We start from the raw sequence: 144179 nt of genomic DNA on the forward strand, positions 1-144179 counted from the left end.
ACATTTTGTATAGATTTCGCTGGTGTATGGTTCTATATTTCACAATTGTATATCTGTTGTATTTCTCAGATACATTTTAGTGTCTCTATGACAAGGAATGTATATTCCAGAGCCTCTTATGAGGCCTTATAGTCATCTTTGAGATAAACTCCTTTTGTATGTGAACTTGAGACACCACATGACCTTGATCCCTACCTCTCATATCACAGGGACAGGTCTTCCTTAACCCGTGTTCCCCTACCCCCTTCTGATTGGTTGCATGACTCTCTGGCACCATACTTAAGTGTGAACCATTATGTGCTCTGTATTCCCAGATGAAGGCTTAACCGCCGAAACGTTGGATTCATTTTTGTCTTACCTGCTGTCCTAATAAAATATTGGCACTCTGGCTATTGGCATGTGCGGCCACCTTCTTGTTTTTTCAAGATTTCCTCTATAATATCTAAAAATGCCCTATTCTGAAATCAAATATATTGTACATATCCACATTCATGCGGATAAACACTCTAGAAAGCTAATTTGATGCATTTAAACGATATATTTGATGGGATTTGGGGGTTTGAGGCATGAAGGGGTTAATATGCATTCATTAATAATGCATTCATCATAAATCTACTACATTGTGCCTATCCACATCCACAAACGCATGTAGAAAGCAAATTTGATGCATTTAGACCAAGTAATTCACATGAAATACCATAAAACTTTATTTTCAGGGATTTGTTAGTATTTCAGGCATTAAGGGGTTAATAACTAAATTTGCCCAAGGGATATCACTGGGCACCCTCTTGAATTCATGAGAGGTGACCCCAAGCTACAAGAATCAGTTGAGAAATAAACTTTATCTGACGAAACCACGTTCAGCCCCGCGGCTCCCGGACTACTATACATTTTGGCAATTTGAAAATAACCGATCTACAAGCTCACAATGCATTGCGATGCGACGCATTGTGAGCTTGTAGATCGGTTAATCGGTTAATAACTTGAAATGGGGCATTCAGTACAATGAGTAGTGCTCATTGTACAGAATGTACTTTTACTTTTGGTACATTCTGATGCCAATACATTTTGAATACTGGACTTTTACTTATAGAGTATTTTTATATATTATATTGCAGTATTTAAATGTCCACCACTGCTAACTTCCACATACATTAGTGGTAGGATATTAAACAAATCCTGTTGTGTTAAACAAAGTATGTAAGGTTAAAATGATGCAATGTACTGTATGTGTGGAATCTACATCAAAGGAAAAATAATCCTGTTGTTGTCCTCTTCCGATGCACAAACCAAAAGGCTTTAAGCCTAGTCAAAATGACACGTTGGTAAATACCAGCGAAGAAGCCACAAGAGGAGATTCACATACAAGAATGAAGAACATGTGTTCTGTGCAATCATTTTCTTGCACATGAAAGCATGACTTTTAACAACAAATTACTTGCTTTATCAGCAAGCACGCTGATAAAGCATGCAGTGGACCTTTTCCGGGCACAGGAGTTTCTCAGGGGTAGAAAACAAAAACAACTCATCCAGAATCGATTGGTTACTTAACTGCTAACTGCTAATGATTACCAAAAGAAAAAGACAAACAAACCTTTACTGGAATAGTCCAAAAGGGGGTCAATTTGATTTGGCTGGTTTCCAGCCTGATTTGCTCGTGAATTTGTTTTGTCAAAGCAAAGTTGAGCACATTGTGAATTTAATCAAAATATCCTTCACCTTCATCAAAATATTTACAATTAGGGGTTCAGTGTCTTGCTCAAGGACACTTTGATGCTAACTCTGGGGCTTCGTACACACATAAAGAACAACTGTGCTGTGCCTGTGTTTCATGGCCGCCCCAATGCTTTTCCAATGGAAGTCACGTGGTTTGACCAAACACTTGTGTTTGATTGCCCCCCCTCCCCCAATCACACACAACTGTTTGGTCAAACCACGTGACTTCCATTGGAAAAGCATTGAGGCGGCCATGAAACACGGACAGCACAGAGCATGTTCGTCTGATATGTCTGTACGAAGCCTGGGGGAGCCCAGGTTCGAACTGGCAACCTTGCCGTTACCATCCAGCCACTGGCTCTACCCGTGAGCCACCACCACCCCTGGCTTGGCTTAAGTTTAAAGGAGACAAAAACAAAGCCTGTGTTGAAACAATCAGCTCTATCGGCCAATCCAAACTGATGACTTCATCATATGGTTCACTTCACAACCTTTGACTGTACCAGTAGTCATATAAGGCAGTGTGTGGTGTAATGTTTAATCTCTGGTGGAGGGAATAGGACAGATTTGGGTAAATCACTGCACAATCATTTTCCTTGTAATAAAGTCAACTGTTCTCACAGTTTAAAGTTTTAACGTGCAAAAATGCATGTGATAAAGCAAAGCTGTCTCTTTTTCATATGGGCACACACTAGTCTGAACTTAGTGAGAGCTGAAGGTAAGAGCTGTACACACACACACACACACACACACACACACACACACACACACACACACACACACACACACACACACACACACACACACACACACACACACACGCACACACACGCACTAGTCTGAACTTAGTGAGAGCTGAAGGTAAGAGCTGTACACACACACACACACACACACACACACACACACACACACACACACACACACACACACACACACACACACACACACACTAGTCTGAACTTAGTGAGAGCTGAAGGTAAGACCTGTACACACACACACACACACACACACACACACACACACACACACACACACACACACACACACACACACTAGTCTGAACTTAGTGAGAGCTGAACGTAAGACCTGTACACACACACACACACACACACACACACACACACACACACACACACGAACACACACACACACACACACACACACACACACACACACACACACACACACACACACACACACACACACACACACACACACTGGTCTGAACTTAGTGAGAGCTGAAGGTACCTGTGCTGAGGGTGTTTTTCTTTTTACTACGGTATTTAGTATCCTATTATAACACAAATGTTGCCTTTGTGGGATTCTCTGGTTCTAAATGTGAATGTTAGCTATTATCAATTCTACTATGTTGAACAAATAGATTACCGCAGATTAGATTAGATGTCCTTTATTATCCACAAGGGAAAATCATTTTCCTTGGGTCAATGTAATACAATCAAGACGAGACAATAGCCTACATAAATATACACAATTAAAACACAGATAGTAGTTGAAGTATAAATACTCCCGGTGTGTGTGTCTGTGTGTGTGTGTGTGTGTGTGTGTGTGTGTGTGTGTGTGTGTGTGTGTGTGTGTGTGTGTGTGTGTGTGTGTGTGTGTGTGTGTGCTTCATCAGAGGTCAAATGCACAGCACCAGTTATTGAAAATGGAAGAGTGCTTGACAATATCGGCGAGTATAATGAAGATCAAACCCTGAGGATTATCTGTGATAGAAAGTTCAAACATTCTTGGCCTGGCCCTATACCTTCAAAATGTACACGAGTAGGTACCAGAGCTTATTGGTTTCCTACACCATCATGTGACCGTGAGTATCTTATTGAGACTGAGTAACTTAGTGAGTACGTCTTTCAGTTATACCTTGTTAAATTGTATGACAAAGAATTATGTTCATCATGGTCCTATTTATTGGAACTAAACTAAAGTTTAAAATGCATTTGATTTCCCAACCATTTCAGCTGTGACATGTACACTGTCACATACAGTCCCAGGAACCCGTTATGAACCTGATGCCAGGCGTGTATTCTCACCTGATGATACAGTAACAGTAATATGTGACAGTGGTTACTTTATTGGTAGCCACAGTGAAGACACTAAAGTGATTACCTGCCTAGATCATGGAAAATGGGAATTATCACCTGTATGTGCAGGTAGGCTACAGTACTGAGTTTTGGATTACTATTAGTTTTATAACCTTGGTTTACTCCAAACTATTCCCACTAACATGACGTCATTCTCTTTCTCATCAAGAAATAACATGTAACAATCTGCGTCTTGAAACTGGCGTGGCTTCGACTAATGATTGGTATGGACAAAAGAGGAAGTTGGGTAACACTGTATTTTATACATGTAGCACAGGCTACAAAGCCACAGATGTCAGAAAGACTGCCACTTGCACAAGGGATGGGTGGGCACCAAAACCACTGTGTGAAGGTATTGTGATGACATGACACACAATCTCACACAAGCGTGTGAGCTGCCATACAAATATCCAGTTAGTGTGCAGACCTCTTCTTGATATCATTTATTTTCTTATAGAAATTAAATGTAAGAAACCTGATATTCCAAATGCTGAGATTGAGAATCCACGGACGATGGAATACAGGTTCCAGGAAAGGGTCAGGTATCGCTGTGTGTCTGGTGGGGTTACTGCAAGATGGAGTCAAGCTTTGTGTGAAAGAAATGGTTGGAGTGGGTTTCAGAGATGTGCAGGTACTGGTACGGTTTATGGCATAGATGATCTTAGACAATATTGGGCCCTGTTCACAGTCAAATTGGCTTTAAATAAACAAATGGATATGTTGTGGTTCTGTATTCATCTTTTGAGTGTAATACAAATTTTCCTTGTTATCGGATGCTATATGATTTCCATCAACATCAACACTGCAGGTGCTCTTTGGATGATTCAGGGCCGTTTATTTTAAATAGTTTTTTTTTTCTGTGCTTCTGCTATTTATTTGTCTCACCTTGAATTCCCCTAGCTATCAGAACTTGTAAACCTGAAGTTGAAAATGGATTTGGATTTTTTTCTGATGGAAATGTAAAACTGTTCTACACCTGCAACACAAACTATAAGCGTTTCTACAAAGGCTGGTGGGGTAACGCGACATGCAATCACGGTGCGTGGAATGAAACTCCACGATGTATTGGTAAGGGACTTTCATAATTTGAAGTCCATGTAATAAACAGCATATAAATTCAATCAACGAAAGCTGATTTCTGTTTTGTTGCATGACTAGTGGGGCTGTGAGCCTGTGATCGCACTGAAACCTTGTCCAATTTTGGAGTCATAGGTCATAGACATGTTACTGATATCATAGTCATAGATGACTGATGTTACACAGCCTGGCCCAGTCTGAGATCCACAATTCAACTACACCATTCCTGTGTGTATCCCGAGATCCACATAACTCTATTTTTGAGGGGCGCTGCCGCGCTAGCCCCTCCTATATACAGCTTTCCGTCCCATCACGTCTCACATTTGCCATTGACAATGAAAGGAGAATTTACGTCATATGTGCCTGACGTATATTTGTGGCAACACAAATATACACAAATATAAATGCCATTGACAATGAAAGGAACATTTACATCATATGTAGACGAGCAAATTGGCTAACCAATCACATAACAACAATCCATAATACTTTCAAACTATTTTGTTTTAATTATATTTGTTAATTGAGCTTTTTTCACCATGATATTTCTAGGTAAGAATAAATGTGGTGAACTACCTCAGATTCCTCATGCAGAAATACAGAAACCTGAAAATGATGACTATACAGAAGGCATTACATTTGTTTGTGAAGAGGGATACAAGTCAAACAACAGTATAAGTGAAATAACTTGTAAGAATGGAGAATGGGACTTGAACGAGTACACAATCTGTAAACGTAAGACATCCCCATTCAAATTTAACATTTAATATTTTAAATTATGCTGTTGTGTAAGTGTGATCTTAAATGTATTTTCATCTCTTGCAGCCATTGAAAAACATTGCGGGCCACCACCAGAGGTTAAAGATGCAATTTCCATGTATGATTATCAGAAGGAAAACTTTTCTGAAATGGAGGTACAATATAAATGCCGTCATGAATATAAAATGGAAGGGGAGGACAAGATTAAATGCAAAAATGGTTATTGGGAGCAAAAGGACCTGAATTGTATACGTGAGTACTGGCTATTTCAAACAGCATTTAATTTTAGGCTTCTATAGCTAATGATGCAATGATGTTTAATCTTTTTTAAACATCCTGCTACTGGTGTGTGTGTCATGATGAATATCTAGAAACAGGCCCATGACTTGTTTTTCATAGACCATTGCGTAAGAGCACAAAACTCTGTCCAACACTTTGGTCTCAAACAAGATATCTTGAAAACTACTGGCTGGGTTGCCATGAAACGGCTGATAAAACTACTGCTTTTGCATTCTGGCTGCTTCTAGACATGCTTTATTATGTGCATTTGTGTGGTTAACTGTCCTTCCATATTTGTTTGTGCATTGAAGCTACGACTTGCCCCAGGCCCGAACTGGCTGCAGGTGATGACATTACTATTCAAGGTCTGCCAGACAACGATGGTCCCATGCCTGTTGGTCACACTTTAACATTCAGCTGTCACACCCTTGGGGAAAAGGGTGGAATATCAGTGCTGACATGTGGTGAGGATGAAGAGTGGGACCATCCAATTCCTTCTTGTGAAGGTATAATCTTTGGATCGATGCAGTAGTGCAGATATTGTAATGGCCATTATGTGCCTTAATTATCAGTCAAGTGAAGGAATGATTCACTATCCACTGGATTTTGCCATGGAATTATCTAAGCACATTCATGCTCCCAAGAAGATTAACTCAATATACAGTGTGCGCGTGCGTGCGTGCGATTAATCTGCGTCAGTGGTATATCGATGGTGAGATAACACTGCCTTCTTGCCAATAAATGCACCCAGCTAGAAGTGAAGACAAAGAATTTGCTGCACAAATAAGTAGATTAATAAGTACAAGTGTTTGCAAACGTCATAATGCTATGCACTGAATTCTCTGGCCTCCCATCAGTTGTCAATTTGTCTCACCTCCAGCAATGTCAATAAAATGGTATCTTATTCTGAATTCAACTCCTTTTCATCTGTGTCCAAAAATCTAAGGAGAAAACCAAAATGAATAGGCAATGTTGAGTGAAGTTTTTCAAGATGTTGGTATTGGTTTAAAAGTTTGTCAGTTCATATAGAAAGCACCTTGTGTGACATTAGGATGAATTTACACACATGCACTACACCAGTAGCAATGAAAAAATACAAAACCATTTGCGTTTTGCCGTTCATAAAAATAAAATCATTCTTAGTAAGAAATAGTTATAGAACATTATAGGTATAACAGGTGGAAAGAAGGCACTGGAGCAAATTAAAAAAAGACATAGCTAAAGCCTTCTACCTAGATCTGAATGTAGCTTTGTGTTCACTTATTCTGTAGATGATGTGAAGTCTTTTACAATATACATCAATAGATCAATACACATTAAAATGGTTTAATAAAAACAATATTGAACACATCAAGCCACAATGTGCCAGGGCTGCGCATTGTCACCTATCATGTTTGTGATTTTCATGGACAGGATCTCGAGGCGAAGTCGTGGCGGAGAGGGTATTCGACTTGGTGAGCTAAGGGTTGCATCACTGCTTTTTGCAGATGATGTGGTCCTGATGGCACCATCGGCCCAAGACCTTCAGCTCTCACTGGACCGGTTCGCAGCCTAGTGTACGGCGGCTGGGATGAGTATCAGCGTCTCCAAATCTGAGGCCATAGTTCTTAGCAGGAAATCGGTTGATTGTGCAGTCCGGGTAGGGAATGAGGCATTACCCCAGGTGAAGGAGTTCAAGTATCTCGGGGTCTTACTCTTGTTCACGAGTGAGGGGAGGATGGAGGAGATCAGCCAGAGAATCGGAGCGGCAGGGGCAGTATTGCAGTCGCTGTACCGCACTGTTGTGACGAAAAGAGAGTTGAGCCAGAAGACAAAGCTCTCTGTCTACCAAGCAATGTTCGTTCCTACTTTCACCTATGAAGTGTGGGTCATGACCGAAAGAATAAGGTTGCGAATACAAGCGGCTGAAATTAGGTTTCTTCGACAGGTGGCTGGCATCTCCCTTAGAGATAGGGTGAGAAGTTCAGTCACACGAGAGAGACTTGGATTAGAGTCTGTTAAGGAAATTATGAGGCCCCATCATTGGCAATCAGCAGAGGGAGGTGAAGGCACGACACAGCACAAGGAGCCCGGCATATGGTCATCATCGTTCTTTATTCATTGCTCCGATCATCTCAGTACAGCAGAATGGTCGCATGGTTGCTCATCGTCGTCCAGTCAAAAGTGAAGCATCACCCCGTTCTTCCCCAAGTTGTCCCTTTCCCTCCCCTTTATTTCCCAACCACACACCCCCAAATTGACAGTCAGTGACAGGTGTTTTATTCAAATACAACAGGACATGGATAGATAATAACAGGTGGTCTCACTACATCTCCGTTTATGGTCGGAGTTAAGCAAGCAGGAAACAACATGCTATTCTCATCCAAGCTAAGATGAGAGAGCACACCACTAGCAACACCTTTGTTGACAATGGTCTTCGTGAGCATGGGAACTCCAGCTGTCAGATTTGACAGCTGTATTGGTAGTCTCCTTTTTGCTCTGACAGGAATAGTTATCCCAATGTATATTTGCTGACATGGTGTTTTACAGTAGGATGGAAAAATGAGATCTATTTGGCAATAGTAACACCTTCTGCCTGGCTTGGAAACTAATTCAGCTGTCAGGTGACAGCTGTCGGTCAGTCCGAATGCGTATTTGTGATAGTCCATCCTATTTGACTGAATGGAAAACAAGGTACTACTTATATATTTAATAGTTATAATTGACATTCTAAAATTGCCACTACAATTCCATCGCTTTCCATTTGGAAATGTGATCATATCAATTTCCATGGCCCAGGCGGTTTATAGAATGACAAATATTGATGATTAAAACTGTATTGCTAGATTCATGTTTGATGACAGTGATGGATCAGTATTTTCGCGTAATGCTAGACACATACACAAGACCGTAAGTATGAGATAAAGAAGGTTTCACTATTTATTTTAATTCTATTTTCACTTTAAGACTTTTTAAAAATTGCACTTCTAAGAACTTTAAAAATTACACTTCTAAGAACTTTAAAAATTACTGGACACATCTAGAATCAAGAAAAAAAAACACATCTATAGTTAAATTAGGAGATAGTGAACACATCTAGTTAAATTTTAGGAAGATACGCACATCTAGAAAGATCTTGTAGATCTGCTAATTTTAGAAAAGGTAGTTATTTCTTGCTCCGTTCCTAATACTATTTGTTGGTAAAGTATAATTCCACACTACACGTACCTATAATAGTTTAGTTAAGAACAAAATTTTACTGAAATGATTAAACTTACAATTAAGGTAGGATTTACATTAAAATGGAAAGACTTAAAATGGATTCTATTAGGATAGAATTTAAACACTCAACAATTAAAATAATTGAATATGGCCACTGTTAGTCCCCCTCTCAGGCTGTTTTCACACCCGAAAATAAATAAATAAATAAACTGACCGTGACCAAATCCTGTAGTTTAGGCTCTCTGCTACTTTTAACTCAGTTACCCACAAACACACAAATACCTTTCCTCCCCCCCCCATTCTGCCAGCTGGACAGAGAAAGAGAGAGAAAGGAAGGCTGTAAATCAGACATTTGTTTTTTCCAATATCGAATTAATTCAAATTAAACTGTTGCTAATGTGAACAAGGTGAGGTTTTCTCTGTCTAAATATTATCTCCATTCGTTCAACATTTTCTGTATTATATTACTTAAGTTAGCGTTCAATAAATATTGACGAGGGACTGTCACCAGCTCGGAGTATTTACCATACTTTCAAATATTGACGAGGGACTGTCACCAGCTCGGAGTATTTAAGAGAAAGGAACTATTTAACTTTCGTAAGCTCACTAGATTCGATTTTTTGCAGATCAAAACTATAAATGTATTCCTTTTAACTTTCAAACATTGACGAGGGACTGTCACCAGCTCGGAGTATTTAAGAGAAAGGAACTATTTAACTTTCGTAAGCTCACTAGATTCGATTTTTTGCAGATCTCACCCCGAAAATAAATCCTTTCTCTCTGTTTTCTATACTAAAGGCCTAGTGCTACCTAGTAAATACCAGAATAATTGACAGGAGATAAAATAATATTAGACGTTTAACCTTATTAAACCATCATAAATGATTGATTTCACACTATTGATTTTAACACCTTGAAACACTCACTTTTGAATAATTACTTAGATCCATATTAATTTATTTGCAAAACTATAAATGTATTCCTTTTAACTAACCCACACATAGGCTGTACCAATGACCCCTCCCCCTCTTGCCATTTTGGGGACGGGGTGTTAAATGAGGAGTTCCTTTAGTACAGTATATGTGCGTGGAAATGAATTCCAATATCTTATCATCCTATTTTAGGATTTTTTTACATTGTTGTTCTTGCCTACACTTTTACAAATTTTAGATTGGAGTCTAGTTAGATTAAAATTTAGATTAGATTTTTAGTAGTTTATCAAAACTTTTGTAGTTCACTACTTGCACATGTAAGACTAAATAGATTAAATCACATAGGGTAAATTACAAACTAAAGATCTAGTTATTTTCAATTGTATTTACCCTTTCGTAGTTTGTTTTCTTTAGCCAAAATTGATTTGCTGGCCCGTCGTTGCTGTGCGGCGTAATACAGCAGCATGGTTCAGTGGACACCAACGTTTCATATGACCTGTCTGGCCGCAGTAATAGCACAAGTCCTCTCCCATGTGGCGTGCGTGGTTTAGTTGCCGTCTTCTTCTGTCCTTCCTTTCCTGGAGTACAGCCTCAACCCTGGCTCGGGTATGTACTTGTCCTCTCACTGGTCGGCTGTGGTATGGTCCTGGGTTGCCAGGCTGGTTACGCCAGGCTTCCCACGGCGGTGGGTGTTGTCTTGGTCTTGGGGTAGGCTCGCTGATGTGGTCTAGCTGGAAGCCGCTCAGTTGATTGGTTATTTCTTTTCCTCTGTGTTTGGTCATTTGAAAGTCTGGTTCTGGCTGGTCTCTGTTGTGGTTGCGGTCGGCATAATAGTTGTTGTTTGGTAGGGACACGTGGAGTTGTGTGTCTCTTCTTTGGTCGTTGTAGTAGCTATCATCTTCATCGTTGACAGGAATGGTGTTGGCTGCGCTGGCTTCATCGTTGTAGTTGGTTGTTTCGGCGTAGTTGGCTTGGTCCGGGTGGTTGGTTGTGTTGGCGTGTAGTAGTAACACCGCAGTTTGAAGTTCTCGTTCCAGGAGTGTCACACGTGACTCTGCCTGCTCCATTAGCTTTTTCTGGTCCTCTAGTTGGAGTCGAAGTATCGCCTCCCTTTGCTGTGCGTCGCTCATTTCTTGTCGAAGTCTCTTTCGGCTCTGCTTTGCCCCCATCTTTAAAATTGTCGGTTTTTTTGTACCAAGTACTCATCTATGGTGAAGACAAGATATCGGCCCTGCGTCACTGCGTCATTTGTTAAGGAAATTATGAGGCCCCATCATTGGCAATCAGCAGAGGGAGGTGAAGGCACGACACAGCACAAGGAGCCCGGCATATGGTCATCATCGTTCTTTATTCATTGCTCCGATCATCTCAGTACAGCAGAATGGTCGCATGGTTGCTCATCGTCGTCCAGTCAAAAGTGAAGCATCACCCCGTTCTTCCCCAAGTTGTCCCTTTCCCTCCCCTTTATTTCCCAACCACACACCCCCAAATTGACAGTCAGTGACAGGTGTTTTATTCAAATACAACAGGACATGGATAGATAATAACAGGTGGTCTCACTACATCTCCGTTTATGGTCGGAGTTAAGCAAGCAGGAAACAACATGCTATTCTCATCCAAGCTAAGATGAGAGAGCACACCACTAGCAACACCTTTGTTGACAATGGTCTTCGTGAGCATGGGAACTCCAGCTGTCAGATTTGACAGCTGTATTGGTAGTCTCCTTTTTGCTCTGACAGGAATAGTTATCCCAATGTATATTTGCTGACATGGTGTTTTACAGTAGGATGGAAAAATGAGATCTATTTGGCAATAGTAACACCTTCTGCCTGGCTTGGAAACTAATTCAGCTGTCAGGTGACAGCTGTCGGTCAGTCCGAATGCGTATTTGTGATAGTCCATCCTATTTGACTGAATGGAAAACAAGGTACTACTTATATATTTAATAGTTATAATTGACATTCTAAAATTGCCACTACAAGTCGCTGCTTCTTCACCTGGAAAGGAGTTAGGTGGTTCGGGCCACTACTATGTGGTTCATCAATTTCTGATTATGGTTAGTATTGGCCTTAAAAGAGTCTCTTTGACAAACCACCACCAAACACTCTTTTTGCTACCTAAAATGGAACCCCTGGCCCCCTCACTTCCTGTACTTTTATAGATGTTCCTGCATGGTACCTCACTTCCTGGAACTATTGCTAACATGCTTTTTCCTCACTGCTCCTCCTATGATCAAACCTTGTCAACAGAAAATGAATGCCTGTGGTTTAACAATACAAACAAAACATATTTTCCGTACACTACATCTTTGGGGTTAAATATTCAACCATATCTTAACCAATATATTCCTGCCTCATTCCTGCCTGATACCTTCTTATCACCCAATATGTTATGTTTCATTTTCTTTCATACCGGGACAGGAAATACTGTACATTTCTTTACACATTTATGTGCCAGTGTCACAATACATGGGCGTAAAAGCGACAGACGCACAGACAGACAGATACAGAGATTTGTGTGTGTGTGTGTGTGTGTGTGTGTGTGTGTGTGTGTGTGTGTGTGTGTGTGTGTGTGTGTGTGTGTGTGTGTGTGTGTGTGTGTGTGTGTGTGTGTGCGCGCGTGCGCGTGTGTGTGTGCAAAACGGTCACTCCAGTCATAACTAATCAATACTCACCAGCACAATACTTTACTTCTGTAAAGTATTCAAATAAGTTGTATAATTGGGAAAACCCAAATAAAAACAAAATCGATTTAATGGGGAATATCATACGATTTATTTTTAAAACTTGTTTAACAGGTTGTTTTTTCACAAAGAAAAGAAAGCAAGGTATAGCAAGGTTAATATCCTGTGTGGTGATATTGACATGAACCCATATGAACTCTTGCTTACTGCAAATGATTTCCAGTGTTGTTTAGCCGTTTAGTCAAAAATAAACATGATCATGCATGGAATACCTCAGGGAAAAAGCTCACTGTAGATGATTAGCCATATTTAATTACACTAATTTGTGTCTGGTCTGCTGTTTTATTATTTTGTTTACCGGTACCATTTTAGATCATGTGTATTTATAATGCATTACGCCACAAATAAAGTCCTGTATGTTGAAACATTCCACGATCCCTCTGTTGTGATATCAGGATGACTGAACCCAATGCAGAGTCTCAAAACAGTAAGGTTCAAAATAAATGTATTAAAGCACGAGGCAGCTAAAAAAACAAAGACTTATATCTTCAAGCTCAGGGAAACCAAAAAATGCCAAAATGCCACAACTGCAAAAACTTTACAAGCACAATGCAAGCGCGGAAAACATAAAGTCCAAAAATCAAACCTTCAGAGGAGCACGGAAACAACGAACCAGGAACACACAGGACAGCTCAGGGAAAAATGACATATGTTCTGACAGTGACAGACCACAACACCCTCAGCCAATCCAATTCAGCTGACTTCATCATGGTTCCAGTAAGTCATATAAGGCAGTGTGTGGTCACTTCCACGCTTAATCCCTGCATTGTGTGGAGGGAATAGAACACATCATTTGTGCAAATCACAGAGCAAATCACAGAGCATTGTCCTTGTATATTCAACTGTTCTCACATAGTTTAGATGTTTTAATGTGCAAAAATGCAAGTGATAACGCAAAGCTGTCTCCTTTTCATATGGGTGCATACCCTGAATGTAGTGACTGCTGGAGGTAAGACCTAATTTAATTATTTTACTAATTAACATATAACCTTTGTCAACTGTAGAAATATGTCAAATTGGCACACAATATGATTTATTTTATTGTCCAGATTGTAAACTTGAAGACTTTATATAACTATATGGTAAGTTACCATCAATTCTACAATTTTGGAAAACAATATTATGAAGAATGACTTAAACTAAGTTCAAACAGTTATACTTCTAACGGTATGGAGTGTTTTTTTAGGTTGTAATTTATTCTGTGGTCTACCTATTGCTTAAAATGTACTGCATGGAGAGAAAGTTAAAGTTACACCAGCATTTGCATAACCAGGACCGTTATTCAGTTTTGCTCTTTGACCATGTTTAATGAGTATAATTTTGTTTGCAAAGTCTACCCCGGCAAAGTCCATCCCATTTGTTTTTATCCTTTTTTAACAGCTTTGTCATCAAACCTGTAGAAATATGCCAAATTGGTACACAATATGATTTTCTCTTTTTATTGTCCAGATTGTAAACTTGAAGACTTTATAAACGGTCCCGATTATGACTCAAATTTTGACGTATCTGGTCTGGAGCAGTCCTATGGTCCTGGAGCACAAGTCAGAGTGGGTTGTCAGATTGGCTTTGTGGGATTCTTCAAATTAAGGTGCATGCTTGATGGCTGGTATCATCAAGGTTCTAAATGTGAAGGTAAGTTACCTTACCTTTCTACTACTGTATTTAGAAAACATATTATGAACAATGACTTGAACTAAGTTCAAGCAGTTATTGCAAATAAATTAGCTCTGGTCGTCCATAGCATTGAGGAGTTCTCCTTCTAACGCTATGGACTATAGCTACAAATAAATAAGCAACAACAATAACAACAATAATTGTGTGTGATTGTGTGTGTGTGTGTGTGTGTGTGTGTGTGTGTGTGTGTGTGTGTGTGTGTGTGTGTGTGTGTGTGTGTGTGTGTGTGTGTGTGTGTGTGTGTGTTTGTGTGTGTGCGTGTGTGCGTGCGTGCGTGCGTGCGTGCGTGCGTGCGTGTGTGCGTGCGTGCGTGCGAGCGTTCCATCTAGCCATATTAAAACTCCTAAATATCGTGTCAGTGGAGACAAATATGACCCAAATAATTACTGCAGAATTTGTGTAAACAGAAACCTTGGAAAGATCCTCTGCATGATCATCAACCACATAATTCTTAATTTCCTCACAGAAAGCAACTTCCTGAGCAAAACACAAATTGGTTTTGTACCAAAGTATCGCACAACAGACCACATTTACACCCTCAACCAAATAAACAAAAACAAAAGCAAATCATTCTCCTGCTTTGTTGACTTCAAAAAAGCATTCGATTAAATTTGACACAAGGGTCTGATGTGTGACAGGTGTCATCAGGAGGATGTTATTATTATTTTTGTTCCATTTATATTACTGTCTTAATGCAATGTCTCTTCTTTTGTGTTGCTGTCTGGTTATTATTTACCTTAATTCAGTAACATTGGTTTCCCGTGTCATGCTGATTCAAAACAGGTGGTACGCAGGGCAGTTGAGTGATATCTAACGAGCACTTCCAAACTGCAACACTTAGAAAAAGAATCACCTGCAAGAACAGAAAGTAACTCATAACATGTCTACAGTGCATTTTTATGAAACAAACACTTTGAGGATAGAAAGAGAATAATTCAAGCTTTTCGTACAGCTGCAATGTTGGTGAGTTTGATGTTGTGTAATGCAATCAGATAGGACTTTTCTGTTTGGATGAATGGGCTGCCAATGGAAGTTGCACCTTGTTAGCACCTTGCCATTAACTGATATGGTAAGACAAGATGGCCACGGTCTGCATATGGTCCATGGCGGCTCTTCTACATAGACTTCTATTGACCTTATGCAGGAAGCAGAATCTTGCCAGTAAGGTGCTAACTAGATACAATTTCCCATTAAGCCCATTCATCCAAACAGAAAAGTCAGGTCTGATTGTATTAAACAAACTCACCAACATTGCAGCTGTGCGAAAAGTTTGAATTATCCTCTTTCTATCTGAAAAGTGTTTGTTTCATACAAATCCACTGTAGATATGTTATGAGCTGCTTCCTGGTGATTTTATTGGAGTTTTGGAGTTTGGAAGCACACGTTTTTAGTAAAGCATGAACCTCCTGCTGCCTCCTGCATTATGTGCAAATTCAAAATAGAAATTGATTTATTGGAGATTCTGACTTTCAATTGTGGGCTACATACATTTTGTTTTGATCGTATTGTTCCACTTTTTGCCTTGGCAATGTAAACTTATGTTTTCTCATGCCAATAAAGCCCTTTGAATTGAATTGAAATTGAATTGGTGTGTTTTCCTATCATTCAGCTCACTCCAGTCATAATTAATCAATACCAACGCAATACTACGTAGAACACATCATTTATGCAAATCAGAGAGCAATAATTGTCCTTGTAAATTCAACTGTTTGGATGTTTTAATGTGCAAAAATGCATGTGATAACGCAAAGCTGTCTCCTTTTCATATGGGTGCATACCCTGAATGCAGTGACTGCTGGAGGTAAGACCTTATTATTATTTATTTTTACTATTACCATATAAAAGCTTTGTCAACTGTAGAAATATATCAAATTCGTACACAATATGATTTATGTTTCTGTTTTTATTGTCCACTCATAAGTATTAGGTACTGTATATTTGCAAAGAAAAAATCAATACCTCATACTATCATACTATGGATTGATACACCTTGTTAAATTGTTGAAGTATGACAAACAATAATTCATGCTGGTCCCGTTTATTGTAACAAACTACAGCCTAAATCTAACGCATTTGATTTCCCAACCATTTCAGCTGTGACATGTACACTGTCACTGTCACTGACTACAATCCCAGGAACCCGTTATGAACCTGATGGCATGAGTCTATTCTCACCTGATGATACAGTAACAGTAATATGTGACAGTCGTTACTTTATTGGTAGCCACAGTGAACGCACTAAAGTGATTACCTGCCGACAGAATGGAGAATGGGAAATATCACCTGTATGTGAAGGTACAGTACTGAATGACTATGTGCTACACAAGGAGCAAAGTGATATGCTATTGTTTTATTTTCTATCTATCAGGTTTTGATTACTATTATTGTCTCCACCAGGCCGAAGGCATGGGGAGAGAGTATGTTTTGCACTCCGTCCGTGTGTGTGTGTGTGTGTGTGTGTGTGTGTGTGTGTGTGTGTGTGTGTGTGTGTGTGTGTGTGTGTGTGTGTGTGTGTGTGTGTGTGTGTGTGTGTGTGTGTGTGTGTGTGTGTGAGTGTGAGTGTGTCCGTCTGTTACCAGCTAATCTCCGGCACCGTTAACCCTGTCGATGCCAAGTTTTGCACACACACTCCCTGGATGCCAACGATGAACCTCTGCCCCAACATTTCCAAAACGACTCCAGGCCGACATTTGAAAAACAAATTTTTTTATATTACTCCTCCAGATTCTGTCCAAAAAATCCCGCAAATCCTTACACCCTATCTCTATAGTCATGTGTTCAAGACGGATCTGTCCGATATTTCATATTCCATCCTAATTGGGCTAACATTGGCTTTCAAAGTTTGCAGGATTGGCCCGTTTTGAACAAAAAGCCTCAAATCATGAACTCAGCGTGCAATTTACGTGAAATCTTTCACAGACTTTCCTACTAGGCTGAGGAATATATCCCACCCTTTTCACATTGGCCTGTTATAGCGTCACCAGGAGGCCACAACCTGACCTGCCCTGGTGGAGACCTGTGCCCAGAGGGGCACTTTATCTAGTTATAATCTCGGTTTACTGGGAAATTATTCCCACTAACATGTCATTTTTCTCTCTTTCTCATTCAGAAATAACATGTAACACCCTGCGTTATGAAACTGGCGTGGCTTCGACTAATGATTGGTATGGACGAATGAGAAAGCTGGATAACACTGTGACTTATACATGTAACACAGGCTACAAAGCCACGGATGTCAGAAAGACTGCCACTTGCACAAGGGATGGGTGGGCACCAAAACCACTGTGTGAAGGTATTGTGATGGTGACACAATCTGTGTGTGAGCTGCCATACAAATATCCAGTCAGTGTGCAGACCTCTTCTTGATACCATTTATTTTCTTATAGAAATTAAATGTAAGAAACCTGATATTCCAAATGATGGGATTGAGAATCCACGGAAGATGGAATATCGTTTCCAGGAAATGGTCAGGTATCGCTGTTTGTCTGCAGCAAGGTGGAGTCAAGCAAGATGCACCAGAGATGGATGGGCACCAAAACCCATATGTGAAGGTAAGGTGAATAAGATTAAGGGCACAGTCACACCAGACTTTTATTCTACCTACTGTACTATGAGGGCGGATTCTGCCAATGCATTTCAATGGGAATGGAGTGGTTTTCTGCCATTTGCGGATTTGCAAAATAAATAAATAATAATAATAATAATAATGGTAATAATAATAGAATGCATTAAAAACATTCATTCCCTTTGAAATGCATTGGCAGAATCCGCCCTCATAGGTAGAATAAAAGTGCGGTGTGAGCGTGCCCTAACTCAAGTATTGTAATATACGGTAAGTAATATATATAAGATGCCTGAAGTGCGAGGTCGCGTGCACGCATCCGCCTGGGTGACAGCTGACTATGGGCGAGTGCTGGCGCTTTGGAATGGGGGGTCAGATCAACATATAAGCCTGGGTGACAGCAGACTGCTGGGCGAGCGCTGGCGTTTTTGCTTGGGGGGGTCAGATCAACATAATTATGGAATGAATTCTGTACTGGCCATATACTGTATGGAGTGTATCTTGAGTGTACAGGGTTTGATGTGGTCAGATCAACATTATGGAATGTCAGAACATAGGTCAGCTCCATATATGGAGATCTAAGGGTGGCAGCGGGGGCAGTATCTTGAGTGTACAGGGTTTGTTGCGGGCCCAGGTAGGGCCAGGCTTTACTTTTCGGACCTGTTGAGACCTCTAGTTTTCGCCGGCTGCCGGGCGCGGCTGCACTAATAACTTTGGGGCATGCCCGTCTAGAGTTTGAATGGACAGGTATCAGTCAAAAGGGAGACATCGAAGAGGAAGGATGGATGGGGAAGGATCAACATATGGAACAGGTTCTGACATATATCCATATATGGAGATCTAAGGGTTTGAGGTTTGAGGTCAGAAGTAGAGTTGCTGGCCAATATTGATATATGAGCTAAATTGCGACTGCAGGTCGCATTTACTATGACATCAGGGATCTACATCACTGATGATGTCATGTGATGTCACGAGACCTGGGCACCATATATGGGGGCTTTCCCCAAGTATGGGGATTTTGAGTGATACACTGACTGACTGACTGACTGACTGACTGACTGACAAAAAACTTTTAGGTGACTGACCTCCATTAATGTAACTTTCCTCTTCTACCCCAGATTTGAACCATATTTCCTGCACTAGTGCTGAATCATGGGGATAGTGCACAGAACAAAAAAATTATAAAAAGAGACATTGGAATAATTGCACATTGATGCTTCGCCATTCCGACTCGCCACATTACTAACACTGTCCCTAACCCTATAACCCTAAACCTAACCGCATGCGGAAGCCACATAGTCGGGATGGCGATGCATCGGATTCTGCTATTTATTTTTCTCACCTTGAATTCCCCTAGCTATCACAAGAACTTGTAAACCTGCAGTTGAACATGGATTTGGATTTCCTTCGGATGGAAATGTAAAACTGTTCTACAGCTGCAACACAAACTATAAGCCTTTCTACAAAGGCTGGTGGGGTAACGCGACATGCAATGACGGTGCGTGGAATGAAACTCCACGATGTATTGGTAAGGGACTTTCATATTTGTAGTCCATGTAATAAACAGGATATAAATTCAATCAACTAAAGCTGATTTGTGTGTGTGTGTGTGTGTGTGTGTGTGTGTGTGTGTGTGTGTGTGTGTGTGTGTGTGTGTGTGTGTGTGTGTGTGTGTGTGTGTGTGTGTGTGTGTGTGTGAGAGACACTTATAATTATATCGTTATGGTATTAGATACTAGTTTAGTTTACTTTATTCTTATATAATCTTCCATAGCACACATTTTCTGTTCATCTTTCTGATGTGGCTAATGGGGACCATAATTAGAGAACAGAGTAACTGGAGTATTTCTCTACAGAAACAGATTTCAAACTCCATTTTTGGAAACAACTATTTTGATTATATTTGTTGAGCTTTTTTCACCATGATATGACAACTTAATCTTATATGAATGTAACGAAGACTCTCACTTCCAGTCATGTTTGGATCTGAGTAGTTGCTCATTGGATATTTAGTCCCCATATATGGGGATATCCGACTAGGACGTTGGGCTATATGACATATGACATGTCTAGTATGACAATCCCTATATTTGGCCCGAGCCGACATAGTGCTGATATCAGATAGATGTGGTAGAACCATATATGGATAGATCTAACTGGCTGACAAGCATAGTCGGAGAATATATAACAAGGGTCGGCTTCAGGGAGAAGGCAGAAGTCGAAGCATCCTGGTTTAAGTTCTAACTGGACACCACTGCGTAAGTAATCAGCAATAGAGCCTTGAGCTATTTTATAATGTATGTATTTATTTTCTAGGTAGGGATAAATGTGGTGAAATACCTCAGATTCCTCATGCAGCAATAAGGAAACCTGCTAATGATGACTATAGAGAAGGCCAAGGCATTCCAGTTGTTTGTGTGGAGGGATACGAGTTAAACAATACTATAAGTGAAATAACTTGTAAGGATGGAGAATGGGACAACGAATACACAATCTGTAAACGTAAGACATCCCCATTCAAATTTCTAAGTTCTAATAATATTTTAAATGATGCTGTTGCAAGTGTGATCTTAAACGTATTTTCATCTCTTGCAGCCATTGAAAACATTTGCGGGCCACCATCAAAGGTTAAAGATGCAATTGTCATGTGTGATTATCAGAAGGAATACTTGCATGGAACGGTGGTACAATATAAATGCCGCCATGAATATAAAATGGAAGGGGAGGAGGACAAGATTAAATGCGAAAATGGTTATTGGGAGCAAAAGAACCTTAAATGTATATGTGAGTATTGGCTATTTCAAACAGCATTTAACATTAACATTAACATTAACATTAACATTAACAACAAGCTTTTGTAAACATGCTGCTACTGTTGTGTGTGTCATGATGAATATCTAGAAACAGGCCCCCATGACTTGTTTTTCATAGACCATTCCGTAAGAGCACTGACAAAACTCTGTCCAACACTTTTGGTCAAGATATCTTGAAAACTACTGGCTGGGTTGCCAACTTGCCATGAAACGGCTGATAAAGCTACTGCTTTTGGTGAACTTTGGGCCAACATTTTCACTAGTTTGGTCCTAAAACAAGATATCACAAAATCTACAACCTCTAGGGCATGCAGTGGTTCCCAAACTTTTTCATGTCAAGGAACTCATTAGCCCGTGGACCCCCATTTGAAAATATATGTCAGGGACCCCCATGAGAGAAGATATTATGGCTCTGGCAGTGATTTTCACCGATTTTCAGTTCAAGGACCCACAAGGTTTGACCTAAATTAGGCTACGGACCCCCCATTTAATGGCATTTCTATCTCTGGGACCCCAATGTATATTGTAAAATCAAAGTCAATTTAACTCTGAGAGTTACAGACCCATAAGGGTCCATTTGGTTCCTAATTATTATTTAGCTGGGGACCCCCTGGAACTCTCTCAAGGACCCCTAGGGGTCCCCGGACCCCACTTTGGGAACCCCTGCTCTAAGGTCTGGTAGTGGGGCAGGCAGATGTGTGTGTGAGTCATACAGTGGATGGGCGAGGTGGCGTGATTTTCCCAGACTGCCTGCCAGGGACGTGCACACATAGACATCAACAGGGGCTTCAGCCCCTGCCCTTTTACCTGTCTATAAAACAACTGCCCTTTCCAGACCACGAATGCAGCATTTACCATGCCATTGCCGGAAGGCAGCATTCAGCTTTTTTTCCCCACGAAGTCTCCTGAACTTGAACACAGTATTTTGCATTGAACAAATTCGTTTAGAAATCCATGTCGTTACACCGCATCTCCACTAGCGAAAGAGTACTGGATTTGAGCCTCGAAAATAGCTGATCTACAAGCTCACAACGCACCGCGTTGCGCCGCGTTGCGAGCTTGTAGATCTGCCATTTTCGCTATTTTTGTCCAAAAGTGCCCTCTTACGGGATTTCAGCCCCTGCCTCTCTAACACTCTGCACGTTCCTGCTGCCTGCATGATGTGTTTGGACTGTTGGAGACTTGCCTTGCACTAGTGGGAAGAGAACATTGTTGCCATGTCCGCTTATTATAAGCAACTTTGGGCTTCTTTTTCTGTAAAGACCGGCTATTTTCAAATTGCCGGTGTATACAGTTAAACTATAGGTTTAAAGTGCTCATGTGACCTATAGTTGCTTTGTTTGGGCTTGTTTTCCTAGACCTGGTTGTATATTTCTCTCACAAAATCTCGCAACACTGGAAGAGAGGTGCATGAAGGGTTTCCCTTGGGTATGGGTATTTTAGCATGCTTCAACACAAATCTTTGTGTGATATGATGCAATGTAAGCCTCAAAACAGGCGAACCGGGTATGGGCACTGATGACGCGGAGGAGGGAACAACGCTGTGTGTATGCATGGAATATAGAAGATTTACAGTAGTTATGTCTTGGCCACAAGATGAAAGACGGGTTGGCATGAAGATCCTGATCTAAAAACAAAAATCCTCTATTGAGCAGAGCATGTCATGTCAGCGTGTCATGTCTATATCGTGTGCCAAAGTGCCATACATAATTAAACTGCAACAATGAAACGAGCTGACTTGGAGTGGTTCAGTTAGATCAGTTGGTCTTGTAGTCATGTCTTATAATGGATAGGCTTACATTCTATGTGGTCAGCGGTTCTATGTGGTTACATTCTATTAGTGGCAGCGGTGGCCGAACGGATTGCGGAGCGGTCTTGATACCGGAAGGTCGCCAGTTCGAATCAGCAGTCCGACACGTTAAAATTACCACCGCTGAAGTGCCCTTGAGCAAGGCATTGAACCACTACCATGAAATGTTCTATGAGCAGGGCCTGGCTGGAAACAAGTTCTTGAGCTTAGCCCAGATACCCTGGGTAAATATAGTAACTTTGCTTTGCTTTTTGTCACTGGAGTCCAGTTGCAAACTCCAAAACAACGCGTCGCTCATAGAGTGATTGCATGTATCCAGCCCCGGTGATAACCTTTCCAAAATATAACCATAGCATAATTAAGAAAATAAACTTTTTAAACACTTCGAGGCTAAGTGGTCTTATATGCACGGAAGTTGAACGAACACAGGCACGCTCTGACGGGCGCGTTTTTCGCTCATGCATATCTTGATGTTTGAACCGGGAAGTTCATTTAAAAGTTTCTTCAAGATGAAGCGGTGAATTTGAACACAGCCTTATTTGAATCGCTAAAGGCTCACAGGCCTCAAGCACACTTCTGTCAACTATCCAGACTGCGATTCATGCCGGTTCGCCTGTTTGGAACCAAATGGACCCTAGTACACTCTCAGAGTTACAGACCCGTAAGGGTCCATTTGGTTCCTCACTATCATTTAGCTAAGCTAACTGTCCTTCCATGTTTGTTTGTGCATTGAAGCTAAGAGCTGCCCCAGGCCCGGACTGGCTGCAAGTGGTGACATTAATATCCAAGGTCTGCCAGACAACGATGGTCCCATGCCTCCTGGCCACAATCTAACATTCAGCTGTCACGCCCGTGGGAAAAAAATGAGTGGAATATCAGAGGCAGTGCTGACATGTGGTCAGAATGAAGAGTGGAACCATCCAATTCCTTCTTCTTGTGAAGGTACAGTATAGTCGTTTGATCAATAATTGCCAAATGTACGTTAAATGTGAGTTACCAGTCAAGTGAAGGAACTGTTGATCTGGACATTTGTTGATCACTGGTGAAATCATATTCCATCAAAAATAAAACACACACACATTTTAGTTACATTTTTACTGTTTTACAAGATACTGCACCCCTCTCCAGACATCAAACCTTTTTTCAGCCCTGCTAGTGCTGGGGCTCTAAGGATGGCAATGTTGGTCCACTTTGACTTTGGTCCTGAACACTGTGTCTAAGAAACTATCCACTGGATTGCCATGGAATTAGCTGTGCACATTCATGCTCCCCAGAAGATGAACTCAAGAGTCAGCCAGATTGCTATGAAACTATACTGAGATGTTGGGAGAAGCACAACTTTTAGGCTGGGGCTCCCTGTGTTGTTGATAAGTGTGGCTGGACTGTGACCCTGTTTGGGTTTAGAAGTTTTAAGTCACACAAACTCAAATATTCAAATATTCAACTCAACTGAAAACTCACCAGATTCTCAATACCAATACATGTGACAATAAAGTGACTGAGACAAGGATTTCCCCCCATAATTACAATGTTTTATTCAAGAATAATCTAACAGATCTATTATATAAAATAAATGATGACATTTACCTCTGACTATTGAACACAACCCATGTGGAAGGCGGAACACGGGAAAGCATAGTCACTATATGGAGCAAGGCCTAATGTTTGACAAACAAACTCAACAATCTCAAGAAGGGCAAATATGCATGTCCTTTCACCTATTACACAATATTCACCTACCCAAAAAACATGGTCTGTCTGTCTGTCTGTCTGTCTGTCTGTCTGTCTGTCTGTCTGTCTGTCTGTCTGTCTGTCTGTCTGTCTGTCTGTCTGTCTGTCTGTCTGTCTGTCTGTCTGTCTGTCTGTCTCACTTCCTCTCCTTTACACACAAGGCAGCTCCATAGTCCTTGTGATTTATCCACGTTTCCTAGACATGCTGAGAGTGTAGCCCTCTTTGTATAGCTGGTTAACCGTCTTTCCATATTTGTTTGTGCTATGTCTTAGATGTGAGCTGCCCCCGACCGCCTGCAGATGAACAGATTATTATTGATGATCTGCCAGCAAACAATGACCGTATACAATTTGGCCACACTCTAATATTCCGCTGTTTCGATCCTCTGAAACGACTGAATGGCAAATCAGAGCTGACATGTGGAGAAAATGGACAGTGGAACGATGCATTTCCTTCTTGTGAAGGTACAGTATAGTCTTAGCATTAAAGCAATATCCATATAGTCAAATGTGCCTGAGTTATCAGGCAATAGTAGGAGGCAGTACATTTCTACTATTGTCTCCCAATTGCTGATCATTAGTGAAATCATCATATTCAATCACGAATCAAATTTCACTTAAATGTTTGCCAAATACTGCAGCCCTCTCTATAGTATGAATTCACAGTGAACCGGGGATCTGATTGTTAAAATGATTGACATGTTATTAACATGTAACTAATAGGCTATGTATGACCAAAACATGGAATTATAAGATTGTTTATACCTTACAATGTTTCTTTAGTCTAAAGTTCGATAGAATAATTCATGCTACTGAAGCAACATCAATTGTATATATGTCCTCTATTTTAACCACTTGTACCCCAGCTTCCATATTCTGGGGGGAACATTAGCTAAAAATAGCTCAACAAATTGCACTGGTTATTTCTCGGGCTATACGGATTAAGTGGTTAAGCCCAATGTTTCAAAGCATATAGGCTAGGTATGTCACTGTTATATATACACAGAGATAGAAAGGACCTTATAGGCTAGGTATGTCACTGTTATATACATACACACAGAGATAGAAAGGACCTTATAGGCTAGGTATGTCACTGTTATATATACACACAGAGATAGAAAGGACCTTATAGGCTAGGTATGTCACTGTTATATATACACACAGAGATAGAAAGGACCTTATAGGCTAGGTATGTCACTGTTATATACATACACACAGAGATAGAAAGGACCTTATAGGCTAGGTATGTCACTGTTACATACACACAGAGATAGAAAGGAATGCCCATAAACGTCACATCCAGTTTTAGGCTGGGGGAAAAATAATGGTCTTCCCCATAGAGGTATATATAGCTTAAGATCCTTTGGATCACTTTCAGAGCGATTTGTTGGACGATAGAAATATTGACAACCAAGAAAAATCCATCAGAAGGACATCTGGAATGCAATCGTTCACTTGCCCGCGGAAAGTTGACTTATTATTAAGAAATACGAGACGATTTAGCCATGGTTCACATGGCGCTTGTCTGTCATGGCGGAACTTCAACCTGTTTTAAGCACTTTTTCCATTTACAATGTTAACGACTTAACGTCTACATAAATGTTCAGATTTCAAATATGAAGTGCTCACCCCAGGGCCACAGATGTTACAATTCTCCTCGGGTGCGTATTAGCACCCATATCTTCTAACTAATAAAAAGCATTTGAAATCGATTGGTGGCCAATTCTCTTAGTTATAATGTATCAGAATGCAGTACACCTCGTCACCCGATAGGGCCGCGTAGTTGAAACAGAGAAAACGGATCTGATTAATGCTTTTTATTGAACAATACGGAATATATGGTTATACCCGCCAGAGGAGAACTGTAACAGCTGTAACACAACCCTGGGGTTGAGCACTTTACATTTTAAATCTGAACGTTTATGTAGATGTAAGGGCTGTAAATGGAGACGGTGCGTAAAAGAGTTCAGGGCTAGCCTGAGCAGCATTGCTTTTCAGGTTTATGATCCGGTCGGGAGCGGATGATATCGTTACGTCATGTTGTAGTCATTGTTTTGTAGTCATCAGACCGGAACCCTCAATCTGGAAAAAGTCACGCTTTTATTGTTATTCTTCCGGTTTGAGGGAGAGAAAGTTCCAGAATGAGGGTTCCGGCCTGATGACTACAAAACAATGACTACAACATGACGTAACCATATCAACGGCAGGCTTTCCTCCGAGGTGGAAAGCCTGGTGACGTGAGGTTAGTTCAGGGTTACCAATAATTATGAGCTCACAGCGCATCGCGTTGCGACGTGTTGTGAGCTTGGAGATCTTTGGTTTATGTCCCCCCAGAATATATAGAAACTGGGGTTCAAGTGGTTTATAATGGGAGTCAAGTTGCACAAGCACTACTGAGATCGGAGATCTGTTTCCCTCTCCATCTCCCTCATGTTACAGATGTTACTCATCTGTTTCCCTCTCCATCTCCCTCATGTTACAGATGTTACTCATCTGTTTCCCTCTCCATCTCCCTCATGTTACAAAATATTGTGCAGAAGTGTTTAATCGCCTGGCAGAGACAGACACTCTATAGATATGATCAATTAAACTTACCATAATATCAAAAACCAACAGCCATTAAATCAATGTTTAGAACACGTCGTGAATTCGAAGTGGCCCACTTCCAAACTGGTGTCGGTAGCCTACATAGAATTCACAAAAACGTGTTCTATAAACATCATTGATGAATTAATGATAATAAATGGAAGTTTAATTGATCATACTACAGAAAATGTAAATGTCCAGCAGTCAAGAAAAACATTCCAATCAGACTCTAGCTTGTTTAATTTTCTAAAGTAGTGATCCTTGTCGAGCTGCAACAAGGATCTGTGCCTGTGATCTGGCAAACCATGACGCCTACTTTTAAATTAGTATTATTTAAAGCAGTCTGTGTTTAACACCCCACTGTTTATTCCGGTTGGGAGAACTCTGAGCTTTCCCCCAAGCTCCACCCCCCAGCTAAATTGACGCCCTGATGACACAACGCTGTGTGTATGCATGGAATATAGAAGATTTACAGTAGTTATGTCTTGGCCACAAGATGAAAGACGGGTTGGCATGAAGATCCTGATCTAAAAACAAAAATCCTCTATTGAGCAGAGCATGTCATGTCAGCGTGTCATGTCTATATCGTGTGCCAAAGTGCCATACATAACTAAACTGCAAGAATGAAACAAGCTGACCTGGAGTGGTTCAGTTAGATCAGTTAGTCTTGTGTCTTAAATCTTATATCTCCAGATCACCTCGTCTCTTCTGTATGGTTCATATACTGTAAATATTGTTTTTAATAATGACCATTTCCCCCCAAAACAGTTCCTTGTGAAGTTCCAGAACTGCCTGTCAATTTGCAAATAACAAACCGAAACCGACACCGACAACCAGGGAAAGGCGACAAGTTACAGTTCCGGTGCAATGGTAGACTTTATCTTCAAGGGAGTGAACAGATCGAATGTCTAGCAACTGGAACTTGGAGTGATAAAGTTCCAATTTGTTCCGGTAAAAATCCTTTCCTTTGAGTTCGCTTAACCACATCAGTGATGTTTTTACACCTGTTAAATAACTTTTGATGTAGCTCTCATGATACAACGGGCAATAGAAAACAAAATGGAACTCATTCTCAATATTGTTTATATCACAGTAAGTGCAAATCCGTTATTCTATAACTCCTCTATACCTACCAGTCTCAAGGTGCAGGGGCAAGATCATATACTTTTCACTAGCATAACAGCTTTTTATCATAACAAATGTCCTCAGCTTTGGTTTGGTCCTGTGACCATTTGTTCTGATATAAACTATAAAATGTGTCTTTAACCATAGAGATGTTTACAATACTGTTATTTGGAACTGTCACATAACCGATGTGTGTTGGAAAGATGGCGAGAAAGGCCATTTTGTTATGTATTTAATGATACATATTTACCAATATGAATATGAAAAGCCCAATACCATAGTGTCCGAATTATGACGCAGCAACATTGCTGCTTCAAGAACTAAGTGGTTAAAGTGGACATACTCAGACCCTTTCGTGTAGAGCCATAAACTATTAAGATAACCTTTGAATTATCAACTAATCAATCATCTGGACTCTGGAGGAGTCCCGTTGAGGAGAATTTGTAAGAATGTAATAGAGTACAAGTACTCAAGTCAGAAGGACTGTAAAACCTTTTAAACTTTATCTTTAATGTTATAAGGTTAACTTATAAAACTGTAATCCTATATTATTAAACCTTTTAAGGATAAATACTTTAGAGGAAAACTACAATACTAAAAGGAGAGAATTAGGCAGAGTAAAAGTATCAGAGTATACCAGAATACCTTAGGAGGATTTGACACAGACACAGAAGAACCATTCCACGCCAGAGCTATAAGGATTTTCCATTTGATATATATTACCAATTACATCGGGAGAGAAATGGCAGGTCCGTACAGCGTTAAAAAGATCTCTCAATGACACATCATCAGTGACCATATTTTATACTACATGAAATCAAAACAATCTCTGACACGGGGAAGTACTGCATTTGAGTTCAAAGGGTAACCAAAAGTGAATAATGGCGACACCTATTGCCGGGAGGTTCACTTGGGATACGTGGCAAATTATACTTCCGGTAAAATCCCGGAAGTGTGACCGAAGGGAATCGTAGTTCTTTAAGTAAATGTAGTTCACAGCCCAAGTTACTAACAACCAGCTAACGTAACTAGGAGACAACTAGTCTGCTCTGGCAAAGCACCAAGGTCGAATAACATGATGTTTTCCACAGAGGCAGACAATCGGGAAACAAAACAATTCTTTATCTACCCGCCAGCTGGGGAAGAGTGAGATTTAATACTATCTGTTTTACGCTGGGGCAGAAATGAGATGTAAACTCAGTGGCACACAGGGCATGAAGATACAAAGTTATTGGGAACATGTAACCAAATCCCACAAAATAACAGATCTACAATAATCCAAAATTATCCATCAGTGTGTCCTCTACGTAGAGGACAGACTTATAAGAATCGATAAAAGGTGCATGGCAAGTGTGTGTGTGTGTGTGTGTGTGTGTGTGTGTGTGTGTGTGTGTGTGTGTGTGTGTGTGTGTGTGTGTGTGTGTGTGTGTGTGTGTGTGTGTGTGTGTGTGTGTGTGTGTGTGCTCAAACTAGGGAGAACTTTACCAAAAACAGGTGTATATACTGTGGAACGTCTTGCTTCACAAAACCCAATAACAGTCAAAATGATGTTTGTTTTGAACATGATGTTCTCATACTGTAGAATCCAACAGCTGTGGAGAACCACTAATTCCTGAAGACGCAGAACTCAGAGGCAGACGTAGATCCCAGTATAGCAATGGCGAGGAGGTCCATTATGACTGCCCGAGGTACTACATCACGAGTGGAACTCACACCTGCCAGAATGGTCAATGGATTGGACGTGTGACATGCCTCAGTAAGTCACTATTCTTAAAAATAATAATAATAAAATGAAATCTGTTATTATTACATTTTGTATAATCAGAAAGAAAAAAACATCGCATGGATGCACCTGGGACGTATCCTCAGAATTTCAATGAGGATTTCTAGAGATGTTGATGATAATATGACTTCAAGTTAGTTAACATAATGTTTATGAATTTGTATGTAAGAGCATTATATGGAATAGGTCATGAAGAATTGTTCACATTGCTGCTATAAACATTTAGTAATATAACAATGCCTGGCAAAAAATACAAACATTGGTGAGACGCCCGGTAGTCTGAAGATCTGTCATATTGAATCATTATCCTGGGAGTATATATATATACATCATAGAGACGTCACCGAGAGGAAACACTGAATGGACATGGTGGCCGAAAGTAGGTACTACAGCTCGAGCGGCACTGGGCCAATCACATGAACGGGCCGAGCCAACACACAATGGCGGCGCTCGTTCATGACTCGCTCGCACGTGCCCGCACGCACGGTACTCGTTCATGTGTTTGGCCCACCGCGTTCACGTATGGCATAAATGCATCCCAGAATGCACTCTGTTCCCAACGCAGAAGAAGGATGTGAAATCGCCTCATGCGCTGGGTCATAGATATTAAAAGAATAGATGCCTCATTGGCCGCTGCAGTTCATTGGAGCGACATGTCTCCATTGAAGGCAAGAAGTCAAGCGGAAGTGTTAAAGTAATTTGCTGAAGGCACGCTGCGTCGCTGCCCAAGTAGTCTCACGTAGCCAGACAACTATTCCACAATCTCCGAATGCTATATAGAGTCTGGAACTACCTTACAGGCTTCACTAAAGTACAGCTCTCTTCCTTCTCTATATCACTTTCAACTTGATATATCAACGTTGGTAAATATCAACTGTACCTGTTTTAATTGAGTTGATCACTATTTGTTCCTTTATTATTACCAGTAATTTACTTTATTCGTCTAGGTTTTGTTTTCTTTGTCCCCCCCACATAAACACATTGTTGATGTGTTGTAATCTCGGCACCACTGAAAAAGAGGGTCTCAGTGTGTTCTCCGAGAACTAAATAAAGGTTGAAATAAAAAAAATAAAACTACACCTCCCGAAATCTGAGTAAGGAAGCTGCCATTTCCATTCACGAAAATATATTTTTAAATATCTTTAGAGCTTGTTTTTTTATTTCCTTTTCTGCTAAGCAACAAGCTTAGATGATTATGCTTAGATGATTTCTATTCATATTAGGATAAATCTGCGCGACTGTAAAGACGAAACGGAAGTGGGGAGGAGTCTGCAGGGACATTCTCTTGAGTGTACAGGGTTTTTTTCGGGCCTGTTGACAACTCTACTTTTCGCCGGCTGCCGGGCGCGGCTGCACTAATAACTTTGGGGCAGGCCCGTCTAGAGTTTGAATGGACAGGTATCAGTCAAAAGGGAGACATCGAAGAGGAAGGATGGATGGGGAAGGATCAACATATGGAATGTCAGAACAGATTCTGACATATATCCATATATGGAGATCTAAGGGTTTGAGGTCAGATGTAGAGTTGCTGGTCAATATTGATGACATCAGGGATCTCCATATATGGGCTTAATTGCGACAGCAAATCTGCACTTACTATGACATCAGGGATCTACATCACTGATAATGTCACAAGACCATATATGGGGGCATTCCCATGTATGGGGATAATGAGTGACTGACTTAACATGTATGGGGATGATGCGTGACTGACGGGAAAGAAACGATTTATGTGATTTTCAAACAGCTCATCATGCATTAATGTCACCCGTCTTGTCTTCCATTACAGAACCCTGCACTGTGACTGAAGAAGATCTGAACCAGTACAATATTCAATTCCGTCGTTCAGGTCAAGATAAATTCTATGCAGAACATAATGACTACTTTACATTTGTTTGTAAAGACGGCTATAGGTCTAACATGGTTATGCGCCAGAAGTGTATTGATGGTATGATAACACTGCCTTCTTGTTCTCCTATAGTGTAGCCTGAACAAATAAGCAAATTGTCTGTCGGGTGCAAACCTCATAAATGCAAAATATTATACACTGATTTCCTAGCCTGATTGTCAGACTCTGAGCTCAGTGGAGTGGGCGGGGTCTATGGGCTGGAAACCAGGCTACTGATTTCCTGGACTGTCTCCTGGACTGTCTGCACTGCACTCACTTGCAGGCAGCAATTTAAATAAAACATGGTCTCTTCTTTTTATTCTCAACCCAGTCTTTTTGTCTCTGTCCAAAATGATCCATTCAGTAAAAACAAATTTGGTAAACGTCAAGAGCTACAAGATGTGTGCAATTACTATTAGAATACTTAGTTATTTATTGTGATGATGGAATCATTTAGGTACAGACATGGCTTATCCTCCTTGGCTACATTTGTTCTGGGGAAGGATGGGTGTTTATTTTTTTCTTTCTTCTTTTCCAGGACCTCCACATAGTGTGGCTTTGCAACCCAGTGTGTTGTAGCACTTTCAGCTTTTTCTTTCCTATGTGTATCAGAGAGAGAGAGAAAAGAAAAACATACATTATGGTCAAATCTAAATTCAAATACTGCAGTGGTCATCAATATGCCAATATGCAGGGCCCTATTTTGCCCACGGTAGCAATTATTGCAATGGATGATAAGGCATAGCGGGTGGTCTGAGAACCCACTTTCCCACACACATGTGCCCACGATAGCAATGGATAGCACAACAACATACATCAGGCACACTGCAGGCGCACATGGGAGTCGGCATAATGTATTGGAGTACCGCAATAATAAATGTGACAGTTAATTGCTATAATCTTTTAATACATTTCCTTTTGTTCAATTTTCCTCCCCTGTAAGTGGACTTGATTGATGGCAGCCGTGGCATGACAATGTTCAATCTGTTGGGCGGTTTTCAACATAGGGGACAGACTGGAGATACACTGGAAGTCAATGGGGCTTTGTTCGGGCTGAAACCTTGCCCAAATTTGGTCATGCATCATAGATGTTATATACCAGTGCTTTTCAACCAGTGGTCCGGGGACCACCAGTGGTCCTTGAGGGGGTTCCAGGTGGTCCCCAGCTAAATGATGGACAGTTGGTAACCAAATGGACTTATAGATCTTTAACTCTTGAGAGTGTCAAATTAAACCAAATGGACCTTACGGGTCTTGTTATTGTTAAACATCTGCATTACTTAATGAAGTCTACGCAATTAGAGAATGTAGAAGAATTGTTATTTTGATCAACGTTTGTCTGTTATCTCTCCTAATGGTAGGCTACCACATCAATATAGCACAGAATTGTTATCCAACGTTAACAAAATCTGTAAATCTCATCGACAAATGTTGGTCCGTGGCTCAAATGCTGAATTAAAAAAATGGGCCTTGGAATGAAAAGGGTTGAAAACCACTGTCATAGACTGGTCTCTTGTGTCTTGTGTGGAGCAGTTTTACATTTACAAATGATCCACATCCTCTAGATGTCACTAATGAGCTGTGTGTGTGTGTGTGTGTGTGTGTGTGTGTGTGTGTGTGTGTGTGTGTGTGTGTGTGTGTGTGTGTGTGTGTGTGTGTGTGTGTGTGTGTGTGTGTGTGTGTGTGTGTGTGTGTGTGTGTGTGTGTGTGTGCGTGCGTGCGTGCGTGCGTGCGTGCGTGCGTGCGTGCGTGCGTGTGTGTGTGTGTGTGTGTGTGTGTGTGTGCGTGCGTGCGTGTGTGCGTGTGCGCGCACGCGTTCCATCTGGTCAACTGGCCATATTAAAACTCCTAAATATCGTGTCAGTGGAGACAAATATGACCCAAATAATTACTGCAGAATTTGTGTAAACAGAAACCATGGAAAGATCCTCTGCATGATCATCAACCACATAATTCTAAATTTCCTCACAGAAAGCAACTTCCTGAGCAAAACACAAATTGGTTTTCTACCAAAGTATGGCACAACAGACCACATTTACACCCTCAACCAAATAAACAAAAGCAAATCATTCTCCTGCTTTGTTGACTTCAAAAAAGCATTCGATTCAATTTGGCACAAGGGTCTGATGTGTGACAGGTGTCATCGGGAGGATGTTATTATTATTTTTGTTCCATTTATAGTCTTTTTTTGTAATGTTTTTTTTTGTGGCTTTCACCTTCATTTTATATATTTTATGGAGGGACAGACAGTAGGCTGACAGGAAATGGGGAGAGAGATGGGGGGAAGACATGCAGTAAAGGCCGTCGGGATCGGGAGTCGAACCCGCGGACCGCGGCACACTTACCTTAATTCAGTAACATTGGTATCCCGTGTCATGCTGATTCAAAACAGGTGGTACGCAGGGCAGTTGAATGATATCTAACGAGCACTTCCAAACTGCAACACTTAGAAAAAGAATCACCTGCAAGGACAGAAAGCAACTCAGATAGGACTTTTCTGTTTGGATGAATGGGCTGCCAATGGAAGTTGCACCTTGTTAGCACCTTGCCATTAACTGATATTGTAAGATGGCCACGGTCTGCATATGGTCCATGGCGGCTCTTCTACATAGACTTCTATAGACCTTATGCAGAAAGCAGAATCTTGCCAATAAGGTGCTAACATACAATTTCCCATTAAGCCCATTCATCCAAACAGAAAAGTCAGGTCTGATTGTATTAAACAAACTCACCAACATTGCAGCTGTGCGAAAAGCTTGAATTATCCTCTTTCTATCTGAAAAGTGTTTGTTTCATAAAAATCCACTGTAGATATGTGTTATGAGCTACTTCCATGAACCTCCTGCTGCCTCCTGCATTATGTGCAAATTCAAAATAGAAATAGATTTATTGGAGATTCTGACTTTCAATTGTAGGCTACATACATTTTGTTTTGATCGTATTGTTCCACTTTTTGCTTTGGCAATGTAAACTTATGTTTTCTCATGCCAATAAAGCCCTTTGAATTGAATTGAATTGAATTGAATTGAATTGGTGTGTTTTCCTATCTCTCAGCTGTACCCGCAAAGCATGCAAAACTCACTCCAGTCATAATTAATCAATACCAACGCAATACTTTACTTCTGTAAATCATTCAGATAAGTCACAAAAGTGATTTAATGGGGAATATAAGATTAATTTTTTTAAACTTTTTAAACTAGAATATTTGTATCACAAAGAAAGCTGTTAATAATCAGTGAGCAGCTGTCTCAGCATCGTTATAGTTTTTACCAGATAATGTCTGTGGCACAGAGCTCATTCCTCTGCTTATTTCTATTACATTCACAACAACTCTTTCTTATGATGCTCTTTTTTAATGACCTCACATTGGGAAAGGGAGCTCAGTCTTATGGGATAAGCACAAAACTGTTTTGTTTGCTTAATTGATTTACTGCAAATGATTACCAGAAAAAGAACATTTACGGGAATGCTCTTTAGTCAGTCAAAAATAAACATGATCATGAAATACCTCAGTGACTGCAATTCAATTGCAGATAAAATTCTCACTGATGATAATTAGCCATATTTAATTACACAAATTTGTGTCTGTTTTATTATTTTGTTTATTTAGATCATGTGTATTTATAGTGTGTATTATGAGCCAAAGAATAAAGTCCTGTATGTTGAAACATTCCACTCCCTCCTCAGCCAATCCAATTCTGCTGACTTCATCATGGTTCCAGTAAGTCATATAAGGCAGTGCGTGGTCACTTCCACGTTTAATCCCTGCCTTGTGTGGAGGGAATAGAACACATCACTTGTGCAAATATCACAGAGCAATCATTTACCTTCCGTAAATTCAACTGTTTGGATGTTTTAATGTGCAAAAATGCACGTGATAACGCAAAGCTGTCTCCTTTTCATATGGGTGCATACCCTGAATGTAGTGACTGCTGGAGGTAAGACCTTATTATTATTATTATTTATTTTTTACTATTACCATATAAAAGCTTTGTCAACTGTAGAAATATATCAAATTCGTACACAATATGATTTTCTCTTTTTATTGTCCAGATTCAGATTGTAAACTTGAAGACTTTATGAATGGTCCCCATTATGACTCACATTTTGACACAACTGCTCTGGAGCAGTCCTATGGTCCTGGAAAACAAGTCAGAGTGGCTTGTCAGATTGGCTTTGTGGGATTCTTCAAATTAATGTGCATGCTTGATGGCTGGAAGCATGTAGGTTCTATATGTGAACGTAAGTTACCATCAATTCTACTATTTTGAAAAACAATATTATGAACAATGACTTATGAAGAATGAATGTGTTAAATCTAGGGTCAGGTGTGCCAACAACACTACATAATTGTGTCATCTTGGGTATCTACAATAGGCTATGAATCTTTATTTTACACACCCATATGGGTTAAAGATATGATGATATTACTGGATGTGATGTGAGTATACAACCTAACTCAGGAACTATTACATTCTAGGTACAGTAGAAATTTCTGAAATTGAAATTAGTTCAAGCAGATATTGCAAGTAAATTAGCTCTGGGGGTCCATAACGTTATAAGAAGTTCTCCTTCTAATGTTATGGACCAGAGCTACAAATAAATAAGTAACTTAATAATAATAATAATAATAATAATAATAATAATAAGGCCCCTACTCCTTTGGAGTATTTTATTGTCACAGTAGGCCTACATTTGCATGTGAAATCTGTCCTCTGAATTTAATCCACCCTAAGCAGTGGGCAAGTGCCATTAATATACAGCATCAGAGAGTAGTTTTGTGGTTGACGGTTTCACCCCTGCTGTCCCTAAACTTTTATCACCTATAGCTTTTCCTGAAATCACTATAGCACACACTTCTAATCTCCACCATCATCCCTTTAAGTAAAATAGGTAATCTGAACAATAATCTGTATATTCAATCACTGGTAAACAAAAACAGAGTCAAGTCGTTTATTTTAATTTAGTATATTGTATTCATGTTTTCTTCTTTACAAACACTGACAAACGTACAGAGAAAGAAAACCCCACCATCGGGCAACTAGAACAAAGATGCACTCGTGTCGTAACACCAGAAGTAAAAAGATTTTCACAGTTACATGGATTAAAGCAAAATAGAATCTCACGACTGAAAATGTTTGTAAAATGCAAAGTGTGCTAAAATATGACTCTGGTGGCTCGGATTTGTTGGCAAAGTCCACCTCGGGAGCCAGTTGCACCACCTCACACTAGTTCAAATTTAGCCTAGTTATATCTTAAATGGCTATGCTTGTATAGGCATAGGCATACTGTGTTGTGTAAGTAATGCATAAGCCATTTGAGCTTAAAGGACCACTTCACCACTTTTCAACCTATCTTCATATAATAGGTCCTCACTAATAATCATGATAAAATGGCACGATGTTTTTCTACTCAGTCTCATAGGAGGGCTGTGGGCAGTTTAGAAACCGTCTTCCAGTGACATCATCATTAGGCAGATCTTTTTTAAAACAAGATTTCTTGTTTAGATTTTCATTATCGTGAGAACGATGGCTTCCATTTTCGCATTGCAACTTTTCAGGACTAGAAAGCCTGCAGTTTCTATTAGCTTGGATTCCCCATCGATGATGTCACTGGAAGACGGTTTCTGAACTGCCCACAGCCCTCCTATGAGACACAGACAGAGTAGAAAAAAATGGCACCATTTTTTCATGATTATTAGTGAGGACCTATTATATGAAGATAGGTTGAAAAGTGGTGAAGTGGTCCTTTAAGTTTGAACTTAGTGTGAGGTGGTACAACCTTATATATCGTTGCTGTCGGGAGGAAACTAAATTTTTTAGGTTTTTGATTTTTTTTTGTATCAGTGCTATTGAACACCCTTTACGTCTGTGTTGTTTCGAAAATATTGAACCAATGGAAATTTGGGATGGAAAAACGCTTGGGACAAAACCTCTTAACTCCATGGACCCTCAAACTGTCTGCTAAAGCAGCTAACTCCACCATGCAGCTCTCCCCCTCTCATCCAAGTCATTGACAATAATAAAGTTACACCAACTTTGATAAGGAAGTATTGCTTTGTTTTCAAAATATAAGGTTCTCTTAATTTCCTGAAAAATGTATATTTTTCATATCCTGAAAAATGAACATTGAATGAACACACACTGGAACACGCATTTTATTTCACTTTTAATATTCACATAATCTCATCATAAATATGGGGCAGAGCCCATAGCAGAGACCTAGTTTTGACTTTATTTCAAAACTCCTCATAAGTCAGCTGCCAGGGACATTGTTGGCACTAGGGGCGTGCTTTGTCATCCATATTCTTTATACAAAAATAAAATGTGTTCAGATTGCGCTAACTCATCTCTCCTTCTCTCCTTCGTTTTCAGCCAAAACATGTGGTCACCCTGGCGATGCTGATTTTGCAGAGTTCGGTCTTGTGAAGGGAGATGATTTTGTCTTTGGGGCAGAAGTTCAGTACACGTGCCAAAGAGGGTAGGTTTGATTGATTGAATACTTTATTAGACAGAAATGCAAACAGCAAAAAGTCATACACTTGACTTTGTCTATAAAGGATAACCCAAAAAGTCCTGAGGACTTAATTGTTTCTATTGATGAGGTTACAACTGATTTGCCCTATTGCTTGCTATGCATCTTTTTGTTTCTGGAAACCCACCTACTGTATGTGACTTTAACCATGAAGCCCTATTTTATCTTTCTACTTCTGAGATTTACAAGCTCACAACGCATTGCAATACGATGATATTTACAATCTGCACAATAAAAATAGAAACAAATCATATTGTGTGCTAATTTGACATATTTCTACAGTTTTAAAAACAAGCACACATAACAAACATTAAAAAAAATAGCTGTAGTGCTGTCGCCTCACAGCTAGAAGGTCCTGGGTTCGATTCCCGCTGGGGACGCTGTGGGCACTGTGGGCGTGTTTCCTCCTCCGCGTCATCAGTGCCCATACCTGAGGCGGGGTTGGCAAAAGGGCCTTTCTGTGTGGAGTTTGCATGTTCTCCCCGTGTCCCCAGAAAACATGCAGTAGTGGAACTGGTCGGAATACCGTGTTCCTTCCACGCACTACGTCCGGCTGGGGAAACTCCCCTCGGTCAGGTGAAAAGAAGCAGCTTGGACTCCTCATGCATAGAAGGAAGCATGAGGTCAGTCCGCTGCCCCCCCAGGTTGGCAGAGGAAGTGTAGCGCCCAGGATTACACTAGATAATTGACACTGGGGGGGAAATGGGTTGCAAAATCGTGGGATAAAAATTATAAAAAAAATAGCTGTGTTGTGAGCTTGTAGATCTGCTATTTTTAACATGCTTGAAAATTGTAGAACATTTTCACAGATAATGACATTTAAAATGTCTTTGTGTTCACTTCCAGTTACCAAATGGTCAGCAGGATCACTAGTCGCCGATGCGACGCACAGGGGTGGGATGGTGTCGTGCCAGTCTGTCAGCGTAAGAGCTTATTATTATGTATTCATACATTACATCTCCTTACATTACATCTCATTTGTCATCATGTCCATCCAAGGTCAAAGGCAGGGGCCTAGAAACAAACAAATAAAAGATTGCTAGTCTGAAAACCCGCCTCTTCAGACTCCATTTTAGCCCGTAACACTTGCCTTACTTAATTGCCCTTCTCTCGACGACCTTACAGGCATATACATAGGCTCAATTTATGTAACTTAGATAGCATTTTATGTAGACATAGCACTCTATAGTGTATAATATAGTTTCATGATATAGATATTTCACTGTTAGGTTCTTAGCTTACGTATGATTCATGATGACTAATTTTATGTATTTGCCATGTTTTTGTTCTTGCGTACTGTAAATCGCTGTGGATTAAGAGCGTCTGCTAAATGCCTCAATTGTAAATGGAACCTGACAGACATGAATATTGACAATCCTCCTGATTGATGTGTCCAATGCTAATCTTTTACAGCTATTAACTGCTTAAAGGACCACTTCACCACTTTTCAACCTATCTTCATATAATAGGTCCTCACTAATAATCATGATAAAATGGCACGATTTTTTTCTACTCAGTCTGTGTCTCATAGGAGGGCTGTGGGCAGTTTAGAAGCCGTTGTCCAGTGACATCATCATTAGGCAGATTTTTTTTACAAAAATGTTTAGATTTTCATTATAGTGAGAACGATGGCTTCCATTTTCGCATGGCAACTTTTCAGAACTAGAAAGCTTGTATTCCCCATCGATGATGTCACTGGAAGACGGTTTCTGAACTGCCCACAGCCCTCCTATGAGACACAGACCGAGTAGAAAAAAATTGCGCCATTTCTTCATGATTATTAGTGAGGACCAATTATATGAAGATAGGTTGAAAAGTGGTGAAGTGGTCCTTTAAGCCAGTGGTTTTCAACCCTTTTTGTATCAAGGTCCATTATTTATTGGGCATTTGAGCCACGGACAACCATTTAATGACATTTAGCCTCTCAGACCCATTTGAGCCACGGACAACCATTTGATGACATTTAGCCTCTCAGACCCATTTGAGCCACGGACAACCATTTAATGACATTTAGCCTCTCAGACCCATTTGAGCCACAGACAACCATTTAATGACATTTAGCCTCTCAGACCCATTTGAGCCACGGACAACCATTTAATGACATTTAGCCTCTCAGACCCATTTGAGCCACGGACAACCATTTAATGACATTTAGCCTCTCAGACCCATTTGAGCCACGGACAACCATTTAATGACATTTAGCCTCTCAGACCCATTTGAGCCACGGACAACCATTTAATGACATTTAGCCTCTCAGACCCATTTGAGCCACGGACAACCATTTAATGACATTTAGCCTCTCAGACCCATTTGAGCCACGGACAACCATTTAATGACATTTAGCCTCTCAGACCCATTTGAGCCACGGACAACCATTTAATGACATTTAGCCTCTCAGACCCAAAACTTTGAATATTTAATTGTGTATAGACTTCTTGTAAATTATGTAATGCTGCTGCAGATGTTTAACATAAATTTTTGAGAGTGTAAAATGAAACCAAATGGACCTGTACGGGTCCTTTTGGTTTTATTTTACGCTGTCAAGAGTTAAAGATCTATAAGGGTCCATTTGGTTACCAACTCTCCATCATTTTAGCATGGGGACCACATGGAAAATTGCTGATCTGTAAGCAATTTTCTATCTCTGTCTCTCTTTATTTTTGAGAATGTTTGAGATTTTTTTGTTGATGTTTTTCCCTTTTCATTTGTCCCTGTCCAGCCATTCTTTGCCCAGTGATAGACGTAACAAATGACGTTCAAATATCTGGAGACCGCGAGGAGGCAACTTACGGCAATGTACTTCGGTTTAGTTGCAAGTCACGAGCTTTGGTTCTGAAAGGAGTAGCAGAGATCGAATGTGATGAAAATGGAGATTGGAGTAACACAGCTCCAACATGCATTGGTACTGTAGTAGGCTATAATTATTTAGGCTATAGTAATTTCTAAACTTCTCCTTAATTTCCTCTCTTCCTCAACCCAGGCAAGGCTGGCCATAACATCCTTCCTTTTAAATAACACTCAACTTCTGTCATACAATTGCACACATTGGCTTTCTACTATAACTATCTATAACTATATTTACTGTAAACAATACAGTACATTTGCTTTGACTTACACGTAGGTTGGGGAAGAAAGTTGCCATAATTAAAATACCTATCTGAATATAGGCCTACATACACACTATATTTGCAATGAAAAAATCAATACCTCATATTATCATACTGTGGATTGATATTTTGTTTGTGTTTGTCAACAGAGGTCAAATGTACACCACCACCGATTGATAATGGAAGAGTACTTGGCAATATTGCAGAGTATAATAAAGATCAGACCCTGAGTTTTGAATGCCATACAAAGTTCCAACGTTCTCATCACTTACCTTCAAAATGTTCACGAGTAGGTAATAGAGCGGATTGGATTCCTACACCATTGTGTGACCGTGAGTATCTTATTGAGAATGAGTAGCTTAACACCTTGTTAAATTGTTGAAGTATGACAAACAATAATTCATGCTGGTCCCGTTTATTGTAACAAACTACAGCCTAAATCTAACGCATTTGATTTCCCAACCATTTCAGCTGTGACATGTACACTGTCACTGTCACTGACTACAATCCCAGGAACCCGTTATGAACCTGATGGCATGAGTCTATTCTCACCTGATGATACAGTAACAGTAATATGTGACAGTCGTTACTTTATTGGTAGCCACAGTGAACGCACTAAAGTGATTACCTGCCGACAGAATGGAGAATGGGAAATATCACCTGTATGTGAAGGTACAGTACTGAATGACTATGTGCTACACAAGGAGCAAAGTGATATGCTATTGTTTTATTTTCTATCTATCAGGTTTTGATTACTATTATTGTCTCCACCAGGCCGAAGGCATGGGGAGAGAGTATGTTTTGCACTCCGTCCGTGTGTGTGTGTGTGTGTGTGTGTGTGTGTGTGTGTGTGTGTGTGTGTGTGTGTGTGTGTGTGTGTGTGTGTGTGTGTGTGTGTGAGTGTGAGTGTGAGTGTGTCCGTCTGTTACCAGCTAATCTCCGGCACCGTTAACCCTGTCGATGCCAAGTTTTGCACACACACTCCCTGGATGCCAACGATGAACCTCTGCCCCAACATTTCCAAAACGACTCCAGGCCGACATTTGAAAAACAATTTTTTTTATATTACTCCTCCAGATTCTGTCCAAAAAATCCCGCAAATCCTTACACCCTATCTCTATAGTCATGTGTTCAAGACGGATCTGTCCGATATTTCATATTCCATCCTAATTGGGCTAACATTGGCTTTCAAAGTTTGCAGGATTGGCCCGTTTTGAACAAAAAGCCTCAAATCATGAACTCAGCGTGCAATTTACGTGAAATCTTTCACAGACTTTCCTACTAGGCTGAGGAATATATCCCACCTTTTTCACATTGGCCTGTTATAGCGTCACCAGGAGGCCACAACCTGACCTGCCCTGGTGGAGACCTGTGCCCAGAGGGGCACTTTATCTAGTTATAATCTCGGTTTACTGGGAAATTATTCCCACTAACATGTCATTTTTCTCTCTTTCTCATTCAGAAATAACATGTAACACCCTGCGTTATGAAACTGGCGTGGCTTCGACTAATGATTGGTATGGACGAATGAGAAAGCTGGATAACACTGTAACTTATACATGTAGCACAGGCTACAAAGCCACGGATGTCAGAAAGACTGCCACTTGCACAAGGGATGGGTGGGCACCAAAACCACTGTGTGAAGGTATTGTGATGGTGACACAATCTGTGTGTGAGCAGCCATACAAATATCCAGTTAGTGTGCAGACCTCTTCTTGATACCATTTATTTTCTTATAGAAATTAAATGTAAGAAATCTGATATTCCAAATGCTGAGATTGAGAATCCACGGAAGATGGAATATCGTTTCCTGGAAATGGTCAGGTATCGCTGCTCTGCAGCAAGCTGGAGGCAAGCAAGATGCACCAGAGATGGATGGACACCAAAACCCATATGTGAAGGTAAGGTGAATAGGATTAAGGGCACAGTCACACCGGACTTTTATTCTACCTACTGTACTATGAGGGCGGATTCTGCCAATGCATTTCAATGGGAATGGAGTGGTTTGCTGCCATTTGCGGATTTGCAAAATAAATAAATAATAATAATAATAATAATAATAATGGTAATAATAATAGAATGCATTAAAAACATTCATTCCCTTTGAAATGCATTGGCAGAATCCGCCCTCATAGGTAGAATAAAAGTGTGAGCGTGCCCTAACTCAAGTATTGTAATATACAGTAAGTAATAAATATAAGATGCCTGAAGTGCGAGGTCGCGTGGACGCATCCGCCTGGGTGACAGCTGACTATGGGCGAGTGCTGGCGCTTTGGAATGAGGGGTCAGATCAACATATACGCCTGGGTGACAGCAGACTGCTGGGCGAGTGCTGGCGCTTTTGCTTGGGGGGGTCAGATCAACATAATTATGGAATGAATTCTGTACTGGCCATATACTGTATGGAGTGTATCTTGAGTGTACAGGGTTTGATGTGGTCAGATCAACATATGGAATGTCAGAACATAGGTCAGCTCCATATATGGAGATCTAAGGGTGGCAGCGGGGGCAGTATCTTGAGTGCACAGGGTTTGTTGCGGGCCCAGGTAGGGCCGGGCCTTACTTTTCGGACCTGTTGAGACCTCTAGTTTTCGCCGGCTGCCGGGCGCGGCTGCACTAATAACTTTGGGGCATGCCCGTCTAGAGTTTGAATGGACAGGTATCAGTCAAAAGGGAGACATCGAAGAGGAAGGCTGGATGGGGAAGGATCAACATATGGAACAGGTTCTGACATATATCCATATATGGAGATCTAAGGGTTTGAGGTTTGAGGTCAGATGTAGAGTTGCTGGCCAATATTGATATATGAGCTAAATTGCGACTGCAGGTCGCATTTACTATGACATCAGGGATCTACATCACTGATGATGTCATGTGATGTCACGAGACCTGGGCACCATATATGGGGGCTTTCCCCAAGTATGGGGATTTTGAGTGATACACTGACTGACTGACTGACTGACTGACTGACAAAAAACTTACGATTTCATAGTAAATGCGACCTCCATTAATGTAACTTTCCTCTTCTACCCCAGATTTTAACCATATTTCCTGCACTAGTGCTGAATCATGGGGATAGTGCACAGAACAAAAAAATTATAAAAAGAGACATTGGAATAATTGCACATTGATGCTTCGCCATTCCGACTCGCCACATTACTAACACTGTCCCTAACCCTATAACCCTAAACCTAACCGCATGCGGAAGCCACATAGTCGGGATGGCGATGCATCGGATTCTGCTATTTATTTTTCTCACCTTGAATTCCCCTAGCTATCACAAGAACTTGTAAACCTGCAGTTGAACATGGATTTGGATTTCCTTCGGATGGAAATGTAAAACTGTTCTACAGCTGCAACACAAACTATAAGCCTTTCTACAAAGGCTGGTGGGGTAACGCGACATGCAATGACGGTGCGTGGAATGAAACTCCACGATGTATTGGTAAGGGACTTATTATATATTATATATATTTGTAGTACATGTAATAAACAGGATATAATTGTGTGTGTGTGTGTGTGTGTGTGTGTGTGTGTGTGTGTGTGTGTGTGTGTGTGTGTGTGTGTGTGTGTGTGTGTGTGTGTGTGTGTGTGTGTGTGTGTGTGTGTGTGTGTGTGTGTGTGTGTGTGTGTGTGTGTGTGTGAGAGAGACCACATAATTATATCGTTATGGTATTAGATACTAGTTTACTTTACTTTATTCTTATATAATCTTCCATAGCACACATTTTCTGTTCATCTTTCTGATGTGGCTAATGGGGACCATAATTAGAGAACAGAGTAACTGGAGTATTTCTCTACAGAAACAGATTTCAAACTCCATTTTTGGAAACAACTATTTTGATTATATTTGTTGAGCTTTTTTCACCATGATATGACAACTTAATCTTATATGAATGTAACGAAGACTCTCACTTCCAGTCATGTTTGGATCTGAGTAGTTGCTCATTGGATATTTAGTCCCCATATATGGGGATATCCGACTAGGACGTTGGGCTATATGACATATGACATGTCTAGTATGACAATCCCTATATTTGGCCCGAGCCGACATAGTGCTGATATCAGATAGATGTGGTAGAACCATATATGGATAGATCTAACTGGCTGACAAGCATAGTCGGAGAATATATAACAAGGGTCGGCTTCAGGGAGAAGGCAGAAGTCGAAGCATCCTGGTTTAAGTTCTAACTGGACACCACTGCGTAAGTAATCAGCAATAGAGCCTTGAGCTATTTTATAATGTATGTATTTATTTTCTAGGTAGGGATAAATGTGGTGAAATACCTCAGATTCCTCATGCAGAAATAAGGAAACCTGATAATGATGACTATAGAGAAGGCCAAGGCATTCCAGTTGTTTGTGTGGAGGGATACGAGTTAAACAATACTATAAGTGAAATAACTTGTAAGAATGGAGAATGGGACAACGACTACACAATCTGTAAACGTAAGACATCCCCATTCAAATTTCTAAGTTCTAATAATATTTTAAATGATGCTGTTGCAAGTGTGATCTTAAACGTATTTTCATCTCTTGCAGCCATTGAAAACATTTGCGGGCCACCATCAAAGGTTAAAGATGCAATTGTCATGTGTGATTATCAGAAGGAATACTTGCATGGAACGGTGGTACAATATAAATGCCGCCATGAATATAAAATGGAAGGGGAGGAGGACAAGATTAAATGCGAAAATGGTTATTGGGAGCAAAAGAACCTTAAATGTATATGTGAGTATTGGCTATTTCAAACAGCATTTAACATTAACATTAACATTAACATTAACATTAACAACAAGCTTTTGTAAACATGCTGCTACTGTTGTGTGTGTCATGATGAATATCTAGAAACAGGCCCCCATGACTTGTTTTTCATAGACCATTCCGTAAGAGCACTGACAAAACTCTGTCCAACACTTTTGGTCAAGATATCTTGAAAACTACTGGCTGGGTTGCCAACTTGCCATGAAACGGCTGATAAAGCTACTGCTTTTGGTGAACTTTGGGCCAACATTTTCACTAGTTTGGTCCTAAAACAAGATATCACAAAATCTACAACCTCTAGGGCATGCAGTGGTTCCCAAACTTTTTCATGTCAAGGACCTCATTAGCCCGTGGACCCCCATTTGAAAATATATGTCAGGGACCCCCATGAGAGAAGATATTATGGCTCTGGCAGTGATTTTCACCGATTTTCAGTTCAAGGACCCACAAGGTTTGACCTAAATTAGGCTACGGACCCCCCATTTAATGGCATTTCTATCTCTGGGACCCCAATGTATATTGTAAAATCAAAGTCAATTTAACTCTGAGAGTTACAGACCCATAAGGGTCCATTTGGTTCCTAATTATTATTTAGCTGGGGACCCCCTGGAACTCTCTCAAGGACCCCTAGGGGTCCCCGGACCCCACTTTGGGAACCCCTGCTCTAAGGTCTGGTAGTGGGGCAGGCAGATGTGTGTGTGAGTCATACAGTGGATGGGCGAGGTGGCGTGATTTTCCCAGACTGCCTGCCAGGGACGTGCACACATAGACATCAACAGGGGCTTCAGCCCCTGCCCTTTTACCTGTCTATAAAACAACTGCCCTTTCCAGACCACGAATGCAGCATTTACCATGCCATTGCCGGAAGGCAGCATTCAGCTTTTTTCCCCCACGAAGTCTCCTGAACTTGAACACAGTATTTTGCATTGAACAAATTCGTTTAGAAATCCATGTCGTTACACCGCATCTCCACTAGCGAAAGAGTACTGGATTTGAGCCTCGAAAATAGCTGATCTACAAGCTCACAACGCACCGCGTTGCGCCGCGTTGCGAGCTTGTAGATCTGCCATTTTCGCTATTTTTGTCCAAAAGTGCCCTCTTACGGGATTTCAGCCCCTGCCTCTCTAACACTCTGCACGTTCCTGCTGCCTGCATGATGTGTTTGGACTGTTGGAGACTTGCCTTGCACTAGTGGGAAGAGAACATTGTTGCCATGTCCGCTTATTATAAGCAACTTTGGGCTTCTTTTTCTGTAAAGACCGGCTATTTTCAAATTGCCGGTGTATACAGTTAAACTATAGGTTTAAAGTGCTCATGTGACCTATAGTTGCTTTGTTTGGGCTTGTTTTCCTAGACCTGGTTGTATATTTCTCTCACAAAATCTCGCAACACTGGAAGAGAGGTGCATGAAGGGTTTCCCTTGGGTATGGGTATTTTAGCATGCTTCAACACAAATCTTTGTATGATATGATTCAATGTAAGCCTCAAAACAGGCGAACCGGGTATGGGCACTGATGACGCGGAGGAGGGAACAACGCTGTGTGTATGCATGGAATATAGAAGATTTACAGTAGTTATGTCTTGGCCACAAGATGAAAGACGGGTTGGCATGAAGATCCTGATCTAAAAACAAAAATCCTCTATTGAGCAGAGCATGTCATGTCAGCGTGTCATGTCTATATCGTGCAACAATGAAACGAGCTGACTTGGAGTGGTTCAGTTAGATCAGTTGGTCTTGTAGTCATGTCTTATAATGGATAGGCTTACATTCTATGTGGTCAGCGGTTCTATGTGGTTACATTCTATTAGTGGCAGCGGTGGCCGAACGGATTGCGGAGTGGTCTTGATACCGGAAGGTCGCCAGTTCGAATCAGCGGTCCGACACGTTAAAATTACCACCGCTGAAGTGCCCTTGAGCAAGGCATTGAACCACTACCATGAAATGTTCTATGAGCAGGGCCTGGCTGGAAACAAGTTCTTGAGCTTAGCCCAGATACCCTGGGTAAATATAGTAACTTTGCTTTGCTTTTTGTCACTGGAGTCCAGTTGCAAACTCCAAAACAACGCGTCGCTCATAGAGTGATTGCATGTATCCAGCCCCGGTGATAACCTTTCCAAAATATAACCATAGCATAATTAAGAAAATAAACTTTTTAAACACTTCGAGGCTAAGTGGTCTTATATGCACGGAAGTTGAACGAACACAGGCACGCTCTGACGGGCGCGTTTTTCACTCATGCATATCTTGATGTTTGAACCGGGAAGTTCATTTAAAAGTTTCTTCAAGATGAAGCGGTGAATTTGAACACAGCCTTATTTGAATCGCTAAAGGCTCACAGGCCTCAAGCACACTTCTGTCAACTATCCAGACTGCGATTCATGCCGGTTCGCCTGTTTGGAACCAAATGGACCCTAGTACACTCTCAGAGTTACAGACCCGTAAGGGTCCATTTGGTTCCTCACTATCATTTAGCTAAGCTAACTGTCCTTCCATGTTTGTTTGTGCATTGAAGCTAAGAGCTGCCCCAGGCCCGGACTGGCTGCAAGTGGTGACATTAATATCCAAGGTCTGCCAGACAACGATGGTCCCATGCCTCCTGGCCACAATCTAACATTCAGCTGTCACACCCGTGGGAAAAAAATGAGTGGAATATCAGAGGCAGTGCTGACATGTGGTCAGAATGAAGAGTGGAACCATCCAATTCCTTCTTCTTGTGAAGGTACAGTATAGTCTTTTGATCAATAATTGCCAAATGTACGTTAAATGTGAGTTACCAGTCAAGTGAAGGAACTGTTGATCTGGACATTTGTTGATCACTGGTGAAATCATATTCCATCAAAAATAAAACACACACACATTTTAGTTACATTTTTACTGTTTTACAAGATACTGCACCCCTCTCCAGACATCAAACCTTTTTTCAGCCCTGCTAGTGCTGGGGCTCTAAGGATGGCAATGTTGGTCCACTTTGACTTTGGTCCTGAACACTGTGTCTAAGAAACTATCCACTGGATTGCCATGGAATTAGCTGTGCACATTCATGCTCCCCAGAAGATGAACTCAAGAGTCAGCCAGATTGCTATGAAACTATACTGAGTGCATTCTTCCTACCTGGAGGGGAGTATGTGTGTAGATTTCCATTTGCACACAAGATATCTCAAATTTCAACGGGCCATTTGTCATATATCTTTTGTCCCAAACAAGATCTCTCAAAATCTACGATCTCAGATGTTGGGAGAAGCACAACTTTTAGGCTGGGGCTCCCTGTGTTGTTGATAAGTGTGGCTGGACTGTGACCCTGTTTGGGTTTAGAAGTTTTAAGTCACACAAACTCAAATATTCAAATATTCAACTCAACTGAAAACTCACCAGATTCTCAATACCAATACATGTGACAATAAAGTGACTGAGACAAGGATTTCATAATTACAATGTTTTATTCAAGAATATATCTAACAGATCTATTATATAAAATAAATGATGACATTTACCTCTGACTATTGAACACAACCCATGTGGAAGGTGGAACACGGGAAAGCATAGTCACTATATGGAGCAAGGCCTAATGTTTGACAAACAAACTCAACAATCTCAAGAAGGGCAAATATGCATGTCCTTTCACCTATTACACAATATTCACCTACCCAAAAAACATGGTCTGTCTGTCTGTCTGTCTGTCTGTCTGTCTGTCTGTCTGTCTGTCTGTCTGTCTGTCTGTCTGTCTGTCTGTCTGTCTGTCTGTCTGTCTCACTTCCTCTCCTTTACACACAAGGCAGCTCCATAGTCCTTGTGATTTATCCACGTTTCCTAGACATGCTGAGAGTGTAGCCCTCTTTGTATAGCTGGTTAACCGTCTTTCCATATTTGTTTGTGCTATGTCTTAGATGTGAGCTGCCCCCGACCGCCTGCAGATGAACAGATTATTATTGAAGATCTGCCAGCAAACAATGACCGTATACAATTTGGCCACACTCTAATATTCCGCTGTTTCGATCCTCTGAAACGACTGAATGGCAAATCAGAGCTGACATGTGGAGAAAATGGACAGTGGAACGATGCATTTCCTTCTTGTGAAGGTACAGTATAGTCTTAGCATTAAAGCAATATCCATATAGTCAAATGTGCCTGAGTTATCAGGCAATAGTAGGAGGCAGTACATTTCTACTATTGTCTCCCAATTGCTGATCATTAGTGAAATCATCATATTCAATCACGAATCAAATTTCACTTAAATGTTTGCCAAATACTGCAGCCCTCTCTATAGTATGAATTCACAGTGAACCGGGGATCTGATTGTTAAAATGATTGACATGTTATTAACATGTAACTAATAGGCTATGTATGACCAAAACATGGAATTATAAGATTGTTTATACCTTACAATGTTTCTTTAGTCTAAAGTTCGATAGAATAATTCATGCTACTGAAGCAACATCAATTGTATATATGTCCTCTATTTTAACCACTTGTACCCCAGCTTCCATATTCTGGGGGGAACATTAGCTAAAAATAGCTCAACAAATTGCACTGGTTATTTCTCGGGCTATACGGATTAAGTGGTTAAGCCCAATGTTTCAAAGCATATAGGCTAGGTATGTCACTGTTATATATACACAGAGATAGAAAGGACCTTATAGGCTAGGTATGTCACTGTTATATACATACACACAGAGATAGAAAGGACCTTATAGGCTAGGTATGTCACTGTTATATACACACAGAGATAGAAAGGAATGCCCATAAATGTCACATCCAGTTTTAGGCTGGGGGAAAAATAATGGTCTTCCCCATAGAGGTATATATAGTTTAAGATCCTTTGGATCACTTTCAGAGTGATTTGTTGGACGATAGAAATATTGACAACCAAGAAAAATCCATCAGAAGGACATCTGGAATGCAATCGTTCACTTGCCCGCGGAAAGTTGACTTATTATTAAGAAATACGAGCCATGGTTCACATGGCGCTTGTCTGTCATGGAGGAACTTCAACCTGTTTTAAGCACTTTTTCCATTTACAATGTTAACGACTTAACGTCTACATAAATGTTCAGATTTCAAATATGAAGTGCTCACCCCAGGGCCACAGATGTTACAATTCTCCTCGGGTGCGTATTAGCACCCATATCTTCTAACAGTATTCAATAAAAAGCATTTGAAATCGATTGGTGGCCAATTCTCTTAGTTATAATGTATCAGAATGCAGTACACCTCGTCACCCGATAGGGGCGTGTAGTTGAAACAGAGAAAACGGATCTGATTAATGCTTTTTATTGAACAATACGGAATATATGGGTATACCCGCCAGAGGAGAACTGTAACAACTGTAACACAACCCTGGGGTTGAGCACTTTACATTTTAAATCTGAACGTTTATGTAGATGTAAGGGCTGTAAATGGAGACGGTGCGTAAAGGAGTTCAGGGCTAGCCTGAGCAGCATTGCTTTTCAGGTTTATGATCCGGTCGGGAGCGGATGATATCGTTACGTCATGTTGTAGTCATTGTTTTGTAGTCATCAGACCGGAACCCTCAATCTGGAAAAAGTCACGCTTTTATTGTTATTCTTCCGGTTTGAGGGAGAGAAAGATCCAGAATGAGGGTTCCGGCCTGATGACTACAAAACAATGACTACAACATGACGTAACCATATCAACGGCAGGCTTTCCTCCGAGGTGGAAAGCCTGGTGACGTGAGGTTAGTTCAGGGTTACCAATAATTATGAGCTCACAGCGCATCGCGTTGCGACGTGTTGTGAGCTTGGAAATCTTTGGTTTAGGTCCCCCCAGAATATATAGAAACTGGGGTTCAAGTGGTTTATAATGGGAGTCAAGTTGCACAAGCACTACTGAGATCGGAGATCTGTTTCCCTCTCCATCTCCCTCATGTTACAGATGTTACTCATCTGTTTCCCTCTCCATCTCCCTCATGTTACAGATGTTACTCATCTGTTTCCCTCTCCATCTCCCTCATGTTACAAAATATTGTGCAGAAGTGTTTAATCGCCTGGCAGAGACAGACACTCTATAGATATGATCAATTAAACTTACCATAATATCAAAAACCAACAGCCATTAAATCAATGTTTAGAACACGTCGTGAATTCGAAGTGGCCCACTTCCAAACTGGTGTCGGTAGCCTACATAGAATTCACAAAAACGTGTTCTATAAACATCATTGATGAATTAATGATAATAAATGGAAGTTTAATTGATCATACTACAGAAAATGTAAATGTCCAGCAGTCAAGAAAAACATTCCAATCAGACTCTAGCTTGTTTAATTTTCTAAAGTAGTGATCCTTGTCGAGCTGCAACAAGGATCTGTGCCTGTGATCTGGCAAACCATGACGCCTACTTTTAAATTAGTATTATTTAAAGCAGTCTGTGTTTAACACCCCACTGTTTATTCCGGTTGGGAGAACTCTGAGCTTTCCCCCAAGCTCCACCCCCCAGCTAAATTGACGCCCTGATGACACAACGCTGTGTGTATGCATGGAATATAGAAGATTTACAGTAGTTATGTCTTGGCCACAAGATGAAAGACGGGTTGGCATGAAGATCCTGATCTAAAAACAAAAATCCTCTATTGAGCAGAGCACACCTTGTGTCGTGTCATGTCTATATCGTGTGCCATACATAACTAAACTGCAAGAATGAAACAAGCTGACCTGGAGTGGTTCAGTTAGATCAGTTAGTCTTGTGTCTTAAATCTTATATCTCCAGATCACCTCGTCTCTTCTGTATGGTTCATATACTGTAAATATTGTTTTTATTAATGACCATTTCCCCCCAAAACAGTTCCTTGTGAAGTTCCAGAACTGCCTGTCAATTTGCAAATAACAAACCGAAACCGACACCGAAAACCAGGGAAAGGCGACAAGTTACAGTTCCGGTGCAATGGTAGACTTTATCTTCAAGGGAGTGAACAGATCGAATGTCTAGCAACTGGAACTTGGAGTGATAAAGTTCCAATTTGTTCCGGTAAAAATCCTTTCCTTTGAGTTCGCTTAACCACATCAGTGATGTTTTTACACCTGTTAAATAACTTTTGATGTAGCTCTCATGATACAACGGGCAATAGAAAACAAAATGGAACTCATTCTCAATATTGTTTATATCACAGTAAGTGCAAATCCGTTATTCTATAACTCCTCTATACCTACCAGTCTCAAGGTGCAGGGGCAAGATCATATACTTAGTTTTCACTAGCATAACAGTTTTTTATCATAACAAATGTCCTCAGCTTTGGTTTGGTCCTGTGACCATTTGTTCTGATATAAACTATACAATGTGTCTTTAACCACAGAGATGTTTACAATACTGTTATTTGGAACTGTCACATAACCGAATTCTTATAAGTGTGTCCTCTACGTAGAGGACAGACTTATAAGAATCGATAAAAGGTGCATGACAAGTGCAGTACTGCACTTGCCATGCACCTTTTATCGATACATCCCAGTTGAAAATCTTCGTAGCAACTATTATCTGGCATTCTGATTAGTCGTGTGTGTGTGTGTGTGTGTGTGTGTGTGTGTGTGTGTGTGTGTGTGTGTGCTCAAACTAGGGAAACTTTACCAAAAACAGGTGTATATACTGTGGAACGTCTTGCTTCACAAAACCCAATAACAGTCAAAATTATGTTTGTTTTGAACATGATGTTCTCATACTGTAGAATCCAACAGCTGTGGAGAACCACTAATTCCTGAAGACGCAGAACTCAGAGACAGACGTACATCCCCGTATAACAATGGCGAGGAGGTCCATTATGACTGCCCGAGGTACTACATCACGAGTGGAACTCACACCTGCCAGAATGGTCAATGGATTGGACGTGTGACATGCCTCAGTAAGTCACTATTCTTAAAAATAATAATAATAAAATGAAATCTGTTATTATTACATTTTGTATAATAAGAAAGAAAAAAAATCGCATGGATGCACCTGGGACGTATCCTCAGAATTTCAATGAGGATTTCTAGAGATGTTGATGATAATATGACTTCAAGTTAGTTAACATAATGTTTATGAATTTGTGTGTAAGAGCATTATATGGAATAGTTCATGAAGAATTGTTCACATTGCTGCTATAAAACATTTAGTAATATAACAATGCCTGGCAAAAAATACAAACATTGGTGAGACGCCCGGTAGTCTGAAGATCAGCTGTCATATTGAATCATTATCCTGGGAGTATATATATATATATCATAGAGACGTCACCGAGAGGAAACACTGAAGCGGAATGGACATGGTGGCCGAAAGTAGGTACTACAGCTCGAGCGGCACTGGGCCAATCACATGAACGCGCCGAGCCAACACACAATGGCGGCGCTCGTTCATGACTCGCTCGCACGTGCACGCACGCACGGTACTCGTTCATGTGTTTGGCCCACCGCGTTCACGTATGGCATAAATGCATCCCAGAATGCACTCTGTTCCCAACCCAGAAGAAGGATGTGAAATCGCCTCATGCGCTGGGTCATAGATATTAAAAGAATAGATGCCTCATTGGCCGCTGCAGTTCATTGGAGCGACATGTCTCCATTGAAGGCAAGAAGTCAAGCGGAAGTGTTAAAGTAATTTGCTGAAGGCACGCTGCGTCGCTGCCCAAGTAGTCTCACGTAGCCAGACAACTATTCCACAATCTCCGAATGCTATATAGAGTCTGGAACTACCTTACAGACTTCACTAAAGTACAGCTCTCTTCCTTCTCTATATCGCTTTCAACTTGATATATCAACGTTGGTAAATATCAACTGTACCTGTTTTAATTGAGTTGATCACTATTTGTTCCTTTATTTTTACCAGTAATTTACTTTATCCATCTATGTTTTGTTTTCTTTGTCCCCCCCACATCAACACATGATTGTGTTGTAATCTCGGCACCACTGAAAAAGAGGGTCTCAGCCCTCAGTGTGTTCTCCGAGAACTAAATAAAGGTTGAAATAAAAAAAAGAAAACTACACCTCCCGAAATCTGAGTAAGGAAGCTGCCATTTCCATTCACGGAAATATATTTTTAAATATCTTTAGAGCTTATTTTTTTATTTCCTTTTCTGCTAAGCAACAAGCTTAGATGATTATGCTTAGATGATTTCTATTCATAATAGGATAAATTTGCGCGACTGTAAAGACGAAACGGAAGTGGGGAGGAGTCTCCACTTCCGCTTTATATTTTACTCATGACAGCACTTCCGTTGCTCCAGACTGTATGACGAAAGCATTTGGAAATTGCGAGAGGCAACAGTCTGGTAACGCGAGACCAAGTGACGTCACTCATGCGACTCCTTCATGTCTCTCACTGTCACTCAAGTGACTACTGGACAATCACAGCGCGTCTTTTCTGGGACTTACGTTACGCAAGCGCTTCACAAGGAATCCCGGGGACATTGTGCCTTCAATTTTGACACACGCCCCAGATGTCCTTGTGCTGGGTGAGCAACTCAATGCAAGTGGATGGGAGGAGAAATCCGGTGACGTCTCTATTATAAACCAGTAAGATGCCTAAGGGCGAGGTCACGTGCACGCATCCGCCTCGTTGACGACAGACTGCTGGTTGAGCGCTGGCACTTTGGCATGGGGGGTTAGATCAACATCGAATTAATTCTGTACTGGCCATATAAGGAGCATGTCTTGAGTGTACAGGGTTTGATGAGGTCAGATCAACTGAACATATGGAATGTCAGAACAGGTCAGCTCCATATATGGAGATCTAAGGGTGGTAGCAGGGACATTCTCTTGAGTGTACAGGGTTTGATGAGGGCCCAGGTAGGGCTGGGCCTTAATTTTCGGGCCTGTTGACAACTCTACTTTTCGCCGGCTGCCGGGCGCGGCTGCACTAATAACTTTGGGGCAGGCCCGTCTAGAGTTTGAATGGACAGGTATCAGTCAAAAGGGAGACATCGAAGAGGAAGGATGGATGGGGAAGGATCAACATATGGAATGTCAGAACAGATTCTGACATATATCCATATATGGAGATCTAAGGGTTTGAGGTCAGATGTAGAGTTGCTGGTCAATATTGATGACATCAGGGATCTCCATATATGGGCTTAATTGCGACAGCAAATCGCACTTACTATGACATCAGGGATCTACATCACTGATAATGTCACAATACCATATATGGGGGCATTCCCATGTATGGGGATAATGAGTGACTGACTTAACATGTATGGGGATGATGAGTGACTGACGGGAAAGAAACGATTCATGTGATTTTCAAACAGCTCATCATGCATTAATGTCACCCGTCTTGTCTTTAATCCATTACAGAACCCTGCACTGTGACTGAAGAAGATCTGAACCAGTACAATATTCAATTCCGTCGTTCAGGTCAAGATAAATTCTATGCAGAACATAATGACCACCTTACATTTGTTTGTAAAGACGGCTATACGTCTAACAATGTTATGCGCCAGAAGTGTATTAATGGTAAGATGACACTGCCTTCTTGTTCTCCGACTGAACAAATAAGCAAATAAGCAAAAACCTCATATGTCCAAAACTGTTTCTTTTCAGGATTCAAATTCAAAAACGTGCTTTTGTGTGACGCTGTAGTATGATCAAGTAGGGCGTGGTTAGAGTATGGAGATAAGAGGTTTCTGCCCAACAAAAATGAATAGTACAAATTTGACAAATGTGTTGTAACGTTATACACTGATTTCCTGGAGTGCACTCACTTAATAAAATATGGTCTCTTATTCTCAACAGTAGTGCAGTCTTTTTGTCTCTGTCCAAAATGAAAGGAAAATACCAAAATTCTCCTGATTTACTGGTTTTAAAAGCCATGCAATATTCTGCACAATATTCTGCACAATGCTCTTGCCAAGAATCACATTTACCGGTATTGGAATACTAACTTTTTGATCTTGCTCGACATTTCTTATAGTAAATAAGTAAGATCAACAGTGCTTACACCCTTAAATCAATTCATATAGACAACAAACACCTGGTAGAATATTAGGTTAACAAGGTTAATTTAAGTTACAGTACACCTCTTTTCACCATGCATTAAGAACAAGGGCAAATAAAGCACGTGATCAAACACTGACTTACTGTTAGAGAGAGACACATACACACACAGGAAGGCTAACTATGCACCTCTCAACTGTCTGATTATGACCAGAAAAACTCACATTTTCCCAATGTTTTCTGGGGGCCCTTAGCACTAGCTCACAGGGTCTATGAACTACACTAGTGCAAAAATAGTTCATGCTAGATCTGCCGGTTGAAAAGCCAAGCCGGTATCCGGAATGTTTACCCAAAAGGTGAAACATGACCATGTAAACATTTAAAAACCAATTTGATGGTAGAAAAAAATCAAACGTTAAAAAATACCAAAGGTGCCATCTCATCGGTTTTTGATCCATGATTTTTATAGCCCGTTTGTATATGGTTATTGGTTTTAAGAGAGGATTGTGACCATGTTGTAAGGCTGTATGATAGATGTGAGAATATCATAGCGTGCATGTAAAGCTTGCAGTTTTGGCTGATAAGTCCCTTCTAATGTAATGTAATGTAATGAAAACAACTTAAATTTGGTTTAACCTTCATGCATAAATGCTTTACCTGCTTTTCAAATGTTAGGTTTTTATCCAAGATAATTTAGGAATAAGGTTAGGTTTAACCTTTTAATCCATTGAGACCTGGAACGCATCCATGTCACGTTAGCGTTTAACCACATTAACCATTAAAGGGTAAGACCACTTTTGTAGAGGTTTGGGTTGTTTTCTTACCTTCTGTAAGACTTGTTTACAAACGAAACCTCGCAAGACGACCCGCGAGAGTTGGGAACGCCGTAGCACTGCTTCAGTCTATCTCCGACTAAAATAGTAACTTTATAAATCTATCTTAAAAGACGAAAATAAAACCGTATGAGTTTTCCTGGTGTCATAAACTGTCAGAATCAGCTTTTGTTGCGTTGGGTCATGTGCTAAAAGACTGACTTTGAGAGCTGTTTCCCTGTTACAATGGAAGTCAATGAGCGACTTTTTTTATTTCTCAAATTTCTAATAAACACCACAACGGAGCGAAATAACTCATGGAATGGACTAGTTTGCCCATAATAAGGTAAGAAAACAACCCAAACCTCTAAAAAAAAGTGGTCTTACCCTTTAAAGGGCAACTTCGTTGGTATTCAACAAGCCTACTGGCTGAGTTAATCTGACAAGATAACTCAGCTTTCATGCCCAAGTATCTCTGTATCGATTCTATGATGATATTGTGGTGTCTATTGGTGCTTTCAGAAAATATTCATTCACAAATAAATAAATAAAAAGATCCCCATGAGTAATGCCTGTATAATAAGTAGACAAAAGCAAATAGAACAGTCAAGTAAAAAATAAACTTGAGTCAGTTTATTGACCTTTAAAACCAGGAAAATACAATACTTTGCCATATGATATCACAATATGCAAAATCCCAGAAGATATCTGGTTTCATATGACAATTATCAATATATACAGAGTGTGTGTGTGTGTGTGTGTGTGTGTGTGTGTGTGTGTGTGTGTGTGTGTCAGCACTACAATCAACATCATCTGCTTTTATGTCTGGAGACAGACACCTACTGCAGGAGACTTGCATACATATATATAAAAAAAAACATTATGCATCATTTTCAAACAGTGGAAAAACAACATATTTACAGCACAATAGAAAAGGTTTCTGCCACCATCTCAATTGCTCGAAGCGGATCTACGATGTCTTTCAGCTTATTTTTCCCGAGAACCCAGTCTGGTCCAAATCTGAAAATGAGGGGGAAAAAAAAGGGTTCATCAATATTCAACATTGGAAATATTCCTTCCGTTCAACTCGAAACCCAGTCAATATGGTGTGGTCCTGGATTTACGGGCTGAGGTTCCCCTTTAACAATTCCTATAGGGGGTTCCAAATGGACCTTTAGGTCTGTAACTCAACTCTGTGTACAAATGGACCTTTAGGTCTGTAACTCAGTGTACAAATGGACCTTTAGGTCTGTAACTCTGAGAGTGTACAAATGGACCTTTAGGTCTGTAACTCAGAGTGTACAAATGGACCCGGTCCAACAGTATTGTAATGGCATTGCAGATGTAAAGTCCACATACCAGCCCTGACAGTGTGATAAAACTGGTTCCGGAAACGCTTCAGAATGTCATGGATCCGCTTCCGGATACCAACCCCCAACAGCAGTGGTGTAAAGTAACTACCAGTAAGTACATTTACTTAAGTACTGCACTTAAGTACAATTTTGAGGCATTTGTACTTTAATCGAGTATGTCCAATACTTCTACTCCACTACATCTCGGATCCAAATATTGTACTTTAATTTATTCGATGACTATAGTTAGGCCCTACTAGTTACTTTGTAGATTTTAACATTCATTAACCACTTCAGCCCTATACACATTTTGGCCATTTGAAAATAGCCGATGTACAAGCTCACAATGCGTTGCGACACGACGCATTGTGAGCTTGTCGATCAGCCATTTTCCAAATGATTTTTATACATCTGATAACTTGAAATGGGACAGTCTACATGAGTACATTTTGATGCCAATACTTTTGTACTTTCACTCAAGTATATTTTGAATTCTAAATTGCAGTATCGATACTTTTACCACCACTGCCTAACAGCCACACACTTACTTGGGCACCGGCCGAGATTTGCGAGGCGTCGCTTGCAGGAAGCTCCCATTAATGGACGCGTTCATCTTGTGTCTGATGAGCGTTCTTTCCGCATCCATTTTATATTTGCGGGTTGTGAGGCGGTAGATGCTAGAGATCCTATCCACAGTCTTGGGGAGCTTCATAACCTCCTAAAAGTTCAAGAAAAAACACTTTTTAAAATAGATCACTCAACACATAAGTTTCAAACATGATATAGTAATTGTAACTCGTTTCAATCGAGATGAAGATTAAAATGTTTGCCCAGCATGCCTGCCCAGAAGAAAGGGATGCTTGGGTTCATGTGGTTAATACTGTATACATCAATGGTTCTCAATGGTGGGTGTGTAGGGGAGGGGGTTACAGATACATTTATTAATATAGAACGGTAACACTATAAACATCGGCTTTTTGAAAATAGCGACACTATGCATGTGGACAGTTTGTAGATAGGCAGGCACACACACACACACACACACACACACACACACACACACACACACACACACACACACACACACACACACACACACACACACACACACACACACACACACACACACACACACACACACACACACACACACACACACACACACACACACACACACACACACACACACACACACACACACACACACACACACACACACACACACACACACACACACACACACACACACACACACACACACACACACACACACACACACACACACACACACACACACACACACACACACACACACACACACACACACACACACACACACACACACACACACACACACACACACACACACACACACACACACACACACACACACACACACACACACACACACACACACACACACACACACACACACTCTCTCTCTCTCTCTTTGACAAATCTTGGAATATCTTTTGAAACATTTTAACAACATTAATCTTGGTGGTCCTCGACACAAATGCATTTCAGATGGGGGTCCACGGAAAAATAACATTGGGGGGTTGGGGGGGGTCCTTGACATGAACAAGTTTGAGAACCACTGCTGTACATCAGTGTTGATTTTGACAGCAAATATTGTTTTAGTTTTAATCAGTCTTTCTATTCTTAGTCATATTTTAGTCAGCTGAAATGTCTTAGTTTTAGTCGACCAAATCTAAAGTAGACTTTGTTGACAAAAATGTATTTTGAAAGGCCTTGGTATGCTTGTAGATCTGCCATGTTCAGAGCGCAACACCCGAGCGGAACCAAACAACAAAAATGTAGTCAGCTCATTTCATAGCTTAGTTTTTATTTACTTTTCGTCAGCGAATAAAGGCAGTCGGCGAACATTTTCCGCCATAGTTTTAGTCAACGAGATCAGCACTGTGCTTGGCTACAGACCTGGGCCCGTTGCTGGTCCTGAAGGAGGAGAGCCAGGAGGAAGCAGGCCTTGGTAAAGATACTGCCTCCCTTGTCCGCCACCTTATCACCAGCCTTCTCCCGGTACCTCTGCAGCAGGTCCAGCAGGGTCTCCACAGAGCTCTCCACGCAGTACACAGCCTCTGTGGTCTTATGGTACTGAGGTACAACAAGGTGAAGGTTATGGTAACAGTGAAACATGACCACGAAATGTACAGATTTGCATATCGTCGCCGTCAGGTAGAATCCTATTCATACATTTACACTTAAATATTTTACACTTTATAGTGTCAGTATCACGCAAAAGTAGATCAAATAGTTAAATGTTCTCTCTTTGGAAGGGAAATAATCTATACAGCTGTGCTACATTGGTTCCTGTGGAACTCATTATTTTATTTCTTGAAAAGTAACGGTTTTGGACATACACACAACACAACACTATTAAATATGTTGCAAACTGAATAAAAAGAGAACAACTGCTCACTGAATGTAGTGAATAGCGAAAGCGCCATGTCTGTCCTTAACGGAAGTGAAACTTCACATGGGCTTCATTAAAGTGGAACTAAATGTCTGAAGGAAGTGTAACAGACCAGAGAGGAAAGATTTCATGCTGTGTGGATTTTTTCTACTTGGTCTATCTAGTCATTGAACATTGGAGGCGTCTCTTTTCTGTTGAGATAGCCCTTTTGAGAAGGGGAACATAGTAAGGGGATTTTTGTGCATCAGCACATTCTGTCCAATGTGAAACACTGTCACTTTCAGCAAAACAAAACAGAACAGTGAAGTGGAACAGACTAAAACAAAGGGTCACATGGAGCATGATATTCTAGGCAAAAAGTGAATATAAATTATTGCAATCCGATGTCACAAGCCATGACAAACACTTGAAATTAGTGTACTGGTGCTGGTCTGGTGGAAAAGCTTTAGTAGTTTTCCCCAAACAACGTTTCCAGCACTCGGATTCTATGCAATTTGTAATTTAAAGCATGCACGGTCCTTGTTCCAGGTACCTTGGTGAGGTTCAGGAGGATCTGGATGGAGTGAGCAATAATGTCCATGCATGGTATACTCCTGTTGCAGGAGCGGATGAGGATGAAGATGTTCACTGTGGCTCCACTCTCCACCAGTCGTTCACAGCACTCCGGTGATAGTCTGGTCGCCGTCTCTGTACAGAAACACAATTACAACACGCATGAGAATAGTACAAAAACAGACATTTCGCATGGCGTCCTGCCATTTTCTGTTTGAGAGGCAGGAATGATCCAGACAGCTGGACACAAATTGATCGAGATTAAATAATTGTCACTGCCCTGATGTGACGCGTTTAGATTTTTTCATTGGTCATTATTTAGCACTACAGATCATGAATTTAGGCTTTTATTATCCCTAGCTCAGTGCTATGCAGTGTGACTTTGTTCTCCGTTGTAAAGTCAGTCGAATGGCAGTAGGAGAGAGATCAACAGTCTTACTCTTAAGGGACACTTCACCCCTTTTGCAACCAGATCTTATTTTAATGATGTGTGGGAGACAAACACATTCCTGGGGGTTATGTGGGTAATATGTGTTTTTAGATATTTTAGTATTTCAAAGATGGGCTCACTTCCTTCCTGGACTACAATTCCCATAATGTTTTGGTGCACTGCTCCTCCTTGTGGATAGGGGGAGGGCTGTCTTACTGAGACAACATGTAGTCCAGTGAGCCCAATGTCCATGAAATCATGGACACTTGGAAGTACTAAAATATCTAAAAACACATAAATACCCCAGGAAAGTGTTCTCGTCTCCCAAAAATCATTAAAATAAGATCTGGTTGCAAAAGGGTCCCTTTAACATAATGGTTACTTGGCATCCCAAAACAGGGGACAGTTTGAAAGCAGTTAAGTCGGTCTCTGGCTTTTATAAATATTAAACCAATGAAAAGTATTAACAAGAGCGTCTGACTAATAAATAATAATTACAACAAGGTTTCTACCCGACAGGGACAAGAACATACTTTTAGCATTTTTATAAACGCCAACTTCAGAATAATCGAGCTTTATCAGAATTTGCGTTGGAAGACTAAAGTTTACTGCAGACATCAAGTCAGTCAGAAGAAGTCTAAAGTTCATTGCAGACAAACATCTAAAATTTCCAGTAAAGCATTATGATAAGGCCTTACCCAGGTTTTGTAAGGCTTCCAGAATGTGAGCAAAATCTCTATATTTAAGGAGGTAGTCCAAAGCTAAAGATGTCTTGTTGCCCAATTTGTCTTCTTCTCGGACACCAGTGGACACTCGTTGTAGGCTGAGTCTCACTTTCACCACTTTGGGATTGTCATTAAGCATGCGGGAGCGGTGCCCTCTCCACAGAGCCTTGAGGAAAGTACAGGAATAGAAATAGAATAAAGAGAACATTTTAACTGTTTTTGCACAACATATTTTTCTGCGATTTTACCTTTATTAAGTAAAGGGAGCATATTCAATGAAATGTATCAAATAATGTCTAGTTAGACTTCAATTATTTGAACTACGGGTATTCAAAAATCAAAGGTGTGAAATGTGCTTGGCAAAGTAATTAAAGGACCACTTCACCACTTTTCAACATCTCTTCATATAATTGGTCCTCACTAATGTTCATGATAAAACACCACCATTTTTGCCTACTCGCTCTGTGTCTCCTAGGAGTAGCCTGGTTAATAAACCAGACCGAATCAGCCGTTGGCAAAAAAAAGTTGCCTACCAGCGGATTACGGTCTGGCGAGGCTCAGTAGCACGCCTCTTTCCTACAGCAGAGAACAGGTCGGACCAATCGGGACACGGTATGCAATATAGGCGGGCTTTGGTACAGTGACGTTCAATGCTTGAGACTTTTGACTGACAGTAGCTCTGACCAATTGCGTCAAAGAGAAAATGTTCCCCGGGAAATGAAATCCAAGTGGAGCCAGCCCAGACTGATATACCGCGACAGTGTTGTGTGATATTAGTCTGGCTTATTAGCTATCCTAGGAGGGCTTTGGGCAGTTCGGACAACCGTCCACCAGTGACATCATCATTAGGCAGATTTTTTTTTTAAACAAGATTTGTTTTAAAATATATTTAGATTTGTATTATCGTGAGAACGATGGCTTCAACTTTTGCATTGCAACTTTTCAGGAAAAGAAAGCCTGCCATTTCTATTAGCTTGGATTCACCATCGATGATGTCACTGGTGGACGGGTTTCTGAACTGCCCACAGCCTTCCTATGAGACACAGACTGAGTAGGAAAAAATTGTGGTATTTTATCATGAACATTAGTTAAGACCAATTATTGGAAGAGAAGTTGAAAAGTGGTGAAGTGGTCCTTTAATAGCAAAAAAAAGAGTAATGGGAGACATCTTGCGTTTTCTTTGCAGTGAAATCTTTCAGACCGACATGATGATTGTATGACTTATCCCTTGAAAAGACTCAATTTTACTACAAGCTACAGAATGTGCAGCTCCACACATTGTTCTGCACTGTGTGTGCAAGCTGTGTATTACATCCGTTTCAAAGCAAATTACCATCTGTCTACACTGTAGACAGATGGTAATTTGCTTTGAATGTAATTAATATAAATACTGTAGACTCTACAGTATTTATATTAATTACATTTAAAGGTACTGTATATTCTCATGAAGAAATTAAGCAATAATATAACTAAACAATTCTCTCGGCTCATTCGCCTGGCACTTGAGGGTGGGAGAGGTCGGATGTACTACCTGAGCTTTGATAATGCCTCCCTGGAGCCTCCTCCGACGCTTGTGGAGAAGGAATGTCTTGGCGGCACGCTGGATGACGGAGGCAGCAAGGTGGCGTCGGGCTAACCAACGCCTGACAGCTCTCTGAGCGATCACTACTTTCCTCCTCTCCGCCAGGAAACGGGTCCTCTCCTGCCTTGCTCGCACCCATCGCTGGCGGGACAAGAAAAATAACATATTAAAGTCTTGAAAGTTGGAATCGCCACGGAGCAACTCTTACTGAAACGGATTAACTCCCATTTTAAATATAGACGTCGTACCTGTATGGCGATGACCGAGTCGATCTGTGTCTTTGCAGACTGCAGGGCCCAGTGGGCTCTCAGGGATCTCTGGATCCTTATGGCACTGAGGTGGTGAAAGGCCGCTGCAACAAAACGGAGCCGCTTCCGTGCCTTCTCTGCCTCGCGTACCTAGAAAAAATGTAAAACAGATACATGTCATTATTAATACAAACATGTAAAAGTAGTATACAAGTGAAAGTCATAGAAATTTTAAAAAGAACAAAGCAATTCAGTGTAATATTGGTGACTGTGCTAAAACCGCAGCTACCTGACGTCTTGTAATCCAGCCTCGACAGTAGGACTGTAGCGTAATGGCAGCACTTCTCATGTGGTTGTAGTTGTCCCTCTCTGTCCTAGCCAGCCAGACTGCCCGGACCTTCCGCTGTAGAACCACAGTTGCCTCCCTCTGCCTCTGGAAAGTACGTCTATGGACGGCGCATCGCCAGCAGGACTGGATCAAGGTGGCAGCTCGATTTTGTCGAGCAATCTCTCTTCTAGCCTGATGGCCTCTTAATGCAGCCTGAAGGATGATGGCAGAGTGCTTCATTTTCAGGAATCGTTCTCTCTCTAGTCTTTGAAGAATGCAGGCCCTATAGTATCTCTGGATGATGATGGCAGACAGGCGCATGGCCTGGAATTTGATGTGCTCTCTGTGCTTTCTGAATAAAGATTGGATGACAGTAGCTGCTTGATGGCGACGAGCAAGCTCCAGTCTCTCCCTGTGGCCTCTGTAGGCTGCCTGGAGACAGACCACAGCAGCTCTCATTCTCCGGTATTGTTGCATTTGCTGCTTGGTTGCCACAGTGGCTCGATAACGTTGCTGAATAGTGATGACGGAGGACTTCAGGGTGAGATATCGTCTGTGTTCACAGTGGGTTCTGTAGGTTCTCTGGATAACAGTGGCTGCATGGTGCTTTTGTTTGACTCTCTGCCTGGACTTCATACCACGGAAGGCCGCTTGTAAGAGAACAGCTGCATTCTTCTTAGCATTTAGAGCATGCACCTCCTCTCTCATCAGCTTATTGGCCCTGAAACGTGCTTGCATTGCGTTTGCAGCCCACTGCAGTTTCTTGTAGTGGGCCCTCTGCAGGTACTTTCTAATGTGGGACTGAATGGTTATTGCTGCCATGCGTTCGTTATGTTTCTGCTGCCTGACAACCATCCCTCTGTAGGCTGCCTGGATGGATATTATTGCCATGCGCATCAACACATAATTCAACCGGTCTTTTTTTGCCAGTTTAATTGCCCTGTATTTTTGCTGACAGAAAACAGCAGCACCCTTGATCGCCAAGAAGCGGTTACGATCCTTTTGAGCATGGAACCTTCTCTGAATGACAGTTGCTGCTCTGTGCATATTGTTGAGCTCACGTCGCACAAAATGACCCCTTAATGCAGCCTGAAGGACGATGGCAGAGTGCTTCATTTTCAGGAATCGTTCCGTCTCACGTCTTTGAAGAATGCAGGCCCTGTAGTATCTCTGGATGATGATGGCAGACAGGCGCATGGCCTGGAATTTGATGTGCTCTTTGTGCTTTCTGAATGAAGATTGGATGACAGTAGCTGCTTTATGGCGACGAGCAAGCTCCAGTCTCTCCCTGTGGCCTCTGTAGGCTGCCTGGAGACAGACCACAGCATCTCTCATTCTCCGGTATTGTTGCATTTGCTGCTTGGTTGCCACAGTGGCTCGATAACGTTGCTGAATAGTGATGACGGAGGACTTCAAGGTGAGATATCGTCTGTGTTCACAGTGGGTTCTGTAGGTTCTCTGGATAACAGTGGCTGCATGGTGCTTTTGTTTGACTCTCTGCCTAGACTTCATACCACGGAAGGCCGCTTGTAATGTGGTGGTAGCCATTCTGACTCGTTGGTAATTTTTCACTTGGATGCTTCTCAGTTTCTGAGCTCTAAACCACTCCTGAATTGCACTTGCTGCACAGCATTGCCTCCTAAACGCAGACTGTTGCTTATGCCTCTTGAAGTTGGCCTGAATGACAGTTGCTGCTCTGTGCATATTGTTGAGCTCACGTCGCACAAAATGACCCCTTAATGCAGCCTGTAGGATGATGGCCGAGTGCTTCATTTTCAGGAATCGTTCCCTCTCTCGTCTTTGAAGAATGCAGGCCCTATAATATCTCTGGATGATGATGGCAGACAGGCGCATGGCCTGGAATTTGATGTGCTCTCTGTGCTTTCTGAATGAAGATTGGATGACAGTAGCTGCTTGATGGTGACGAACAAGCTCCAGTCTCTCCCTGTGGCCTCTGTAGGCTGCCTGGAGACAGACCACAGCATCTCTCATTCTCCGGTATTGTTGCATTTGCTGCTTGGTTGCCACAGTGGCTCGATAACGTTGCTGAATAGTGATGACGGAGGACTTCAGGGTGAGATATCGTCTGTGTTCACAGTGGGTTCTGTAGGTTCTCTGGATAACAGTGGCTGCATGGTGCTTTTGTTTGACTCTCTGCCTGGACTTCATACCACGGAAAGCAGATTGTAAGAGAACAGCTGCATTCTTCTTAGCATTTAGAGCATGCACCTCCTCTCTCATCAGCTTATTGGCCCTGAAACGTGCTTGCATTGCGTTTGCAGCCCACTGCAGTTTCTTGTAGCGGGCCCTCTGCAGGTACTTTCTGATGTGGGACTGAATGGTTATTGCTGCCATGCGTTCGTTATGTTTCTGCTGCCTGACAACCATCCCTCTGTAGGCTGCCTGGATGGACATTATTGCCCTGCACATCAACACATAATTCAACCGGTCTTTTTTTGCCAGTTTAATTGCCCTGTATTTTTGCTGACAGAAAACAGCAGCACCCTTGATCGCCAAGAAGCGGTTACGATCCTTTTGAGCATGGAACCTTCTCTGAATGACAGTTGCTGCTCTATGCATATTGTTGAGCTCACGTCGCACAAAATGTCCTCTTAATGCAGCCTGAAGGACGATGGCAGAGTGTTTCATTTTCAGGAATCGTTCCGTCTCACGTCTTTGAAGAATGCAGGCCCTATAATATCTCTGGATGATGATGGCAGACAGGCGCATGGCCTGGAATTTGATGTGCTCTCTGTGCTTTCTGAATGAAGATTGGATGACAGTAGCTGCTTTATGGCGACGAGCAAGCTCCAGTCTCTCCCTGTGGCCTCTGTAGGCTGCCTGGAGACAGACCACAGCATCTCTCATTCTCCTGTATTGTTGCATTTGCTGCTTGGTTGCCACAGTGGCTCGATAACGTTGCTGAATAGTGATGACGGAGGACTTCAGGGTGAGATATCGTCTGTGTTCACAGTGGGTTCTGTAGGTTCTCTGGATAACAGTGGCTGCATGGTGCTTTTGTTTGACTCTCTGCCTGGACTTCATACCACGGAAGGCCGCTTGTAATGTGGTGGTAGCCATTCTGACTCGTTGGTAATTTTTCACTTGGATGCTTCTCAGTTTCTGAGCTCTAAACCACTCCTGAATTGCACTTGCTGCACAGCATTGCCTCCTAAACGCAGACTGTTGCTTATGCCTCTTGAAGTTGGCCTGAATGACAGTTGCTGCTCTGTGCATATTGTTAAGCTCACGTCGCACAAAATGACCTCTTAATGCAGCCTGAAGGATGATGGCCGAGTGCTTCATTTTCAGGAATCGTTCTCTCTCTCGTCTTTGAAGAATGCAGGCCCTATAGTATCTCTGGATGATGATGGCAGACAGGCGCATGGCCTGGAATTTGATGTGCTCTCTGTGCTTTCTGAATGAAGATTGGATCACAGTAGCTGCTTGATGGCGACGAGCAAGCTCCAGTCTCTCCCTGTGGCCTCTGTAGGCTGCCTGGATGGATACTATTGCCCTGAGCATTAACAGATAATTCAACCTGTCTTTTTTGGCCAAGTTGATTGCCCTGTATTTTTGCTGGCAGAAAACAGCAGCACCCTTGATCGCCAAGAAGTGTTTTCGGTCCTTTAAAGTACGGAACCTTCTCTGAAGGACAATGGCCGCTCTGTGCATCTCCGCCACCTCACGTCTTGCTCTGTGACCACGGTATGCAGCCTGGATGACGATGCTAGCAGACCTCATGGTTCTGTACCTCTGCATCAACTCATTTCTAAGCCTCTTTGCCCGGTAGCGCTCCTGAACAACAGCAGCAGCACACTTTGTGGCAAGGTAGGCCATGCGCACTTTGTGCATTTTGAAGTGAGCTTGAATGACAGTGGCAGCATCTTTCTTTTTCTTTAGATCTTCTCGAACTCTGAAACCTCTGTAGGTAGCTTGTATCTTCAAGGTGGCACGTCTTAGCTGCCTGTACTCCCGTTGTTGTTCTTTGCCCTCAAGGAGAGCCCTGTATCGGCTTTGGATGATAATGGTTGCACTCTGGAGGAGCAAGTATCGTTTTCTACATATCATCATTCTCACTGCAGACTGAATAACAGCAGCAGCCTGCCATTTTACCCTCAGCTCTCTTCTAACGTTCATGCCTCGGAACCCTGCTTGGAGAATGAGAGCAGCTCCCTTCACCTTCAAGTAGTCCGTCCTCATCACCTTGCCAGCCATGCAAGCTCTGAACTGCCTCTGCATCACTATAGCTGCTGCTTTTCTTGACTTATACTGTGCATGTGCTTTGTGCCGACGGTAATGGGACTGTATGAGTGTGGCACTTTGGTGCAGTTTCTCTAACTTCTTCCTGTCGGCTCTCCCCCTCCAAATGGCTTGTATAGAAAGTGCAGCATGCCTGAGAACCTCATACTCCTTCCTTTTCTTCTGAGCCAATGCAATTGCTCTATAATGTTTCTGGATGGCAATGGCTGCTTTTTTCAAGGACAGGTAGTGCCTTTGTGCTGCAAACTTCCTAAAAGCTGTCTGGATAAGTGTTGCTGCCTGGTGCTGCTCCTTCAGTAGTCTCCGTGCAACATGGCCACGATATGCTGCCTGTATGGCGGTAGCAGCGAATCTCGCCTCAACAAAATTCTTCCGGTCTATATCTCTATTCACAGAGGCCCTGAACCAGCGTTGGATCATGACAGAAGCTTGTCTCATCACAGCTAGCCTTTTTCTGACAACATGTCCTCTGAAGGCACTCTGGATGATAATGGCAGAATGTCGCTGAAGCCTCAACCTGTGTAAGTAGCGCCTCTGTGTGTGACCTCTGTAGTGAGCCTGAATGACAAGAGCACTCCTCTTGGTTCTTGCATAACGAAGGAGACACATGTGCATTCGGTACCAGGACTGTATCTTCAGGGCGGCAGCGGTTTTTCGCGCCATCCTTTCCTTGTGCCATTTCCAGAATGCCGTTTGTATCACCATGGCCGCTCGGTTCAACCTCTCCAATCGCTGGGCCTTCCGTCTCCGGTAGTTCCTCTGGATCTGGACAACGGAGGTTCTTAGTGAGATATATTGCTCCCGCTCTCTTCTTGCTGTGGTCCATGCTCTTGTGTATTTCTGAATAACTGCAGCAGCCTGCAGTATTCTGGCATAGGCAGAGGATGCCCTCCTCATCCGCCAATGGGCTTGAACAACAATGGCACTATATCTGAGGTGCTGGTAGGCCCTCCTAGCGGTGTACATCCTCCACTGAGCCTGCAGTGGACAAAGAAAATGATGCGAACGGTATGAGCTATTGAACTTATTCACAATTTGCTTATACTTGGTACTCAAAGTTGCACCACAGCCCCACAGGAGTAAAATGGTCACTGTATGAATGTGGTTAATTACACAAACCTGAACCTTTATGTATGTGTAGTACAGTAGTAGTTCACTTCAGTAGTTCATTTTGTCAAATAAGTTTGAATTAAGAACAAGTTATAATTTATATAATTGGTACAGTATATATTTTGTTTTAGTTTAAAATTATTTCATGGGAAATATAAATGCACCTTTGGCTACACCTGCATTTTTCTTCTGTATCCATCTAGTACAAATGTAAATATGCTACCTGGATGACCGTGGCTGCATTGCATCTCAGAGCCTGGAGTTCAGCCTTCTTCTTCAGCCTCAGAGCATTGCGGGCTGCATAACCCCTCCATCTTGCCTGGATGGCAAGGGCAGCAGAATTCTGCCTTTTGGCTTTCTGCCTGTGGAGAAAGCTTCTGACCACAACTTGGATCTTTACTGCAGCCACGTTTCTTTCCTGTAGGAGGTCAAGGAACAAGATGGTGAAACGATTAGGTGGGGCTTAGCGAACGGTCCATTATTTCCCACTTATTTTATGTCATAGACCAAAACAGGGAAAATCTTTTAAGACTGTGTTAACCACAGACCTTTATAGGCATTTAAACAAAAACCCATAGTCTTCTGGTCACAGGAAGCTTTTTTCTGGGTTTTAGGACTACAAACCTCTGCACTCTATTGTTAAGGAGATACAAACTTAACAGTAAAGGGGCACATTTTTACATGTATAGACAAACCATTTATATGATTATTAAGATTCACCACTTTCTCAAAATACTGTTAGCTGCAACAACATACATTAAGAAAAACTAAAGGTGCGTCCAGACTTGGATGGTTAGAGCGGCGCGATTACATACAAAGACGAGAATTGCCTGAACAGGCGCGGCGCGACCTGGTGCAGTACAAACGGGACGAACCGAAGCGAATATATATTCCGGTCTGAAAACGCAGCTTTAGTATATCTGTGCTCTCCCAACAGAAAGGCAAAGTAATGGCCAACAAACAAATTGTTTTCTTTTTCCTTCTTTGTTTTCCATTTCCTTTAATGTCTTTTATATTTGTAAATCTGTGAAGCACATTGGGTTGCACTTGCTGTCTGAAATGTGCTATACAAATAAAGTTTTGATTGATTGATTAAAGTAAAGCGCTAATCGTCATGAACCGTTAAGAAGTGGTGGTTTATGGTGCACTGGTGGTCTGTGAAGGAATTCCATGTGGTCCCTGGTCATGTATTTAGAAACACAGGAAAGTGAATTCCATGTGGTCCCTGGTCATGTATTTAGAAACACAGGAAAGTGTTCCATGTGGTCCCTGGTCATGTATTTAGAAACACAGGAAAGTGAATTCCATGTGGTCCCTGGTCATGTATTTAGAAACACAGGAAAGTGAATTCCATGTGGTCCCTGGTCATGTATTTAGAAACACAGGAAAGTGAATTCCATGTGGTCCCTGGTCATGTATTTAGAAACACAGGAAAGTGAAGACTGTCTTTTATTGTTACTTTTGTTTTGTTGTTGAGAAACTAAATGACCTGGTGACCTATGATGAGGCATCAATGTTGTAATTTACTTAGAAGTTGGAGGTGAAGAAATTCCACAGAAAAGGAGTTTGAATCTCAAGAAGGGGAAGTGTACCCAGCTTGGTTCAGTCTCTCATTATTAGGAAATATAGATGTGTGTGCTTGACGCTCTTACAATGAGTATCAGTTAATATAACATGAGTTTAATATAGAAGGTTGGATAAAGTAAGAACTGAATTTAATTATGGTAATAGATCAGTGGTTCTCTACTTTTTCTGAGCTACTACTAGCATACCGTATTTCAGGTCAATAATATAATTTGTTGTGCGTACTACCGCATAGTATCGTGTAACACATTTTCATTTTCAAGCCTTTCCCTCTACACCACACCTATTAATGTTTATGGACTTTTTTTTCTTTTACATTTGAATACATTTAACAAAATGTATTTACATTTTAAAACGTTTTCCCATGGACCACCTGCAGACCCAATTATACTAGTATAGTATAGTCCGTAAAGTATTGGTTGAGAAACAGTGGGATGCATAAACATTGGATGCATATAGAAAATAAAATGAAGAATCTTAGCCCATATCGCACAGACAGCACCCAACCAAACAGTGGTCCCCAGGTTGATTCTTAGGCCTAAACCGCACCAATGCAACTCCTTGCAACTGCCATTGGGGATAATGGTCTCAAGCGACTACATGCAACTACTACATGCAAGGAGTTGCATTGGTGCGGTTTGGGCATTAGTCAGGGTGGTGGTCCCTGGTTCACAATCAGTTGAAACCCCCCGTGTTAAAAAGTGAGTGAGTTATTGTGCCAAGAAAACAAGTACCGGTATTATTATTATATGTGCAACAAAGTAACTACTATAGAAAGTAAACCGCAAAAGCATCTATTTGTTTTTGTGGTGTGTGGAAAATAACTAAGCACATGTTTTACTTCTACTCCACTACAACCCGGATCCAAATATAATATTTACTCCACTACATGCATTTGAAAACTTTATTTATTAGTTTCTAAAACATACATTAACCACTTCAGCCCTGTATAGATTTTGGTCATTCGAAAATAGCCGATCTACAAACTCACAATGCACAGCGATGCGACGCAATGTCACTTTGTAGATTGCTGCTATTTTCAAAAGATTTTTATACATTTGAAAACTTGAAATGGGACATTCTGCATAATGAGTATTTTTTACTTTTGGTACTTTAAGTACATTTTGATACCAATACTTTTGTACTTTTTTGGTTAAGTCAATTTTGAATTCCGGACTTTGGCCTGACTCACACCTTCGCAACAGATTGATGTATGCTTGTTGTATGAGATGTATAGCTGATGCAAGCTCGCAATGGATTTCCAATGGGAGTCACATGGTTTGACACAACATTTGTGTTGTATGAGGGGGAGGGGGGCAGTCAAAACACAGCCGAAAGCCATACACCACAAATGTTGTGTCAAACCATGTGACTCCCATTGGAAATGCATTGCGAGCTTGCATCAGCTATACATCTCATACAACAAGCATGCATCAATGTTTTATGCTAGATGTAAAGGTGTGAGTCGGGCCTTTTACTTGTAAAAGATGCACTGCAGTATTGCTACTTTTACTCAAGTAAAATATGTACTTGTACCACCACTGGAAATGTTTCTTCTTCGACATAAAACCGACCTGGTAAACTTCCTGATCTTTCTTCAGCCTGTACTTTCGCCAGGCGTCCTGGATGACCCGAGCAGCTCTGGTCTCGTTGCGCAGATCCAAGAGACGTACGCACAGGAACGACAGGTATGACATCACAACCTGGAAAACAGCATGGATGTGGTGATTTAAGCAATACCACTCAGTTATTCACATCATCATGTCTAGTCTGGCAAGAAGCAAACTAAAAATATGTTAATGTTACTTAATTTTATGTTTAATTAATACCATGTTAAACAGGGACCCTCCACAACCTCCACCTACTTTTGAGCCAAAAACACTGCAATATCTCAGGACATACTGTTCTGTTGTTTATTGCCCCTTGAAAAAAATCGAATTAAGTTTACTCTTGGCCATTGTCTGCACTTCCATTGCATATTTTTGCATTATTTTCCTAGTTGTGAGCATGGCAAGCAGACCAGGGGAAAAACCTTGTGTTCCGAGTTCTCCCAGTTCAACTCAACTCACATGCTCTGTCCTGCACTGAGTTAAGCTGCTGTTGTTGCTGTGTGTCAGTTATGTACTGTGGTATTTGGGTTACCATATTGGTTCTTAATGTGCTTCTGCCCCAATTAAACTTGGGAACATATTATATGTTGCAAATAGTGATTGACTTCGATATGGAGTCTGAGCCACTCTCACCTTCTCGTTGGGGATGGTGTTGGACATGTCAGCTGTGTTTATCATGGTGGGTACTCCACCCAGGAAAGTGACAGCAGAATTTATTAATCGGAAATTGTTTTTCTCATTCTCCAGGAGCTCTTTGTAGTCCAAAGAGGAAGCTTCTGGACCTGTGTATAACACAAGAAAATAAAACATTGGTGGCAACGTTGGCCTTTTTTCCCCCAGTAGTCAATTAGTACATTTTCAAGTACAAGTACATTTTCAAGTAACACACTCTGTAGCATGTTGCGTATCAAACTACAATGTCACTAGCTGCCACCTAGTGTCAAATTGTGTTTTTTAAAAGCTACTGCTTAGGAAGGAAGCCGAGTCAATCTCTTGTTGATGCACTGAAATGCTTCTAAAGAAGTGGATTTCAATCCTTTTCATGTCAATGGAATTATTTGTAACAGTTGAAATCAATAAGATATCACTATTCGGATATTAACCTGCTGGCCGGATTAAGTGAAGGTGGGGGCCGCATGTGGCCCCCAGGACTCTAAAGTACCAATTCTAGAGGAGCTCAGTCTCGTGATCAATTACTACAAATACCATTAACTGCAAACTGGTAGTTGACACCTGTTCCACACAAGCTATTGGAGCCGGACTATTGTCTCCAAGTCAGTGACACTAAGCTTGATAAACTCTACAAAAAGCTTAATTTACTGCTTTGTTGTCATCTCTCTCACATAACAATGTCTAACATTTACCATCTTGGCCCATCTGCCTGGAGTCAAAAGAGTTGTCCGAGTCACTGCCTGAGGAGTCGAGTTCCACTCGACCCCGCTGGGAGCACTCCACAGTCTGGGTGGTGCACTGACTGACGGCTTCTGCTGGCAGCTGGTTGGGGTGGTAGTGGTGGATCAAGTGGCAGAGAACACGGCCATCCGAGAAGGACACTGTGAAGTTCTCTGCCTGCGCAGACGGGAACAAAGACGTACGATAAGTTTGTCATTTTCTCGAGTTTCAAAGTGGGAACATACACACACCAGGCACAACATCTGCTATTTTACTTTTAAGAGCAATACAAAAGTGTACCTGTTTTTGGTCAAAATTTGTGTTGCTTGTTTTTGAGTACATTACAACAGAAAACAATCACTTTGAGTGAACAACTGCTTTGTTCCTTTTATGTCATGTGTGCGTTTTGTTATCATGCTACCATCTTGGCCAGTTCAGGCTCATAAGGGATTCTAGAGGAAGAATACTGTACATAAAGCATTATTCAAATGCGTAGTTTGTCTACACCAAGAAACATTACCTAAATTCCTAGTGGAATATCCAGACAAAAGGTTTTTGTCTGCGTGCACAGCATGCTCACTAGTCATCATTCTTCTCACCTGCAGGCCATAGAAGTCGCAGACGGCATTAACCCAGTCCATCAGAAGGGCGATCTTGGTGCTGCTGTGTTTGTATGGCACCCTGACCTTTGCACCGCTCGACTTTAGGCCCTTATCAGCCCTCAGAGAGGCCAGCCTCAGTTTAGTGCTCCAGGTTCTCGTCAGGAAATCTATCTCCTCCCTCAGCTGCTCCTCATCCAAAATCACCTCCACCTAACAGGAATTTGAGGACACACGATACGATATGATAGAGTACTAGCTATAGCCACTACATTCTACCAGAGACGTGCTTTTAGAAGCGAGTTGAACACATCTTCTACCCAAACTGAAACAGATTTTTTTATATGTGTTTATATGTTTTTATATGTTAAAAACTGGGTACACACCTGAAAAGCAAAGATGAGTTTCCAGAGGAGGCTCAACGTCTTTTCCCTGTGTCCGTCCACAATATCCCTAGAATCAATGGCAGATCCTGCAAATGGGAAATAGGAAAACAGATTCCAGTTTTAAAGTTTCTGAGTGAGATAATGTAACCAAATGTACAATTATACAGAGGCACACTTCCAGTCTTATAACTGTGTATAAGCAATTCATTATGCTGATTTTGATTTGTCTTTTTCAAATTAAACAAGTGGTGTTTACAAGCAAATGGCAAGTGTTCAAACTGAAATGACAGATGCAGCTAATGAGCGGCATCTAGAAACGTGGCAGAAATAAAAATCACTCCCGTGTGAAGTGAGTGGTGCAACTCTGTGTGGGGGTCCCCGGAAGTTCCAGACGCACAGGAACACACCCAGGGTGCCGCCCCGCTTCCGAAACGGTCCAGAAATGACAGTTACCGTGTGTGGGTCCCCGGGGGGGGGACCCACACACAAAATCATCATATAACAGTAATATGTGCGCATGTGTTAGGCACTTAGGCTGCACAACAGTGACGCAATTCTCGTGCTCGGACACAGCCAGCCAGCCAGGGACGGACCCAGGGACAGACCCAGGGACACACGCCGTCTATAGGAGTTGCACCACTCAAAAATACCATGACAATTCAACAAAGACATTACGCTATGAAAGGAGTACAATATGCCAATTACCATATTCGTCCTTTAGGTCAACACCTCTGTCTTTGAGCACCCTCAGTGCAATTTCCACATTGTGGACCTTTTGTAGGCGGCTGACGGTTGGAAGACGGAGCTTACGTGATAGACTCCAGTCCTTGATGAACAGCTCCATCACCCGCCTAGAGGTAAAGCCCACATGAAAGTGAAACAAGACATACATACAATGCCCTTTCATAATCATAACCAGCCCTGGGTGAGGTGAGAGATATAGACAGAGAGGGTGATATTAGCAATGATGTCAAACATGGAATAAAATAAAATCGAGCACCGACTGGACTCTGTGTTGCCGTGTACAGCTTAGAACAGGGGTTCCCTCAACTGGATAGTACACATTGCCCCTCTGAGAGCTGACTTTGTGTGATCTCACTGGTCCTAATAGCCTGCTTTATGATCGTTGTAGAAAATGTTTAAGACACCCTTCCTCTTCTCATGGTCGAAATCCAAAGCCGTTTTGTTTTTGTCCCCCTCAGCAATATTGTAAATACTTTCGTTCTCTTGATTGTTGTTTTTTTTTTGTCTGTCTTTTTCTTTTGTCTGCCCACTCTCTTCTTTTTCTCCTTCTGAAATGTACACTCTGAAGCGATATTGCCCTTTGCCCCTGTTAAGTGTTAACCTGATGCCATATGTAGTCCTGAAGAAAGCAAGGACACAGAGACACTGGAGATGGAGTCACTTGGAGGGGGGAGGGAGGGAAGAGGGGTGAAAAAAAATCCTGGGAACTGCACTTGTGTCCTATGTATGCATAGAAATGATGTTTTTGTACTGCTTTTTCCAAATAAAATAAATATTATATAAAAAAAAAAAAGAACAGTGGTTCCCAAAATGTTTTCCCGGCCGGGACGCTAGATGTGGCATTTACCATTTCTTAAACCTTTTTGTTTTCAATGAAAATTATTTGATTTTTTTTTTCATTATTCTGAAATGCTTGTTACTGTGAAGTATACATAGTATAGAGTTCACATGCAATTGGCAAGTATGCCATATTTTGTCAGAGTCCAGAGTCTCCAGACTCATCTGCCAACCTCAACTTCAGACTAGTCAATCATTTATTTATTCCTGCACAAAACTCATTTCTCATACCCTACCCCAGTGGTTCTCAACTTTTTCAGGCCATGACCCCCCCCAAAATAATCAGATTTGAACTGGGGACCCTCCACACTGACAAGTACATGGAATTGTAGGAGTTGAGGCATTACATTTTGTTTGACTCTGCTCCGTAGATAAATATTGCTGACAATTCTGAAAATAGCTGATCTACAAGCTCACAACGCCTCGGCGTAGATAGTCTACAGTATTTTCTCAATTTTTGCCTCTTTCTTCTATTTGAGATTTTGGCCCAGGTTTGATGTGTTTATTTTTTTATAGCATAGTTTATAGTAGGCTATAGTTTGTACCTTTCGATGCAGTAATGGTCCTTTTAGGTATTAAAGTCTTACATTGTCACTTCACTGTCAGCTGGGGACCCTCCGGTTGAGAACCACTGCCCTACTCTACCGTGTTCATACAATTGGTGAGTTAATATAAATAAAATTAACAATGGAAGGCTGTGTTATCTAACTCTACATCTAATCATCTTCTAATTCTAAGTGTGAAAGAGACTCAGACCACTCTATGACAACATGCCAGTATATTTCACTTACACTAGACGAATTCCACATTTCAAGTCAACTGCCAAGTTCCTCACAGCAAAGTCAAACTCATCCAGGGGTGTCTGACCATGGGATACTGGCAATCCCAGGTAACCGAGATGCCGAGGAAGGATCCCCTCTCCACTCAGGAAGTCCCTGGAGAAAGCCAGGAGCAGGTCTTTGCTCGTCTGTAGCAGCAACAGGAACACACATTAGGAAAAAGAAGTAGCATGGCAAAAAAGCATTTTAAATGGGATTCAAAACCAAAAGACAAGAACATAACAAAACATCCCTGATTTGTATAGACTTAGAGCTTTTGTCCAGTGAATTGGCATGTAGAAATATTGAGGATGGGTCATAGGAATTTGCAATATCTCACAATTGATGTTTGATCAGCTTTACTTTCAATATTTAATTTTAATATACCAAGAGATTGCAACTATACATCATTAGCTTTGACCCATTCTGATTTGTCAATCATGGACTGACAGACACTGTCAATCAGGACACGCACAGGATTATCAAGACAGGAGCTTGGTGTGGTAGAGAAGTAGACTTACTGCCTTAAAGGAGTATTTTGGTCATATGGTGCAGCTTTACTTTTCTGTGTGTGTGTGTGCTGCTCTACCTTGAACTCTGCGTCCATGCAGAACAGACAGGGGTCATGCTCAATCAGTCGAGACTCTTTGGCCTTGTCCAGGAAACAGACCAACAGGAGCAGCTTCTTCAGACTGAAGCGAGACAGCGCCTCCTCGTGGCCTAACCAAAGAAAGTAAAATGAGCATCAATGAAACCAAACATGAACAATGTCAAATGTATACTTTGTACTGTGCAGAGTGGAAAAAAGCTGATTACAAGCACTGTTAGAGTATACAATATTTTCCAAATTACCATCTTTGTAAAGGTTAGGCACTTTGGCATGTCTGAACTGAGCAGCAAGGTCTGGATTCCACAGCAGCCGTTTGAGGATGAACATGGCCAGACCCAAGACATCACCATTACTCTCCAGTGAGATCAGCTCCCCAAAGATCGTCTAAAAGGCGTGCCAAAGATTCAATTGATGAGAATCGTGTCAATGAACATTACACACATTGAAATGGAAAAGGTCCTTGTTTGAAACACAGATCAGAAGTAAAAACACAACATTGCTGTGTGCGAATACCTCAAGTCCAATCCGTAACCACAGAGGATTGTACGCCAGCAGCCAATTAAGAACTTTTTGGCGTTCACCTATTGAAAGACACAAACACAAAGATTACAACCTTAGCTACAGAGGCCATGAAATGGGGAACCAGGTCCTTTACCGCCTCGCGCAACCAATTAAAATGTAGTCCGCTCAATCACAATGAATCACAAGACCACAAAGTAAATAAAGTCATCTACATCCTAGGGCTGGGCAAATTAACCGGAAATATATCCAAAACTGATATTTATAAATTAGAAACAATAACAGACTTATAATCGAGACGCACCTTGTTTTTAATGATATACATTTTTCATGTCAATGAATCGACACAATAAATCCTAATAGTTTTTATAATAGACAAGAACGATTAGTCTGCATTATACTTTGTTGTACAATGATGGCGTACGAAATAGTGAAAATAGTTGATCTACAAGCTCACTATGCATAAAGATGGGACGTATTGTCATGGACGACGACGGCCATTTTCTATTTAAAAAAAAAAAAATATTCATTCATCTTAATCACGACAAAGTCATATCACCCAGCCCGACTTCATCCACTTACCGATGTCCTTCCAGAGGTGCCGGTCTTTTCTTATCAACAGCCTCTTGGCCTCCACTTCCTGCTCTAGCCTCTGGATGGCTTTGACCATGGCCTCGGATGTGAATAACTGGCAAGCTGCACGACGGAGGCGGTTTAGCCTTCGACGAGCTGTGTATGTGCTGAACGACATTTCCTCTTTGGTGGGAGCTTTGGGCACATTGAACGTCTCGTCGCTGCTCATGACTAGAGACGCAGCGTTCACTGCATGAGTTGAAGACAAGAGAGAGGGAAAGGTTAAAGCTCTCCTAAAGCTTAAGCTACACACACACACCTCATGAATCATTCGTTTAGTATATATGGTGTGCTGCAAAATCCCACAAAATAAATCACTGGATGAACTCAGTAAACAGCATATCTAAACAGACAGGTTTCCGTGGAAGTCACACAAATCATTGATCAAAGCCCCATATCGGTGCTTCTAGTTCCAAATGTAAGGCACATATGGTCGCTCTGAAGTACAGATACAGGACTACATCAAATAGTCATTACAAATGTGATTTTGACAACAAATGCCCTAAATAAAGGACAAGGAAAAACAGAAATGACAACTGAAATAGGAACAGATCTTGGGAGTGGACACCAATCCTATATGGGCCAAAGACTGTCTATCGAAGTCAAGACAAGACATGTTAATTTAATGTTACCTTTCCCTTTAGCAACTTCAGTGTGTACTTTGAAGTCATCTGGGGTGAGGATGTAGTTAATCCAACAAGTGAATCCTCTCTCCTGCTTCTCAATCCACCTCTCATCATAGAACATATTCTTGGCTGCAAATGGCATTGGGTGTCTTGGTATGACTGTAAGAAAATCATGCTAAAATATTACCAAATCATAATCCACAGACACAAAAGAAAAATTATATATATATATATAAAAACACTGATGAAATCAAACTTTAGCCCACAATAAATATCAAATACCTGTTTGTACAGGCTTAATGAAGGTCAGCTTAGACTGTGCCACTGCAACAATTCTTGCTGTCTTCACAGGCCGTGCACCAAATGACTTCAAAGACTGTGAAGCTATGAACACAATCAGAAAATAATTTTCAATATATATTTATATTAATATAAAAATACATTCATACTAGTATACTATGGAACAATTAAATGGTAAATGGTGCATTTATTTATATAGCACATGCAGCCTTTATCCAAGGTGCTTTACATATTGTCACCCATTCATGCACACATTCATACACCGATGGCGGTGGAAATCATGCAAGGCACCAACCAGCTCATCGGGAGCAATTAGGGGTTCAGAGTCTTGCTCAAGGACACTGCGACACTAACTCTGGGGGAGCCCAGGTTCGAACTGGGAACCTTGCAGTTCCCAACCGGCCACTCTACCCCTGAGCCACCGCCACCCCAATTGACATCTTAACATCACAGGTTAGAGGCCAGGTATAGACAGAACACATTCACACACACACACCTTGTGACAGGTTCTTGGAGCTTGGTTGCTTGGCTTGGGTAAGGGCCACTGACTGTGCAGTCTTTACAGATAATACAGATTTAGAGCGCACTGAACCTGCAAAAAAAAAACAGAATGCACAAAATATCATGTGGCTGCACATAATATTCTTTTGTCAACTATAGTTATACCACGCTTTCAAGTGTCAATGGAAAATTGGAGATTATCTGACAGAACATCAAACACTAACAGTGTAAAAAAACGGTAATTATTTAGGCATAGTCTTTCAAAACCATTCCACATTTTCTCACCTGCCGTTCTTGGCTCCTGCCTCTTTGGTACACTCCTCTTCTCTTGCACCGATTTCTCCTTTATAACAGCTGCCACTCTTCTCCTTTTGCCTCTCTCAGTTTTCCCAACATTCTCAACCTTCTCTCCCTGCAGAAATTCCTCACTCTTCCTCTTCTTGTTCCTCACCGCCTTGTCCAACACAGCCAGGCTGTGGATTGGGAAAGTCAAGTCTTCATGGACAGACAGAGGGGCTAAAATAAGATGTGGTGGGGTGCTTAAACTGGTTATTAAAGATTGCTTAAGCACATCAGAGCCTGATGGTGAATCACAGGGAAGAGAGAATGAGACCACGGATGGAGGAAATGTGACAGTGAAAGTATTGTCAGATAGGCCTGAACGCACTGAAGAACTGACTGGAGAGGTGATAGGGAAGGGTGCCATAATTGGGAAGGCAGTTGGCCCACGCAAATCATCATAGGCGGAAGTCATGCTGATGGATTCTGATTTCCATGTCGGCCGTCTGTTTTCATGTAGAAAGCTGTGTGATGTAGAGTTCTGACATTCCACACTTCTGCTGCTGTCACGTTCTATGACAGGGAGATCGGGCGTGGCTGGGCTCGATTCACAAGGACTGCTGGCATCAGTGAGCTCAAGTGTTTTCTCCAAGAGCTTTCGTCTTGACTTCTTTACTATTCTCTCGCCTGTTGCGACTGGGGCTTTGACCTTTGTCACGGTGGCAGAGGTAAAATAACACTTCTTAACTCTTAGGTTATCACCAACCTGTATCTCTGGATCAACAACCTGGCTGGTGCCTGGCTTTTTGTTCACGAAGAAAGTAAGTCGTGGCTTACTGGACTCCACCGGGCTGTCATTTTCAGAGCCACCACCATAACTTCCACTCAAGGATTCTAATGAATCTGAATAGTCATAACTGGAGCTTGCATTAGGAGGACTGGCAATGAGATGAATCAGGTCAGAGTCAATGATGGCCAGAGCATCTCTGACAGACGGAATTTGAGTTTGGGGTAAAACACATTCACTTTCCGTAGCCACAGCATCAACAGGGCTTTCAAGTGACTGTATGCGGGGCATGAGGTTTTTAAAGCTCTCTGGTGTTCCTATGGGTGAAAGTGTCCTGTTCAGCACTCTGGTTATCATTCTGTGCTCAGGTGTGCTTACTAATTCATGAGGCTCAGCTGAACCGTTGGTAGACTCCATGTGATCGCCAACAGGGACAAGCAGAACAACAGGAGCGTTATTCTGAACGCTGTCCTGGTCTGACTGGACCAGGGCCTTTTGCTTAGAAGCCCTCTGCTGCTCTGATTGCCCAGAGCTATATTCAATAGGGCTGTACTTGAGGGACCTCTGCCGTACTCGCTCTCCCTCATTGAGCAAAGAAAGTGGGCTCCTGGGTTTTCCACGCATGTATTGCTGGTTCCGGGGAACTTGAAAGGTCTTATTGGCTGCAATCTTCAAGGTGGGCCCCGTTTTCTGTCCTCTAGGCGTGACTGATTGGTCACCTGCCCTCTTGTTTTTGATTGAATCCCATAAGCTTTTCTGAAACACAGTACAAAACATTATGAGACACTGTTTTAAATTACATGCTCCAGATAATGGCAATGTGTGATTAAAAATAATAGAGTTCTCCCAGGCCAAAAATCCCTCCTGCTTTAAATTTACCTTTTTCTTTTTTGGTGCCTCTGCTCTCCCAAGCACAACTGCTTGATGTCTGAGGACGCCATTTGCATTGAAGATGACCAGTTCTCGAACTCCACCTTCTTCAGACGGGGTCCAGGTTATTGTCAGAATGAAATGGCTTCCAGGCTGCCAAAATAAAACATATGTAAATACGTTTTCAATGTAATGAGTCCCGGGATGCAGGGAAGGTATTTTAGATGAGTCCCAGGGACATTTTATGAGTCCCACTTCAACGACGTTATGAGTCATATTTTACCATTTTTACAAATTGCAGCATTTAACTCCCATTTAATTTTATATGGTTATAATGTGGTTATATTCATGTAGAAAACAGAAGAAGAAATGATTATTATAACTAAAGCTAGCAAAATAAACTATAATAATAAATAAATAAAAACAGTACAGTAGTATAGTAGTGCATCCCGTGGATGCAGAGGTCGTTGATTTATTGCGTCCCTCAACTATAAACTGCATTTTGGGATGCAAAATGCACCCTATTTTAATCTCTGCCAATATGGTATTGTACTAGTCTCTAGAACACAGATATAATGAGGTCTCACTCATTGGAAAAGAGTTGGCCTGTCACTAGTTTATGTTACTCTATGACTGTGGTAAATGTGTAACAGCCAATAGACTCTTAAATACTGTTTTGTACCACAACATCACTCGTGAGCAGGGTTTCTGTTTATTTAATGTATTTTTTTTATCTATGAACAAATTACTTAACCACTGGGCATTGGGCAACATTTTATACTTTGTATGTTGCACATTGGTGTCATGCAAAAACAAATAGCAGCTCACAACACTTTGCAATGCAAAGGGTGCCCAGATAGAAAGGACAATTCAAGCTTTCCCCACAGCTGCAATGTTGGTGAATTTAACGTCGTTTAATACAAGCAGATCGCAAAAACAATTTGGATGAGTGGGGAGTCAATGGAGGGTATTGCAACTCTAGATTCATCCCATTACTAAACAAATTTTAGAGTTGCAAATTGCGGCTACCTAACCTTACAACACATTTTGGCAGCACACTCGCACTTGAAAACAGCATGGTAATGTGTAAATACAAATACAGGTTTACTAGCCTACTTAACCAAGACAATGGGTGTGGGGACCTTTACACAATTGTTGTAGCTGTTGTTCTTAATATTCCATTGGCTTAAGCATTGCCAACGCCCAACAGCCTACACATTGAATTAATATCAAAACATTGGTCTTCTTTTTGTACCCCTTTTACCTCAGCCTACATTGTTAGCAGCCTATAAGTAGATGTATTTTATTTATATTTAGACCAGTCAGCTGCAGGCTATAATAACAAACAAACACCGACTCCATGTTTCCTGTTGTTACCTGAATTGTAAAACTGCTGTGATCCACAGAAAAGCCCTTCGACGAAGGTATTTTCTCAACTCTAACCTCGGCCACGGCATCCTCGGTAGGATTGTCAACGCGCAGAAGGGCAGACTTCGAGGTGCCCAGCTTCACACAACCGTAGGTTACAAACGGAGCCTTTGAGAACTGCATCAAACTGAGAACTGGAATGGCATTTTCTTTGTCGCTGCTGTCTCTCTTTGTTGGACTGATGATGTCCAGATATCCTCCTCTCCGCGTAGAACTCATACTTTGAGCCATTCTTGGCGAACACTCTTTAAAAACGCACAAAACTAGTCTGCGGCCGCACGCTGCTACATGACATGTCTCAGTCTGACTGCCTGGCGAAAAAACTACTGACTGTGACTGGTTGTTGTTGCCGTTTAAACATGCGACGTTCAGCCTTCACCGTTTGAAATTCGGACCGTTGTTTTCAGGGGTCGCTCAGCCAATCGCAGTGGAGGAGCCGCTGCGTTTGCTCCGTTTGTCCAATGAGAACACAGAACAACTTGAACGCGTACACAACATTCTCAGCCTATCGGAAACTCTCATCGTTGCATTTAAACCACTGTTTCTCAACGTCTGGTCCGGGGCCCACCAGCAGTGCAAATCTAGAGATACAGTCTTGAGTCTTGCAAATCTAAACTGTAAAAATGACCAGTGTTCAACTCTGGGTCCATTTGCTTGCTTTGAACATGACAGGAGAACGACAGGAGAATGTTGGACCCTGTTGTAAACAAGTGTAATGCTTTATCAGTGACACAGTAACAGTCTTTGTATTGAGTTGTGTTTTCATGTGAAATGTACCCATTCTGCAAACTGTTGATAAATGCTTCAATCAATCAACCTGGCCAATGTTGATCTATCATAAAGATAGCAATAGGGGATATTTACAAGGCTGACTGTCGTGTCCCTTCAAGGAGGTGCCCATAAATAACTGTGCCTCTGTCCCTCAGCTTTTGTGCATGTACCTATTCTTACTCAATGTAAAAGTAAGGATGGTGTTCATTACGGGCTCGTCGGGCTGGCCACCACGGTGGCCATGCAGCCATTTGTTCACGCCACACTCAGTTACAGACCCATATTGGGTCTGTATCAAAAGTAAAATGTTTCACAAAACTCCTGTTAAATAAATATGCAAATTTGAAATTTTCAAAATATATAATATCCAGAGGTTCAGGTTGGGACAAAGTGTGGGACCTCTGCTGACTCGTGCTGAGCTATTGTGAAATAATTCAGAATCAGTTGTCATGGGGCCATACTAATTTATTATGGTCCCATTTGATGACAACTGATTCTGAATTATTTAATAATAGCTCAGGGATAGCTTCAGTCATACAAAGGGACGGAATATGCCATGAAGCATTATTATTCTGTTGATTAATTTACACCTCGACAGTTATGCGTATGCCTACTGCCATTGAATGTGAAATAATATACCAAAGTGATGATTAAATAAATGTCCACTTCAGTACATTAATCTATTAAATCCTATCAACTACAGTAGTAAGTAGAATATGTTCGCATAATAAATAATCTACTGTAATGTGTTGTGTTTATGATGAATTGAAAAAGGTGGACCCTCTTGTAAACAAGTGTAATGCTTTATTGGGTCGTCCTCTCACAGTTGACAGTTTTTGTATTGAGTTGTGCTTGAAATGTACTGTAATTCTGCAAACTGTTATCAATCAATTGAGCTGACTTTCTGCAATTGTCCCTCATGACCAGCTGAGGGTAGCATTGTTCTGTACAGAGCTGAGTAATAGTAGACGCCGGGCTAAAGCTGAGTGATGTGTGCTGTTGGACTGGTGATGGACTGATGATGGTATGATAGGAAAGTAGGACACCATAGATCTCCATATGGAGCTGACCTGTTCTGACATTCCATATGTTGACCTCATCAAACCCTGTACACTCAAGACACGCTCCATATATGGCCAGTACAGAATTCATTCCATATGTTGATCTGACCCCCCATGCCACAGCGCCAGCGCTCGCCCAGCAGTCTGCCATCACCCAGGCGGAAATGTTGATCTGACCCCCCATTCTAAAGCGCCAGCGCTCGCCCAGCAGTCTGCTGTCACCCAGGCGGATGCGCGCATGCCCTCAGGCGTCTTACTGGTGTTAAATAAAGTGAGATTAAAACCTAATAGGGTTTGTCAATCTCACCTGCAGTCTGTTTTTATCATGTTGTTGCTGACTATGTTGCTTTGCTGCTATTTGTTCCAAAAAAAAAAGAAAAAAAAATAGTGTGTATTGTTGATGGGTATTTTCTTACATTATGATTTATTGTTTCATATTTTATGTTCACATCTTATTACTATGTTAAAAAAGACCTTGTAAATATCAATATTTGCGTGTGTATTAATTCCACTATCAGCTGTCGCCCACTCCAGATTGTCAATTATACCAAAAGGGAAATAAGATTAAATGGAAAAACATGGAAAACAACACGACAACAACCTTGCCCTTAAAGATGAGGTTAAACATACACTCTCACCCTATGAGATAAATGGACAACAACAGAATCCTAATCACGGAACGTGATTAAAGTCGAAAACAGGATTCAGACCATCGGACGCCCATGACAGCCTGATGACATCTTACACTGATGGGACCTTTCAACCTATTGAAATGTGACAGCTGAATCCTAATCAATGACATGTTTTTCAGTATGTATGTTTGTGCAAAATGATATGATGACATTCAGAGCACTTAGGAGAATTCTCTCTCCTCTATCCTTTACCGTTGTACACGCTCTGAATCTGAAGAAAAAAACTAAAGAAATCTGAGAAATACTTTAAGAACTTGTGTCTTGTGTCAAAAAATCCTTTCAGGTTTTTTACATTACTCTAAGTTCATCTTTTGGGTTTTGATACTTTGTGTTCTCACTTTTCCAGTGAAGTCTTATAAGGTCGAGGTATTTGGTCTCTTGGCTATTTCCATAGCCTCAGCTATAAATCGAACAATTGTTTTGCCTTGTTTATGTCTTCTATTCATTTACTTATTTTGTGTATCATCCCACACTGACTGTCTTTGAGGCCCAATCTTGGCATGCATGCATCCATGCTCTCTCAACAGGCTACTACAGGACAATGCTATTGTTAAAGAAGTCAATCACTCTCCTCTGTGTGTTGAAAATAATGCATTTGCATGTCTATGGCAGCAGTAGGCCTGGGATATCCTTCCCCTCTTCTACTCTCATCCCCGTACTCATCCCTCTATCCCCCGCCGTGCCGTGGTTCTTTTCTCCATGCTCTCTTCTGCTCTCTGCGCGACACTTTCTACTTTTACACGAAAGAATGCCCTCCCACATTCCCTAGGAGTGTGACTGTCCTGACTCTGTTTAGGTTGCAGAATTAAACATCTCATGTATTTTAGGGAAGAACTGTTTTTCTGGCTGCGTGCTACGTATGTAAAAGTTATACAATACAATCATCTTGGAGAACTTTTAAAATGTTGCTTTTAAAAATAAAAAAATCTTCTACTAAGGCCATATGTTGCACAAACGGATGTTTTGTTTGCAACATTGCCTCCCCCTCCGGCTCCGACCCCCATAGACATTAGCCGACCCCCGTCTGCTACCCCGTCCCACGACGGTGTCGCGCTGAAAATAATAGCAGATCTACAAGATCACACCGCGGCGTGGAGTCGACGTATCGTGAGTTTATAGGTCTGATATTACTCTGGCGCGACGAAGCATAAATTACCAGGCAGTCACGTGATTCGTGCACCGTCCAATCATCTGTCAGGAAAACACGGCTGGTAATTTTGAACAGATGAACGCAGACTCGCAGTCCGCAGAGCAATGAGACTGAGTATTTATTGAGACTAAAGGCGTAGCCATGTGTAAAGTTTGTACAGTATAGAGACTCTCAGTAGATCATTAAATCAGTATAATTTATGGACCGATCAGACGCTGAAATCTTAATTTACTTCATGTTTTGATAACCATGAGTTCCCATGTTATTACCCCGGGTCCCTACAGAGCGACGAAACTGGTAAGTTTTTACATTTGGCGAGTGGTTAAGCTAACGTTAAAAGTATAACTGAAATGAGTGTGAAACACACAATCTAGTTAATATTGATGGGACTACATGACTATGATCAGTTGCTTTATCTGTTATTCTTCGATCTACGTCATATATTTTATGTTTAAACCTAAGCTTTGCTGCTTTTAACGTTTGTGTGAATTCTAAGCTTACTCATTGTATTCTGCATTGGTTGTTATGAAGTATGAACAGAGTACGTGTTGTATGCCGGCGTAATGTAACGTGGGTGTTTTGCTTTGAAAACTTTGGAGAGTGTGTGTGTGTGTGTGTGTCATGTGTGTGTGTGTGTGTGCGTGTGACTGTGTGTGTGGAGACTGGAGAGACACAGAATTCCTTTATTTTTAGTACAGCAGGATTATTATGAGCCCACATGCTAAAGTCAAGAGATTAGTAGGTCTACTGCTTCTTTTGGGATCAGTGCTGAAAACGGTTAAGAAAGAACCCCCACAATGACATGATCAGAATGCTGCATATTGGCTCCTACTACTGTAGGTCACAAAGTCTTAGATTGGATTAGATTACATTACATTACATTACAGTCATTTAGCAGACGCTTTTATCCAAAGCGACTTACAATAAGTGTATTCAACATAGGTAGGGAACAAAAACTACTAATCACCAGAAGTCTTTAGTGCATTTTCTGCAAAAACAAGCAACCAAGAGTATACCTAGCGCTAAGGTAAAAGTGCAATATATCAGCTACCTATTTCCTTAAACAGATGAGACAAAATAGCTAAATCAAATGAGCATGAGCTAAAACAATTAAGTGTATCGACTAAACAAGATCCAATAAACAATACAACAATAGAAAACAAGCGTTCGTACAACTAGTTTCAATGTATTGTCACTGCACAGAGTATGCAAATACTTTGACAATGAAATGAAGGGTGGCGTCTAGCCAGAAGTGCAATACAGTAATGCAGCAATGAGAGAATAAATACAGAAACATCAACATGTACAGTAATGTATACGGAATGATACATAATAAATAGTAATGAGTATGCTGGCAGAACCAAGTAAATATAAATAAGTATATGAGAAGAACAATCTGTACAGTGCAAGCAATGCATGAGGAAGATAATATATGTATATATATACAGTATTCTAGTATAGTAGCCTACGGGGAGTCTGAACACTTTATGATACACTAAAAAATCCTTAATTTAACACAAACAAGGGTCTATTTGTACACTTAAATTGAACGCTGGCTGTTTTCTTGTTCTCATTAGGCTACACTAAATCAACACTGATCATTTACTGTGTAGGGAGATGCACTGAAGCACAAAGGCCAGAGGTTCCATATTAGTTTAATCAACTCTTTCTTTCTCTCTCCAGTGGAATGTGGTGACCGGGCTGTTTCGGTCAGGCATGCCCCTGAGGAAACACCGTCTGCACTTCAGGGTCCACGCTGCCTGCTTCACTGCCTCTGCTGCTGTGGACTGGCTACACCAGCTGCTCTGCAGTAACAGTAACTTTGGCCCAGATGTTACCCGGCAACAGACGCTGCAGCTCCTGAAGAAGTTTCTGAAGAACCACGTGATTGAGGATGTGAAGGGGCGCTTCGGCACAGAAGATTTTGAGGACAACAACTTATTGTACAGGTAAATATTGAATGAAGCAGACGGGGTCAGTAATGGATCTCATTAACCACTTGCACCCGGGGGGGGGGGGGGGGAGATTCTCAACCTTTTTAATTTCAAGGATCCACATTTTAGGGGAAAGGAGGGACACCCGCACACTGCCACTTGCCAGGTTCTATATAATTTATTTTTAAAGAGAAGAGAGCAACGTTACGGTCTTGCGACCTTCCTCAGGCTTCCTTTCTCCTACATTGTATGCCTCGTCACCATCGCACCTGCTACAAATTGTCTTCCGGGTGTGCAGAAGTCTTCTCTCCATGAGGATCCACATTTTGACATGCATGTTTAGGCCACAAGATCCCGGGGACCACAAACAACGAACATTATATTGTTTGGACATGATTTGGCCCATAATTCCTTTACTGTCGTTTGTATTCTAAGTTGTATTTTTTTGTACATGAAATAATAGTGAAGTTTAACTAGTTTAACTTCAATCATTTAGCAGGGGACTCCATGGGGTGAGGTCACGTGAGAACCACTGTTCTAGCAGAATGATAATGATGTGTTTGACAAAGCTGCAGGGCTAACTAGTGACGGTTGTCAAGGTTTTATTGTTGAAAATGATGGGGCCATTGTTTACTGACTTACCAGCAAGGCATTTCACAAACTAGTTACACTAGCAACTTACTGTGAAATCAACGCTCTGCACCAATGTCTGTCTGCTCAGCTGTAATGTGCTACTCTTGCATGCGGAGCAACACTGGAGCCTGAGCAAGCAAACATTTTTTGTAACTCCAATACTTTTTTGCCAGCTGCTTGAAAAGCGGCTGGACAACATGTTCAACTACCTCCACTAGTAGACTGTAGTAGAAACTTTTTCATCATTGGCTGCCTCTAAGGCTTAGAGGCAGCCAATGATGAAAAAGTTTCTAAGCCAATGGGAGACTTACCCATAAAACCCATAGTCTGAATGGCATAAAACCCATATTCTGAACGCTGCAACGTGAAGCCGTATTGGCTGCATACTCGAGTCTGAACGCCGCAACATAAAGCTGAGGCAGAGGCTGGGCACGCAAACGGAAATATCTTATACATGTTCATAAACGAGAGCTAACTGCAGCTGGTAATTATGACTGAATTATGTTTTAATATAAAACCAATGGGGTTAGAATCTAAACCCAATTCCGTTGGTGGTGCGACAATAGGCTTTACTGTCCTGTTTCCATTCCTCTTTTCTTTCTTTTTTTTCCTCATCCCAGGTTTCCAACCACATCTCCTTTGAAGCCCATTCCTTGTCCGGCCCCAGCCACGAGCTCCATTAAGAAGAGGCTTTCCATCAGGGACAAGGATGGCTTCTTCAGGTTCAAGAGCATTAATAAGCATGATAAAGAGACACAGGTGAGCTTGACTGGTCCAACACGACGTCTAAAACATGCTATGTAAAACTCCATTTTAAGAATTTCATGTATTCTAAGTTCTAACAGCTTACTCGTTTACCTGCCCTATGATAGTGCCTATCCACAAGCGGCCGGTCACTTGATGTATGTGTCTCAGTCATAGGAGAAAAATGTCAAACGTTTTCAATACCAGGTCTACAAGATCGCGTTGGGATGCGTTGAGCTTGTAGATTGGCTATTTTTGAGTACGCCTTAAGTGGTTATTTGTGTTTATTTTGTTTGCTTATAAGTTAATTCTTCTCAAATTGAAACTTTTATCAAATCTAAGTTTTTCATCGTTTGCTTACTATAATTAATCTATTGCTTACCTTTTCAGGAAAATGTAGATCCTGCAATCCAGGCACAAGAAGAGGAAGTGAGTCAGCCATCAACGGAGAAGCCAGCCCAGCAACGAGTACTGACCGAGGAGGATGAACAGGAGCTCTGGAGAGACATTACCCTGACACAGTACGAGCGCACACACACATTATGGATGATCCATGTACACTGGGTATTAAATAAATAGGATTTGAGCATGTCGTAACGGGACGTGTTTTGTGTTGCACATTTCATGCACAATAGCCATTCACACAGTGACATCAAGGTGTTTTAAAAGCATCAAAAGGATCCTCGAGTAGTCGGAGTTGGCGCAAATTCTCAGATTCTTTGGCAGTTTCCATAATAGGCGTAGGTTTTGATAGTCTGTTTTACAATATCATACCAAGAGATTTTGTTTAATCATGATCATGTATGGAGATTATTCAAAATACATGAAGGGTGTAAAATATATATTTTTAAATGTCTTGAAAATTGTTGTGTTTCAGTTTACAGAAGATTCTGGGTCTGACTTCACTAGATGATGTATTAGATCAGCGTCATGTTAACCCACAGAACATCATCCATAACGTGACCAAAGTCAATAAGCATGGAGTAGTCACACTGGACGACAAGACCGGTAAGTGGAATGGCTGACCGACTGCTTGCCTTATTCTGGTCTGCCTGTATATTACGTTTAGTTCTGTTGTTTACCCGTTCTACCAGTCTGACCTGTCAATCATCTCTCTCTAGACGACCTCCCCCACTGGGTTTTGTCTGCTATGAAGAGTCTGGCCAACTGTGAGTTACAGAAAACACATTATATTATTTAATTTATCTTCATTTATGTTCATTTATGTTGTGTATATTGAAGTATTGTAGTCTTTGACATGATCATTGCATGTATAATATTTCCCAATCAAAGTACATAGTGATGTCTCAAAATGTACAATACTGTTTCTCTCAGAGGCATTTACATTTAATGGAGCCTATGCCTAATGTTTCCAATTATTTCCTTCCCCTTCATTTTAAAATAAACAAAGGAAGAGCAGCTTTTTAAATGTAAATATTGGCAGCTATGTACAGCAAGCATGTTTGTTTAATAAATGCAATGATAAGAACACTGTAGTGTGTAGGCTCTGTCTACATTCCTGTATTTAATTGCTTTAACCTGCTGTTGTTGATTTTCAGGGCCAAAGTATGACAGCGGACAACCGTCCTATCCGGGCTTTGAGAGAGATGTCTTCAAAACAGTGTCTGATTACTTCTACAGCTTACCACAGCCATTACTCACATACGAGCTCTATGAACTGTTTATCAACATCCTAGGTAGGTCCCCTGGGGGGTATTATTTTAATTTGAGTGTGTCTTTGGACAGAATTAGGTGACAGGTGGAGTGTCAATCGGAAGGTTGACTATTGATCCTCCACTCAGCGGAGATTTTACTGTTTTCCAATTACTATTCGTGATGGAACAAATACAAACTATGCCTTAACGGTCCTGATCAGTCGTTGAGAGCAGAGGCTGGACCAGGACAACTGACTTGAGGCAACTGTGATATGGCATGGGTTGTGTATAGGCCTGGCATATAATTTCGTGTGCAGGGAATGATTGTCAAAGATTCCACCACAAGACGTTTGTGTTTTGATGTTTGCTCACTACTCGAAGCAGTCTCAGAAGTGTTGTATGCAAGAAACCAATGTAAAGGAATGACCGTGTTGCATTGAAAGCTCAGTTCTTTCATGCTGCTATTTGGTGACAAATAAATACATTAGATGTGCCAGCCAAAGACAGAAAAACAAATCCAAAAAACCCTGAGTCATTCTCACATTAACTCTGGTGTAAGTGGTGTCCTGACATTAACACTTGGTCTTACCCTACTATCTGTTACTAAATAAATATATGACCTGGCATCAAAGAGACTTCTAGCTGTCAATTAGGTGCACGTTGCTACTACAATGGGAATCATTTAATCTTGAAATTAGATTTTAGTCTGCTACATCCAGTGGTTACAGATTGATTCTACCTGTTGACAGATCATTTCACTGTTGAACGCATCACTGACTAGAGCTCTCTTAAAATGCCAGTTGAAAATTATGGATTTATTGGACTATATGGTGGGTGAGAATCTCTTGGGATTGGGAATATACAATTTTAGGTCTATATGACATTTAAAATAAATGTCTTAATAACTGTCTTAATAACACTTTTCCTACAGGGTTCTGGAGCACAAATACTCTAGATGTGCCAAGAGTCAAGACTATGTTGATGTTATTGTGCCTGGTGTTTTTTTGTTTGTTATGTATTAACAAAGATTTGGGTTATTTTCCTCATTGAGCCTTAACAGTAATCTCGGTGTGGGCCTGTTGTGTTGTCTGTCTGACAAAGTGATGGTCCTGTGTATGTATGTCTGCTTTGAAATGACTAACGCTGCCCCTCTGTTTGCCGCTGACGTTCTGCCTGCAAACTCTCTCTTTCCCCCCCCCCCTCTCTATCTTGCTCCACCTCGGTCTATTTCCCCCCCCCCCCCCCCCCCCCCAATGTCACGTACCAGTGCTATGTGGGTATGTGACAGCGCCCCCTAGACATCAGCGGGCAAAGCGCAAATTGTCTGACCCCCCTTCCTTACCCCCTCCCGCCAAGACGCCGTTCCACTCCACAGAGTGTCTCCTGCTGTCACTGCTCAGGCAGGGTTCTTGTGACGAGACCGACTCTCCAATGAAAGAGGTTTTCAGCACCGTGGTCCGGTCACGACTGCACGTTTTGAAAGGCAAGGCCAGCACAGACAACCGCCAGTTTGGAGGCAGCTGTCTGAGCCTGAACCAGTCACAACGCTTGGGTGGTCCCACTAGGCGTCGCCCCAGAAGCTGCTCATTGGTGGACACAGTCCTGGATGACTCTGCCCCTTTCTCCCAGCAGCTGCTTTTGTCAAATGACAGCCTGGCGGTCGTTAAAGACTTAAAAGACAGTCTGGACGATGATGCTGCTGCTGCCACCCTGACAACCCGTAACAGTCCAGAGTCTGCATTCCCGTTCTCCTCTACTAATGTACCAGGAGATCCCACCAGAGACCATGGTTCTGTCAATTCCATGGCAGCAATGTCATTCACATGGAAGTCCCGCCTCTTGCGGCCACGCAGTATGGGCAGCTGCCTGGACATTGTGGTGGAGACCAGGGAGGACGGTGCCATGGAGATCAAGGGCCAGAGTCGTGCAGCCAGCTGTTTGAATGTGAACATACCTGAAGACCAGCGACACTCCTCCTCATCTTCCCATCCTCCTTCCTCTTCCTCTCGTCCATCCTCGTCATCTTTGTCTTCCTCTCACGCATCCTCCTCCTATCCTGCCTCTTCTCCCTCCCATCCATCTGTCTTTTCCCCGCCGTCTGCCGTGGCCAAAGCACCACGTTGTGGTGCTAGGCCTCTCTCCAGTACTTCCAGTCTGTGGACCCTCCGTGCTGCAGCACCTAGCTCTGGTCCGGCTCTGGGCCGACGCACCCGCAGCTCTCTGGACGTGTCTAAGCTGTCCCGCCGGCCCGTTTCACTGTTCAAACCAACTCTATGTCTGTCCACCAGCTGCTCTCAGCTCACACAGCACAACCCTGAAAACAGTAAGACACCTCCACTGCCTGCCTGTTTGTTTTGCCCGACTGTCCGTGTGCTGTTAATGTCGATGCATGTCTAACATCATCTAACAATCTAACCACTCCTGCTAGTTAAGTTGCTCAAGATCACTCAAAAAAAACTCCTATGAAAAACCGTGTCAGGGAGTTGAATGGGAGAAGTGGATCAAGACGTAACTCAAGAAGTCGCTTAATTTTGACAGCAACAACGTGACTTGTCGTTAGCTTCAGACATAGTGTTATAGGTAGATGTACTATAAATCTCTCTCTCTCTCTCTCTCTCTCTCTCTCTCAAGCAAGTGAAACAACAGAACAGTCGTGAGAGTCAGATTATAAATTAAACTATAATTCCCATAATAAGGTTTTAAGACATGAGACATCAAATCGATTTGGTGAAAAACATGCCACTGCAAATCTGCCATAAATTCTGGCATGATTATTGACACCATACAGCTGTAGGGTGAGATTACAGGCTACTGGCTAAAAGTCATTTGGATTTGTTGGCATACATTTTGGTATGGTGGTTTTAATGTGTTGTGTCTCCAAGGATTATCTTTCCAAATATAAGAAATTCGAGGTAATCTCAATCTATTTACACTAGCTGTAAAAATGTAGCTCAGTTAGGGTGGAAATGTCCAGTGAAAATGTTACGGAATCAAAGGGAGATAGAGATTTAGGTGAAAGTGAGCTTGAATTTATATTAAACATTTATGACGTGTGTGTTATAACAAGTGTTTATTTATGAAGCATTATGAGTGCATTATAAATGTGATTATAATGCATTATAGACCCTGGTAGACTACCTGGTAGTTATAATGCATTATAGACCCTGGTAGACTACCTGGTAGTTATAATGCATTATAGACCCTGGTAGACTACCTGGTAGTTATAATGCATTATAGACCCTGGTAGACTACCTGGTAGTTATAATGCATTATAGACCCTGGTAGACTACCTGGTAGTTATAGACCCTGGTAGACTACCTGGTAGTTATAATGTGCTGTTCCACAGAGTATGCAATCATAGTATACTCAGTGGATACTATACCCATTTTGACCAGAACTTATAAATTATATTATAAGTTCATATACCTTAATGTTGTTAAACATTTATAACGAGTGTTGTGGTTATAACACATCATAGACCCAACCCAACCACAACATATTGTCATCACAGCTACTCTAATCAACAACAGATACTGTGATTGTGTGATATGTATAAGAGAAACAATCCTATAAATGTGTTAACAGTCAGCTAGCTTAGTGATTAACTATAACATTATAGTCCATCCATCCAGCCATTGTGTGTGTGTGTGTGTGTGTGTGTGTGTGTGTGTGTGTGTGTGTGTGTGTGTGTGTGTGTGTGTGTGTGTGTGTGTGTGTGTGTGTGTGTGTGTGTGTGTGTGTGTGTGTGTGTGTGTGTGTGTGTGTGTGTGTGTGTGTGTGTGTGTGTGTGTGTGTGTGTGTGTGTGTGTGTGTGTGTGTGTGTGTGTGTGATTAACCTGTCTTGGTCTCTGTGTGGCATGTAGGACTTCTTAAACCCCAGTGCGAACGCGTGGCCATCGAGGCGCTGCAGTTGTGCACCCTCCTCCTCCCCCCTTCTTCCCGCAGGAGGCTACAGCTCCTCATGAGGATGATGTCACGCATTAGTCAGAATGTGGACATGCCCCGTCTACACCACGCCATCGGAACACGCACACTGGTGAGACCATGGCTTCTGCTGTTCTTGTATTGAACACTGAAATGTATGCGTGCATGCATAGACATTTCTTGTCTATGTTCGCTTATAAGTTACTGCATATACACAATCAAGTAAACTTGCTTTTGTTTACTTTTACCAAACCTCAAACATGTCAGATGGTTGAGGTTGCACAATATGAATGGTGTGTTTTGCTTGGTTTTCTGATGGTATGCGTCTTCCTTATTCTGTCACTGTCTGTGTAGTAATGTGGTCGGGGACCACTCGTTCCAGGTGGTCCCCAGGTGGACTCTTATCTTTAACTCTTGGGAGTCAAATGGACCCTTACGAGTCCATTTGGTATCCCCCCCCCACACACGCACCCAAACTATTATTGAGAGGGCAAAGAAAACGTGTCTCAAATGCTGAATGAATAAATAAATGGACGTTGATATGAAGTGTTAAACCACTGATGTAGTATATCCATCATGGTCGCCCGTTTCCACCTAACCTGTTCTCCCTGTTGCAGATGGTGCATACATTTTCAGCCTGTGTGCTGGGCAGTGCTGAGGAGTGTGATCTGGATGAGTTGTTGGCTACCAGATTAGTGTCCTTCCTCATGGACCATCAGCAAACCATCCTGTCTGTCCCTGACTACCTGGTCCGTGCTGTCACTGACCATGTGCAGTACCTCCGCACAGCACAGGTATTCACACCATGTACATAGGCACACATTCCAGATCATATAGGACCCCCCAGGGGTCCGGGGACCCCTGGGGGTACTTGAGGGAGTTTCAGGGGGTACCTAGCTCAATTAGAGATAGAAACCAAATGGACCCTTATGGGTCTGTAACTCAGAGTGTACAAATGGAACCAAATGGACCCATTTGGAACGGGTCCATTTGGTTCCATTTGTACACACTCAGAGTTAAATTAACAGTGGTTTTACAATATAAATTGGGGTACCAGAGATAGAAATGCCATTAAATCGGGGGTCCGTAGCATAATGCGTGTGAAACTGGGGGTCCATTAAATTATTGTTTCGGAATCACTGCTATAGAGCCGTAAAAATTCTCCCTTATCGGGGTCACTGGCATAATGTTTTCAAATGGGGGGTCCGTGGCCTAATAAATGTTGATTTGGGGGTCCTTGACACGAAAAGGTTTGGGAACCACTGATATAGAGCGTCGCAGTCCCTCCCCCTACCCTGGACCAGGAAATGAAACCCAATGCATTATTCTCATAGACATTTCTTAAAGTATTTATTTAAAGACTGTTACGCCGCGGACAAAGCCAACTCGAGTCGTGACAACTCATGACAACACAAACAATATTTTGGACCAAACAAATAATTAGAAAGAAGAAAAAAAACGGCAGGTTACAACACTTTTTTTTTTGTTTTTCTTCTTTGTAATTATTTGTCCAAAATATTGTTTGTGTTGTCATGAGTTGTCACGACTCGAGTTGGCTTTGTCCGCGGCGTAACCGTCTTTAAATAAATACTTTAAGAAATGTCTATGGGAAAAATGCATTGGGTTTCAATTCCTGGTCCATGGTAAGAGGCGGGACTGCGACGCTCTATAGAGGCTATGCGTGTGAGATCATCATCACACCCGGACGTTATGCAGGACCGCCTGAGTGGCAAAACAAACATAACATAAAAGTCGATTGCATTAAACAACGTTAAACTGACTTTGCCACTCGATTTCCCACTGACTTCATGCATGCGCTTACCCTATATCGTCGCTGTCGGGCAGAGACCTCTTCATCTCCATATTTTGACGTTTTGTGATTTATTTTAATTTATAAATATAATACGGTATTAAAAAGGAAATGAATGCCCTACTTGGCCATACTACAGCTTTGCACAAAAGTAGCAGATCTGCAAACTAAAAATGTTTTGAGCTTGTAAATCTGCTACTTTTACTATTTTTTAATTTTAATTTTATTATTTTAATCTTTAAACGTAACTGTTTTGGACATATTCGGTGTGTGTGTGTGTGTGTGTGTGTGTGTGTGTGTGTGTGTGTGTGTGTGTGTGTGTGTGTGTGTGTGTGTGTGTGTGTGTGTGTGTGTGTGTGTGTGTGTGTGTGTGTGTGTGTGTGTGTGTGTGTGTGTGTGTGTGTGTGTGTGTGTGTGTGTGTGTGTGTGTGTGTGTGTGTGTGTGTGTGTGTGTGTGTGTGTGTGTGTGTGCACACTGCACATGGACCATACAAATGAATACCATCATGGACACACACAACGCATCATATGCTATTATTATGTTTGTAGAAGGTTTGCCTTATTTATTTTTGTGCAAAAACGGGTCTCGCAAAACACCTCCCCAGCAACCACACCACTCCCATGGTCTTTTCTGACTCCTTCTGCCCCATAGCTCCCAGCTGGTAGAGATACTGACTCTCCTTCTGCCCCATAGCCCCTAGCTGGTAGAGATACTGACTCTCCTCTTGCCCCATAGCCCCTAGCTGGTAGAGATACTGACTCTCCTTCTCCCCCATAGCCCCTAGCTGGTAGAGATACTGACTCTCCTCTTGCCCCATAGCCCCTAGCTGGTAGAGATACTGACTCTCCTCTTGCCCCATAGCCCCTAGCTGGTAGAGATACTGACTCTCCTCTTGCCCCTAGCTGGTAGAGATACTGACTCTCCTTCTGCCCCATAGCTCCTAGCTGGTAGCGATACTGACTCTCCTTCTGCCCCATAGCCCCTAGCTGGTAGAGATACTGACTCTCCTTCTGCCCCATAGACCCTAGCTGGTAGCGATACTGACTCTCCTCTTGCCCCATAGCTCCCAGCTGGTAGCGATACTGACTCTCCTTCTGCCCCATAGCCCCTAGCTGGTAGAGATACTGACTCTCCTTCTGCCCCATAGCTCCTAGCTGGTAGCGATACTGACTCTCCTCTTGCCCCATAGCTCCCAGCTGGTAGAGATACTGACTCTCCTCTTGCCCCATAGCCCCTAGCTGGTAGAGATACTGACTCTCCTTCCGCCCCATAGCTTCTAGCTGGTAGAGATACTGACTCTCCTCTTGCCCCATAGCTCCCAGCTGGTAGAGATACTGACTCTCCTTCTCCCCCATAGCCCCTAGCTGGTAGATACTGACTCTCCTCTTGCCCCATAGCTCCCAGCTGGTAGAGATACTGACTCTCCTTCTGCCCCATAGCCCCTAGCTGGTAGAGATACTGACTCTCCTCTTGCCCCATAGCCCCTAGCTGGTAGATACTGACTCTCCTCTTGCCCTATAGCTCCCAGCTGGTAGAGATACTGACTCTCCTTCTCCCCCATAGCCCCTAGCTGGTAGAGATACTGACTCTCCTTCTCCCCCATAGCCCCTAGCTGGTAGAGATACTGACTCTCCTTCTCCCCCATAGCTCCTAGCTGGTAGAGATACTGACTCTCCTTCTCCCCCATAGCCCCTATAGCTGGTAGATACTGACTCTCCTCTTGCCCCATAGCTCCCAGCTGGTAGAGATACGAACGACAGAGATCTCTCTGGCGGCCCGATGCTTCTCCACGCGTTCTGCCGGCAGATCAGCACCGTTGAGTTTGAAGAGCAAAGAGTGACATCTTCCCAGAAGGCAATGGCGGAACTGCTGGAGATCTTGCTGAGTGACCAAAACATCACTGAAAAGGACAGGCGCAAGAAACTGAAGCAGGTAACGCACATGCTTGTTTATGTTTGGCCAGAACATGTTTGCAGTAGAGAATTCGTGTGTGTGTGTGTGTGTGTGTGTGTGTGTGTGTGTGTGTGTGTGTGTGTGTGTGTGTGTGTGTGTGTGTGTGTGTGTGTGTGTGTGTGTGTGTGTGTGTGTGTGTGTGTGTGTGTGTGTGTGTGTGTGTGTGTGTGTGTGTGTGTGTGTGTGTGTGTGTTCGTGTGTGTGTGTGTGTGTGTGTGTGTGTGTTCGTGTGTGTGTGTTCGTGTTCGTGTTCGTGTTCAAGAATGATCCTTACATCTCTAGTCAATGCGACAGACAGACGCTCTACTGCTATGTGTGGTGGTGTCAAGTAGAGGGAATTTATGATTGTTTTGTTTCCCACAGTTCCAGAAACAATACCCAGACATCTACAGTCGTCGGTTCCCTTGCTCAGACCGAGACGACAAGAAGGACAGCAAACCAAAGATCAAACCTCCTCTCCTCAACATAAAAAAGACCAAAGTATTCAGTATAAGGAACTGAGAGTTGAACTATACACTGGAGCTGCAGTGGAGCATGTATGAAGAAGAAGAACAAAGTGCTTTATGAACTTGATCCAGATTCTTAAGCCCAAACCACACCAAAGGGTCGGGTTGGGACAAAACAGTTTTTAAGGTAAATCACACCAATGCAACTCAATGAGTTGTATTGGTGTGGTCTACCTTAAAAACAGTTTTGTCCCAACCCGACCCTTTGACGTGGTTTGGGCGTTAGAGTGAACTTAGCATGCACATTTGCAACCTTTACAGAGACCTGGAACCATTGTAGAATTGTCATCGTTGATTGTATATCTTAGACTTGTTTTGAGAAATCTGTCAGTTGGCAGACTTTATGAAGGAATATTTTGATTGCATGTAACTTTACGCAGAGGCGGGGAAAACATGCTAATGGAAACTAAAGCCTTTCTCTTCCTGGAATAGTATCCACGCTTGCAGGTAAACGTTCGAGCCATCCACTCCACAGCTGACTTCTGAGACAGTAGACTCAGACTGATTTATTTATGTTGCACAAATATTCAACTGCTTTATAACGGGGAGGTGCTAAATTTAACACGGTGTAAATTTGGATGGGATACTTACAGTGTGAGTGTTGGGGGGGGGGGGGGGGGGGGTTGGTTATGTGTCAACATGTGGTTAGAGCAGTTTGTGACCACAGTTCAGCTCCCATCATTTACAGCCACCTGTATTGCATTCTCAGATGTATTTATATGATATTGTTTTAATTGACAGTATCTATCCACATTTTACAGTATGTTTCTCACATCTGCCATTTTCTCATTTGTCTTCTGAGTCTGTGCAACACGGTAAATTCTTCAGTGTTGATCAGAATCTAAGAAAATGGTTATTTCAAATGGATAAATTATCACTGAGGATTTTACTGCATAGCAGTAACTGATGTTGCTAAGTTTGATATGTGTTTACATGATGTTTGGGATAGGATTTTCACTGGGAAAAATGTAATGATGGCTTTCTTAATTCGATAAATTATGTTGGGAGCCATGCTAGACTATCATTACTTGCTTTACATGTGGTTTACTAAACCTTTTTTTCTTTTTCTTATACAAGACATTTTTTGTTTTGTATTTTGTCTTTTAACTTATTTTCTTTGATGGTGCTCACTCTAGACTAGAGCAACTGTTTCACATTTGGCACTGAACTTTTTCTTCTTTTGAGTGATGTCTGTTTTTAACCATTTACACCATTGTATCATCTTTATTTAGTCCTCTGTACACCAAACGTTTCAGTGCAATTTTAGAGACATTTTACTCCTTCAGTTAAATTAAAACTCAAGATTTTCTTATCGGTTTTAATGGGATATTATCGTTGTGGCCTCTTCAGTTTACTACTTTTCCGTTTTCCCCCGCCCCCCTTTCTGTTTGTACATTTTTGTTGTCTTGATCACATAAACCTCCTGGCCTGCATATAGTAGTTCAGTGATTCTCAACCTGTCGGCCGTGAGGATATTGCAAGTAGGCCCCCAAATAATTGGCAAAAACGTTAAGAATAAATAACCTAAAGGAGTAGTTAACCACAAAAACTGACACATTTTCAATCGATTACACTCCTTTAAACCTTGAATTCACGATGACTGGTGGATCTCCTACTGCGATGACCCAGTCAATTCCAGTTATTTTTGGGGGGTGAACTACTCTTTTACCTTTGTAGTATGTTGCATTAGTTCCATTGATCCTAGGTGAAATACGGATGCTTATGTTAATGATTGATCATTAACATAAGCATGCTCTGAACTTTCAATATTTTCAAGTGGGCCTCTATCCAGAAAAGGTTGAGTACCACTGCTGTAGTTCATTGTTGCACTGAAGGACCTCAATGCTTACCATTGTGTGTGTGCTTTACATGAATAGTCAATACACACAAGAAATTGATACTAACCTTTTTGTTTGTTTTTAATCCGACACATTTCTTTACCAGGCACCTTATCTATTATATTGTCTACCTCAAAAGATGTACACCAAGCAAGTTTGTTCTAATGAAAGAGGATTCAGACCACAATAAGCCATAGTAAAGAATGCCAACAGGTTAATTTGTTAAAGGGGCATTCCACTCATTTTCAACATTTTACTATATGTCATTAATATACCTTAGAGCTGTTGTGTGGAAATAATAAAAAAGTCCCCCCATTCTGTGTTTCCTAGAACTGTAAGTATCAAAAAATCATTAACATGGTGAAACACATCTTGATGACATCAAGATGTGTTTCACCATGTTAATGATTTTGTTCAGACCTCCAGTTCTAGGAAACACAGAATGGGGGGACTTTTTTATTATTTCCAGACGGCTCTAAGGTATATTAATGACAGTAAAATGTTGAAAATGAGTCGAATGCCCCTTTAACCAATATTATGCCAAAAAAATTCCAATATTATGCCAGCCCTCCCAGAAGGAGCGAGTGCATTCTCCGGCAGCGGCAATCAGACGCTGGCGCTGCCGGGGGGCAAAATGCACTCGCTCTCCCTCACAGTGTCTGCTGAAGAAATGTGCCAGGCTATCATTTTTCTATTTATTTTGAGCTTTATGAAGTATTAGTTCTATACTCCGATGCATGTACATGTGTTCTTCAGATGGACTGTGTACTGTACATATGTGTGTGCATGTGACGTGGCATGTTAGCCCTCGGTGTCATTGTTATTTTTACCTAACATTTGTACAATTAATATGATGTATAGGCCTACTATGCAACAATCTTGGGAAATAGTCTAAAGTAAAGCTGTTTTATTATTAATGCCTCGTCTCTTTTGTTGGCTATTTGGCTGCATGTTGGATACCACTCATGATATGTGTTTGTGAACGCAGTGAGCACTAACTATAGAAACTGGCCTAAACTGTCTGTCTGTCTGTGTGTCACGCTGTAACACCACCGGCCCGCCACCAGAGGGCGCAGCTGTATCACAAAAAACACACAAAAAAAATGTAACTTTAAAGAAAACTTACCAAAAAAAAAAACACGCACGCACACATACAAACATTAAAAAAGAATAATAAAAAAAATAATTATTCTAATTGTTATTGCAATTTACGAGCTGCGGTGGCCGAACGGATTGCGGAGCGGTCTTGATACCGGAAGGTCGCCAGTTCGAATCAGCGGTCCGACACGTTAAAATTACCACCGCTGAAGTGCCCTTGAACAAGGCATTGAACCACTACGATGAAATGTTCTATGAGCAGGGCCTGGCTGGAAACAAGTTCTTGAGCTTAGCCCAGATACCCTGGGTAAATATAGTAATCATTTGATTTCATTTCACTTCCCGCGTTCGCGCGACTTAGTTACTTGTATAGGCCTATCTAAGGACCCTTTTCCATCAAAATAACTTTGGTTCCGTTTTTATTTTTCATGATGGTTCATATCTGCATCTTCCAACCTGAATAGTGACATGCTCACTTTGGTTCCCACTTCAGGGAAAGAAGAAGTATTTTTGGTTCCAGTTCTGATTGCAGGTCAGTTGCCCTGTCCTATCTGAAGTCCTTTGAGAAACTGACTTTGTTTTCAGTTTGGTGGCTACTGCCTACTTCCTTGACTTATTATTCAAACACTTTGGGCAGTAAATCTTAAAACTGAAACTACTGTGGCGTTGACTCTAGTTTGGTAGGTTGTTTCCTTGACCTCTCCAACTCCAACAGAGGGTGAGGGTGAATGAGTTCATCTCTCTCTCTCCCTCCCTGCAGAACCAGATGCCTAACTCTGACTGAAAAGGTGATAAGGTTAATTGGATTCATGTGCTGGTCATATTCTCTGCAAGAAGACCAAAGGTCAACCCCGCTTGCCACACATGTTTACATATTTTACCCAAAGAACTTCAAGTTCAACCTTAACGTCAATGTCAACTTTATTGTGACATCACACGCTTACAGGTGTAAAAAGAGTGCATGGGTGAAATGAAGAATCAAAAACACGACATCACAGTAAAGGACATGTCCCAACACAAAGAGATGTAATCACAGCCGCTATGGAAAATCCTGTTTGAACAGGCGAGTCTCAGTCTTTCAGAGGCCACAGATCTTAGGTCTAAAGATTATTCCATAGCCCAGGGGCAAAACTAGCAAGGCTTGATCAGCCTTTGTCTTATCTTGTGGAACTTAACAACCAGCAGGCCCTAGGATGAGGATCTCAAGAGTCCTTCTGGGTAAATGTGGGTGGAGCATGTCACATATATTGACATGGCCATGGTGGGTTCAGCACCAACACAACCTTAAAATGGATCCTAAAAGTTACTGGGAGACAGTGTAAGGAGGCCAGAATTGGGTTTATGTGGCAGGATATCCTGGAGCGGGTCATAAGAAAGTGTTGTCTGTAGCAGTTAGCTCTGCTAGTAGGCTAAGCAGTGAAAGTTCCCAGCAACAATTAAGGCCTAGAATGACACATTACGGCTCTGCCTAACCTTTATTAATAAACCATTAATTAACAGGACCCTTGTGCTTTCATCCATTCATCATTCTGTTCATCCCCAATTTCCCATTCATCCTTATGTCCATTCATCCAATCCGAGATCACAGAAGACAATATGTGTCATTAATGATGAATCTCTCCCTGTGTGTGTGTGTGTGTGTGTGTGTGTGTGTGTGTGTGTGTGTGTGTGTGTGTGTGTGTGTGTGTGTGTGTGTGTGTGTGTGTGCGTGCGTGCGTGCGTGCGTGCGTGCGTGCGCGTGTGTCTCACTCACTCACTTACTCACTAAGGCTGGCCAATTAAAGTGGATTGTTGGGGCTGTCTGTCTGGAACTGATTAGCTCGTCTTTGAGCTGAGTCTCCCTCCACATACCATACACAGTGCAAACCACACTGCACTGGCAACTTTAGTGTTACGTGCTTGCAGTCGTACACGTGTGTTGTGTATGTATGTTTGTGCGTGCTTGCGTGTGTGTCCAGGTTAGCAAGTACCTTGTTCAGGGCCTGGAAAACATTCTGTAGGGAGCCAAGGGCCAGACGACTGAAAGGAGAGGAGACAAAAGACAGGCTGTTCTAGTACGGGCTAACAGGACCAGAAAGGGGAGGAGAAAGGGAGCAGGGGAATGCATGGAGAAAGTGGGGGTCAATGGACAGGAAAACATACAGTCGGATATGGGAAAGGGGGAGAAGAGGGAAGGAATGGAGTGAAGAGAGAGAGATAGATAGATGGGAAGAAAGAGAAGGCTGGGTGGAGAGGACGTGTTGGGGAAAGGAGAGTGAAGGAAAGGAGATAGAGGTGATAGATGGATCATGAGGTGAGAGGTGAGAAACTAAAGGAGATGAGAGGAGATGGACAGACAAAGACAGAAATGGTGAAAGTTAGGAATGACGGGAAAGGGGAGCATAGCAGTGGAGAGTTAGAATAGAATAGAACTGGGGAAGGGAGACATTGAGAGGCAACAGAAAAGGAGGAGGAGAGAGGGGGAGGTGACGAGAGAAGGGGACTTTAGCCTCCATCTCTCTCCACAGGAAATTATTCTGTGGTTTGGTTTGAGAACAACACCAACCACTCAGCTGCTCAATGTGTGTTTGTATCTCAAGTTATTTGTGCATGTGGAGGGTGTGTGCATCCTTTTTGCTAAAGCAAGATGGTCAGTCGGTGAGTAGTTTTTTCCCTTTTCCTTTCCCACAACATTGCCAGTAAAGAAAGCTAGAGCTACTTCAGCATTTTCTTCTTCTTTCTAAAACTAAAAGGAGTACTCAGACGCAGAACTGTACCATTACCACTGATGATGCCGCATTAGTACGGTGTATTTCTTCCTATGGATTATTCTAGATGTTTCACAGGATTTTGGATGAAGATATAATAGTCCTTTTTCCAGTTGTTGTTTTTTAATCATTAGCACATCTTCTACATGTTGTATAACTGCTTGTGTAACTGCTTGAAAACAGCTCTAGTTAGCCAATGGGGAGTTGTGATTAGGTAGTGAGGGACTTCCAAAACTGTTAATATCCCAGACCCTCAAATAGACTGCCTTTTAGTTTACATATAGCCCCATTAGTTATGCAATACATATTTTGGTGCATGTCATTATAGGTGAAACATTTTCAAAACCTGTCAAAGGAAATTCAGAAAATCTCCAAAACACCTTCAAATTGGTGAGGATGTAAAAGTGGGCCACGACATTAAAAGTGGCCTCACTCGGCCTGGGCCATGGCTCAGTGGTCCAGGCACCTTGGCTGGTAATCCAGTCTGGCAGTGTGCCGCGGGTCTTCGATCCCGACGGCCTTTGCTGCATGTCTTCCCCCCCATCTCTCTCCTCATTTCCTGTCAGCCTACTGTCTGTCCCTCCATATAATATATACAAATAAAGGCGAAAGCCACAAAAGAAAAAACATTTAAAAAGTGGCCTCACTCTGTGTGTCCAGGCTAGAGCATCCCGCTGGAGGCTACAGAAAGATATTTGAGACGGTGGAGGAACTCAACGAACCCATATCCGCTGAAGTCACTGGTAGGAAAAGCGTCTGTGTTTCCGAGGCTACTGGTAGTGGTGGAAGAAGAACTCAATGTGTCTGTGTTTCCGTCTGTGTTTCCGAGGCTACTGGTAGTGGTGGAAGAAGAACTCAATGTTTTACAAAGTAAAAGTATCAATACTGCAATAGAACTACTCCGTTACAAGTGAAAGTCCAGAATTCAAAATGGACTTAAATTACCAAAAGTAAAAGTACTCATTATGCAGAATGTGTCATTTTACAAGTTTTCCAATGTATACAAATGTATAATGTAGATTGGCTATTTTCAAATGTCCGAAATGTATATAGGGCTAAACTGGTTGATGTGTTTTGTAATAATAATCTAAATCTAAAGTTTTCAAATAATTGTAATTAAGTAAAAGTGCAATATTTGCAAAGATAGTATTGAAAAAATACTGAAAAAATTAAACAATCATTCAAAAAAATCAACACCATTGCTTTTATCATACCAGAACCCTTACACTTGTATTAATGTTTATGTAAACAAAATGCTCTCAAAACAAGTTACTATATTATAATTATGTTTACACAGTGTGTGTGTGTGTGTGTGTGTGTGTGTGTGTGTGTGTGTGTGTGTGTGTGTGTGTGTGTGTGTGTGTGTGTGTGTGTGTGTGTGTGTGTGTGTGTGTGTGTGTGTGTGTGCGTGTGTGTTCATTGTGTAGGTATTATACCATCGTGGCTGGGAGGCAGTGTCCTGCGGATGGGGCCGGGTCTCTTTGAGATAGGTTCAGAACCATTAAACCACGTGTTTGATGGACAGGCTCTCATACACAAGTTTGACCTGAAGGATGGCCATGTGACCTACTACAGGAAGTGAGTACACTGCTCACACTACCAGGGGTCATTCACATGTCTGTACAAGGACAAATGTGCCCGACCGTGGCAAAGACTTGGTCTTGTCCATGGCAAAACAAATGTTTTTTGTTTTTTTGATAACATTATGTTCTTATTTTGGTCATAAGACCCAATTACTGAATGTCAGTCTCCAGGTTTTCCTCAGAATATGTATGACATAATATGACACTATGTATGACACATTAGGAGTCCACTAGGATAGTGGTTCTCAAACCTTTTATTTCCAATGAGCCCCATAGCTTATAGAGTTACAGACCTGCTCATTTAAGGCTCATTTGTCATGGCAAAAATAGAATTTTGACAAAGATGTCCACCACAAGCCAGCGTGGCAATAACCCCTGCTCACTAGTCACTACTGAATCTAGGTAGTTTAAAAGTTTCTTTATAACATATTTGCTAAACTCCCCTTTTATGTGGGATTCTGTGTGTAGGCCTATTTGAACCATTGACCTCTTTGACTGTAGCTGTAAATCCAGCAGCTGACTCCCCCCATGGGTTGGACTCCTACACTCTGTCAGCAGAATGTGTTTTAGTATGGATATTGGACGTACATGAACGTTCTTAACTTATATGACCATTTAGGATAACATCTCTGGGTATAAGAGGTGTCCAATAGCAATATGACACCTCAGGAGGCTTCTGCCCCGAGGGTCTGCCAGTCCATAAATGGTCAACACGTTTTTCTATAAGATAAGTTGCCCTTAGAGCGTGCACGCATCGGCCTGGGTGACGGCAGACTGCTGGGCGATTGCTAGCGCTTTGGCAAGGGGGGTCAGATCAACATATGGAATTAATTCTGTACTGGCCATATATGGAGCGTGTCACACTTGATGGATCGGCCACACTCTTCGCAAGCCTGCATCTAGCATCACAAGATACGCCCTGTTCTGGAACCCACAAGGGCCAAAGTTGGGCTATAGGCGTAAGTAAGTAAGTCTTGAGTGTACCGGGTTTGATGAGGTCAGATCAACATATGGAATGTCAGAACAGGTCAGCTCCATATATGGAGATCTAAGGGTGGCAGCGGGGGCAGTGCATTTAGTGTACAGGGTTTGATGAGGATCCAGGTAGGGCTGGGCCTTAATTTTGGGGCCTGTTGAGAACTTTAGTTTTCGCCGGCTGCCGGGCGCGGTTGGCGGTTGCACTAATAACTTTGGGGCGGGCCCGTCTAGAGTTTGAATGCACAGGTATCAGTCAAAAGGGAGACATCGAAGAGGAAGGACAGGTGGGGATGGATCAACATATGGAATGTCAGAACAGGACAGCTCCATATATGGAGATCTAAGGGTTTGAGGTTTGAGGTCAGATGTAGAGTTGCTGGCCGGCTCCATATATGGCTATATGCAGATCAAGGTGATGATCCCGTATTTTCCATGTATGGCTATCCAGGGTTTGATGAGGTAGTGTTGTGAATGATCTTCATATATGGTGACGGCCATATATGGTGGCCGGCGTGACATGTCATGAGGGACTGACGGCCATATATGGTGGCGTGACATGTCATGAGGCGTGAGGGACTGACGGCCATATATGGTGGCGTGACGGAGCGACGCGCGGGTTTTGCAGTTTTTCACAGTAATCTGCGGTTGCAACAATCTGCGGTTCAAGAGTTATAGGCCAAAACATGAAGCAGCCTGTTACAGCACCATAGCACCACCATGAGGCAGATTTGAAAAATGTGGGGTAGAGGCCGCCTGGGAGTCTGCATACAAAGTTTGATGATATTTTTAAATATAGTCCTATAATCTCCATGAGAGAAATGTTCAAACGGTAATGAATAAGCACATCCATATATTCTGTTGTGCAGCACATAGTAAGTATCAAAAGAAAGAACAAGTCTGCACAACAGTATCACCAAGACCATACTTGATTGAAACATGATGAAATTTGCTGATTTATTTAGAAAATTCTATAGGATTAGAAATGCACTGCCCACTAAAGCAGAGTCTCTCTAAGGAACGTGAAACAGTTCAATGTTGCAATTGAAATAATGTTTAAATAACTTGCTATGAAAACAAATCAAAAATACCATTTGTCACGAGACATAGACAATGAGCATTGTTGCATACACTTGACTACACTTGTTTTTTCCAATTAATCAGCCGGCCTGGAAGTGGCAGGTCAAGTTATGGATTATATGTTTTATCATTGATACTGTGAAATGCATTGCTGAAGTATACAACTTCTCATGGTTTTAAATATGTTTATTTATTGAATTTATTGTAAGTTACCTCTCCCCTCTGCAGTGGCAATCCTGTTGATTGGGAAGGTCCAAGTGCTGCAGAGGAGGAGGGGTGTTTTATTCAAGAGCAATCTTTGTGTTTGTGTTTGAATGGGCCTCCGAAAATTCATTTAAATTGATGGTAAAATCTCCAGTAAAGGTGTGTTAACTTAACTCATTGGCCTTGTGTTTGCTTATTGTGAGTTAATTTAATTGCCAATTGCTGTGATCGGTTTGGTATGTGGACCCTGAGATTCATTTTTACACACACAGGTAACAGCCTGAGTGAGAGCTGCCAGTTTCTTTTGTCACAATGTATAGACCAAAACTCCAAACATAAAAATTCCCATCCCTAATAGGCTACATTGCTTGCCTCGGCCAGATTTTCTATTCTGTGAATGCCCAGTGGGTGTTACTGGTGGTGGTAGGATAAGTTGTTTATCTTAGATTAGAAGAAACTGCTGGAACTGGAATGTTGCTGGGTAAAAACACACACACACACGCACGCTCGCGCGCGCGCACATACACTCAGTCAGTCAGTCAGTCAGTCAATCAGTTGCTGTTGGCCACAAAAAAATCCCTTTCCAATTCCATCTGGAATAAAGTGGTGTGTTATATTATATTGCGGGATTGGCTGTGTTCATGGATCCAAGCTGCATGCAGAAATAATGCTTAACCACAGAATGTGGATTGCAAGATCTTCCTGCAGCATTCATTCTCTGTGTGTGTGTGTGTGTGTGTGTGTGTGTGTGTGTGCGCGTGCGTGCGTGCGTGCGTGCGTGCGTGTAGGTTTCTGCAGTCTGATGCATATGTGCGTGCCATGACAGAGAACAGACTGGTCATCACTGAGTTTGGGACAGCAGCTTACCCAGACCCATGCAAAAACATATTTTCCAGGTACATATAAGCCCCAACCCCAAACTGTGTGCAGTAAGTAACCGCTTCGATGGGTCAAAAGGGTTTCCTGACCAACCCCAAACTGTGTGCAGTAAGTAACCGCTTCGATGGGTCAAAAGGGTTTCCTGACCAATTTGACCGACTTTCTACCCCCTACACTTATTCTACAGGATTAGGGCTAGTTAAGTGTTAGGACTATGGTTGTATCATTTTATACACAATATGTCAACTATAGCCTACATTGGGAACATAATAACCAGATTCATTTTACTTTGACTTTTAAAATTGTATATGAACATCTTTAGTGATTAGGTAGATTAGGTAGGTACATTTGATTTTGGGCCACATAACATTGAATGTAGAATGCCTTTCATGTTTCTCAATAGGGACTGTTTTTAGAGAAGAAAAATGAACTGCCTCGCGTGTGCGTGCGTGCGTGCGTGTGTGTGACTGTGTGCATCTAATATGTGTTTTGTAGGTTCTTTACCTACTTTAAGGGGATTGAGGTGACCGACAACTGCTGTGTGAACATGTATCCGGTTGGTGAAGACCTTTATGCCGTCACAGAGACCAACTTCATCACCAAGGTCGATCCAGAAACACTGCAGACCCTGAAGAAGGTGAGAGCACATGAGTGGCAGATTGGTACTATGCACATCATGATGAAACCTACAGTTGGGTGCCACCGATATTGTCCCTTATTATTTGACCCATTTAGGCCTGACCTCAAAATTTAAAAAAAATCCTTCTAAATCCTCCAGTTTTCTGAAATAAATATTTTCACGATTTTTCAAAAATAGCAGACCTACAAGCTTTTTCAATAGCTAAATTATAACATAATGTTTAAAACACCAAAAGGGGTTTTGCGCAGATGAGGCAAACCTCAGCAAAAAGAAAAGTACAATATCGATGGCCTCCAACTGTAGCTGACTCATGCACACAATTCCATTCATCATGAGAATCAAAATGGATTTTCATGATTTTGTGTTTTCTGATTACGACATTCACGTGCAGCCTGTGTGTCTGTGACAGGTGGACCTGTGTGATTACATTTCAGTGAATGGGGTGACTGCCCACCCCCACATAGAGGCAGACGGAACGGTCTATAATATCGGCAACTGCTTTGGGAAGAACATGAGTCTGGCCTACAATGTAGTGAAGATCCCTCCCATCCAGGAAGGTGGGCCGACGTCAAGTGGCTGCAGTTGTTCATTATTGATGATTGATTGTTTACTGATGAGCTTGTGACAGCTTTGTAGGCTACTCGTTTGTTTTGAGCACTTATGACATAAATCGTTTGCCAGCCAAGTCCATATGGACTTTGAAGATATTACAATGCTTGTTTAGTAACGTAAACCGTTTGCCAGCCAAGTCTATGGACTTTTTTGTTTTGTTTAGGGCACTAAATTACGACGTAAAGCGGGATCCATACTCCAGTTTTTGATGGGCGCTAGCCCATCCTATATTTAGCTATAGTGTAGATCTTTGTCCTAACACAAAAATTAAATTCCCATTGATAATGAATGGAGAATGTACGTCATAGAAAATCGACATGTTACGTCATGATGATGTACGATGATAAGAGCGCCCCTCACTTCACACAGGTGTGATTTTTAGGTGATAGCCTAACCACCACAATCACCGCGGTGGTTAGTAAACACAGAAAGATGTGCTGGGGTGAGATGTGAGTCTCTTATCACCGCGGCTCAGTGACGTCATGTTGTAGTTTTAGTAAACACAGAGAGATGTGCTGCAGGGGTGAGCGGTGAGTCTCTTATCACCGCGGCTCAGTGACGTCATGTTGTAGTTTTAGTAAGTTAGAGAGATGTGCTGGGGTAAGCGGTGAGTCTCTTATCACCGCGGCTCAGTGACGTCATGTTGTAGTTTTAGTAAACACAGAGAGATGTGCTGTGGTGAGCGGTGAGTCTCTTATCACCGCGGCTCAGTGACGTCATGTTGTAGTTTTAGTAAGTTAGAGAGATGTGCTGGGGTAAGCGGTGAGTCTCTTATCACCGCGGCTCAGTGACGTCATGTTGTAGTTTTAGTAAACACAGAGAGATGTGCTGTGGTGAGCGGTGAGTCTCTTATCACCGCGGCTCAGTGACGTCATGTTGTAGTTTTAGTAAACACAGAGAGATGTGCTGTGGTGAGCGGTGAGTCTCTTATCACCGCGGCTCAGTGACGTCATGTTGTAGTTTTAGTAAACACAGAGAGATGTGCTGGGGTGAGCGGTGAGTCTCTTATCACCGCGGCTCAGTGACGTCATGTTGTAGTTTTAGTAAACACAGAGAGATGTGCTGGGGTGAGCGGTGAGTGTCTTATCACCGTGGCTCAGTGACGTCATGTTGTAGTTTTAGTAAACACAGGGAGATGTGCTGGGGTGAGCGGTGAGTCTCTTATCACCGCGGCTCAGTGACGTCATGTTGTAGTTTTCCCAATCACCGCGGCTCAGTGACGTCATGTTGTAGTTTTCCCAATCACCGCGGCTCAGTGACGTCATGTTGTAGTTTTCCCAATCACCGCGGCTCAGTGACGTCATGTTGTAGTTTTAGTAAACACAGAGAGATGTGCTGGGGTGAGCGGTGAGTGTCTTATCACCGCGGCTCAGTGACGTCATGTTGTAGTTTTAGTAAACACAGAGAGATGTGCTGGGTTGAGAGGTGAGTCTCTTATCACCGCGGCTCAGTGACGTCATGTTGTAGTTTCCCCAATCACCGCGGCTCAGTGACGTCATGTTGTAGTTTCCCCAATCACCGCGGTGAGTAGGTTATCATCTAATAACTGGAGTATGCATCGCCCTTGTAAGACGTCATGTGGCCGATATACAGTAGGTGCCCCTCAATTCACACAAGTGTGATTTTTATCAATAATTTAATTGTGCAAATCGGTTATATGTGTGGGTAAGCAATGTTGCCTTGTGAAAAATATAATCTAAGAAAAAGAAATTACAAGATACATTTTATTAGATGTGGATGTTATGTTGGTCTCTTTATTCTTTGTGAATTCAAGATCATGTTGAGTCCCTTGTTTAATGTTTACCTTGTGCGTGATCCAGACAGGTCAGATCCCATAGAGAAATCACAGGTTGTGCTACAACTACCCAGCAACGAGAGATTCAAACCCTCTTATGTACACAGGTAGGTTGCACATTCTAAAACCATCCTACATTCACAATTCCGTTATGAATTCTAAAGCTTCCTCACCAGACCAGTTGGTGATCATTGCAAACTCTCTGGGTATGACTTAATTAATTACTCCCCTTATAATCACTTTTGAGCTGAGCTAACCCTAACAAAGGATTCTCAGGAAATAAGAGAGACAAGAAAATAACAGATTGATTATTTCCAATCTCATATTCAACAATAGTTTTCAACACAAGTTGTTTTGTGATATAATATACACTGCATCAACACATCTTTGACACATATTTAATCAAAAGTAACTAGTAGCCCACATGTTTGTTATCTCGATATGTTGATAATGAGAGCTGATCATGTTGATGAAGATGAGAACCGTGGATATTATAACATCAATACTACATGGTGCTGTAGTGCATCAGCATTATAGAATCTGACAAATACTGCAAAGATACTTAAAATTACAGGTGTTTTGCCTGACTCCATAAATGGATGATAAATGGATTGTCTGCTTGTCTGTTGTCTTGTTTCTTTTTAACCTGCCTGTCTCTATCAATGTGTCCGTCTGTCTGTCCGTCTGTCTGTCTGTCTCTGTCCACTGTAGTTTTGGTATGACAGCGAACTACTTTGTGTTCGTGGAGCAGCCAATAAAGATCAACTTGTTGAAGTTCCTGACTGCATGGGCCATCAGAGGAACCAGCTATATGGACTGCTTTGAGTCCAACGACACCTTAGGGGTAGGAGAGGAGTGAGTGGTTGTGCGTGCGTTCGTATATGCATGATTGTGTGCCTTTTGTTAACTGCGTTTTCCTGTGTTCCTGACATTTATACACACACACACACACACACACACACACACACACACACACACACACACACACACACACACACACACACACACACACACACACACACACACAAGAGAGCCGAGAGGCTTGAAACGTCACGTCCATAGTGTAAACTAAAGGAACCATTACGTTTTGGAGCGTCATCCAGTGTGCGGACCTTATCTTATCTCCATCATTCTAACTTTGGCCTGGCACCTGCTTTCCAGTGAGTGGATGTGTGTGCTTTATTGTGCTGTTCCATTGCAGACATGGATCCACCTGGCCAGCAGAAATCCAGCAGAATATCTGAGCAGCCACAGGTTCAGAACCTCAGCCTTCAACGTGTTCCACCACATTAACACCTATGAAGACCAGGGATTCATTGTAGTTGACCTCTGCACATGGAAAGGGTGCGTATACGGCGTGCATGCTCGTGATGTGTTTAAAGGGTGCGTATACGGCGTGCATGCACGTGATGTGTTTAAAGGGTGCGTATACGGCGTGCATGCACGTGATGTGTTTAAAGTAAATTGTGAGCGAGAGAACGCTTGTCTATCTACACAAATGTTTATTGTGTATAGTAACTACACTTTGGGGGGCGCCAGTGGCTCAGGGGTAGAGTGCTCGGTAGATCGGCCGGATGGCAACCGCGAGGCTCCCAGCTCGATCCCAGGCTCCCCCAGAGTTGGTGTCAAAGTGTCCTTGAGCAAGGCTCACTAATTGCTCCCGATGTGCAGGCTGGTGCGTTGCATGGTTTCCTCCGCCATTGGTGTATGAATGGGTGAATGTAATGCACAGTCTATGTAAAGCTCTTTGGATAAAAGCGCTATATAAATTTACCATTTTAATACTAATCACTCCGAGTGTATGCCTGCAGTTTTCTAACGAAACATGTGCGAATGACTTCCAGTGACTAACCTATTTCCCTCTCTCTCTCTCTCTCTCTCTCTCTCTCTCTCTCTCTGTCTCTCTGTCTGTCTGTCTGTCTGTCTGTCTGTCTGTCTGTCTGTCTGTCTGTCTGTCTGTCTGTCTGTCTGTCTTGTCTGTCTTGTCTGTCTTGTCTGTCTGTCTGTCTGTCTGTCTGTCTCTCTGTCTGTCTGTCTGTCTGTCTGTCTGTCTCTCTCTCTCTCCTCTCTCTCTCCTTTCTCTCTCTCTCTCTCTCTCTCTCTCTCTCAACGTCCAACACATGTCTCTAGGTATGAGTTTGTTTATAAATACTTGTACTTAGCTAACCTGAAGCAGGAATGGGAAGAAGTGAAGAAAGCCGCAATGACAGCTCCACAACCTGAGGTCAGACGATATGTTCTGCCTCTGGATATACACAGGGTAAGCACACGCACACACACACGCGCGCACGCACACACACACACGCACGCGCATACGCACGCACATACTCATACTCATACACATACACACACACACACACACACACACACACACACACATGCATGCACAGTTGCACACACGCGCGCACACACACAGTTCTTGTATTGTTCTTTGGGAGGCCAAAAGCCTTTGCATTTTAGTAGGTGCTGTATAAGTGATAATACTAGTGAAAACAAAAAGCTTTTGTTAAAAGTTTAAAGCTTTATATTCATCATCAATCATTGCTGTCACGGGTTTGTTCAGTAACAGGGACCTCACCCTCCCTTCAGCCGAGTGTTTGTTCAGTAACAGGGACCTCACCCTCCCTTCAGCCAAGTGTTTGTTCAGTAACAGGGACCTCACCCTCCCTTCAGCCAAGTGTTTGTTCAGTAACAGGGACCTCACCCTCCCTTCAGCCAAGTGTTTGTTCAGTAACAGGGACCTCACCCTCCCTTCAGCCAAACAAACATTAAAGTGTTTGTTCAGTAACAGGGACCTCACCCTCCCTTCAGCCGAGTGTTTGTTCAGTAACAGGGACCTCACCCTCCCTTCAGCCAAACAAACATTAAAGTGTTTGTTCAGTAACAGGGACCTCACCCTCCCTTCAGCCAAGTGTTTGTTCAGTAACAGGGACCTCACCCTCCCTTCAGCCAAACAAACATTAAAGTGTTTGTTCAGTAACAGGGACCTCACCCTCCCTTCAGCCGAGTGTTTGTTCAGTAACAGGGACCTCACCCTCCCTTCAGCCGAGTGTTTGTTCAGTAACAGGGACCTCACCCTCCCTTCAGCCAAACAAACATTAAAGTGTTTGTTCAGTAACAGGGACCTCACCCTCCCTTCAGCCAAGTGTTTGTTCAGTAACAGGGACCTCACCCTCCCTTCAGCCGAGTGTTTGTTCAGTAACAGGGACCTCACCCTCCCTTCAGCCGAGTGTTTGTTCAGTAACAGGGACCTCACCCTCCCTTCAGCCGAGTGTTTGTTCAGTAACAGGGACCTCACCCTCCCTTCAGCCGAGTGTTTGTTCAGTAACAGGGACCTCACCCTCCCTTCAGCCGAGTGTTTGTTCAGTAACAGGGACCTCACCCTCCCTTCAGCCAAGTGTTTGTTCAGTAACAGGGACCTCACCCTCCCTTCAGCCAAACAAACATTAAAAGTCCTTAGACGTGGTTGTCACATGACGTCATGTTTAGTACTCTATCAAACATTGAAAAAGTCCATAGACTTGGCTGCCATATGATGTAATTTCCGAAAGCCAAACGTTAGAGGGGATAGCGCCCCTAAAAAATACATTTTAGGTGGGTTGTCAGTTGTCGGTGGCGCGCTATGAGCTTGTAGATCTGCTATTTTTGAAAAATCGTTAAAATGTGCCTCAAATCTTTCAGAAAATTGTCATGATTTAGAAAACATTTTCTTTTAATTTCGACTGGAGAGACAGGGAGATCCCTCTGAACAAACACGGTGGAAGAATATAGAGCTATTTCAAACCACCTTTAAGCCTAAACCTAATCCTAAACGTAACCTCAAAAGTTCTATATCCCTAACCCCAACATTTACCTATTTGTAAGCCTACAGTAACTCCCTAAATATTTCATAACCATAAAAATGGCCCGTACGTTCCCTCATAGGGACCAGAAAGATGTCTCCATATGAGGTCAATTTGGATTAATATTCCTATCCCTGTGAGGATTCTGGGTCCCTGTGAGGATAGTAATACATGCTACCACACATAGGGATGGAGCTCGTTAAGTTTTATTGATAATGATCACCTTATCGATCAGGCTTATCGAGCCGGGTTCTTATCGAGCCCACTATCGAGCATTTTCTATTATTTTGTGGAAAGACGGGAGACAATAAATTCTGAACAGAACCAGTATATTTTACTAGGGCTTTCAAATACAGTACTTTTCTAACAGACAGAAGGCCGCTATGCTCAATAAACAAGCTTGATAAGCCCAAAGCTTATTGATAACGGGTACTCAATAAGCTTATCGGATTTTTTCGGGTATCGGTTATCGAGCTCCATCCCTAACCACACAGTAAGGGCATATGTCGACCCCGCCCGCTCACCTCCGCCCCACCCCCTCCTGGTGCTGCGGCCATCTTGGAAACTAAACACAATATAAACAATGGGAGAGGGTGGGGCCGAGAAAGGCCCTTATGAATTCCTCCTCCCATACATTTGTTGTATCCTACTGACTCACCTGCCAGTGAGGAGCCCCCACCGGGAGGACATAGAGCCTTCATTCCCTTATTGGCAAAACGACTTAATTGGGGGAAAAGGTGTAATATGCAACAAAGAGGAAAAATTATAAAGTGACTGGCTGTTTTCAAATGTACTGTATATCGTGTGTGTGTGTGTGTGTGTGTGTGTTAGGAAGAGCAGGGCAAAAATCTGATTTCCCTGCCATACACCACGGCAACAGCTGTTCTCTGTAGTGATGGAACAATCTGGCTGGAACCCGAAGTTCTATTCTCTGGACCTCGACAGGGTGAGACAGACAGACAGACACACACACACACACACACACACACACACACACACACACACACACACACACACACACACACACACACACACACACACACACACACACACACACACACACACACACACACACACACACACACACACACACACACACACACACACACACACACACACACCACACACACACACACACACATCTTATTACGAGATATTATGTTTCTAAGTAAATGTGAGTAAATCTTCAATTCTCCCTCTTTCCGTCTCGTGTGTGTGTGTGTGTGTGTGTGTGTGTGTGTGTGTGTGTGTGCGCGTGTGCGTCCGTGCGTCTCTGTCTTTATCTGTCAGCCTTTGAATTTCCCCAGATCAACTATTCAAGGTGCAATGGCAAGAACTATCAGTTTGCCTATGGCCTGGGACTCAACCACTTCATACCAGACAGGGTATAAGCATATTCATTGTTGTAGCTTGGTTCTGCTTGACTTGTAAATGATTACAACGTACATAAGAAAATAACCTAGAAAACCAATGCAGGAGCTGTGAGAAATTTCTGGTTAAAATTATTTGATTGATTATTTATACAGCTACAATGAGAGAGATCTTTCTCAATTTCAAAAATTAAGTTTGCATAAGTTACAATGTTTTCAGTTCATAATGTCCACCTCCTGGCTAAATAAGTTAAAGTGTGCAGCTGCCCTAACATGGCTTTGTACACGAGCAAATACAAATGTGATTGTCCTATGGCCAGGACTGGAAGACCGAACATTTGTATTTGGATTCATATATATCTTCCCAAAAGGACTTTCAAACTAGGAAGGTTCAAAGTAAAAATATTTAGGACGACCGATTCTACTCTATGGCTCTGAGACATGGACACTTTCAAAGAAATTAGAGAAACGGCTGGATGGCACTGACACCCGCCTTCTAATGAGAGCGCAACCCGTGTTTCTTCACTAGTCCGATCCAGAAATACACAGTTTGCTGGCCACTGCTACAGAGCTGACAATGAGGTTATATCATCTCTGCCTCAAAGCAGACCAGAGGTATAAAACTGTCGTTCCCTGATGTCATCGCTAGGGACACATGCATGGCAATGAAGAACCGGGAAGTCTGACGTGGCATTGTGAAATCCATGATCTCGATCGAAAAATGATGATGATGAACATTTACACATTGATAGTACACATACAGGAGATTGATATTTGTAATGGATCGTAAAAAAAAAAATACAAATACAAAACAACAATTGCTGACATGGTTGCCTGTCATTGTAGATCGTTAAGCTGAATGTGCAGACCAAAGAGACATGGGTGTGGCAGGAGGAGAACTCCTACCCGTCAGAACCATTGTTCATACCAACACCGGAAGCTACAGAGGAGGACGATGGTAAGAGACACAGTCACACAGTACAGCTACAGAGGAGGACGATGGTAAGAGACACAGTCACACAGTACAGCTACAGAGGAGGACGATGGTAAGAGACACAGTCACACAGTACAGCTACAGAGGACAATGGTAAGAGACAGTCACACAGTACAGCTACAGAGGACGATGGTAAGAGACAGTCACACAGTACAGCTACAGAGGACGATGGTAAGAGACATTCACACAGTACAGCTACAGAGGACGATGGTAAGAGACACAGTCACACAGTACAGCTACAGAGGACGATGGTAAGAGACATTCACACAGTACAGCTACAGAGGACGATGGTAAGAGACATTCACACAGTACAGCTACAGAGGACGATGGTAAGAGACACAGTCACACAGTACAGCTACAGAGGACGATGGTAAGAGACACAGTCACACAGTACAGCTACAGAGGACGATGGTAAGAGACATTCACACAGTACAGCTACAGAGGACGATGGTAAGAGACATTCACACAGTACAGCTACAGAGGAGGACGATGGTAAGAGACACAGTCACACAATACAGCTACAGAGGACGATAGTAAGAGACATTCACACAGTACAGCTACAGAGGACGATGGTAAGAGACACAGTCACACAGTACAGCTACAGAGGACGATGGTAAGAGACATTCACACAGTACAGCTACAGAGGACGATGGTAAGAGACACAGTCACACAGTACAGCTACAGAGGACGATGGTAAGAGACACAGTCACACAGTACAGCTACAGAGGACGATGGATGGTAAGAAACACAGTCACACAATACAGCTACAGTCCGGAGTCACCGGAGGACGTCATCATGTGGCTTGCTGGGTTAAAGAAAAAAAGAATACCCAACACTAAAATCGAAAATGTCACAGATGCTTTCCCGGCTTTAATGGGTAAACACTGGAGATTGTGTGTATACTATAGAGACAAACATAGCTAGTCTAACAGGCTCGTACTACACAGGCACACTCTACTCTGATTAATGTGTTTCTGTGCTCTAGGTGTGCTGCTGACCGTCTTAGTAAAGCCGGGGGCAGAGAGGCCAGGCTGCCTGTTGGTGCTGGACGCCAAGCAGCTGAAAGAGCTAGCCAGAGCAGAGGTCAACACTATGATACCGCTCACTCTCCACGGGATGTACAAACCATGATCCTAAACCACGGGATGTGTACAAACCATGATCCTAAACCATGGGATGTGTACAAACCATGATCCTAAACCATGGGATGTGTACAAACCATGATCCTAAACCATGGGATGTGTACAAACCATGATCCTAAACCACGGGATGTGTACAAACCATGATCCTAAACCATGGGATGTGTACAAACCATGATCCTAAACCACGGGATGTGTACAAACCATGATCCTAAACCATGGGATGTGTACAAACCATGATCCTAAACCACAGGATGTACAAACCATGATCCTAAACCTGAACCACATCCTTCAGTCTAACGTCCTTAGACACAGGCTAGAACGAGGACGGTTTAGACGGCACCTTTGGCCTTAAAACGTTTACCCTATTTCACACAAATGTTTTCACTGCTTGTATTTTATTATTATTATTCTATTATTGTCAAAGCACCACACCATTCTGTAACAGTTATGTTTATGTAATGTATGTATAATATATGTATTTTCCTTCTAAATTGGTTATAGGTTTATTATGAAATAGTTTCTTTTTTTAATCTACATTGAGGAAGACATGTTTCTGAGAACTGTCAAAACAATTGTTATCTTGATATTAAAACTGTTTATTAAAACCCCCTTCTACCTATAAATCAATATTATCACTAATAAAAACAGGCACATTAGCTACAGTATGTGATAGGCTGCTTACATAGTGTCCATGACATTTATTTACAAACTTGTATTTTTAATTTTTATACAAATAAAAAACAATTACATAAGGATTGTGTAATCATTACAGTACATTTGTCATATAGGCATGGACATAACATCTCCACAGATATAAAATTTGAAAAACACCATGTTTAGTTCAAGTTAGGATTTTCTCTGTAGTACATCAAAGCGAAATCAATTGTGATAAATATTAGTGCTACGCTCCATAGCGTCAATGAAGATGAATTCATTATTTCCCTTCTACGGTCTTCTGTGATGTACCAATTCAAGTTTGCACAGACTATATAGGGAATTGGAAATGAAAAGATTTAAGACAAATTAGGGGATTGTTGAGGCTATTGCGTGTAATACCAACAGCAGTAACATTTTATTTAGATTAGAATATAATCACAAATTACTTTAAAAATGAAGAGAAAATCCCACTTGTAAACAGTCCCACCAAGTGCAGTGTTTTTCTAACAACCTTCACAAATATGGTGGGGATTGGCTGGACTTTACCACTGGCCAAGGCATTGTTCTATACAGTTTGTTTTATACAACCCAGATCAACCCAAAACGAGGTAGTCATTGGTTTCTGTGGACAAAACCCCCACAAAGGCAACGGTGTATGATTCCTGGAAGTAATGGAGGTGGTGCAAAGTCAACCAACACAAACATAGGCAACAACTGGAAGCAAAGCCAGAAATTAATGGAAACGAATGAGATCATTGAGCGCAAGACTGAAACCATGACAAGTTACATTTCTGTGAAAGGATCAGTTAAAAGCCAACCACCTTCTCATCATTCTTCAGTCTGTATTAATTTACAAGCAATGGGAAGACACCACTTTTAAAATAAAAAATAGTAGAGAGACAAACATACAGGGCACATTAGTGTTGATTTTGCTAAATAATTATAGTAATCGTACATCGTAACATGTATTTCACTTCACAGCAGTAGTTACGACAGATCCTGTGTATTAGTATAATCATGTTATATAAAATAAATAACAAACCAGGCAGATACCATCCTCTTCCAACAGCCTTTCGAACCGTTCTTGCTTGACGAGAAATGGCCGCCAGGGACGGACAGGCCAGGTGATCCATGATAGATGTTTCTACTTCCTAGCCTGTAGATGAAAAGGAGTAGGAAGGTTCTAGATGCGAAGTAGTGGAGTCTGCAGCCTCTCTGTGGACAGTTGATACCGCTGCTGATTGATGATGTCCAGGCAGGCTCTGAGAACCTACAGACAGAGGGGTGGACATATAGACAAGCATAAACAAAACAGAAAGAACACAGAGTTAAATATGGACAGACATACAACATAAAGGCAACAATATATAGCCACATCAGTACTAGTTTCCAGGTCTTGAGTCTGTTTCACTGTGTGTGTGTGTGTGTGTGTGTGTGTGTGTGTGTGTGTGTGTGTGTGTGTGTGTGTGTGTGTGTGTGTGTGTGTGTGTGTGTGTGTAAAATAAGTGTATAATTGAACTACATTACCTTCCTGGTGTCCTGTGGCAGAATGACTCCGTCGTCCCAGAGTCGACCAGAGGAGAAGAACGCTGAGCTTTCCTCCTTCAGTCGTTTGTTCAACTCAAGCTCCATCACCTGCTGTTCCTTCTCCTCTGCGCCAGGGGGCAGCAGCGAGTCACAATGGCCTGGAGCCACCACAGACACTCTGGCATTGGGCCACAGGAACAAGAAGTTGGGGTCAAAGGCTCGCCCGCACTGGAGAAAGACAAGCAGAGGGATTCTAATGAAAGCCATGTTGAACTTTGGTACAACTTTGCGTGTAACCTGTGCATGACTTAAGTCCAGAAATCTTTTTATAAGATTATTTTTGTGTAGAGAGAGACAGAAACGGTAAGAGAGCGAGTAGGGGAGGTGTCGATCATATTTATATTTGATATGCCACTCACCATGGCATAACTGTCGGCACCATGGCACCCTCCTATCACTACTCACCATGGCATAACTGTCGGCACCATGGCACCCTCCAATCACTACGGTGATTTTGGGGACGGAGGCGCATGCCACCGCTGACATCATTGATCCTTGTGCCTTAATACGGTTGCTGTTGATTTCTGCCTGAAGGACAAAAACGCACACGCACACATGCACGTACACCCACACACCCCCGCACGCACACACACACACACACTTTAACCCATTTTGATTTGAGATCAGATTATAAAATGTCTTCTACATCCTGACAGTTTTCTGAAAAAGCTATGTTTCTATGTCAGTGGTTCTTCGATTCTTCAAAAATAGCAGACCTACAAGCTCGTAGCGCGCCACTCGGTGGCACGCTATGAGCTTGTAGATCTGCTATTTTTCAATAGCTAAAGCATAACATAATGCTAACACCAAAAGGGGTTCCCGCCCAAATTGGGTTAATATGGCAAGGTAATTAATGTTACCATTAAGGTCACGTTTTAGAGTCTAAAGCCTGGTGTGGGTGCTGTGTCACTTGAGACAGAATAATACCTGTGGGGTAGAGAGAGTGAGCCCTGGCGTGGGGGCTGTGTTCTGCAGGAAGATGAGAGGGATGTCTCTCTGGTCGCATAACTGGACAAAATGGCAGCCCTTCAGGCATGCCTCGTTCGACAGCTCCCCGTTACTTGCCACTATGCCCACCTGGTTGCTAGCACAGCACATATACAGTAGTACACACACACGCAATCACGCATACATTTAGTAGCATACACAAAGTACAGGTTTGTACACAACTGTCAACACACACATAATCAAATTAGTATTATTGTGTGACCAAAGCCCATTACCACAATAACTGTGGGTAACTGGGGATAAAGGGGACATTTTAAGTTAACTAGCTGTTAACCCATTTTGGACTGAGGCCGATTCTAAAAAGCCCTCTAAATCCTGACCTAAGAAACTTAAAATATTTATATAGCAGCATCAAAGTGTTTTAATTTTTGAATACTGTACATACAGTACCTTACAGAACCCCAAGAGGGGTTCCCATCCAGAAGGGTTAGAACACCAAAAGGGGTTCCCGCCCAGAATGGGCAGTCAGTTAAGGTTTGGTTGCTGACGTTACTATGATAATCCGATTAGTAGTTAAGTAGGATGGCGGCTCCTAATCTCATTAGGGAGTGGGTGGTCATTGTGTTTGTGGGTGTGGGGTAGGACTGCAGCCTTCTTTTAAGTTTTGACAGGGTCCAGTGAGGTCTATAAGCCGATTTCATTCTGTGAGCCTACATTCTGTTAATTGTGTATAAATGTACTGATGAGTCCTCTTTATTGTCTTGTAATCTTTTCCACCATAGATGAGAGAGACTGCATCTAGTCCCTGTGTGTCAGTAAATGCATATCACAAATGTATAGACAGACAGACACCAGTTTCACAAACACATAATTGTATGTTAATTGCTTGTTGTAGTGTTGTCCCGAGCCGATCACGTCATTTTCAAATGATCGGAAATAGATCAGGAGCAAAAAAAACATGATCGGGACATATATCCATATCATGATATTATACTGGATATTGTCTGTGATTTTGGATATTGTACTATCGTGATATGACATAAGTGTTCTATAAAAATATCGGCTCGGGAAAAATCGGTATCGGCAGATACTCAAAATCAAATGATCTGATCGGGAGCAAAAAAACGTGATCAGGACATCCCTAGCTTGTTGCTATGCTTGCAATATATTTACATAGATTTTTATGATTTAACAGACCAATCATTAGCATAAATGTATTATCTCAAAGTGCAAATACAGAAGAATAAATAATATTGGAAAGAGACAAAAAATGAATTCAACATCACCAATTGTTTTGGCGGAAAGCGTGTGTTACTCTTGCTCTCAATGTCAAAATAGGTACACGTGTACGTTTACCTTTGTGTGTCCATGTACTGTGTGCATTCCTGGGAGACTGTGTGTGCGTGCGTGCGTGCGTGCATGCGTGCGTGCGTGCGTGCGTGCGTGCGTGTCCTTTACCCATGTATTTTAGCGAAGCCGGTCACCAGTGTGGTTCCGTAGCGAGCTTTAAACTCTTGGAATCGACTCCCGTCCGTCAGCCGACTAACTACCTGGACGGACAGAAACAATGACATTATCACTGTGTACAGGCACCAGTGGTGGAAGGTAATTCAGTACATTTACTCAAGTACTGTACTTTCGACCTGAGATCAGATTCTAAAAATGTCTTCTACATCCTGACAGTTTTCTGAAAAAGCTATGTTTCTATGTCAGTGGTTCTTCGATTTTTCAAAAATAGCAGACCTACAAGCTCGTAGCGCGCCACTCGGTGGCGCGCTATGAGCTTGTAGATCTGCTATTTTTCAATAGCTAAAGCATAACATAATGCTAACACCAAAAGGGGTTCCCGTACCATTGTGAGGTTTTTGTACTTTACTTGAGTATTTCCAATTATTTTACTCCACTACATTTCAGAGGCAAATATTGTACTTTTACTCCACTACATCTATTTATAAGCTTGTAGATCTGCTATTTTTGAAAATGCTAAAGTGAAAGTGGTTAACTGTCTGTGGGTTTATACAGTACATATGAACAGCTAGACATTAAAATAACTACATTGGATCTATTGGAACAGTTGTTTTTTCCCCCCACTTTCTGAAAAGTAACCGTTTTGGACGTACAAGTTTCCCACCCGACAGCAACGATATGTATCTACCTTTTTCACCAGCCAGACACATATTTATTTCTCTGTCTGTGTAGTGTGTGTTACAGTATGTTATGTACCATTTTTACATCCAGGCTATGGTTATAGTTTAGAGGAGCCAGTCCCTGCAGCTCTTCTGAACAATTAACAGGCTCCTCCTCTCCTCTGCTCTTCCTCAGCGAATCCTCCTCCTCCTCCTCCTCAGGGAGTTCATAGTTGAGGGTGGATATGATGTTTCTGGTGTACTCATACGCCTCCTTCTCGTCCCAGGCAAAATGGTCCACACAGCCGCTCACCCTGAAACAGAGAGACATGGCGAGAGGGAGAGAAGTGGACAGACAGACACACAGGTAGAGAAATGGCATGAGGTGGCTTGATAAGGATGCTCTGGATAAGGATGTTGGCTCAAATTTACATTTAACTTTAGACAAGCAGAGGCACAGTTGAGAGGTTGAGAGTTGAAAAGGTTGTGCAGCATGTCGATGGCTGCATAGACAAACTGGTTTGTGGAGCTTGCACTCCACTGCTACAATATATGAACTCATTACACTTCAGTGTAACACATTCCTTTGCCTTCTTGGCTCTTCAACTTCAACATACTTTATTTTTTTCCTTTTGGAGACTTCTTTTGTGCAGTGGTTAAAAACGCATCATGTGACCGCCCGGACAGGAGGGCTCTCTGGGTTCCTTTTTATTCATTTATTTACCATTTCTATTTATTGACCTACTTACTCGGCGTGAAGTGTGGCCCCTCCTAAGTCCTCTGGCGTGACTTCCTCTCCAGTAGCAGCCTTGACGAGAGGTGGTCCACCCAGGAATATGGTCCCTATTCGGTGTACCATAACAGTCTCCTCGGCCATGGTGGGGATGTAAGCTCCACCGGCCGTACATGACCCACACACTACTGACACCTGCAGGGCACACAGGGAATTGTCACTCGTGGTGACTGCGCTTCATGAGCTTTTATGTACACAAGCACTTGAGGGCTGTATGCATTCACTTATATAAAGTATATTGCACAAGTATGCTGTGTTTTATATATTGTTTTACCTGAGGGATCTTCATGGCTGACATGATGGCCTCGTTGTAAAACGTCCTCCCTCCCTGGTTCTTGTCCGGGAAGATCTCCGACTAGACACACACACACAGACACACCAGTAGAATACATTGTAAAGATTGCCAGTATGACTGAAACTCAAGCTGTAGTTAATGTAGTTGTATATTGTATACCTATTGAACCATGCAAAAACAAAAGAGTGGATATCCAAATGGAATTCAATGAGATGTAGACAGCTTAATTTATACAATTTTGTAACTCAGAGTTTACAAATGCAATAAAAAGTTAAATGAGGGTTATATTTATAACCAACTTGCATCTCTCTGGCACAACCAGACTTCTGTGTGGCCCCTTTTCCACCAAAAGAACTTTGGTTCTACAACTGGTTCCGTTCTAGATTCTTGGAACCTCGGTGCTTTCACAGAACCGGTTCTGAACCAATTCATTTTCAGTGGAAACACTCTGAACTGGTTTAATATTAGGCAGGAAAAAATAACCGGTTCTTTTTTTTGTGCCTCTGTGTGTGTGTGTGTGTGCGACGTGCATGTGTGTCTGTGTCTGTGTCTGTGTGTGTGTGTGTGTGTGTGCGCGCACACGTGCACACGTACCTGGAGTGGTAAGAAGGCCCCTCCAGAGTCAACCAGGTAGACGCAGGGGAGTCGGTTCTGCATTGCCACTTCCTGTGCCCGCAGCTGCTTCTTCACTGTGATTGGATAAGCCGTGCCACCTTTCACTGTGGCATCATTGGCGATGAAGACACACCACAGACCATTGATCCTGCCTATGCCTGGATGGACACGGTCGCACACACGCGCACGCGCACACGCACACGCACGCACACACACACACACACACACACACATTGCTGTCGGGAGAAAACCACCCAACTCCATTTTTGAGTTTTTTGATTATTATTTTTTCCATAAATCAATGCTATTTAACACCCTTTCGTTTACGACGTCTGTGTGTTGGTTCAAAAAATTTGGAACCAATGAAAAGTATTAGAAAGTTCTTCGGACAAAACCTCTTAACTCCATTGGACCCTCAAACTGTCTGCTAAAGCAACTCCACCACCTCTCCCCCTCTCATGCAAGTAATTGCCAATATATAAATACCAACTTTGATGAGGCAATATTACTTTGTTTTAAAAAAACAATATATATATATATATATAAGGTTTTCTTCATTTAATTTTCAAAACTGGTTTCTTCCCGACAGCAGAGATATATTTGGCTAAACACTCAAACTCGTAACTCCCCTAACCCCATGGCTGGATGCGATTCCTAAAACCCTGCGTGTTTTGCATTTGGGTTGGTATGTATCATCATCGGTGGGCGGTTACTACTAGTCACTGACCAGTCAGACAGCCAGCTGAAGGGATGTCCCCATAGGGCAGTCCCAGACCAGCGAATGGAGACAGCTCCAGGAAGTCTTCATCGTCCAACAGGAGGCGGAGGCGATCCTTGACCAGCAACTTCTTGTTCCTCTGAGTGTGTCTCACTGTGGCGTTTTCCCCACCTCCTTTCTGGATTTTCTCCCTTAACTCCACATACCTGTGTGTGGGTATTTGTGAGAGAGCCGGGGAGAGAGAGAGAGAGAGAGAGAGAGAGAGAGAGAGAGAGAGAGAGAGAGAGAGAGAGAGAGATTGAATGTAGTACTGTACAGTCAAATCCTTTACAATCGGTTACAGTGCACCCTCAGAGTTCAATCTATGCTGAAGACTTGACGGCGTAATAACAAAATAACAACAGTCATCATATTCCAAGGGCTTAACTATTGGCCTGTAACAATTGAAAGGATTGAAGGCAATTACTAAACATTAGTGCTCTCCTACATAAACAAGTACTTAGTATTCATGTTTCCCAGTGTAGTAGTCTGCTCTCTGCTGTTGCCATAATGTTCTGCTTTAGAACATCTGCTTTAGGCCTCGACAGAGTCCGTTTTAGCTTGCGTTGGGGTGAGAGAAAACCAAGTTACTGCTGAATCCATGGTTACTATTTGAAATAGAAAGCTAACTTAAGTTATGTTAGCTTGGCCCTGCCAGTTGGCACATGAAACCGGTCATCCCACAGAAGGTCCAGGGATGTCATTTTTGACAAACCGGGACTTGTGTCTAAACCAGCATGTTTATAAAAAAAAAGAACAGAGTAGAAACAATATACATTGAAAATAATATACACAGCATAAAACAGAGCAGGAAAGAACTGAACGTACTTGTTTTGGCAGGCAATACTGTTCCGGAGGTTAGCTTCATATACATGTTGCTGTACAGGCTGGAGGGGTTGTTCCAGCACTGGGAAGGCACTGGGCAACGCTCTCCTCCTCCTGGCTACAGAGCCCATGGAGCGAATCACACACTGGCCCTGCCCTGGACCTAACCTTAGAGCCATAGAGGGCAACAAAAAAAAGTGTCACCAGCACAGATACAACAATGTGTATGAAGTTAGAACTGGACCATAATATAGAATCTGAAACTTCTGTTTGTTTGACTTGCACTAGTGTGTTGCCAGGTGGGTGTGGTTTGCTTCAATGATTGCCAGACGAAAACAGATTCTGCCATTCTGTATCAGAGTAATCTAGTGGGGCGCCCGCTGGCCAAGTGGTCCAGGCGCATGCCACATATAGGCTTTGGTCAGACAGCGCGTTGCGTGTTCGAGTCCCATTCATGACGACCTTTGCTGCGTGTCTCTCCCCTTCTCTCTCTCCCTCTTTCCTGTCTATCTTCACTTGATACTATCAATAAAGGCAGACAGAGTAATCTAGTAAGAGAGTGATGACACTAGCGTTGACTACCATTGGAATGCGGAAGTGCTCATTCCATCTCAATGGGATAGTTCCAATGTTTGGAACTATAGCGCATAGGCATCCGCTTTGCGGCGAGATCAAAGCGTGTCGCCACTCTCTTACTATTCCACTCGGTTCTGTATATAAGAGTCCAGGAATGTAGTTTTCTGTCTGTGTATTTCACTTACGAGCATCATTGTCATCACTCATCGTAACAACTAGTTTATTTCACCGTGGTCTGATATTAACACTGCAAAAAAACAACAGACTTGATGTTTCTAGGGCTAATCTATCTGAACCTTTTGTTCACAGCAACACACATGTAAGCCTCCTGCTCACTCTCTCTCTCACACACACACACACACACACACACACACACACACACACACACAGACACAGACACACACACACACACACACACACACACACACACACACACACACACACACACACACACACACACACACCAATGTTGTGTTTGGTCTCTTGTGATTCTTTCTCTCCATGATAGAGGCTGACAGTAAGGCGATAGCAAGGCAGGACACACTCTCCCTCTGCTGCATAGATTCCTGACAGGGAGAAGCATAAATGGGGTGGCGGTTATGGTATGTATTCATTTAGCCTTAAGACATTAAGGCTAAATGATTTTGAAACACAGATTTTGACATTTTTATATCTACGTGAGTCTTAATGGCACTGGACCCCCCCCCCTTTGGTCCCTACACTTTCACCAGTCAAGCCCACAGTTCTCCAAACAGTACAGATGCAAAATATAAGGTGCTTATACCTGGTTGCCCCAAATATAAACTAGCGCAGTCTTTCTGCATGTATTGTATGTATTAGTCCATATTATTATGCTTATAAACATATCCTATCATCAGTGGTGCAGAGGCAGGGTACTATGTACACTGGCATAGGCTATCATCAATTAGGGCTACGTTTGTAAGTAGTCAACAGGCATAAAAGAAAGTGATCACTACACAATGCAGAGTCAAAGCAGGCAGGCAGGAGGTCATGTGGGGTAACTGTTTTGCTCTGCCACATACAGGCTGACTAACATATAGAATTGATTTATTACAGTCCTATTGCAAACTGAACGCAAAAGCTGATGTTTACACCTAGTTTATACACCAACTTGTTTGCCTATAATTACAACCATGGGTCAAACAGCATAATGTGTAAAGTAAATCTATGCCAAAGGTCATGTGGATATATTAAAGGCGATTGACATAAAAGCGAGTACATAAATGCACGCCTGTGTAATATAAGTGTAGTAGCTGTAGCTCTTACCTTGATATGGAGCTGTACATGGCAGTAATCTTCTTAACCGTAACGAACTGCACAAATTAGAAATTCACAACACAAAATAACTACATATTCAAGAGGTGTCACACCGAAAATTGCTGTTGCGGAAACAATGGTGAGCGTAGAAGTTCCATTCACCGCAGAACTGTAGAGAGAGATCTTTGCCACTAGAGGGAGGTGTTCACTAATTAACGGTTGTGTCTTTTCCCCCCGGCAGTTGGTCGAGTTGACCTTAGTATAACTCTATGGAGTTGACAGTTCAGGGGGAAATTTGCCTGGGAAAAAAAGGATAATTTCCAAAGATTAAAATTGTTCTGATATAAAAAATTATAAAAAAGGTCCTTCTGAGGCAACCTTATCCATTCTATGTATGTATATCTGCAAACAAACACAGACTAGAGGCTGTATATGTTCTAGTCACGTGTAAAAGTATATCAGTTAAAGTTCCATTGAAAATATTCTCACATTAGGAGTTGCACCAGAATGTGTAAGATATACATAGTCATTTAGATGATAAACATTTTGACACCCTTCTTTTGATTTGGGGGCCTTTTTAAGACTTTCAGCCTCAGGGGTCAATGTTTTGCCTTTGTACACAGAGTTTCACAGGAACCTACCTATTGATTGATTGATTGATTGAAGAATTTATTAACAGTTTGCAGAATTACAGTACATTTCAAGCACAAACTCAATACAAAGGCTGTTAACTGTGAGTGGACGACCCAATTAAGCATTACACTTGTTTCCAATAGGGTCCACCATGTTTAAATCATCAAAACATTTAGAGACGTACAAATAGACACTTCTATAGACAGAACAGGAATAGTCACCCTGGATGGATGCTGTTCCATCTCTGGTTGAGGCAGTGACAGAGCTGAGAGGTGTAGTAGTAGTAGTACTAGTAGCCTATATGTACAGCTCTGGCTGAAGGCAGGGAGAAGGGAGGAGTTGAGAGGTGAGGTGTGTGTTCATCTCTGAGGCAGTGAGGAGGGAGCTGAGAGGTACATCTCTGACTGAGTCAAGAAGGGAGGGAGATGAGATCTCTGACCAGGGCCACCTCGCCCAGTCGCCCTACTCGTTTGTTTATCTTACCCATGATTGGTTCGGGGCCCGTCCTTTCAAGATAATAATAATAATAATAATAATAATGATAATAATAATAATAATAATAATAATAATAATAATAATAATAATAATAATAATAATAATTGCGACCGGAGGTCGCAGTTAACTATGAAACCGTGCGTTTTTGACACCTAACCCACAATCCCCGTCACTCTGTCACGTCACCTAACTCAAATCCCTGTCGCTCATCCCAGGCAAGCCCCCAGGTCATCGTGACATCACGTGACATCAGCCCCCTGGTCACCCCAGGCAAGCCCCCAGGTGCCCATGTGTATATAATTCGGTCCTCTCATATTTTAAGCATTTACTTTTTTTGAATAGTGTGAATGATGCATAGTACCGGTATTATAATACCATGGCCCTATGGCTATTGATAATTCTACCTCAATATAATATTGTGACACATTATTATATTGTGTAGGCTACTACTTTTTCTAATATCTAAATATCTTTCTATTGGTTCCTATATTCTTGCTGGCTGGGGCTTGACACATTGTGAGCTTGTAGATCTGCTATGAAGTAGGCCTAATAATGCTTAAAATCCTCTCTGGCATTGTGAGCTTGTAGATCTGCTATGAAGTAGGGCTAATAATGCTTATAAAGTCCTCTCTGGCATTTTGTAATGCAATTTTGGCTCATGGCTGCATGGAATGGCCGACTTGGAGGCATCATTCCTAGATATTAAAAAAAAAACGCGCCTCACGATTATTCAATTAATCGAAAAAGTAATCGATAGAAAGTTAGAAACATCTCCAAAAAAATAATCAATTGTGGCAGGCCTAATGAGGACAGGGCCCCCCCGGCCCCCGCCCCAGACCCCATTAGACTTTTTGTTTATGGCCCCCATTGCCCCAAGAACCGTACGTGGGTCGGGGGCACGGTCTCTGACTGGGACTCTGGGAGGCCAGGAGGGGAGGAGGAGGAGGAGGAGGATAGCGGAGCTTGTGGCCAAGGAAGTGACACACACACACACACACACACTAGTGGACTGGGAAGCCAAGCCAAAGCCAAGCGGCAGCCGTGGCGAGTTTGAGCGGGGAGTACGGCGTCAAATCTGGGGAGAACTTATAAGTGGAAGCCGCGATGAGTTGGGGAACGGAGCTCTGGGTATGTTTGCACTGTTGTTGTTAACCTGTGTGTGTTTGACAAACTGCTTCGCTGTTTTCTTTGTTGATGTTGTTCAGGTTTTTTTTTTTTTTTTTTTTGCACGAGCAACACAGGGCAGGCAGACTTGGGATCCAGGGAAGGAAGGAAGGTGCTGTGTTACCTTTTAGCTTTGTGTGTGGAGCGGGCTAACGTTAGCTGGCCCCCGCCCGGATAGATAGCAGCCCACGGACTACTTTAATTTGTGGCACGCCAAAAAAAAGTCACATATTCTCCACTGAAATTGCACTTTACTGTTGAAAATACTTAATTCTCGAGCGACACGGCTGTGGGACGAAGTCTAAATGAAGCCAATGCGCCGTGGTAGTCAGTGGTGACCATGGTGGTGTGACAGCGGGCTGAACAATAGACACGTCCCGCACACTGAAATGTCAAGTGTGTGTGCTGTGTGGCGGCGAATGCTTTTTGGCATCTTTGTCAGATAGCTTCTTGTTGTCTTTTGGTAGGGGAAAAAAACGCGTTGCAGTGATTTTTGGCTGCGAGAGCAGCAGCCATGCATGGAGTATATGTCTTAAGGCGGATTTGTGGATGTCACACCCTGTTTCAGCGATGGGGACTCAAGACAAGACAGAAAGAATACCGTTAACGTGTGCAGATATAGGGGAGAGACAGACGGTGGGTTTGGGTAGAGCACCTATCCCCAGCCCTTTTAACAGTCATCCACAATGGAAAATGCAGCGGTATATATTTGTATTTCTTATGGATTTACTGACTGGCCTTTGTGTGTGCGTTGTGATGTGATCAACAGTCCCATGATTCTTTTCCCCACAACTTTGAATGTTTAAAAGCAGCAGGGAATGGAATGGATGGATGGAGCCGAATCATCCGACCCCCCTCATAATGCATATCCTGCCCCCACCCAGCCCATTATAAGGAGGTTACTCATCATTGATCAGATGGTACTTTACTCACTCGACTATATAGACCCGAGTCAAACTCTGCTCTTGGTCATATTCACAGTAGATGTCAGACTTGTGTGTGTGTGTGTGTGTGTGTGTGTGTGTGTGTGTGTGTGTGTGAGTGTCTCACTTTCATCCCGACTTACATCAGCCGGCTTTTTATTGGGTTGACATCATTTTTATGATTATAATTTTTATTTTTTTGTTTTCTTAATCAAAATATGTGGTAGGTGGCGTTGCCATTCTGGATATTTGTGAATGCTTTGCCATTCATTGGAATGAATTGAATTAGAATTTATATTTCATTTTAAAGGATAGTAAGTATGGCAGCCTGTCCTGTCCTGGATGCTGCTGGGGTGTTAAAAACTGTGGTCAGTCACCAGTGGCAACCAGCAGTCTCTTAAATCGTGTGTGTGTGTGACACACACACACACACACACACACACACACACACACACACACACACACACACACACACACACACACAGTGTTCCATGTGCAATGGGAGCTTACTTCATTTTTGTGTCCTTGGTTCTGGAATAATATTAGTTGTCAGGCTGAGACAGACCGAGAGGGTACTAGACTAGAGGAATGAAGCAAGAAGATTTTCAACTTCCTTCATATTAATGTAGCAAAGCTTGTGAGTTCGTTCAGTTCATTTTATCTGAAAGTAATTAGATTAACTTTTTACTTTTCCTGGACCTCAGGTTTCAGAAAGAATGTATTAGCAGATTAGGCTAATAGTATCTTCAGACATACAGTAAAAATATTGGGTTGGACGGTATCATTTAGCATATTTATCACTTTATTAGAATACTTTATATGGAGAAAAGTACTCAAATTAGGGCTCACTACTTAAGATGACGTTACCATGTGTTCTTCTCATTACTAAACAGGATTACTGGCCAAAAGTGTCCCTTGGCTTCAATGACAAAGCTAAACCATAAACAAAAACAAAAAATATAAACCAAAGGTGAAGTAAGTAAGTAACCTTTACCACACAAGACAGATAGATAGATAGATAGAGTGATCTGCCATGTGGAAATCATCATCAACTCATTGTTCAGTGTCATTTTTGTGATTGACACATGTATAATTATATAATAATAATAATATAATACTTTAATATAATTTCATTTGCACGATAAAACATATTCTAGTACTGTCTGAAACAGAGTTCAGACAATGGGTAGACTTCATAAACCCTAATAATTGATTTAAATCTGACGCAAATGCTGTTATGTAAACACTTTTATCTGTTCATCCTCATCAGATTAAACTAATATTTGTTTACCGGTAAATCATAGCCCAGTAGACTCAACAAAATTCACTTTGTGGGTGATAATATAGAAGACTGTAAACAGGTGCTCTTTGGAGAGGGTTTTTTAGTTTTAGGACAAGAGCACTTTTAAAGTTCTATAAAAATCACAGTTTAACCCTTGCTTTTCTTAACGGAATAAAGGATATTTCTACTTGAACTTAACAGAGTTGCCTTGGACCTTTAAGTTTGCCACCATCATTATTTTCCACTGTGATTCTTTTTACAAGGTATAGAACTTTAAAATAACTCTTGTCCTGACACCTTGACTCATGTTCTAGCCTATAAGCTGTGTTAAAAAAAAACCAGTGATCTTATTTCTCTCAACTTGTTAAATGTGTGCATATGTCAAAAAAGGCACAGCAAGTTGAGGTAGACCTGTTATTGCCGTATATGGCATCATTTTGAACCCAAGTACACCGAAGAAAATAAGTGTTGTGTGTGTGTGTGTGTGTGTGTGTGCAACAGTGCATGTGGAGGACATCACCACTGAATTGGAGATTTACTGTACTTCAGGGACTCGGAAAGTGTTTGTTTTTCGTAAATGATTCACAAGTTCACAGACTATATGATTTATAAAATATGCCGATATCTTTGGAGCACCACTTCGCATGTCCTCGGAGACTTATCATTGTCAATAGAAGATGGTATACTATACTGGTTCTCTGTTCTAACTAACTTTTGTTGTTGGAATGGAATAAAATAACAGGACTTGGCACATAGGCGAAGTTCTGTTTTACTGTGGATTTTTACCTTTGTTACCTGTGTGTGTGTGTGCGTGTGTGCCTGTGTGTGTGCGCGTGCGTGTGCATGTGCACACCAGGCACGTTGCCAATGAGGAACATCCTATTACTGGGCTGGCTTCCTGCCGCCTATCATGCAGACATGCACACAACAACGCGCACACACATACACCACACACGTGCATGCATGCACAGAGGGAGGGTGTCTGTCTGAATGGAAGCTCTGTGTGCTGCCACTGAGATGCTGCCATGCTGTGACCTGGTCTGTCTGTCTGCTTGAGGTGAGCTGTGGCCCAGTGAAGTGAAGTATGGCTGTCTGACTGACAAGACAGGAGGTCCTGACTGACTGGTCAAACTGAAAGAGAGGCGAGAGTATGCGTAGGGAGTCCACTCCAAACCCAAACGTTTGATTTGCCACAGTCACCATTTCAGTCTCATTTAACTACTTAAGCCCTATTTCATGCTTTATATTATACGATGGCGTCACGCAGAGAAAATAGCCGATCTAGCTGCTTGAAGACTGAGACCTTGTTAATCAGCTAATCTCTTTATTCCTTTTACATTTTGAAAAAGTGAAGTGGTTACATTTGTTCAGTTCAGACTCTTCAGAGTTATTAAAATCATGTCACCAAATGCTACTAAAATTGTTAGTCGAAGATAACTGCAGTCAATGACTCATGGCATTTTGTTATGAAATCTTTTCTCTAGGGACTGTAGTTTAGACAAAAACTTACTACACCTTTATATTTAGTGTGTTGGATGAATCACCTATCCTATCTCGAGCAAATTTCAAATGTCTGCAAGTTGATTTTCACATACCGAATGGCTGCGTTCCTTGAAAAACAAACAAACTGTGCTTTGGTAAACGGTGGGCAGTAATGTCAGTGTACCGTCCGTGAGTCAGTCGATGAGATAAACATGGCAGTAGAAGGTTTCTGTGTGGTTAGTCGGGCAAGTCAGTGCCTAGTTTCTTAACTGGTTGCAGAGGGTGTGTGAACTTGTGAAGTCACGTGATGCAATGTATAAGGGCATGGGTGACGCTGTTAATGCACCCAGTCAAGCCATGCTTGGGCACTCTCAATAGGGGTTTATGTGTGTAATGTACCGTACATACTGTAATATAGAGAGGGGTTGCTAAGAATTCAATTCAAATTCAATTCAACGGAACTGTATTGGCATGAGAAAACAGACATTTACATTGCCAAAGCAAGTGCCAAAATATGATAAAAACAGTGAAATTGGGGAAAGTACTGTATACAGTTGGAGGAGGTACAGTGTTTTGTAAACAGAGCTATGTCACATAATTGCGTCGTTATTTACATGTTATACAGGGTATAAAGCTTTTTTGAAACGAATAGCAGCAATGCTTTGCAGTCACTTTGGGACAAATAGCAGCATTTCTTAAGACTATTTAAATAGCATACAAAAAAGCCTTAGATTTAAGATGTGTTTAAAGGTAGCAGCTCTGTTTACATGTGCAGTAGGTCTAGCGGTCTACTTGGTAGTAGTCTTTAGGGAGGTTGTATTCCATTGGCTAAACCTTCTTTTGTCGCAACAGTTAACAAATCTTGCTGCCGTGTTGTTTGCACATTGTTGTATTTCTCCTGGTGGGTATAGGAGATTTTTGTCGTTTGCTAAACAACTAACTCTGTTTTAGTTTTTGTGAATGTGTGTTTTTTGTTTGATTGCACATGTGTGCGCTAATAATTTAAAAGGTGAAGTAAAGAGCCCAATGGATCAAGGGCATGTGTGTGAGGCTGTGAGCTAGTGTGTCTCCGTCAATGTGTGAGGGTGGATGTCTTTCTTAATTAAGGATGTTGTGTTAATAAAACAAATACCTTGCGGGCACATGGAGAGTTGGAGTGAGGGAGGGAGGGAGAGGTGTGTAGATTGATGAACACAGGGAAGGAGAGACGATAATGCAGACAGAAAAGTGCGGGTGAGGTGACAGGGAAACAGGTGTCTGTATTGATGATGAATGGAGAAAGTGAATTCTGAAAGAGAACAATGCTTTTCTTTTGGAATCATAATGGGCATTAAAAAAAAAGAAAAAGAAAACCTATCCAGTCTGCAAGGACCTTTACTGTTAAGCATTCAGTATTACATAGATTAGATCGTCATCATCTTCACATTGCATGCTGAGCATCTATTATCTATAAATGCACCACCAATGACGTCTCTGTACGTCTGTCTGTCTGTATGTGTGTACGGCTGTAATGCACATAACCCGAGAACCGTCCGCCCCACCGACTTCAAATTCGAAACACACGTTCCGGTGTCGAGTCGGTCGGACCCACGGTTGTCCAGAACCGCCACTAAAGGCCTCTGCCCGGGCTCTGGAGCTGGCCTGTTATGACATCACAACACTCCATATTTGGGTATGCCTGACACAGAACTCCATCTATAGGAATAAAGGAACACAAATCTTCATATATGGGCATAAAAGGGACACAGACAGATGGGTGGAACGGGTACTCTGACACGGGTACAACAGGTATTGCATAACCGGGTGGGGAATGGATCTCCAACTTCCATCGTTACCGACTCTGTGCTCTACAGCCGGACATCGGTCTAGTTATACCAAACAAACAACAATAGCAGCTTGCATTGGATGGATTGCATGTGCTTAAGTTGCAACACCAAGTTCTATTCAGGCTCCGGCTTAACCTTGTTTCTGGTCAGTCACCCCCCCATCCCACCCTTTTCTCCCCTAGCTCCCTTGTCCATTTCTCCCTCCCAGCCCCAGAAAACACAGCTGCCTGTCTTTTCCGGTTGACTCCTCTTAGAATGTGTTCCCCTCTCCTCTTCTTCTGCCCTCGTCATCTCCCTCTCTCCCTCCCTCCCTCTCCCTCACATCCCCTGTCCTCCCTGGTTGCACATCTCCCTCTTTCCCCCCCTTCCTCTCCCTCACATCCCCTGTCCTCCCTGGTCATCTCCCTCTCTCCCTCCCTTCCTCTCCCTCACATCCCCTGTTCCTCCCTGGTTGCAGTGAACGCTGGATCAAACCCAGCCAGCTGTTTGGCCATCAAAATGTCCAATACAGTACTTAACATAACATTCTAAGAAACGGACGCAATCCCAAATACTCAAAGCCGGTCAGTCTGAACGGTGAGGCTAAAGATGTAGACGGTGAGGAAGATGTAGAGTTTGTAAACTACAAATGTCATCAATGTCATAAATTCTAAATGCACATGAATGGATATTAACATTTGTTTAATCCCCTGAGTCTCATGTGGAGCAACAGCAAAATCTTTCAGTTTTTGGTTAATTGCTGAGTAATAAGCTTTCTTTCCAGACCTTTCAGAACAACAGCCACTAGACACAAGACCCCTTTACTGCAGGTATCCACTGTTATATCTGTCTCTCTTTTTGCCGTCTGTCTGTCATCTGTTTATACATTTTTTCTATTAGACAGTGTATAAAAATGCAGGCTTTAGGGTGCATGGAAAATTGGAAGATGCCGTGATTTCTTTTCTGCTGAATTTTCCCTGGATTCCAAACCAGTCATTATGCTAAACCTCTGCTGGATGGTGAATCGTGAGCATACCATAGTGGTGTAACATGCTTACACACAATAACCTCACCATCTCCCTACAGTGACCATACAAATGGGTACTAGGTAAGGATGATGAATATATGATGACCTTTTGATGGCATACTGATACTCTATTACAGCACTATGCTCAAGGGGTTAAACGTAGCCGTGACCCTGCCATGGCTAGAGGCAACACAAAAATGCAGTGCAAGCTAAATGGTGCATTTATATAGCGCCTTTATCCAAGGCGCTTTACAGAGATTGTGCATTTCATTCACACACATATGCCGGAGGAAACCATGCAAGGAACCAACCTGCATATCGGGAGCAAATAGGGGTTCAGAGTCTTGCTCAAGGACACTTCGACACTAAGTCTGGGGGAGCCCGGATTCAAACATCCGGTCACTCTACTCCTGAGCCACTGCCGCCCCACAGATAAGCTACACAGATACAAGCTGATGATGATATTGATATGTATCTTTTCGTTTCGTCTTGTGTCTAGCTAAAGCTACACACTGATAATTATTGAGAATAGGTAAGATAAACAGCAGTATAATATTTGTTGATTGTTTTTGTTCATCTCATGACGCTTTTTGTCTACCAAACTGTAGGTTCTTGCTGTACCAAAATTGCTCTCTCTCTGAGGGCCCAAACCGCACTTACCACTCCTTACAACAAAACTGTTTAAGGAGATTCAACTCCTTGTTGCAACTGCCATTGGGGATAATAGTTTCATGCAACTGGTTGCAAGGAGTTGCATGGTGAATCATTGGTGCGGTTTGGGCCATGGTCTAAGAACATAGCAACTGAAACCTTTTAGACAAATTCACAGTCTCAATTCAGAAACTTAGACCCTGTCCTTGAAGAACACAGGTTGTACGTATGACTGTACAGTATATCGTAAATGTGGAGATCCGTGTGACATCAGCTGATGTTCTTACTGTGTATGTACTAAAAACACATCATCAGCTGCCTGATAAACCTGCTGAGCTCGGCTGTTTTGATGCTGTGCAGCTTTATGATAACGAAATTACAGATTGACAGACTAGTGTAAAATAAATGACCACTCGTATAATTGGCGTCAGAACCAGCTGACTGACACATGAGCAAAATAATGACTCTCTCTCTGGCACATAGTAACTAACTACAAACGGCCTGATACATGGGCCGAGCAAAAGAGTAGAAATCTGCTTAGTCATTCTGTCAAATTCTCAAAAGAAATCCAGTAAACCAACCATCAAGTTTCAACAGGCAGTTATTGTGTGCTGCTTTCGTGATTTAGCTAAATTCTGGGTAACGTTCCAGTATTGTGTGAACGAGGGTCACTGTGGCTATGTGTACACTTCCCCTAGCAACCATTGTACCATAGATCTACGTGCGTACGTGTGTGTGTGTGTTGTGTGTCACTGTGTGGCACTGCTGCAACCACATAGGCCTTAATAATATGCGTGGATGATGCACGTATTGTAATGTGTGCCAGCCAGTGCATGCAGTGAGTGCACACGGGTGATAGTGACTGTAATATGTTTCATTTGACGGTTGCCTCTTGTCCTAGATATAGAGATGGTTAATAATTGTGCCCCTTTGTTTCATCTCCCCCGGCCTGTCTGGGCCTTGGCTGCATGCCTGCCCGGGCTCCTTGTGGACTGTGTGGGCCTTGGCTGCATGCCTGCCCGGGCTCCTTGTGGACCACATTAGTCCTACATCCGATTGGTCCGACTACGACGTGGCCGGTTTCCGGTCACCCCGTGGCGTCCACGTGCGATTAGGGTTTGGGGTTGGCCTAATGAGTGGTCGGACCAGTGCCACACTACCCCACTGTCTCCTT

The 144179-nt window shown here is 42.0% G+C and overlaps 7 protein-coding genes across 15 annotated transcripts in view; 5 read left to right on the top strand and 2 right to left on the bottom strand.

The window, feature by feature from the left end:
• The first annotated feature begins 13630 nt into the window (after positions 1-13630).
• Positions 13631-32058, top strand: LOC306926582 (complement factor H-related protein 2-like). Its single transcript, XM_079505934.1, has 6 exons — positions 13631-13755; positions 14256-14438; positions 24670-24861; positions 27751-27933; positions 29690-29863; positions 31680-32058. Exons 1-6 carry the CDS (start codon positions 13686-13688, stop codon positions 31874-31876), a joined length of 999 nt encoding a protein of 332 aa, XP_079362060.1. The 5' UTR covers positions 13631-13685; the 3' UTR covers positions 31877-32058.
• A 3520-nt stretch (positions 32059-35578) lies between these two features.
• Positions 35579-56870, top strand: LOC306926007 (complement factor H-like). 3 transcript variants are annotated; one of them, XM_079505202.1, is made up of 17 exons: positions 35579-35716; positions 35832-36020; positions 38153-38258; positions 39159-39235; positions 41032-41214; positions 41569-41751; positions 41891-42091; positions 42882-43064; positions 43159-43320; positions 44694-44864; positions 45683-45868; positions 45962-46150; positions 48697-48903; positions 50069-50260; positions 52980-53162; positions 53854-54027; positions 56456-56870. In XM_079505202.1, exons 1-17 carry the CDS (start codon positions 35647-35649, stop codon positions 56662-56664), a joined length of 2865 nt encoding a protein of 954 aa, XP_079361328.1. In that variant the 5' UTR covers positions 35579-35646; the 3' UTR covers positions 56665-56870. The 3 variants fall into 3 exon arrangements, with proteins under 3 accessions (XP_079361328.1, XP_079361329.1, XP_079361330.1); XM_079505203.1 differs by having other exon boundaries at positions 35838-36020; XM_079505204.1 differs by lacking the exons at positions 44694-44864; positions 45683-45868; positions 45962-46150.
• Positions 56871-58484: 1614 nt separating this feature from the next.
• Positions 58485-85813, bottom strand: aspm (assembly factor for spindle microtubules). Of its 2 annotated transcripts, XM_079506368.1 has the most exons (27): positions 85403-85813; positions 84035-84178; positions 82375-83911; positions 82085-82180; positions 81571-81672; positions 81295-81447; positions 80612-80851; positions 80024-80091; positions 79753-79894; positions 79490-79620; positions 78874-79049; positions 77207-77352; positions 76502-76587; positions 76116-76328; positions 75489-75693; positions 74758-74906; positions 74089-74217; positions 71154-71348; positions 65519-70798; positions 65230-65379; positions 64931-65122; positions 63373-63565; positions 62225-62379; positions 61197-61373; positions 59807-59976; positions 58793-58926; positions 58485-58541 (listed from the first exon to the last, which is right to left on the bottom strand). In XM_079506368.1, exons 1-26 carry the CDS (start codon positions 85682-85684, stop codon positions 58824-58826), a joined length of 10614 nt encoding a protein of 3537 aa, XP_079362494.1. In that variant the 5' UTR covers positions 85685-85813; the 3' UTR covers positions 58485-58541; positions 58793-58823. The 2 variants fall into 2 exon arrangements, with proteins under 2 accessions (XP_079362494.1, XP_079362493.1); XM_079506367.1 differs by having other exon boundaries at positions 58525-58926.
• A 3359-nt stretch (positions 85814-89172) lies between these two features.
• On the top strand, positions 89173-103599 carry depdc1a (DEP domain containing 1a). Of its 2 annotated transcripts, XM_079505314.1 has the most exons (12): positions 89173-89424; positions 90811-91076; positions 92315-92453; positions 92829-92959; positions 93316-93446; positions 93560-93607; positions 93998-94135; positions 95361-96416; positions 97957-98129; positions 98635-98811; positions 101560-101760; positions 102145-103599. In XM_079505314.1, the coding sequence occupies exons 1-12, from the start codon at positions 89377-89379 to the stop codon at positions 102280-102282; spliced, it is 2646 nt and encodes an 881-aa protein (XP_079361440.1). In that variant the 5' UTR covers positions 89173-89376; the 3' UTR covers positions 102283-103599. The 2 variants fall into 2 exon arrangements, with proteins under 2 accessions (XP_079361440.1, XP_079361441.1); XM_079505315.1 differs by lacking the exon at positions 95361-96416.
• A 3829-nt stretch (positions 103600-107428) lies between these two features.
• On the top strand, positions 107429-123663 carry LOC306926074 (all-trans-retinyl ester 13-cis isomerohydrolase-like). Of its 2 annotated transcripts, XM_079505325.1 has the most exons (14): positions 107429-107860; positions 108631-108713; positions 109398-109548; positions 112601-112708; positions 113187-113328; positions 113741-113888; positions 115764-115845; positions 116450-116582; positions 116940-117082; positions 117869-117998; positions 120412-120526; positions 120871-120965; positions 121797-121908; positions 122930-123663. In XM_079505325.1, the coding sequence occupies exons 1-14, from the start codon at positions 107850-107852 to the stop codon at positions 123073-123075; spliced, it is 1599 nt and encodes a 532-aa protein (XP_079361451.1). In that variant the 5' UTR covers positions 107429-107849; the 3' UTR covers positions 123076-123663. The 2 variants fall into 2 exon arrangements, with proteins under 2 accessions (XP_079361451.1, XP_079361452.1); XM_079505326.1 differs by lacking the exons at positions 107429-107860; positions 108631-108713; positions 109398-109548 and adding an exon at positions 111889-111971.
• Positions 123664-123796: 133 nt separating this feature from the next.
• Positions 123797-133668, bottom strand: LOC306926071 (methylcrotonoyl-CoA carboxylase beta chain, mitochondrial). Of its 2 annotated transcripts, none has more exons than XM_079505321.1 (13): positions 133553-133668; positions 132730-132831; positions 131693-131857; positions 130835-131031; positions 130087-130265; positions 129472-129552; positions 129154-129332; positions 128502-128718; positions 127737-127828; positions 126258-126414; positions 125736-125858; positions 125271-125498; positions 123797-125013 (listed from the first exon to the last, which is right to left on the bottom strand). In XM_079505321.1, exons 1-13 carry the CDS (start codon positions 133570-133572, stop codon positions 124927-124929), a joined length of 1827 nt encoding a protein of 608 aa, XP_079361447.1. In that variant the 5' UTR covers positions 133573-133668; the 3' UTR covers positions 123797-124926. The 2 variants fall into 2 exon arrangements, with proteins under 2 accessions (XP_079361447.1, XP_079361446.1); XM_079505320.1 differs by having other exon boundaries at positions 131693-131852; positions 132722-132831.
• Positions 133669-135625: 1957 nt separating this feature from the next.
• fnbp1l (formin binding protein 1-like) overlaps positions 135626-144179 on the top strand; it is an 81517-nt gene continuing 72963 nt past the window's right edge. For all 3 annotated transcript variants that reach the window (XR_013790365.1, XM_079505323.1, XM_079505322.1), the window contains exon 1: positions 135626-135799. Coding sequence is in view for 2 of the 3 variants with exons in the window: in XM_079505323.1 (XP_079361449.1) it covers positions 135776-135799 (24 nt within the window). In the remaining variant the exon portion in view is untranslated. The remainder of the gene's footprint in view (positions 135800-144179) is intronic.

The sequence above is a fragment of the Electrona antarctica genome, assembly GCF_951216825.1.
Source record: "Electrona antarctica genome assembly, chromosome: 7".
NCBI lineage: Eukaryota > Metazoa > Chordata > Actinopteri > Myctophiformes > Myctophidae > Electrona > Electrona antarctica.

What these genes read in the sequence shown, in the direction of transcription:
- LOC306926582 (XM_079505934.1), top strand. Translation starts at nt 13,686, where the DNA reads ATGCAAGTGATAACGCAAAGCTGTCTCCTTTTCATATGGGTGCATACC. An exon ending in TAAAGTTCCAATTTGTTCCG is followed by an intron (nt 27,934 to 29,689) that starts GTAAAAATCCTT and finishes CTCATACTGTAG; the next exon opens with AATCCAACAGCTGTGGAGAA. An exon ending in TGGACGTGTGACATGCCTCA is followed by an intron (nt 29,864 to 31,679) that starts GTAAGTCACTAT and finishes CTTCCATTACAG; the next exon opens with AACCCTGCACTGTGACTGAA.
- LOC306926007 (XM_079505202.1), top strand. Translation starts at nt 35,647, where the DNA reads ATGCACGTGATAACGCAAAGCTGTCTCCTTTTCATATGGGTGCATACC. An exon ending in CAGTACACGTGCCAAAGAGG is followed by an intron (nt 38,259 to 39,158) that starts GTAGGTTTGATT and finishes GTTCACTTCCAG; the next exon opens with TTACCAAATGGTCAGCAGGA. An exon ending in AATTCCTTCTTCTTGTGAAG is followed by an intron (nt 48,904 to 50,068) that starts GTACAGTATAGT and finishes GCTATGTCTTAG; the next exon opens with ATGTGAGCTGCCCCCGACCG.
- aspm (XM_079506368.1), bottom strand. Translation starts at nt 85,684, where the DNA reads ATGGCTCAAAGTATGAGTTCTACGCGGAGAGGAGGATATCTGGACATC. An exon ending in CATTAAGCCTGTACAAACAG is followed by an intron (nt 81,448 to 81,570) that starts GTATTTGATATT and finishes ATTTTCTTACAG; the next exon opens with TCATACCAAGACACCCAATG. An exon ending in ATGCAGCCACGGTCATCCAG is followed by an intron (nt 70,799 to 71,153) that starts GTAGCATATTTA and finishes TGTCCACTGCAG; the next exon opens with GCTCAGTGGAGGATGTACAC.
- depdc1a (XM_079505314.1), top strand. Translation starts at nt 89,377, where the DNA reads ATGAGTTCCCATGTTATTACCCCGGGTCCCTACAGAGCGACGAAACTG. An exon ending in AGAGACATTACCCTGACACA is followed by an intron (nt 92,960 to 93,315) that starts GTACGAGCGCAC and finishes GTTGTGTTTCAG; the next exon opens with TTTACAGAAGATTCTGGGTC. An exon ending in CACACTGGACGACAAGACCG is followed by an intron (nt 93,447 to 93,559) that starts GTAAGTGGAATG and finishes ATCTCTCTCTAG; the next exon opens with ACGACCTCCCCCACTGGGTT.
- LOC306926074 (XM_079505325.1), top strand. An exon ending in AAACCCTCTTATGTACACAG is followed by an intron (nt 115,846 to 116,449) that starts GTAGGTTGCACA and finishes TGTCCACTGTAG; the next exon opens with TTTTGGTATGACAGCGAACT. An exon ending in AGTCCAACGACACCTTAGGG is followed by an intron (nt 116,583 to 116,939) that starts GTAGGAGAGGAG and finishes GTTCCATTGCAG; the next exon opens with ACATGGATCCACCTGGCCAG.
- LOC306926071 (XM_079505320.1), bottom strand. Translation starts at nt 133,572, where the DNA reads ATGTACAGCTCCATATCAAG. An exon ending in GGGGCCACACTTCACGCCGA is followed by an intron (nt 128,719 to 129,153) that starts GTAAGTAGGTCA and finishes TCTCTGTTTCAG; the next exon opens with GGTGAGCGGCTGTGTGGACC. An exon ending in GTGCCGACAGTTATGCCATG is followed by an intron (nt 125,499 to 125,735) that starts GTGAGTAGTGAT and finishes GTCTTTCTCCAG; the next exon opens with TGCGGGCGAGCCTTTGACCC.